A 132,519-nucleotide genomic window follows, 5' to 3' on the forward strand; every position below is an offset into this window, starting at 1 on the left:
TTGGAAACCTATTGTACACTAGTTTCATGAATCGGTTGATAGCGTCGTTAGGTTATGCGCAGTTGGATTAGTCAGCATGTTTCTGTTCCATTCTATGGATTTCCGTTCGGTTGCGTGGTGTGAGTCACTTTGGATTAGTCATTGTAGGATTTCCTTGGGCATATCAGAGGGCTCTCCCTCGCTTCGTTTCTGTTTTCCTTTCTCTTCTTCTTTCCTTACGTAACGTCTTCTGTATTCTCTATACTATAACGCTTGTTCGTACCTGGCATACCATACCAGGTCGGACCACTTCTGTATTTACGCTGGTTACCAAGATATACGCAGCCACTTCTCTTCTTCACGAAGACCTTTGCACCTCGCTTGACTAACTCGACAGCTACTACTGTCACATATGGTACCCTGAGGAATACTCGCTGTCGCCGCCCCTTGAGACCCTCGCTTCGTTTCTGTTTCCTTCCTCTTCTTCTTTCCATACGCAACGTCTTCTGTATCTCTATACTATAACGCTTGTCCGTACCTGGCATATTATACCAGGTGGGACCACTTCTGTACCTACGCTGATTATCAATACGAACGCCGTTACTTCTCTTCCTTATGAAGACCTTCGCACCTCGCTTGACTAACTCGACAGCTACTACTGTCGCACGTCGTACCCTGCGGAATACTCGCTATCGCCGCCCCTTGAGAACTATGTATGCCAGTTCCAACCAGGGGTACCAAGAAGAGAATCCGGTTTTTACTGTTATTGGCTCACCCTAGTATATCATAGTAGGGTGAGCTAGTGGAACTGTTTACTTTTAAAGCAATCTATGTATGATTTATATAATATTATAATCCCGAACAATTATATTATTGTCAAAACAGAAACATTAGTTGATGTTGTAAAACAAATATGACTTATATCTTTTTGTGAACAACTTTTCGTTAAAAAATATAAAAGTTTTTAAATTTAATATATAAAGGCGGCAACACCCCACTTGTTGTATTCCATGGATAATAGTGAAATCAAACTTGTCTAGATACATCAAAGTTAAAATTTTGATTATTGCTCATAATATGTGAGTGAAATTTGGATTTAAACGAAAACATCACGTATTTTGTTTACTTACTAAATGATATTAGAGTTATGAATCCCCAAAACCGTCCTATGAAAAGTCATACAGCACATCGTCAATATCTTCAACGCCTTCGGAAAAATACTCAACCTCTTTCAAACGAAGAACTACGAAGAATGGCAAGAGATAGGCTATTGGAATAACGTGCAATCCGAGAAAGAGAGCGTGACGCACGACTCAAACAAATGAGAATTACACGTGACCAAAACCGTGCAACTGCCTTGAAAACGAAATCTCGATCTAAGGATCAAACATCATTAGACTTGTTTCTGAACTCCAAACAAGAGAGTAATAAATGCTCAAGCACTAAAGTGAATGAAAGTAAAAATCCACCAACTCGTAAAACAAATTTTCAAGTAGTTATATGGGTACCAAAATCAAAAGGGCAGATCGATAATGATTCACAATCCTCGAAGATCAATTCAAACGATACAGAGGAATACGAGGACAATTGGGCAGAAGAAAATGCTTTGGATTTGATCTCGCTACTTGATAATATGGAAGAGACTATTATTCTTAATTAGTTATTATTACCCTTTCATGCAATGATTTATGTATATACTTAACCCTTGTTCTGACACTTAAACGCTGCTATTGATAAGAATTTTTATTATAATTTAGGATAGCTTTATTGATTTCCTTAACTATTCATACGTAATCATTCATAATAGCTTAAATACCTAAATGTTATTTTTCCATTTTCCGTTCATTTTAATTCATGAAATTAATAATGAAGGTGAACGTGACTAGTAAAAAAAATTGATAATAATACTAAAATCTCTCATCGTGTCATAATTTGATAATAATTGCATTTTTGAGCTAAAACAATAATTAATTTAATTAAAAGCAAAACATAAATATTTCGATATCGAGGATAAAAGAAAATATATGTTTTAAAGTAGAATACTTCAAAAATAAATAGAAAGAACGTGAAGCCATGATAACATTCTGATAGAAATCGAAATTAAAATACATAACAACCTTCCCGAAATTCGTTTTCTGTCATAGTCAAGCGGAATGGCTCAGCCTGGTATATCATACCAAGCTGAGCCGTGGAAATATATCGTTGATGGCTCAGCCTAGTATATCATACCAGGCTGAGCCATGGAAATATACGGTTGATGGTTCAGCTTAGTATATTATACCAAGCTGAGCCGTGGAAATATACGGTTGATGGCTTAGCCTAGTATACCATACCAGACTGAGCAATTTAACTACTTTTAAAAACTCAACTAAATATGCCATACCAGGCTGAGTCGTTCAACTATTGTTGATGGCTCAACCTAGTATATAATACCAGACTCAACTATGAAAATATATGTTACGGGAAATTGAGTGAGACGTTTTCATAAATGAAAGGACAAGTAGCCGGAGAGAACCATAGGAAGATATTAAGTTGGTGTAGGCCAGTTCGTATTTGACTAGACCTGCACTATACTATTAGGTTGAACACTCTCGAAGTCATGATCACGGCTGCAGTCCTTTCTCCTTTGAGAAGGAGCTCAACAAAGTAGTTTAGTACAGCCTGATAGTTGGACTTGGTGAGTCAAAATGATCACGAGTCAAAGAAGGGATTAGACTGAAAGCCGGCTTTAATATGGGTTCCTCAATCTATAAACTTGAATAGAAGGGCGAATTCTTACGAGCTGAGATGAGAATTCACATGAACAGTCAGTGAAATCCGGTGTAAAATATTCGTTGTTTAACAAGCTACAGTACTATTGCTTATCATTACCATATTTTTACGTATTCCATTACCAAACAATGTATAGCTAATACTGGCTTACGATACCTGTCTGAGCCGTTCAACATATTCCAGAGAATGAGAAGTATAAGAAAATTCCTCAATTTTATCTATATATAGAGTACCTATACCCCATATACTCAAACGGTATCAAACAATCAAAACTCATTCGAAACGTTCAACATTTTACATGAAAGGTTTATTTCTAACCAAATTGTTTTAAAAGTACGGAGAAAAATACTAACATTTGAATCATCACAGACAAAATGTTTGACTACGAAAATATTGAAACCTCAAGGAACCAATGGGCAAGAGTCGGTATGTTATCACATTATGATCTCAGATTACAATACAATCGTGTTCATACAGAGCATCAAATAAACGTACATGATTGGTGCTTCCTTCTCACCATATTGAGACAATCCATTCATCCGGAATATTTACGAACCCTAACAACTGCGGTATTGGAAGTTCAACAATTGCCACAGCTTCTGTTGGACAATAATATTGTTTTCCCAAATATCCCAAATATTTACAATAATATCGATATTGTAACTTCACTTGAGACTTGCATTGAGTGTTTATGGTTTTATACTCGGGATCCGGATTATGGATTGACACCTGGTGGCCCTTTTATCCAACGACGTTCCGGAATACTGCTCTATTACACTTTTCGAGAAATTGTTCGTATCGAGATGCAGTATATCATTGACAATATTCCCAATTTTACCAGGGAGGATTATGACAGTGTTCTACCCATTGTCAGCTCTGGTATTCGTGAACACATCGTCAATTTAACGCATCAAGTAATACCTAGCGACCCTTTGATACCATCACCCCGACAGTTGGAGAGAATACTTGAAATCCAAGAGAGATGGTATCAACTGAGTCAGCTGAACACCGACATCTATTCAGATTATACTCTGCCTTTATTGGTTTCACTCCTGGTACCCGATGATAAGCTTATTTCCTTGCCAATTAAACATTGGACATTTTTTATTGAAAGTCTTTCATCTCTATCACCGGTGATCACTCAGTGTGCAATGAAAGCAACAGAGATTCTCTACGGTGATTATGCCAATGAAGAGTTCATTCAGTCGGTAATGGAACGTAATCCAATTGGAGTCATGGATAATAGCGACGGAATATTGCTAAACCTACAAAATTTATCAATTTCCGTTCAAGTGCCAAATTCACGTGATATTATTGTTACACAGAGAGCTGATGTTACAAAAATCATCAGTGGAGATTTACTTGCTGTCATGGTATCGAGTGTTATTAGAATGATGTAAGGATTTTTTGCACATTTCAGTAAAGATTATAGGAACTTGGACAATAGAAAGAAACGCGAATTTCTAGCATCGTTTGTTGACAACAAATTATATTGTTACCACTAAATCAATATCGATTTAATCAATCATTTACTACGAATTTTTTCATATTCTATTTGAAATTTTAATAATTTTATCAATATGTATATCCATGGTTTCATTTCTTGTCACTATGTTTCCGCTTCGTTAATGAAATTACTGAATTATATAATCATCTAATTTATTAGCTTCATATTTGCTTGTAAGCATAATATTCTAAATGAATAACTTGATATGCATGATACATATTTACGAACCAGCTGCTTTTTTCTTTAGTATGATATTCTTGTTCGGCATATCGTTTCAAGCAGCCGTGTTTTGATCATTTCCGAATAATCAATAATCTTTTCCTAATTTCTATTGTCCGGAATATAAGATATGTGATTGTTAATCCTGAATGGTTACTAAGGCAACTTTGGCGGATCACATCAAATTTGATACACTAAATCATAACGATAACCGCCTTCCTTACGACACTTTACCCTCTATCTCACCTCCCACCTACATAATACCTCAATACTTACCTCGACTTCTACGGCTGAGTGCATGCACACCCACCTCGATAGTTACCTGAACACCTACATTTATGTCAATTTCCTACCACTCTCAAAGTTTTGTTGACTATTAATTGCCCCCATTTTTCGATGACTGTACTAAAACTGTTACTTATACCATATCTACACCTGTATCGGAATTAAACTGATTCCTGTTTGCCCTATTGTCTCTGTTGTATCTATGAATTACATGTAGCAAAAGGTGTTATTCGATAAAATACCAATTCAAAGGCATGGTTTTTTATATGCAATAATATATTCTTTACACTCATAAGCCAAAAAATGACAATCGCAACATTTTCAATACTTGTATTTTTTTAAAAATGAATTGAATAAGCGTTTGATCTTTGGAATATAAATGTTTCAAAGCCTATCAATAACAAATAATTAACTCATAAAACTGATGTCAATTTCAAAAACGATATGTCAATAGAACAAAAACAAAAAAATTCGGCAGGTAATTCCTGAATCATATAAATGCTTCCAATCCTTCCAAGCAACGTTCCGTAACTCAAATCCGCTGAATTCATTCCATCGTACCATAAATTCTTTTCCAGAAAATAAGAGTTTCAAAGCCTATCTGTAACAAATAATCAACTCATAACACTGATGTCAATTTCGAAAACAATAAGGTAATAGAACAAAAACAAAGCAATTCGGCCGTTAATTCATAAATCATATAAATCCTTTGAATCCTTCCAAACAACGTTCCATACTTCAAATCAGCTGAATTCATTCCAAAATACTAGAAATTCTTTTCCATATCACTCTCTGTAATTGAAAATAAATAATCACTATCCCAGTCCGCATCACGTTCCAAATTTCCTTCAACGGCAGTTTCGGGTTGGTTTTCCTCTTGGACTGGACTATTGTTATCGCCAATATCAGAGCATGGGACCTGAACAACTGTAGCACGCCTCAAATCTTCGACCAGAAAGTCTGGGATGTTGACATCGTGGATTTCTCTGTGAAGGTCAACAACCGAGCTTGGAATCATGGCTATAAAATATTTATCAGTATTAATTCTAGTACAATACAACGTATGGAAACATACTCAAGTCTGGCGTATTTTCGGCTTCAGAGTCTGGCCGATATACTGGTGTGGCACCTCCACCATCGGACATTCAGGATTGTTGTACATCAATATCATCCAACGCCAGATTCTCTTCAACATCAGTTGCAGTTGCAATGAGAGGCCGTCTAACTTCCAGCGCAAATCCCCTCGAACTGGTTGGTGCTGGTTTATTGGGATCATGATTGACAGTAACCTTTCGGTGAGATTTGAGTCTCTCAGATGCTCGAATAGGGGCAATACCAGTTCTGAGTGTTAGTCTACATCTTGGTACGATAGCAAATTGACTGGGGCCAGCGACCTCTATTTCTTCATGAGGAGGAACACTTTGAATCCGATTTCGTTCTTTGGTTGCCAAAGTTTATATCTCTTGAAATCAGCCCCTTTCCTGCCAAATTGAGGAATCAGATTGATTCCTTCCTGAACGGTCATATCCTGTTCAAATTTAAGATATCTTTTATAACCATCCACCGCATGAAAGTCAACTGCAGGCATAAGCTACCAATATTGGAATGGTTTTTCAAATCTACCGGATGTCCTGAATGATTTGATGGAGTTTTCCAAGGATTTTGCGATATCCATTAGACGGGGACAGAGGTGATGAAGATTAGCGACAAAAAAGTGCCATACATGTAAAGGGAACTTTTGTGAAAATGTCAATTTTCCATCCGTTGGGAGGAGACAAATCATAGCAAGTAGACAAGAGCGTAGGTAGTCATCATCAAAAAAACAGTTCCATTTCTTGCCATCTTTCAACCAGTTCCTGAGAGTTGTCATCGTGGTCATTGTCGTACGTGTTTGCTCTTGGTAAAGTCGAAGTAGCTCATCATTGACCTTTTTTTGAATACGAGTATTTCGAGTTCGATCTGACTTATCGACGCGGATACGTTTAGTGGGTGGGGAATTTTCTGTTACCACCTTGACTTGCTCACGTTGTGCGATGAAGATATCAAGACAGCAAATCCGGTGCATGATTTGATCTAACCGTCCTCTAGTTCCCAGGTTATTGAGCTCAAAAATGCGTTGAAGACAGATCAATTGAGAAGAATCAATTTGACTTTCGGTAGTTGGTCGCTGCAACCAGTTTGGCTGATTTGGTTTTCCGCCACGAGCATTGAAGAATACTTCCTGGAGTGCCAAAATATTCTCTGGCAACAAAGCTTGATATACCCATTCCAAGAGATTATCCCATTGCTTTGCTGTCAATCTTTTGGTGGGATCCTCTTCGTTATCATAAGACTGCAAAACTTTCAATTGACACTCCCAACCACGATTCTTCCATTTTTCAACCATTGTACCCGTTGGGCGTTCAATGTCTTCCTCTTCCAATCCTTCTTCAGGCACTTCTGGGGGTTCTTCGCCACCAACTCTGTCTTCTTCATCAAACTTTTTGCAGAGCTTTTGATATTCAACCGAATAATGATGGTGGATACGATATGCTTGTTCACGATTGCACGAACCATAAGGATCGTCAGGCAAATTAATAATATAATTGCCACGATATGCAATTTCGGTACTCGGAAGGAAATAGCTTCCGCCATCTCGTACCGGACGGGGTTGAGGAGTTTCTTGTTCAGAAGCTATTAGAGTGTTAGGAAACAGTTTTTTACCTGATCCAGAGATATTCAAACTTACAATCTTCGTCAGACGATCTCATGACCGGTTCTTCAACGTCAGGCATATAATTATCCTCAAGTACAGCCGAACGACCAACACGAGATTAAATCCGGTCCAAATTTGATTTTGGATTATCCGGGGGGCTTGACGTAGCAGGAGGGGATTGGGCTGACACTAAAAATACTTAATTAAAATTATTAGGGTCAAGAAATCAAGATCAACTTACTGTTTGTATGTCAGTAAACGTTTTAAGCTTTGTACTATCGTACGTTATAATTCGAGCTATCGTAGGAAACAATGTTAGTTTATCCATATTCCCGTACTCATTTTCATCAAAAAGTAAGTCAATAGCTCAAAAACTAAAGAAATTATGAACGGAAATACAATGGCTCTACCTGGTATACCATACCAGGTAGAGCCAGTACATTGGCTGAACCTAGTATAATTATACCATTCTAAATCAATAATAAAAATAAAATTAAATAATAATATACTTACTTCCAAATCAACCGGGAGTATGTAAAGGGGATGGAGAAGAAAAGAGATAAGTGAGTACTTGGGCAGTACTTATTCCATGAATTGTTGGATATATGATTAGTCATCATCGGAAGCTTTTTTTCTTTAGAATAGGAGAGTTTGCTTATATAATCTTCATATTGGTACCCTATTTACTTGAATATAAATTTTCGAGATAAAGCAGTATCCCAGTGCCGTTTTTATCTCATGTTCGATTATTGACATACCGGTTCGTTTGGTAATATTAAAGTTTGCGATGGCCATACTCATTGGGTTATACCTAATCGGGTAGCTCAATAGAAACAAGTTATAAGTACCGCTATTGCCCAATATTGCTCGGTTTCGAAATCGGACACCTCAATTGTTGTGACGTGCGCGATGGGCCCACTTCTTTAGCTATGCCTCATTCGGTAATGTCACCTTATGGCGTTACACGGTTGCATTTTTATTCAATATTGCTCCGTTTCCAAATCGGATCCGTCCGTTGTTGTGACGTGTGCGTTGCCGCCCCTCCTTTAGCTATGACTAATTCAGTAATGTTACTTTATGGCGTTACACGGTTGTATTTTCATTCAATATTGCTTTATTTTAAGGTCGGATCCCTCTATGATTGTGACGTTCGCGATGTGCCTATTACTTTGCAAATGCCTAGTTAGGTAACATTATATTCTAGCTTTACACGGTTCCGTTTTACTCAATACCGCTATGTTCTGAAGTCATATCCATCACGGTTGTGACTTAGGCGGTGCGCTAACTCTATTACCTTCGCCTAATATGCTAAATTCACGTAATGGAGTTACACGTTGCCGTTATTGTTCAATATTGCACCTTTCAAAAATAGTATCACTTTTATTTTTTCATTTTTTTGTTTCACTCATTTATTGAATGCAGGCCGTAGTCTATTGTAATACGACAACTCCAAAACTATCCTGCTAACCCCTGGCCACACCCACTAAAGGGTATTCAGCAAGCTTGTACTCCTCCGCCGCCTCCACCTAACTAAATGAAAGAAAAATAAAATAACAAGACTCCGCTTATGTCACACACTGTTTACAACAATTTGGATCTTTCTTCTTACCCTCCCAATTCCTTCGGGTAACCAAACAAGTATTTTTTGTAGTAAACCTTTATATTGCCAAACAATTGACGAATTGCTTTCATCCATGCCATGGCTCTTCAAACTGAAACACATGGAGGGCCGGAACCACTTGAGTCGGAACCGAATCCATTGGGCTTGGAACTACTAGCACCCAACGAATAGAAATTCATAGTGGGTAAAGATGCCTTCATATTAGATTATATAAAATTGATATCTAAATAGATCCCTAATGATTCTGTCGCTCAAAGTAATGCCCCAACTCCCCTGCCCAACTCCTCTGTCCAACTGCTCAAGCCTTTTGACCTGTTTAACCTCTACAACTTGCGTGACCTGTTCGACCGCATGACATTCCGGCCAGGCCGACTCAGGACCTCACTAACCAACGACCCCGCTACCAAACGACACCGTGACCTCACGACCTCACAACCTCACGACATCACAACCTCACGACCTCACGACCTCACGACATCACAACCTCACGACCTCATGACCTCAAGGCCTAATGAACTCACGACCTACCAACCTCGTTACCCAGTGATCCGTATGTACCTGTTAGTCAACGTTTATAGATTATTAAAACAGTTATCTCTACTTATTGTCAAACTGCAGGTGCTGCTCGGCAGGTTCCCTTGTTATTACCAGCGCGCTTATGACAAACATTACACTGTTGAGTGGCATGATTTCGAATTTCAGGGAGACCGCCTGCACTTACCCAATTTTGCGATCAAAAAAAGAAACTAAAATGCATTTATATAATTTTATCCAATGAGTAACAGAGAATAAAAATACTATAAATACCTAATTTTGATTTTGATAACCCTTGTATACCATATCAGGCTGAGGCAATTAACCCTCTATAGTCCGTATAGGTTTTGAATCAAGAAATGATACCAAAATGGCTCAGCCTAGTATGGCATACTAGGCTGAGCCAATATTTTTTATTCCAGTCTCTCTTATTAACGGTTTTTTTTTCCAACTAAACTGCTTATATATAGGGCTTCGTATCCCCTTCGAAATTTAGAGATCAACCTCTTCCTTACACAGAGTTGTTCTTATTTGGAATCACAAATTCTCAATTTTGCATACAAATCCTTATGAGAATTCCTAGAAATCGTCAGTACAAATATCACTTTGATTGTACAATTGATATTGCGTAAAAGGTGAATAGTATTTCAAGGTTTTGAATTTTCAATCAAACGGATATGACTAATATTTCAGTGCAGTGCTGTAGTTATGGCTGCCAATGTGCAACAGTATCAAGCGGTACGAGCGGAAGGTACCAACGCTGAACTTGCGGACTGCATTCACAATACTTTCAATGCGATAATATCGTGTCCCCAATGCTTGAGAGTTGGCAGTAATGGTACTTTTAGAAAGAGCAGTGCGGGAAATATGAATTCAAAAGGTCAACGATATAGAAGATTTGTTTGCAAATGTGGGGAACTTTTGAGCTCAGTTGCGAACCAATCATCTGTACGAAAAGATTGCACCAAAACACTTAGTACAACTGACTTTATCGAACATTGTCGTCAATTTCCATCGATTGGAAATGAAATAATTGATACAATGCAAAGGGAAATACTCAATAAAGCAAAAGAAGATTTTCAATCGACTGGATTTTCTCCCAGCAAAAAACGTATCGGTGTTGAAATAAATGAGTCTCAACCAAAGCCAAAACGCAGAAATAAGGACTCATTACCTCCTCGATTGGCAGCAACTGATGATAAAACTGACAAAACGGTTTTACTATCCGAACGTGACGAGATGAGAGACTTAAAAACAGAGATTATCAATATCCAATTACAACTGCAACAATTATTGGAAAGGCTAGAAACAATGGAGACTAACAAATCCAATATCAAAATATGCAAACCGACAAGTATAGCAACTGGTAAGTAACTATCTCTCGTTATCATTTACTTTGATCTTGATCTGAAAAGATCGCTAACGAATTGAATAGAACTACCAGATCTTTCGGTACCGAAAATTGATTCACAGTTATCAACGTTATCATCATTCAAGCATCAAAGGGAGCGTCGAGTACCTACTGTAGCAAATTTCAGTAGGCAACAAAAACTACCAGAAAATATTATACCAAGATGCGATCATATATATATAAATGGTTTTGTTCGGGGATCATACAGTTCAACAAAAACATTTTTGAAATCATCATGCAAAGTTCAGTTGCGAAAGATATTGAATTTAAGTTGGATCAATAATGATATTTTGGAAATTGTTGTTCTCTCCTCTTATACTACAAAATTGAAAGAAAAAATTTCAATTATATCTTCCTTATCGGTATTAAAGAACTTTGACCCATTGAATCCAAAATGCTATAACCCTGATATTGAGCAGTCCAATGTCAAATACGATGCTATGAGGAAATCATTAAGGCGTGCAATGATCAAAGGTCTCGCTCACTCCTCAAATGATTCAAGCAATTCTAAAACGAAAGACTATATAAGAGATTGGATAGGAAAACATGGATGGTCCAATGAATTCAAAGTTCAATTGACAAAATCCAGAAATTCATATGCGAATGCTCCTGGTATGCTTTCCTCGATATTCGTTTCTATATCTAAAAGCTGTTCGCTTTGATTTTTAATATGCTAATATGGTTTAGGGTCTAATATTTTCAGTGAATCGAAATCTAGTTTTGAATTCGAAGAATCGATGGAATTATGAGTACCACAATGAAAATTGGTTATGTGAATGTCCATTCTTTACAGGACAGAAAGTTTTATCACATACTTAAAATGTTAGAACATGATTATGATTTTTTGTTTTTAGCCGAGCATTGGTATACCAATCATAGTAGTAGAATGTCTAATCCGGCGGTGATTGGAACAACAATTTTACCTATATCGACAATCTCAGAAAAGAAGAAAGGGAGGTTTAGCGGTGGTATATATTTGTTAGCTTCACAATGGTGGCGAAACAAGGTTCTAAAGGTGGAAGGTACGCAGCATACTTTGATAGCATGGTTAGAAGGTGTAACATTTGCTGGAGTTTACTTTCCTCCCACGACAATGAACGCTTCAGACATTCAAATCCAACTAGCAGCGTTACCTATAATTGATATATTACTAGGCGATATCAATATTCGATTTGGGGATCAGAAAAAAGTTGGACCGTTGGATAAATTGAAGGTTATACATGACTGGGAATCAGTGGCGGGATTATCTAGAATGAGACCGGATGGCAAAGCGCTGGAACTTGGCACAGATCATGCATTCATTAAAAACCGATTATACAATCAAAACCCACAACTGTCGCTTGAATCTACAGCAATAGCTGGTATTCATACCGATCACAAGTATATTCTTAAATTATATCTCAAGAATTATTCCGATTCTGCATTCAAGTCTGAGCACAATTACCATCATATTTATCGCTATCGAGTAAACAAGCTTATGAAGAAAACACCGTCATATTCAAACATCAATATCACTTCTACAGATTGTTGTTTACTTCCTTCGAAAAAGAAGGAGTTCTCTGATTGTTACAAAATGATTGACGACCTTGTTCGTCTAGAGAAAGATTCTGCCACAGATAGCAAAGATATAGATTTATTGGATGTTATCTTGATGACCAAGGTCCAAACTGCATCTGAAGTAGTATTGGGAACTATTTCACCTTATCAGGAAAGACTCTGTCCAGATAAATATGTTAAGCATTTGGTCGGTTCCAACGATTGTGGTTCAACAGTTAGTCTCTTTAAACGATTACAACGATGTTCATCGAAATCGAGAATAATGAGTTCGGACAACAATTCAGTTACAGTAATGCATGACCTGGAAAACAAATATTCAAAGGTTTATGACAGCCAAAGTATAACCCGGAATACCTATATCAGACATTTCCCATCCGTCAACGATAGATTATATCAAGACTATTTATTGCGATTGGTGACCGTTGATAAAATTAAGGAATTTGTTGCAAAGTTTTCAACAACGAAAGCATGCGGGGAGGATGGAATTCATATTTTACAGATTAAGAATTTGATTGAAACCGAATTCATTACAGATTTATCATTTCTCTATCAAATGTGTATAGAAACGTGTTCAACTCCTGAACGCTGGAATAGTTCGATCCTATATCCATTACAAAAAAACTCCACAAAGCCTTATACACCATCAAATACAAGACCTATTTCTGTTCTTGTAATGTTTAGACGGATATTTGAGAGTCTAATTTTACCAATATTCGAAGATTCGATATGGGATTTCAATCAAATGAATCCTTGTCAGGGTGGTTTTCGGTCTAGTTATTCAACTCAAACTCATGCTTTAATCCTCAACCATAGCCTTGCTTCAGGAAAACGACCTCTGACGGTCTTTTTGGATTTTGAAGCTGCATTTGATAAAGTTAGTAAAGAATTGTTGGTGCAAGAGTTAATTGATAATGGAATGCCTCAATATCTCATCTGTCTACTCATCAGCCTTCTTTTTCAGTCAATGTCATATCATATAGTTGTGAATGGTACGGCGTCAAAGAAGCTTGATCGAAATATCGGCTTGCCACAGGGTTCACCACTCTCACCGGTTATTTTCAAAAAATTCATCAACTCGCTTGTTTCTGAACTGAATCCCACAATTGTTACGAAAGATCAATTACCTTCAGCTCTATTTTTTGCGGATGATGGCGTTTTGCTTGCCACTGATTGGGGTCATGCAACCGCAATGTTAGAAATATGTGAGAGATGGGCCAACAATCATGCAATGAAATTCAATGTCTCAAAGTGTGGTGTAATTGATAAACTGGATCTTCAAAAAGAACAAACCATTCAATTATGTCTCTACGGAGTACCGATACCTATCGTGACTACATATGGTTATTTGGGGTTTCCTATAGGGTGTGATGGCATTGATTTTGAAAGGCATCGGGATAATCTCATTGAAAAAACAATGAGATTAAAAGGATTTCTTCAGTTCCATTCAGATTCTTGGACACCGCGTGTTCGACTCAATATGTACAAAACATATCTTATGCCAACAATGGAATATGGCGTTGAACTATTTGACCCATATATGAAATCAAAAAGGAAAAGTACCTTTCTCAAACCTTTGGAAAAGGTTTGGAATAGTTGTATGATTTGGGTAGCTGGTGGGCGTTCAAAAAGGCCAAAACTGTTCGGAAACCTGTGTGGAGTACTTGAATATCGAAAGCGTCTACAACATCTTCGTTGCAGCTTCCAATTACATTTAGAACTTATGAACGAAAGCAATCCATTAAAGACAATAATTAAACAATTACCTAAAAGAAATACGAAGAAGCTTCTAATTGGTTATTTACGGAATGATAAATTGTATGATCGGTTCATAACGGAGGAGAATGCATTTTTATTACCACGTCAACCTTCCAAAATACGACTACGCTCTTTTCTTCTTCGAGATAAAACTGGCAATATAATCTACAGGAATGAAAAAATGAGTAAACTATTGGCAATTGTTGAACCTCATTCACGTCTGAAGGGTTTGGATATGATCGATGTTTTAGGTGAGTATTTCATATTACAAACTTTTAGTATGAATGCTAATAGTATTTGTAGCAATTGACGATCCGAAGATGCAAAAAGATTTATGGGATTGGCGAAGAGGTATCTTTGGTTGGGGTAAAAAGTGTATTTGCGGAATAAGATTTGATCGAGGGCATGTTCAATGTATGGAAAAACTAGGATTATTTGACGGTATTCTAAGCGTATCAGAAACGGATTTCATGGAGCTTGATAAAGCTTTACTTCCACTATCAACAAAATATACTATTATCGATTATTTACTCAACATTGGAGGTCACAACCGTGCATATCAAATATTGGTTAAGTGGAATAAAATATTATCCGAACATTTTCTTAATGAATTAGCATTACCTTGAATTTCTATATTTACTTATATCACAATTGATTTTATCTGGCTTGTATACTAGTATCTATTTATAATATAAGTCTCGGAAAATCAATGGGGTGGTGTGGTGGTCTGGGGCCGCTATAGTTTGGTTTTAGATATTTTTGGATTTGGATTGTGTGAAGAAAGTATGATAACTGGATGGAGCAACTAACTTGGTAATTTAGGTTAAGATCTTTTCGTTGGCCCTTAGCCTTTGACATACTCTTCCTATTTTCCAACTATTGTTTTCTCTGGATTCCTTTTTTGATTACCATTCGTTATTCAATTCTCCAATCTGTTCTATACTTTACTCCGCTGTACATGCTATTGATGATGCATGTATTTAAATCCTTTCATCCCCGCTGAGTGGTTAGTTTAGCAGCTTATACCGTAGATTATGTCTATCGTATTTGTAATTAGTCTAGTAACTATCTCCCTAGCTAGAGTCGAATAAAAACACTTAATCACTAACCCTAACTAACCCTAACTAACCCTAACCTTAACAACCTCAAAATCCTGTCCGACATTTCACTACTAGGACCCTAGCTAACCCTACCCTTAACTCTACCCTTAACCCTAATCAACTTTATTAACAATCCGAGTGTTATGAATGGCTCGGATAAAAAATTCAACTAGTAGTACATTCTGTAGAAGAAGATTTCTCTCAAAGAATGAACAATCTTGAAGATTGACCAAGAAGTGCCAGAGTTGGAAGAAGCTCGGCTGAAAAGACTTATTAAATCGCTTCTGCCTAAAGATATGGCTAAGCCAAAAAACTGGTTCAATAAACGCAAGGTGGTAGGGTTCTCATGCCCGAAAAACTTGATTTACTTATCTAACTGCAATATAGGGAAAAACCGCCCCCAAGATAGAGGCTCCGGCCAAACCACAGGGTATAAAAAAGATTCAGAAGGTTCGAAAACCTACTGCACCGACTACACGGAATACAACTCAGAAACGGGTCGCATCCTCTACCTTCGTAAAAGGGTCAGGGAAGAAAGTGAAGGTTTAAAATTGTTAGCTACAAATTTTAACTACGATAAGCCCTCTTCCTATCTGGGTACGTTATTAAATCTCACCGCCCATTTGCAAACAGAAATCTTGATCGTGAAAGCTAATACCGAAAGGTTATTAGCGCTTCGCAGGTTTTGGCCAGATCCTAATTTCGAATCAGGGCTTTCTGTCCCAGACTGGGTTAGATATGAGTTGGGGGTTAATTTAAAATATCTGTATCCTATCGTGTTTAATAAAAATTTAATCTCCACTGCATTTGATGAATTTACCTATTCACTATGTGGGAAATACTTTTGCTTTAACCGTGACAAAAACAATGATGAACCATGGAATCCGGAATTCTCATTTACGAACGTAAAAAAGTATCCACCGAGAATAAGTAAAACACTTGAGAGTGGACTTACATGTAGTGAGCTTTCCCTTCACAGGGATTATGCGGAGCCCGTAAGATCTAATACCTTACATCGAGACCGTCGCTCCCGTTGGAAAGAACTCTCTCAATTCCTAGAAAGTCAAAAAATGATAATCAAAGGAACGGACAAGAACCTTGGGCCTGTTATCCTTTCAGGTGATTGGTACATAAGCGAAGTGGAGAAATTTCTCACTGCCAGCCAAAACTACTGGAAATTAGAAGTTGGTTGGGTAGAGAACCCTGGTCCCGCCTTATTGTCTTACAACGAGGATCACACGATCAACGGAAGATTCAAGTGGCTAGCCAATACCATCCATGAAGTAAGGCGTGATCTTACCGATATCAAACAATGCCTTATCGATGTAGCTATCAAGCAAGAAAAGGAATACCTTGAGTGGTGGAACTTGCAATTTGACATCCCTCGATTTCATTGTATCTCAAAGATCCATAAGAAACCATGAGCCATTCGTGCTATTGCTCCCGTATATTCTTGGGTTAAATCCTCCCTTGCTAAATCGGTACATGTTAAAATAGCCGGTGCCGCTAATGCAACACCATGGATCGTTCAATCGGCCAAGGATATTGCGGTACTACTACGCAAGGCTATTATCCCTGACCGCCAGACCCGCCGTAAAATGTTCGTTTGCATAGGCGATGTAGTTGCAATATACCCGAACATCCCTGCAGATGCAAACTCTATCATCGCTGTATGATTTGCGGATCACCCGGGCCAATTAGACCCCGTTATGAATGATAACATACATCTACTGCAAAATGCCATCAGAATCATCAACCAATATAGGGTGGTTGAATTCAATGGCTCATTCTATTTACAGCTCAAAGGTTTAGCAATGGAAGCTGCCTGCTCCCCTGATATCGTAAATATTTATGCTGCGTACTACGAACAAAACGTTAATTTTAACGTGCAAACATTCGAGCATGATAATCCAATTAAAGTTTATTGTCGCTATATCGACGATCGTTTAGCTATCATCGAGGCTGACTCTGCGGAGCATTGTTGGGCAATTCTTGGTAAACATAATCTTGGATCGGTACTCCGCACCGAATGGTCTGTAATTGGTGAAGGGGAGGGACCTAGTCCGTTCCTCGATTTAGAAATCGATATTCTTTCCAGTAGCACACTTGACTTTAAGCTTTACCGAAAATCTTTGAACTATTTTATGCATATACCATGGAAGAAAAAGTTAAGGTTGAGTCTCGTAGGAGCGCACGCTTGAAGGGAGGGGATACTTTCATGTATCAATGTAAAGAACCATGGGCGAGGTAGAAGCTGAGGGGTCGAGGGACATGGTTAGGTTCCCCGAGGGGAAGGGCTGGCCTCGCGTGAGGGCAAGAGAGGGTGCAGGGGTATACCCGAAGGCAGGGACTGAGGTCTGTACAAGGACAGAAGAGAGGGCAGCGACGAAGGTCTGTACGAGGACAGAGGCAAAGGTCCGCACGAGGGCGGAGATAACGGTGGTCGGCGGGTTAACCGAGGAGGATGCGGCGAGGGGTAGGGAGGCGGCGAAGATCATAACAGCGGATGCACGGGGCAGGAGGGACAGCAGACGTAACTTGGGTTGAGAGTAAGATAATGTATTTGAAGCGAGGCGAACCCCCAAAGTAATAACCCAAAGTAGAATACAAGATGTTGCATAAGGAAAGAGAAAGAAAGACAACAGGAGACACAAGCGACTCTTTATAGCAAGGGGATGACAACCGATTATTAATCCCACGGAACCTTCCAGACTTCCTAATAACTCATACGTTTGATATAGCAGTATGGTTCGTAACAGTTTAACTCCTCCCCCCAAAGGCCAGCTCCTGCGAGCAAGCAGACAAGAACAATATAAGAAAAGAAAGGTCTAGCTAAGTAAAAAGAGAAGATCGACACCAGGGAACATAAACTAGTACAGTCCCATTTACCAAAGAAACCATAAGAAACTTATACTTTCCCCCGTAAGGCCCTCTTAGGGACTAAGGCGGGTTTAGTAGGGTACAGAGAGTGAAAACGTTGCAGCGATCCTAACTCCGCATCGAGGTTCCGGGCAGGTTCCCAGGTGGGTTGTTCATAGCCTGTCCATTTGACCAGGTATTGTAATTGCCGATGACGTATCCGCGAGTCTAGCACCTCCTGCACTTCAAATTCCTCTTCCCTTTCGACGATTACTGGCGGCGGAGGTGGTTGTATATGGCCAGGAAGAGGTTGCATTCGGACGGGTTCTAGCAGGGAGACTTGGAATACAGGATGGGACTTCATCGATGGGGGAAGCTACAGTCGGTAGGCGTGAGATCCGATGCGCTCGATTATTTTGAATTTCCCTAAGCGTTTATAGTCCAATTTATCCGATGGCCGAGTGGTTCGTATGTGTTTTTGCGACAACCATACCAAATCCCCTACTTCTAGTCGTGGTTCGGGGAGTCGGGTGGTGTTGGCGCTATCAGCAGCGGTGGCTTGGGCGTACAGGATCTCGGATCGCAATGCGGTCTGTAGGGTGGTGATCAAGTTGGCAAACTCTAATACTTCCTTCGGCGTGGCGTCGTGTCTCTCTTCGGTGGGCAGGATGTCTAGTTGTGGATTATACCCGTAGTTGGCGAAGAAGGGACTAACCCTTAAGGGCTCCGTGGTGGCATTATTGTGCGCGAACTCTGCCAGCGGGAGAAATTCTGCCCAGTTGTCCTGTTGGTAGTTGACGTATCCCGCAAGTATTGTTCCATGATTGCATTTACTCCTTCGGTCTGTCCGTCGGTTTGTGGGTGGAAGGCGGTACTGAATCGAGGTTTGATATCCAGCTGGTTGCACAGTGCTTTCCAGAACTGCGAGTTAAAGGTCGTGCCCCTGTCCGATACTATATCCTTTGGCAGCCCGTGAGATTTCCAGACTTGTTGTAAGAATAAGTGGCCAGTTCGGGGGCGTCCGCCGTATCTCTAGTGGGGATGTAGTGGGCCATTTTGGTGAGTCGATCGACAACTACGAGAATGGCGTTGGATCCTTGTGACTCTGGTAGGCCGGTGATATGGTCCATTGACAACGAGGACCAGGGTTTGACTGGGGGAGCGAGAGGTTTGAGGAGGCCATAAGGGGCATATCGGGCCGGCTTGATCCGGGTGCAAGCGTCGTAGTGGTCCACGTAGTGGGCAACGTACTTTTGCATTTGGGGCCAGTAGTAGTTTCGTGACAGGAGTTCCAGCGTACGGGCACGTCCCGGGTGTCCGGCCGGAGGTGCGTCGTGGTTGGTGCGGAAGATCTCCAGCTTGATAGTGGCATCGTCGGGGATATATAGTAGGCCCTGATAGTACAGTAACCCATCCTTGATTGCGCATTCCCCGATGGGAAGGAAGCGAGAGTGTTTTTTCCTTGCGATGATGTCCTTCATCAATTGTTTGGACAGCGGGTCGTTGGCTAAGGCAGCCTGCAGTTCATTTTGCCGGGCGGGTGATACCTTGGCGGGTCTGGGGACCTCTAGTGCGGCGGCTAGACGGAGGTTCTTTGGCTTGAGTATAACCTGATGCTGTTGGGTCAGTCTTTCATCCCCTTCCTTAGGGAGATCTCCAGATCGACGTGTGAGGGCATCAGGTTTTCCATTCTTCGTACCCGGTCGGTAGGTGACCACAAAGTTGAAGGAAGACAGTGTTAGGGATCAGCGAGCTTGGCGACGGTTAAGGATCTTCGTGGACATGAAATGTTCCAGGTTCTTGTGGTCGCAGTGTACCGTGATCTCCTGGTTACTCGGTTCCAGGTACTTTCGCCATTCCTCAAACGCGCGGACAATCACCAGCAGCTCCTTGTCGGAAATGTCGTAGTTGCATTCGGCTGACATCATCTTATGGGAGTAGAAGGCCACTGGGTGTAGGATTCCTTGGTCGTCTTTCTGGGAGAGCACGGCGGCCGCGACAAAATTAGAGGCATCGGTTTCCAATATACAGGCCCGTTCGGGGTCGAAATGCTTCAGTATTGGTGCCGTGGTGAAAGCTTCTTTTAGTTGGTTGAAGGCGTGGTCCGCGGCGGGGGTCCATACAAACTGGGCGTCCTTCTTTAGTATGTTCGTCATCGGGGATACCACTTTGGAGTAATCGCGGATGAATCTCCGATAGAAATTTGCGAATCCCAAAAAGACCTGTATGTCGTGTACCGAGGTAGGTGTTTTCCACTCCTGTATCGCCTTGGTTTTATCGGTAGCCATGGTAACCCCTTCGCCCGATATGATGTACCCTAAGTACTCCGTACGATCGACGTGGAACTCGCACTTCTCGGGCTTGCAGTGGAGCCCCGCCGCTTGTAGTTTGTCCAGGATGGTGTTGAAATGTCGCTGGTGTTCCTCCTCCGTGTTCGAGCAGATCAGGATGTCGTCGAGGTACACCGTGCAGAAGTCGTCGAGGTGGGTCCGGAGGGTGTCGTTCATGAACACTTGGAAGGTGGCGGGTGCGTTGGTGAGTCCGAAGGGCATCACCAAGTATTCGAACAGTCCATACCGGGTCTGGAAAGCGGTTTTCCATTCCTCCCCTTCCTTTATCCTTATCTGGTTGTATCCATTGCGGAGATCCAGCTTAGTGTAGATCTTGGTGTCTTTGAGTCTATCCAGGGTGTCGTTGATCAGCGGCAGTGGGTAGCGATTCTTGACCGTGAGGGCATTGAGGGCGCGATAATCCACACATAGTCGTAGGGAGCCATCCTTTTTCTTGATGAATAGGACGGGGGCTCCGGCGGGGGAGGAAGAAGAGCATATGTAACCTCGAGTCAGTTGGTCGTCAAGGTATTCCCGAAGGGTCTTCAACTCTTCTGATGACATACTGTATAATGGGCCAAATGGCGGTTGCTTGCCTTCTTGCAACGGGATCTCGTGGTCGATATACCGATGGATAGGGAGCGCTTGGGCCTCTGACTCTTGGAATAGGTGGAGGTACTGGTGGTAGGTGGTAGGGACCAATTCTTCGGTGGGGTTGGACGACGTTGGGTTCGGACCGGCGGGACGAGCAGCCAGGAGGAAGAGGTGGTTTTCGGGCTGTTGTGCTTCCCTATGGAAGCGGGCCGCCGACAGAGCGATGGTACGGCGAGGAGCGGTAGGCCTTGGGGGTATCGGGGGTGGTGGTAAGGTGGTGGTGGCGGTAGATCTCGGAGGTATCGGTGGTGGTGGCAGGGTGGCGGTGGCGGCAGTCAGCGGAGAGGAAGCGAGGGTGGAGGCCCATAAGGCAGCGGTATGTTGTCGGCATCGGTCGGCGTGGAAGGAGATAGATCGGTCTGCAAATTGAATTTTGGCGGCATGGTGTTGGAGCCAGGGGAGACCCAGTACTACCTTAGTGTCACCTAGTTGGGTGACAAATAAGGAGATCCCTTCCACTTGGGCGCCTACTTCGAGGCGGAGCTTGCAGGAATGAGTAATAGCTCCGGAAGCGATGGGTCGGCCGTCGATTACCTGTAACTGCCTAGGCGTGGGTAGCGGCTCGGTGCTGTAGCCGCGGGAGTGGGCAAACGAGGCATCGATAAATCCATACCCGGTGGCTCCTGTGTCGACTAGGGCGTGGAGATTGTCCTTGTTCCTAAACAGCAGTATCGGTATCTCGAATGGTTCACAGTCACCGGGGTGGTGGTGTTGCCCAATCTTGAGTTTGGCACCTATCCGTCTTGACCGTAGTAGTCGCCTGGCAGTATAGGGACCGGAGCCATCCTCGACATGGTCTGTGCCACGGTGGAGGGTGATGAGTGTGGGGCGTAGTGGGGCTCCTAGCTGGTGGAGGGTGTTCAAGACTTTAACCGGTGATGGGTAAAATCCTAACCCGGTGAGGTACGGCCGGAAGGTTATGGAGGCTAGTGTCAAAAAACACCAGCCCGGGTCATTCCCTGTCGGTCGTTGCCAAGGGATGGAGCGTCGGAGGAGGCGGCATTGTAGGCGGCGAGTACGCTGGGGTGGCTTTAGTGGTGGGATGTGGTCGGCGAGTGGTTCCTTCATGGCCTGCATGCAGAGTCTACTGAGAAGGTAGGCTATAGTCCAGGCTAGAAGGAAGAGTGCGGCATTCGTGAACATTATGATGGTGTCTGTGGTCTCCGCGGAGAGCGAGGGTATCGATGGTCGCATAAGCGAAGCAAGTTGGTGGATGTCAGTCGACCCTAAGTGACGCAACATAGTGTAAAGAACCATGGGCGAGGTAGAAGTTGAGGGGTCGAAGGACATGGTTAGGTTCCTCGAGGGGAAGGGCTGGCCTCGAGTGAGGGCGAGGGAGGGTGCAGGGGTATACCCGAATGCAGGGACTGAGGTCTGTACAAGAACTGAAGAGAGGGCAGCGACGAAGGTCTGTACGAGGACAGAGGCAAAGGTCCGCACGAGGGCGGAGATAACGGTGGTCGGCGGGTTAACCGAGGAGGATGCGGCGAGGGGTAGGGAGGCGGCGAAGATCATAACAGCGGATGCACGGGGCAGGAGGGACAGCAGACGTAACTTGGGTTGAGAGTAAGATAATGTATTTGAAGCGAGGCGAACCCCCAAAGTAATAACCCAAAGTAGAATACAAGATGTTGCATAAGGAAAGAGAAAGAAAGACAACAGGAGACACAAGCGACTCTTTATAGAAAGGGGATGACAACCGATTATTAATCCCACGGAACCTTCTAGACTTCCTAATAACTCATACGTTTGATATAGCAGTATGGTTCGTGACAATCGATTAGATAATCCATTGGGTTATGAGGAGTTGGATTAGTCAGAAAGGTTTTATTGAGTTCTATCGGGTTCTATCGGTCGCAAATGTGTAAGTCACTCTGGATTTGTCATCGCTGGGATTTCCTTGGGTATATTAGTAGGTTTCGCTCCCGTTTCTGTTAAGTTTCTCTTCTTTCTTTTGATATGCAACGTCTTCTGTACCTACGCTGTCTATTACTATATAATATTATTTCCTTTTCTTCAATCAAGAACACTAGCATGCCACTACTTCCCTTGTACCGTTGACCCTTACCAATGCTAGAGTCCCTCAGGACCCCTATCGCAGTCTCCAATACCAAGCTCTACTACCCCCTTCGTACCCTGCGGAATACTCACTATTTACCCCCTTGAGATTGCCCTACCAGATCTCCATTGAGAAAAGCATCCAAAAAATGCATTTCTATTGCAAAGATATCCGAAAAATGCATTTCCACAAAATGCCTTTCCACAAACATTATTATAGTTAAATCTATTTCCTAATGAAGTTACTCACGTGGTAGAGAGCTAGATATCGGTGGAACACTCTTTATACCATAATGGTCTAAAATATGAATGCAAACGGGTTCCTGATTGGTATCCTGCAAGACGGGATGGGTGATGTAGCTATACATTACTTTCTGTTCAGCCTGAATTGTGTTAACAAAAGACCAGTCTCCAAGCAACTTTCAAATCTCAAGGACATCTTTTCATCTATTAACTAAATTCAACCTGGCACTGAACTAGACTGAGTACTATTGAAGCAATTTAAAACAGTAAATATGTTCATCTATCAGGTACAGTTTGACTTCTTTTCGCTGAACAATTCCTGCAGGCATTGGGTATGCTAAGCGACTCATAAGGAAGAATTGTAATAGTTGCAGTAAGATTGAAACTGGAGGCAAAAATGAAATTAAATCACAAGGCAATAAAAAGAGAGTTTATGGAAGTCAGAGAGAACTTACAAATACCATTTAGAACCTAAAAAATTGAGAGGTCTACTTTTGTACTCTGCGTGATATAAATATATCAGTTTTAAGAACAAAAGGGCCTACAGAATAACAACCATTAGAATCGCTAATATATAGGCCTGGATCCTAACTTATTGCCGTCCAATTACACCTATTAATACTCTCAAAATATATTTTATTGTTTATCTTTACATTCTACTACACTCCAAAGAGATTTGAAATAACTTTTATAAATTTTTTTTATTGTAAACTGTTCAATACAGCAATAAGATATAATTTTGAGACGAATTGGATACCAGATTTGGTTTCCTGGCATTTCAAAACCCGTAACCTAACTCAGTATGCATTCATCATTATTGTTGTTTAGCTATGCATGTTTTTTTTCATTTGGTGCCCGTCGATTTCTCATTGGATAAATGATACTATTGCTGGTACCTGTCAACCGCAACCTCAATCCTAACCCTGGACCCACACCTCCCTGACGAAAATATCCCTTCCAGCTATCGCCTGCCATATTATTTATACCAAAACAATCAAAGCCCATTCTGTAATGCTAGGATGATATATGCGTACAGTTGGTGCTTTCATAAACTTTCCTAAAACTTAATTTTCATTCGACTTTTTTATTATCATTCATTATCACTCGAGTGCTGAGACATCTCAAATCATCTCGTGTTGGAGAACATAAATACTAGCCCTTGCCTATTCCATCTTTAGTTGACATTACAACGTCCTCGTTGAATCAGTGGACGCACTTCAATAACTAATATAAGTACTTTTGTAACCTACTCGGAAATAATTTTTGCTCTTGAACCCTCATCAGCTATTCTAGGAAAGTAGGCAATTTTGTCGATAGCAGTATTCTCAATAATATCCCTTTAAAGATCGGTGTTCCTCAGTTCGCTAAATCATTCCCAAGTATATTTTCAAATGAGTGGGTGGTCTAATAATGCGTCGATTTGCATTGCTGTACCTGTTTCCTGAAGTATATAAACCAATTGACAAGAGATGCGCACCCTTCCATTAGCCACCTTCTCCTATCTGCTATCCTATACCAGTAATTACCTTCCGATACCAGTCAAATACTAATGACACAGGCATTACCTTATGAGCCTTTTTCATCAACCCTTTTATGCGTGCGGCTTTTCATCTTTCATCCATGACTGTTGTATTGGACCGTCTACGAAGGACGTAGACTTGGAGCCGTGTAAATTACAAAACACTCTCATACAGCTGCCGACTCCCCTCCCTACGTACTCATATTATCCTGAGTGTTCAATACGCAGTCATTTAATTACACAATCGCAAACAGAAGCTTTAGTCTAAAATTTCAAAGGCAAGAAATCATTTCTCGTCTAGTATCACTCGGAGATCCATGCAACCTGCTACTGTGCTCTTCCCCACTTCGATTCAATACCACACAGATGATCATGATCAGGACCCTCTTCTCACTGAGTAACGAAGATCTCATATATAGTGGTTTTCGGGATATTTCATTCCAAGATAATTATACTGAAACATACACCTTTTAGTCACATCTCTTATGACTCCTTAATCCCTTCTCCGGCAACTTGAACTTTTTGACTTTATTTTAAGGGAAAAGGTCTAATATACTATGAAATCGCCATGGAACACCTGAATATACCACATTTCAGTGCGCAACGCTGTCTCATGAACCAAACCCGTACTATATGTCCAAATTTAGGAGTGACTAGCTTTACATATCCTAGCATTATACCCAACTCCACCGCAACTGCTACATTTCTGCTTGCTTGCAGGAATTTCTTCGCCATTGGCCCTTCTTGCATAATTTAAAGCCGCTAAACCACGGTCACCCTTTTCTGCTCTTCTATTTTTAGGCCATCCTGGCATTCTTTTTGTTGTTGGAGGTTGACATAGGTGAGGCTCTGCCTCGAGATTCTAAATACTTATTGGCCTCCAATTTGTCATATAAGTGTTTCTCCAGGTTGCAACTGATAAAATCTGAGGGAAATATGAGTTAGGTGCTTGGTTGATAGCAAGAATACAAGCTCAAGCATGTGAGCACGGAATCTGATTTTCCTGGAATTTGGTGCATGTACAAGTATGGGTGTTCACTAAAGTCTATTAAAGAGTCGGAAAAGTGACAAATTGAAAGAATTCGGAAAATCTTACAATTCACTATATAGACTTTGTCATTCCCCCACTCTCTGTCTAGTTTTTGTTGCACCTCTCCGGTATATGAGTCAGCCATTTGAACTGTATTGCTTCGTGCCCAAACATTACTTGTTTCCGCCTCAGTTGTGCAAAAGGAGGTAAATAGAGTTGGAGTTCTGGTAGACTCTGATAGACGACGGAAATGGAGAGCCATCTGGGAATGCCAAATTTCATTCAATAAGTCAAGGATTAAAAGCTCACCTTGGAGTTTTAGGCTATGATTCATCGACTCGACAATGTTGGAGGTATTATGCCCATACCTACAACCTCGGAAAAAATCAGTTACCCACATTTCCCTATCGATTGATTGTAGGTAATCAGAGGCTGTTGGTTTTTCAGTCCGCAACAGTTGCATTTGTTCCTCGTATTTTTGACGGCTTTTGGCGTTTGCAATCTTCGCGAAGTACGCATCGGTAAGACGCGACCCATGTCATGTTCTGAAGTTCTCGCGTAGATGAAAACAACAAAATGCGCGTGAAATATGGGGACCTAGAACCACATCCGCATACATCAATCCTTTATCCCTATCGCTGATAATAGTAGACTCAGTGACTTCGGGAATTGCAGCACGTAAATGTGTAATGAAATAAACCCATGAATCCTTATTTTCCCCTTTCACAATCGCACACGCAAGTAAAACCATATGATTATTTGCATCGATTGTTACAGCTAGTATAAGAGTTTGTACAAAACGCGCTTTACAGAAAGTACCATCAACAGCGACAAGTTTCCGACATTGTTGGAAAGAGGAACGTGCTTGACTTGCTGAAATAAAGATCCGATGAAATCTATTTATTTGCAAATTGTTTTCGGCGTCACTGTAATCCGGTATTGTTTCCATATTGCAGTACACAAAAGGATTTTCTGCGCGTAGGGTACGGAGGTAGGCGGGCAGCTGGGAATACGCATGTCGGTCATATTCCAGCTGATTGTTGGATAAGGCAGTACAAGCTCGTTGAGCTACCTTGTATTGGATATGCTCGCTAAAGTGCACCGGTATTGTGTCGATAATTTCCTTGGGCGTGGTGTTTTTGGTTACAATCAAGTGATTAGGAATCTGTCGACATAGACAGGATTGAGTGTTTTGTGTGCCGTGTATGGTGGCTGCTGAGCCAACACAAATATGTGTAGAGGAGAGACGAGATATCTTCAAATCTTGTTGTTGGGTCAAGGACGCATACACTCGCGATGGACAGTCGTTCCTATTATCACCCGCTCGAGGAAGGTCAGTTTTGCATCTGTAATCCACCCGAGACTTGTCCTTCAAGAAAGTACGGTATTCAAATTTGTCTGTAATAGACCAATCCTGTACCGACTCCTTCAACATATGAAAGGATCCGAAGAGCTGCCCAATTTGAAGAGGAGTTGTGGGCATCATTTAGGGAGAAAAGCGAGTGATATCGTATGAAAGTGTCTCTAGAAAGATTAGAAGGGAGTTCAACAACAGTACGAATACTACCTTTTTATAGTAATTGCAACCGGAAATCACACATTTCAAACAGTGGATCCATTGCCAAAATAAACAGGAAGACGAAACAGAACTGACATTCAAACGAAACGGAATGGTCAGTCAAAACGAAATGCCGCCCAGAAACGAAATGCGCCACCCAAACAATACCCTCTGGCAAAATCATAGGTGACAGAAGAACAGTTAAACCCAAGGTCCTACATGTAGAAGTCAGTATGATAGATTGTAGATGGCAATAGTACCGGCTCTTCTATACAAGCAAAACAGGTCACAGCAAACGAAACAGCTACCCAAACGAAACGGCCAAACGAAACAGGTATATCAAACGAAACAGTCCAGCCAAACACTCTGCCACTGGAGCAGAGGAAAATCAAGGTCTTATTGGGTGCAGGCTGAGGGTGCTTATAGCTACTGGCAGCTATGGGCAGCGAAACGAAACGGTCCTCCTAGTAAACGAAACGATGTTAGCAAACGAAACAGATTCGGCAAGGAAACCAAACTGGGGAAAAGAGAATAAGAGCCTGAAAAAATAAATTATTAGCTGAGTATGTAGAGCTCCAAAGAGGTATGGTGGGGTGTGGTTGATGAGACTGGGTTGCGCACTGAACTGTGGTAGATTCGGGTGTTCCAGGGCGATTTCATGGTATATTAGACCTTTTCCCTTATTTTAATGGTCCACCTAATTATAAATCATATCCTCACACAAGTCTCACTCTCCATGATCATCTTCCCCACGATCACAAACGCCCCAACCGACGGCACAAATAACAGCGATAAGTATACATATCTTAGTATCAATAGGATCCTCAAATTCGGCACAAGAATTCTCAGCTCTCTCAAACTTATCCCTGCCGGGAGCGTCGTCCCATCGTCTCTCAGCGGGTTCAGAAAATGCACAACATTATTGAGAGTAATCACGCCCATCCAGGAGGCGCTCGTACCTGCGAGTGAGGCGATGATCCAGCCGCGCTGAGCGGTGGTGCTATGCTTTGCGTCAAAGTGGCTGAGGAGATAGATGATGATATAAGTTGGCGCAGCGAAGCAGAGGAGGAGCACAAAGACCGCCAATACACCACAAAGTGCCTGCTCAGAGTTAGTGACAAAGCTTGTTGTCGATGTCGCATAGGGTATGGTTGGCGGGGGCATATTTTTCCCAGCAGAACACTTGCTGCTCGCGGTTCTATGTCGATTGGGGGTACGGGTCCTGAGATACTTGGAGGCCCATGGGTGCATCCAACAGCTCCACTAACTAGACTTTTCAGTTCTCTTGCACACTCGTGATCTTGACCCTCCTGTAACTGATGGACACACCGTTCTTCTTCTTTGGGTGATAGAGACTTAATTGGGTCCGACTCTTTCCCAGCATCTTGCTCCTATTCCTAGTTCTTCACTGAGACAATACTCCCAGATGGTTCTGCAGAGGCCTTGTCAGGTCCTCCTTCATCAATCCTCTGCGGCAGCTTGTCCCCATAATGACCAAGATACATAGACAGATATGTCGGCCGGCACATGTTGGCAACGAGGTTCATGAATGATACCACGATGTACGGGTTAACCGTGAACGAGTACGCAGCATAGCCAAACCTCTCTATCTGCGACCCACGTGCCTGATACAGCTCAAAGCTACTATAGAAAATTTGAAAGATGGCAGCGAGAGACTTGATGACACTGTATTCGCAATAGATCTGGATCTGTCGTTCCTCCTCATCCTCGTTTATCAAAGGGCAGACCGTAAAGTGTGGCGGCACCACTACCAACCCATATCGCTTTCCCGCTCTCCCGTCCGCTGTCTCGAGTGAGACAGAGCCCTCAGAGGGAAACCCCAGAAATAGCCGCAGTCGTCGAGTAATCTTCTCACTTTTGAATGGAAATTGCCCGTGTATGGTCTGGTCGCCATACCACCCGAGCGGTGATCCACTGTCATATCAGATCCGATATCAGTAAACCTCAATTTTTTGTCACCGCATGCCAAGTCCAAATTGGTTGCAGCATACCCATATTTCTTGTTCAACTCCCACGGCACCAACATACACAGAGCACGAGCCCTTTGAGCCCTCACAAGCTTCTTTTTCGTGAACATACTACCAGACAAGATTGCTCCGGTTGCAGTTGTTATTCTGTACATTGGACATAGCAATGAAGCCAAGATATTATGAGCCATAGACTCGGTCGGGGCACCAGGGGGTTGATAACTATGATAGCATGGAGGCCATAGTTGAGAAGGAAGAATTTTACTACATCGGTCCATTTTGAGCTCCGGCATACGAGGTCACCACTCGAAGCCCGTATTATTCTATCCTGAACTAGTGACATGACAGGAAATGCGTGGTTGTGGTAGATTTCTTCCTCAGATACTGAGAGGAAGCACGATTTGATTTATGTTGGTGAGATATTGTTCTGGATGGAGCTGAGTATATCCGGGGGGCATTGTTTTCAGCATTTACGGGATTGTTAGAAAAGCGAGTGATAGGTACCGTTCGCTTCACTCAATCTCCGATCAGGCGAACAGGCAAGTCGTAATATGTTTTAGATGTGCTGTCCTCCCAAGAGTCTTCGCTATACACACGCTCACAACGAAAAAAAGTAACTATAAGCTGACAATCACCAATGGGAATACGAACTTGCATTGTGCACATGAACCACCACGATAGGAGACAATTTTGATTAGAGGCTAAATGATTCTAACAAGGATACCTTTGTCTGGCGATGCTGCCCATTGGCTCTACTATGAGGATTAATGAATCAGGGAAAGTCGTATTTTCTTTAATCGCCGTAATGTGTATGTAAAATACAGTCCTCAAATAACTCACTATTTTGAAAGCATCAGGGAATGAATTGGGGAACAAAGCGGGGAGTAAGCTTTTTATGCATCAGGGAATGTGTGAGGGAATGGGTGTAGGAATGCATGAGTAAATGAATTGGGGAACGAATCAGGGAACGAATCGAGAACCAAATCAGGGAATGGGTCGAGGAATGAATCAGGGAGTGAATCGGGGAATGAATCAAGAGGTGTAAAGGCATCGCAAAATGAATCATGTTTATTGAGAAAAGAAAATTGAAGTCACCGGGAGTTGAACCTATGACTTATAGAATGCTATTCCATTCTTTATCAGCTACTTGAAGCTACTGATAATATTTTTTCCTTCCTCATTCTGTGCTTGTAAACTGTATCTAAAATTAAAAATTCGGTTTATTTTGTAGAATAATGTGTTCTATGAATTGTATCCGATATTGTATTAAAAGTCGTAGGTGGTAACAGTGTATGCAATTGGATCAATTACAAGTCGTAAAGGGTAATAGGGTATGTAATTGCATCAATTGATTCATTTACAACAGGCCTCGACGGCAATTGCATCAATCGCCCTTTACACGTCAGGTTGTGTGGGCAATGTGCTTATTGATGCATTAACTCCCGTAGTAGAGTGGCCGTCAGGAGGTACCGCTCGGTCTCGAATTAATAAGAGCCCAGGTTTAATGCAAAAGTACAGAGAGATAAGTGGTGGCAAAGCGCAGAACAATCAATCAGATGACTTAGATTTGATCTTTGAACCAGGGCTCTTCTATCGAGAATCGGCGGTACTCGCGACCGTCGCTTTCTCAGCTCATAATCATCTGTCGATCGTCAAGAACACGTACGTACGGGCTACCCGCCCCGGTGTCACGCCAAACAAAATATCGCTTGGTCTTATACGTAACCCCACGTAACTTCTTTATACTTGAATGGCCGCAACGTGAACCTGCTGGGGGGATTTGGTATCCTATCCCATGGTACGTTGAAACTTGTCAAACTTGCGACCTCCCTTTTCCAGCTATCACTAGCCTAGTGTGGTAATTGTTGAAAATCCTGATTGGCTCTGTTCCGTAAGAAGCATGACAATTCCCTTATTAAATGGTGCACGGTCCAGGTCGCAAGTTTGATAACTTTCATCCTACTATGGGATACTCATTATTCTTCCTCGAGGTGATTCGAGGTCTAATACTACAATCCCAAGGAGAGTTATTCGGTCTGTGTTACACACCCGAATATATATAATATTAGCCTATTTCTTTTCGTTCAACCCCCGACCATGCTGATAATCATAGGGTGGTTCAAGTGGTTCATGTGTCGCTCATAGTATACGAGTTTATGTACCCATCGAATATTTTAACTACCGTGGAAGATGTAGGTACAGGGTCTGTTGGACATATATCGACCGATTCAAGCTAGCCTAGATTACTTTTGTTGGGTTGAGCGACGATACCTCTCCAGAGTTAGCTGACCAAGCTACTCGCCCATGAAAAAGCACTGTGGGGAATTAACTACGTAGAGTACCTATCAGTGAGATATCGAGAGAAGATTGTCCCTTGGACAACATGACCTCATATGGACGAGAAAAAGTACATATTCGAAGGGATGGATGACTGTTTCATTGCAGTTGGGACACGACAGCGCATGCCAGAGAACTACAGTTGCAACTCGATATGCCGGATTGCCAAGATTCTAAGGATTTCGTACGGGATAGCAAAAAATCCGGGATAGCAAATTGATTTTGCAGTAGGAAAAATCATATTCTCAGAGGATCTCGTACGGGACAGCAAGGGATCCGGTGTATTGAGTTCCGGCATATCGAGTTGCGACTGTACTCTACTTATGCAATGCAGGGGGTATGGAATAGATTACATCTCAAGCGAGACGTGAGGTAATATGGTAATACTTATTCCAAGATCTGAGCTGAGTACCTACATAGGTATCGTACCTGATCCATGCAACTCTAGTCGAGCAGGACGAGCCAAACCAGATATCGTATCTGAACCGAGCACACATTCTGATCCAGACCAGGCCCGATGAGCTAAATCGAACGACCACCCAGTCAATTTCTCCAACTGTCTCACTCTGGAGGTTTTACTTTGAGGGCTGAGAGAAGATACTCTATGTATGTCCCACTAGAGCTCTACCGAGACAAGCCAGGACTACACGGTAGATTACGTGTAACGTAGGTAATGACACTTCTCGACCAGGCGCTGTCGTAGCAACTAGGTACTACATAGTACCTAGCTGGGGAGTACACGACAACGGTGTTTAATTCGAAACCATGGATTGATAAGAAAATCACCAGGACAATAAGCGTTTGAAAACACTCGTTTAGCGGCCAGATAGACACCTGCTAGACCTGCAAGCTTTTGATGGATGTTCGCCGGTAGAGGATATACGCATGTAGTCGACGAATAGGAGGTTGAGTATCCCGAAACCACCCTGCATCAGTAGCACATATGTAGCTCAGGGCGATCAGTCATGCAGTCGCGCAGATCCAGATCTTGGCGTTGGTCCTCACGGGCCGGGCTGCCGTACGTAGATGTGAATATCCCAAGTGGTATCTCCACCCACGACACCACGTGGTTTCTACTTGTAGGCCTATAGCTTAGGGGGTGCTCGATCTACTCTGGAGCAGTGCACTCCCTCCTGAGATACAGACACGGTACGCGACACACATGGTCACTGCTTTATAAATTTACGTCATTGTATGTATACAACTCTACTAGCTAGCTAGCAATATGGCGGAGAGGGATGTAGTGTAGGTAGGGTACAAGTCGAGGCGCTACATGATATCTATAAGGAGTTCAAAGTCTTAACTTTACTCCACTGCATTCGGATTGTTATGACCTGATTTGAAGCCTTGCTCCGTAGAGTACATGTATTAAAGCTTAAGTTCAGCCGTACCCGTATACGGTCAAGGGTAGTTAGAGCACCCCATCTTCTGCCCAATTCATCGTCGACCAGATCTGAATCTAAAGCCACTCATAGGGTTCGTATCACGAATCTTGTACATAGCTAGAGTAGTATAGTCTAGTCTATAGCTCTACGGTACCTAGGTTGGTGACGTGGTTGAACAGATAGTTCTGAGATGCTAGCTTTCTTTTTGATTCCCCCCCTCAGCTCGGAGGACATCCTTTTGTATATTATGAGACAACCTGAACATGCACCTGGATCCAAAATCGGGTAGATTATAGCACACGAGCTCGGCGACTAATTGATCTCCTCTACAGTCAGCAACTACGTCTCCCCGCTCAAGCGGTCTTGATCTCGATCCTAAGTACTCATACTCATTCTATGGTCTGCATTTTCCTTCACCACTAGCTCTCCTGATGTGTATATAATCTGCTTAATTTCCATCCCATCATCACGGCCATTGTCAACACTAATATCACCACCACCACAAGAACAACACATCTGGAACTTAAGCTTAATAACAATCCCCTTTCGAATATCTTACGTATACCCCCCTTTTCAAACTACACATAATGTCTACTCCCCCCGGGCTTGTAAGAATTCACAATGTCCAGCATGGCGGCAGCCTCATGAAGTTTAACGACGGGGTCGCTCTTTCGTCTCCCAAAGTGAACATAGACAATAATTGGCACTTCACCCCCACTGGTGGCCCTCCGAACGCTTACATCATTGAATTCATCGACACCAACGGCGTTGCCCCCGGGCATCTCGTTATAACCGTCGAGCCTGACAGAGGGCAAGATAAAATGATGGACATCGTGCTTCGGCAACTGAGAGGTTCGGATACTCAGGCTTGGACGGTTCGAGGTGGTCCGGAAGGGTAAGATCCCACTAGCTTCAATATATATCTTGTGGATTCATGCTAATTGTAGCTATCGCGGTTTGGGAATAACAGCTCGTACCAGATTTGCAGCATGGCCATTCCATTTATGTGTATGAGGCCTGACTTCAATGCCCCAGTGCAGTCGAATAAGCCCGGCGTGCCGGTGTCGGCAATGCGTGCTGAGGGCGGAGGGCCCGAAATGTGGTGGAGGATGGAATATGTCGACGCGAGTGGTTAGAATGAATAGTTGGATCGACAGCTGGATGAATGTCCCGGTGGTGATTTTCGTGAGTGACTCGAGTACTCACTTTGGATGAGGGAGAGATCTTGAGATGTGTCTGGTGCCCAGCAGCTCGCAGGATCTACACTACATACATAGTCGTGTGATAGATTTATTTTGTCTCAAGGATATCATGTAATATGTATCTAGGCTTGCGGTACAATTAGTTAATATTGACTCTTAAGCTATATCGTTTGATAAATTTACTGAGGATAGCTATACGTATATACATATAAGGAAAATTCTACCGAGATTGAAATGCTGCCCCCCATGCACGCCAAGATGGCGGCTAATATACTAATAATTCTATAATCTGATCAACCAATATGCAATTGTGTAATCTCTAATCATTATATTGACCAATCCTTCACTCGAATGTACTGTGACTTTACACTAACTCGCATGATCGAGTAGGCGCCCATATACGGCAGTAACTGATCGAGAGACAAAGGGTCGATAGGCAGGCACGCATAAGTCAACCCGGGAAGCTAAGTAGAGAGCCTGATCATCTTTTGAATCTACTCAAATCCGTTCTACCTAGTTGTTACAACCCAGTTGGGTCGTATTTCCTTCTTGGCCGCGCGTGCCCAGTGTTTTCATTGCTTGGTATTGTTTTTTTATGATAGAATAGTGACCACCGACGTGCCGCGAAACTATTAAATATTGAAACACTATTTACGACCCCAGAGAGCCTGGGTTGGTGTGGTTTAGCAGACAACTCGCGGGGGCCTTCTTCTACGATTCCGCTTCTCAGCACGGAGGTGATATCTTCTCGTAGATTGTGAGACACCCTGAGCCGATAACTTGAGCAGATCGGCGCTCGGCGGCTGGCTATTGGTCCTCGCCATTGTTGGTCTCGGACATCACGTGTTCCAGGGTTAGTAGCCAAAGAACTAGTAGTTACAGACCTACATGCAGCGCGCAGAGTTACAAGTAGCTAATGATCTATGTACTCATCTTGCTTTTCCCAAAGTACATAATCCCCTCAACTTCCTCCTCTTGAGCACTATTATCACCACAACTCCACCCGCACCAGCTCAATAATCCCCTGCCTCTATTATTATTCTCAAAATTCAAACATATATACGATGTCCAGTATCCACGGTGTTGCAAAGGTCACCAATCTCAATCGCGCCTCCGAATTCAGCATACTCAGCCACTTCGGCGACTATGCTGTTCTCCCAATGAACTCGAACGATGACACGCTATGGAACTTTCAGCCCAGCACATCAGGGGGGGCGGAAAACGCATACGTGATCACCCTCTACAAGCCTGATGGCAGTAGAGATGGGAATCTATGTCTGGCGCTCTCTCCTGATCAATCAAACCAAGATATGATCAGCATAGTGTTACAGCAGCTGAGCCAGCCACCTACGCCTGATCAGATGTGGACTCTGGAACGGGCTATAGTTCCCCCTGCGTGAGATTCCACTAGAGTACCTTACATGTCGGCCTTTGAGGAGTGTGACTAATGAGGATGCATTGAGATAATAGTTTCCCAGTGCGATATGCAATCGCAGAGATATGCAATCTCGCTAAACGAGAGTTGTGTGCGGCACCGGGTGGCAATACTCCATTACCGCTGATTTTTATGCCTGTGTCTGCAGGCAAGAATGATGGCCAAAGGGACGATATGAGGTGGAAAATTGATTTCGCCCGCTAAAACTACATAGATATGTATGATTGGTTCTTGGGTATCTTAAGGGTAAGGGTGTAGGTTATGAATTGATATTTATTTTTAATGAGGGAGAAATGTGTTTAGAAGTTCCCTTTAATTGAAGATTTTTATAGAGGGAAATAAATCTGCTGTGTTCGAAGTCTTTTCCTCCTTTTGTTCCTTTGAATCCACGCCTAATTATAATATCTATAATTAATTGGCAATTGGCTGATCAATTTCGCCTGGGATCCGGAAGACTTTGGCCGTTCAATTGCCAGTTAGACACATTCCCAGTCGGCGACCTGGTAGGTGTACGTGTCGAATAATGAGTTTTGTATATGCAAGAAAAGGTCTTTTTGTACTCAGTTTAAACATGTTTTATGCAAAACAAAAATAGTTGTGATTCCGCCACCAACACCACCAAATAATCCCAGCCGCCACCGTACATACCACAACCCCGCAATATTCAAGCAACAATGCCGCCCAAGAAAAAGAAAGAGCAGAGTGGGGCGATATCAAGGATGGGTATTTGCTTAAAGCATTATTAAAGCAGGTAAAACTCGGGAGGCTTAGACTGCGGTAACCGAGGCGTTTAATGCAAAATTTTCTCCTTATGAACGTGAACAAGTCAAAGCACGTATCAACTCCGTGAGTTTACAAAATGAATTGAGACCGATCAGGACTAATCTCCTTGAATTAGCTCAAGCGGCGATATGATGCTTTTCAAAGTGTTTGTGACAACTCCGGATTCGGCTGGGATAATGAAAAGCAAATTCCGACAGCATCAGATGAAGTTTGGACAACTTATTTGAAGGCCAGTGGATAATACAGCTAATCATTTCTATGGTCAAACTAACTCATTTCGGTTCTTTAAAAATTCAGATACACAAAGATGCTAGGCAATTCCGATATAAAACGTTGGCGCATTACGATTTACTACACGAAATCTTCGCCCGAACTTTAGCAACCGGGGCGGCAGCTTCTGGAACAATTGATCAACTAGTACCCAATCGCCCAACAGCAATTCTATGTCAAACCCGGGCAGTCAGTGTCATGAATTCGCCATCAGATCAATTAATTTCAACAGCCGATATTTCAAATTTGAGTCCAGACTCCTCCGATGCTGAGCTTGAATTACAGGGGCATACACAGCTGAAGGACGATAGAATAGCTTTGTCCAACTCGGATGACTATAAAGATTATTCAAATAAACGAGAAGTATGTATTTTTTGAGACGTAATCTATATGTACGATCAAAAGTCTGATGAATCTCTTGCAGGCTGAAAGTGAAACACCGGTACCAACATCAATCAAGAAACCGAGAAATGCTAGATATGCAGCAGCTGAGAGTCTCCAGAAGCTTGCACAAGCCTTTACACAATCGAGGCATATAAGGGCTCCTCCAGTAATGACAAAGCTTGAGGAAGCTTTGAACATTATGAGTGCTTTTGTTACCACAGGGAAGTGGAAAGACGAGGATTATGTTGAGGCGTACAAAATTATGTTAAGGGACGAGAGACACGCGATATTTTTTTACAGCGCACCGGAACACATACAGGAGGGATGGATCGCTACCATGAGGGCAAGCAATTATGAGAATGCTTTATTGGGTTTGTTAGATTAAGGACAGCTCTATCAGGGAGAACTGTCAATTTTCTCCCTCATAACTTTCTCTCTTGCCTTTTCTTCTCGGGGTGCAGGAACAATAACATGTCTGTCCATCGTTCGGTTGCGAACCATATCCTCAAACTCCCGGGCCTCTAACAGTTCCTCATCGGTAACTGATAGCACTATATTGTCGGTATCTCCATGCCTTTTGATAAAGTTGTGCAGAATACAAAGGACTTTGACAAGATGGACCTGAGTCAGAAAACCATACTCGGATTGTGACTTTAGGATCGGAAACCGCTTTTTGAGAACACCAAAGACCCGTTCTATCACATTCCGTAACGAAGCATGCCGGAGATTGAAAAGCTCTTTTGGGTTCTGAGGCTTTTGGGTCCCTTGAGAGAACTCCTTTAGGTGATAGCGAACACCTCTGTAAGGCGTCAAGAAGTTCATTGTTAACCCGTAACCTGCATCTGCTAGATAGTATCTATCAGCGGGCATTGTAAAGCCTCATTCCAACGCGTCCTCCAATACCCTACTATCATTCGCAACCCCTTCCCAACCCGCTAAAATGTATTGGAAGGTTGAGTCAAAAGAACAGACTGCTAATACATTCCGCGCAATAAAACCTTTCCGGCACCGGTAGGAGCCTGCAAGTTTAGCTGGAATTTTAGCTGGTATCAATGACCCATCAAGCGCGCCCAAACAGTGTTTGAAATACGGGTTTCCAGTAATAGCGTCAGATGGCTCATTAGATTCTGGGAGCTTTATATAATCTCCTGCAAGTTTTTCTATTGCTTGCAGTATTGAAGAAAAGTGGCGCGACATCGTCTCCCCTGAGTACTGAAACCGGTCCTGCGCTGACTGATTTGTTGCATTTCTTGAAACGATATAGAGAAAGATATGCAGTTGCTGCTCGACAGAGATCCCTTTAAGAGTATCGGATAGCAGACTTTGCTCCCTTAATAGCGTGCAAAGAGAGATAAACTCATGTCTCTCCATCCGCACATTTGCCAATATAACCCGCGGATTGTCTAACCGTAACAGCTCTTGGGTGTACGCCTCTCCAGACAATATTGATTGATGAAATGGCTTCTTCATCACCGTCTTGAAAACCGCAGCCCCATATATACCACCCGCAAGCATTGCTAACTCTTCCTGCCTCTCCATTTCTTCATCCCGTGATTGCATTGCTTGGTTGACAGCTCAAAGTGACGAACAGTATCTATATTAGCAAACTATCAACACAACGAATAGCACCCACCACTGCAAGGATCTGGGTACCTGTATAGTTTACTCCCACCTGTATTAATAGTATAGCTCGAGGGTCCGGGTCGGGTCAGGGTCGAAGTCCGGTCGCGGATAGTATAGGTCGCGGGTCGAAGGTTGTGAATAGTAGTGGTTGCGGGTCGAGGTCGAGGTCGCGAACAATGTAGGTCGCGAACAATATAGGTCACGGGCCGAGGTCGCTGTTCAAGATAGCTCTTGTATTGTAGATCTTGTAGTTAGAGATGTGTTCACCTGTGGGATAGTATCTATTAGCTTCTGTTATATTCTCTTAATGGGTTCAGAAATACCATATACCTCTATCAAAGATAGATGAAATGATTGACCTTGATGTTGAGTGTCAAATTTTGATTGTTGCGAATCAGAATAGTGGATGGAGTAGAGTGAAGTGGGGAGATCATTATGTCATCTGGATGATAAAGTATACTTTCGCCTAAACATATTTTTTCGGCAAGAAAATACATTTGCTCCTAAACACGCTTCCCAAACGTCTGTTTATCCAAACGGAGCCTAATATACCCGTATGTATCAATTTTCAATCACGTGTGTCACGAATGAAGACCGATGACAGTACTTAATTCAAGAGCCATATATACATTTCCAGGAGGGGATGATAACTATATATCGAATATATCGAATATACAGCCAAACAAGAACTTACCTGCAGGTTTTCCCCTCGAGCTTGAACTCTCCAGGGGCGTCTAAACCCTGGTGAATATATACCGTAAAATCTAAGAAATTTCGTTGCGCTGCAACAGGGATATTCTACACCAAAACTTGCATATTGACGTCCAAAGACTGCCTCCGGTTGGCCTATACCCCTGTTGTCTCGCAACGAATATTCTAAGATTTTGCGGTATTCCATTCATGTACGACCGGGCTGACAATTGAATCCCAATCAGAACTATCACTCGCATTGCGTTCTCGTATTGTGTTGATGATATTGGCTTTTCTAGTTCCGACACTTGTCACTGTCGAGACCTACCACTGCCACGTGGACACACGTCCAATCAATGATTATAGCTACATGGTTAGATCGCTCCTTGTAGATAAAAGAACAAAGACACTTAGACACAATCCTGTCCTACTGCTTCAACAAACTATATTCGGAACACTTTTATGCCGACCACCTGTCGTACTCTCTGGTAGAGGCAATACCAATCCGTTTTGATAAGGGCGACCACTATCTATACCCATCATCCGTTCAAGATCGATCTCGCCTTTCATACCTTTGTTGAACTTGTTATGAGTAAGATATACTTGTATCTCGACGCGGCACAACGCCAGTTTACTCGACGAATTTTGATGTTGGCTGCAATCCCGCGATTCTTGTGTTGTAGATTTTTCTCTTCGGGCGTGTGGTTGGCTGCCTCCGCCGTTCATGGATTTTCAGCTTGCGAGTGAGGGGTGGTGAGCCAAGCCCGGGGCTTGGCGAAGTGGCCGTAGATTTCTAATCCCGAATTCCTTGGTGCCTTATGCTCAGGAGAGATGTCTCGGCTCGTTATACCTATCACTTTCATTCTAGTTTCCACCCGTCACCTTCCTCGACAGTGGACATGTGACTGCAGGAGAAAAGATTCTATAAACTACAAAAAAGCCTTGTCCCCCGGCCCCGGTATTCTAAAAGTACATTCCGAACATATGAAGTACATTCCCAGTCCTACCAATTACTGATCAAAGAACAAGAAGCTCAATAATCCGCCGGAGGGATCTCGACGCCCTCCCGCCTGATGAGCCTCAGGGGGAGCTTCGGCTTCTCCCACAGCATGCCAAAGGTGTTCTCCTGGAACCACTCCTGCTCCGGGTTGACCATCTCCATATCATACGACCAAAGCATCTTGCAGAGGATGAGGCGCATCTCCAGAAGGGCCAAGCTGTTTTTTTACACCGTCAATCAGCAGCTTCAACAATACGAAAGCACATGGAGTGTTAGACTTACTTTCGGCCGAGACACACACGAGAGCCAAGGAGGAAGGGTTGACTAGCGTCTTTCTTATCCGTGCAGTTGGGGTCGATCCATCTCTCGGGCACAAAGTCATCCGGACGATGGAAGTTGAGCTCCGAGTGTGTAGCGGCATAGGATGATGTGTGAACAACAGTCTAGTAGCACGTTTATCAGCAATTTTTCATGAGGGTGTGTGGGGCAGACAGTGGATCAGGGTCATTGATATCGGTGGTATCGTGAGACTTACTCCTTCAGGGACGTATTTGCCATCGATTGTCTCTCCAGGACTGAATCTTGGCATGCCCATTGGGACTGGCGGGTAGATCCTGAGGCCCTCATCGATGACGGCCTTGAGATATGTCAATCGTTCGGTAGCCAGCCCGGTGATCTCGTCATAGCTGTTAAAGGCACCACGAATCTCGTCGACAAGCTTCTTGTAGGTGGTCGGGTTACGGCAGAGGTAGAACGAGGTACCGGAAAGGAAGGTGGCGGTAGTCTCAGAACCGGCAACGCTGGATAGTGCGAAGTGTGGGTCAGCATATACATCATACGTATTGCACTGGTGACTTTTGGCAACAGGACAGGACTCGAAAGGAAAGACATGGAGTGGGAAATCTCTTACATCAGGAGTTGAGAGTTACTCCTCATTTCACCTGGCGTGAACCGTTCCCCAGCGTTGTGTTTGGTGATGAGGACTGTGAGTAAATCCTTCTTGGGGTTCTTCTCTTCGAGACGTCTGAAGGCAAAGAGGGGGAAATCATTAGCACCGCTCAAATTGGATCATTGCTCATGAAGCACGTACTTATTAATCTTGTCCTGGGAGTAGTCCATTTGCTTCTCTCTGGCAATCTTGAGATGTTTTGGCACCAACTGGGGAATGAGTTGGCTGAGAATCCAGTTCTTCTGGAAAGCAAAGATCCATTTCCCTGCCGCCACTCCCTTGGATACGTTGTCCACCCAGAAGTGTGTTTTTCCTACCGACCATCCGTCATGTTAACCACAGCTCCTGCTTCTCGGGTGTCTTTTGGGGGAATGCTAGGAACTATCGACTCACCATCTTCCAAACTTCCAAAGGGATCACCAAAAGCCAAATCGCCAATAATATCAAACGCAACAAATGTATACCACTTGACCATATCGTCACCCTTGGGTTTGGTGATGTGCTTGTTGACCTGCATGATGAACTTGTCGACGAACTGTTGCACGACCGGCTCCTGCTCCGCTAAGGATCTCGCCGAGAAACCATTGCTCAAAAGGCGGCGTAACTTTCCGTGCTTGTGGGGATCCCGCTCACTGAGGATGGAGGGCTCTGTGCCGTCGTTGTAGAAGGAACTCTTGGTGAATGTCTTGCGACCTCCGACATGCCCGTAGATGTCCTTCCAGGAGTTGGCAGAGCTGTAGGATAGCTCGTTGGGGCCGATACGCACAACGGGCCCGTACTTTTCGTGCAGAGACTTGATGAAAAGAGGATAGTTCCCGGCCACCCAAGGAAAGGAAATCCAATGCTGGAGGTATGTCAACACTTGCTACTGAGTATTCGGATATGTCTTATTACCTTTGTGACTGCGGCAAGCTTTGGGCCGGGGTATTGTGAGTTGCCATTGATGAAGAGGTTGTAGAAAGCTTCAACAACGAGGTAAAGCGCACACTATTTTGCCACCGTCAGTGGGTTGCAAATGGTCAATTCATAGCCAATGAACGTACGTATGCTGCTGTCAAAGAGAGCAGGTAGGGATATGTCAAGTAAGGTGTAAACACCTCTAGGCGTGATAGAGTAGAACCCATCTTGGGCAAAAAAATCAGAAATTCCAAAGACTTGATACAACCAGCACTGCTTTCTTTCTCTTTTTCAAGACGGTCAAAGTCGAGAAATGATGTAGTCTTGCTCGGATGATTGCCAAAAAATGAAGCAGACTATGGACGGTCTTTATATTCCAACATTTTTTTGATAGCCACCAGGAATTCCGGGGCAGCAACCTCTTTGATGCAATGATCGTTCGTGACACAATTGGGGGGCGACGATTGTTTCGGATCAATTGTGCTGTGGGGTGCGCGATTATAACGAACTTAACTGAGTATTATTCTCATATACGATATCTGGAAATCCTGAAGAATCTCGTCGTTCCAAATACGGATTGATACAGGACGGAAGCTGGAGTTACCGTTCCGGAATACGTCTACTAGATGGCAGGGCGCAAATAAAGTTGCGGAGCCTAGGTATCTGTGCCTCCACATCTTGCTAACATATTCTCTTGGCGGCACTGTAGATCAGATGCACTTAATTGATCAGCATCAATCACGGAGAACCCAGGTTTGTTGGCTTGGGAGGGGTGGGGAGGGTTGCATACCATGCAGACTCCCAAGCTCTGAGCCACTGAAGCTTTCTATGAGGGGTTTCAACTCTAGGGAGTCCTTGGTAGTGGCGTGGGGATTTTCTTGCGTAAGTTTAGGGGGAGTGGAGGAAGAAAGAAAAAGGGGGGGGGAGGTTGCGGGCGAGGTCGAAGATGTTTGCATATGCCATGTGTAAAAAGCTTGGAATACGAAATATCAATTGCCCTATTGGAGAACGCACCCACTCTGAAGAAACGATTAGTAACACAAATGACACAAAAGGTTAATACCCATATTAAAGTGGTACGGCATTGATCGTGTTTACGAGCTTCTCATCGCTTCCTCTCCGGGAAGATGATAATTCTTCAGCACTCAGGTTAACCTCTGCTGCCGGGACGTCTCATTCACCGACAACCTATGGTATTCGTACTTTGCGAGACGGAAACGTGCATAGATTAAACACCCTTGTACATCCGCAAGTGCCGGAGGAAGGCATCTACATGTATTTACCATGACAGGCATCTGGCCAGGAATTCCGTTGCCAGCCCAGGGAGCTTGAAGAAAAATGTTTTGTTACAAAGTGGTGATGTTTAGCTTTCAGAGCATATATTTATTTGCGCGAGTGATATATATGATGTAGGTACATGCTGTCAGCTTGCAAGGCAATTGTTTCCGTCAGCCCTCGAAATCGCCTTATTATACGTATATTTATTTTTTCTTATTATTTTATTTTTCCAGGCGAGGACCACCCCCGCGCCGCTCAACGGTTGCGCGTTTCGTTTCGTGCGGCCAATGATGCCGATCTCCGTCCATCGCAGATCAGCCGTCCGTTGTTTCCTTTGTTGCAGGCTTTGTTGCTTTTCCTCTCGCTTAGCGGTTGGTGTGTGGCATTGCTACCCCATAAACCGTCGATGCTGACACCCCTAATGTGAGACCGAAAGCCACAGCACAATTGGGTAAGAGATCAACAAAAACCACAAAACCTATTGGCTCTAGCCACCTCTTGGCATTTGCAAAGGGGTGTCAGCATTGTCTCGACGGTTTACGGGATAGTAGAGTAACACCCTGCCTCTGTCTAAGACAGGAGGACCCTGCTGCCAAGGGCGTTGCCAAGCAGTCCCCCAGGTACTCCACTAGATCAGTAAAGACGATAGCTAGTGAGGGTGTGTATATATAGCAGGAGGTGCGTACTGGCAGGAGGACTTGCCCTGGATACATTCGTAGAGTGTGAATGTGTATATACGCATTTATATAGACACGGACATGATATATGTAGGTACAGTCCAGAGGACACTACTTCTGAGCGAGAAGGGTCTAGGGAATCCCGACATGAGCTACTGGGACGGATACAGGTCAATAATAGCAATCGCACTAAATGACGCATTCCGTGTGTTCGGCCTCCTTCGGGCGTAGATGCATGGCTGTAGCATCCAAGATCTTTACGAGGCTTGGTATGCAGGCTATCGATATATATCTGGCAATCATGTGTGATGCAGCCAGCCAGCCAGCCCTATCCCTCTCTTTCCCTCTCCCTCTATAGTCTAGCTACAGATAGGGGTCTCTCTTGAGCTAGCACTCTCCAGCCCTCTCTATTGTTCTCTCTTAGTTTTTCCCTGTTTGAATACATAAATGACACACACATAACTACACGAACACACACAGTAGAGAGCAGATGCCCCCTGACAGTCCCCAGACGTTGAGTTAAGACGCCACCACAGCCGTGACACTCCCGTCCGCTGCACTGTAACAAAACTTGACATTCTTGGTAGCTCGCACAGCAGAGTGCGTAGAAAGTAAAAAAGAAAATAAAGGACGAGAACCGTGTTTAGTGATCACACTCCACCGTTGAAAGCCACTGAGTATATTGATCATCTTCAACATCTGCCTGTAAGCTGCTACTCCTGGAAGAGAGCCGGTCGGCAGTTACGGCGCCGACCACAGACCCTGACCCTGACCATGTATCACCCCACCCACCCCAGACAGTCCCTCCGCAAGAATATTCAGGCGAGAGAAAGAACGTTCCAGTTGGCCTCGTTATCTTATCGTCACGGATGTGATCCGAAAACACATCTCTCCCCAATCGCCGTTAATATAATTATATAATATTATCCGCCCCCTGACAATAGTAGCTAGCTAGTCCTCACCCACCCAGCTTAGCCAAACCTGATTCTAGATACCTTCGTCCCCTTCGCTTTTCTACGTGACTCACTCGTCTTGCGTGGTTGGCTGGCTGCTTCGCAAGGCGTTTGATGGGCCGGATGCATATATATATATCGGGGGGAAGGCGGTTAACTTGCTCGAGATTAGATAATCTATCACAATTGTTAGGTGATCAAGTTTTGTTCCAAGCTTTCCTCTACTTACGTAACCGGTCGAATCCGCGGCCCCAGCTCGGGCCATAATCAATGGGAGAGATCGAGGACAGCATTTGAAGTAATGTCCTACAACTAACTCCCCTTTGATCCCTCTTTGCTCATCAATTCATCCGGATAAGCGGCTGTCTGCCAATCCTTTAGACTGGTTCGGGGTACAATATGTCTCTCTGTTATATGTGCAGAATCTACGGCCATCTCGCTCGCTAGGGAGGGTGGAGGTGGGCCAATGATAAGCAGCGTAGTTGATTATCACAAGCTCGGAGTTTGACAATACGAAGCCTAAGTGTCTCAATCTATCTTTCTGTGGTACCGTGGGGTTATACATGATAATATGATACAGCCCTGATTGAATATATGTATACGCTGTTTAGTCAAATCATGGCATATCACTCGCTAACCTGCTCGGGAATGGAAGGACTTAACGCTGTTTTCTGAGTCATGCCCAGCACTGCAATAATGGCCACGAATAGGCGGACAGTTTATGTCTCCGTACGTACACACACATGTTCTGTGCACGCCCCGACATGCGGTGTTTTCCCTTCATGGCGTAAATATCCTTACCGCGCGCGCACAAGCCTAAAAATTTCTTCCAGCAGTCACTCGCCCCAAGAGCTTATATGTCTCGTGTTCCCCGTTGAGCGCCCACGGCCGGGCTGTTTGTGACTCATGGTGCAACCTTGGCGGGAAAGAACGTCCATCGGGGAGATGTTTCTTCATGAGCTTGGGGAACAAGTACTGTACTAGGTACCTTTAATTTGGTTCCGATATTCCGTTGCGCTGACGCGGAGGAAACACAGACCAAGACAGGCGAGACGGCGAACCTAGCTAAACGGGCAATCAAATCTAAAGAAGCCAAGTTACGGGATCCGGAAACCTCTCTGAGTGATCATGAAGATCTTACTTGCAGCTGAGTCGGCCTCATGACAAATACTCGAGCAGTCCCGGAGTTGTGGGCGACACACCCGTACCCGCATATACGCAGCAGCAAGCCAGCTAAACGTTCTCCTTCAGAAAATAAGAAAAGACTCTACTTGTAGCGAGACATTGTACATAAGTATAGTCCTGAGATCTTTCCTGTCCCTGGCAAGTTAACAACGAATGGGAGTGCGCCAGAAACATGACAGTATCCACAGAGACAATGTTTGAAGGCCAAACCTTCAGCCTGCTGAATCTTTCTCCTTTCTCGTAGTTCACCGCGACAATAGTTAAAAGACCGAAAGACAGTACGTGAGACCCTGTTACTAAACACTCAACCAATTAGATCTGGCAGTAGTCCTTAATTCCACCATCCGGTCGCTCCTCCTGCTGAACTGTTTCAACAGGCAGTACTACTTACAATATATGGCACGTGGCACGGGAAACACCCAGCCGGAACAACGCCCGAAAACCGTTTTAATTTGCACGAGGACTCAATTCCCAATTCCAGACATAGGCCGCGGCGATTCAAAAAAATGACGTCGGTAAAGATGGCGCTCCTAGCTAAGTATGTACTTGGTACCGGTACTTCACCAGCTGTCACCCGGTTATAACTAGTAGATCCTCTTATCTCTCTTATCAAATAATAGATCTTCCACACAGATTTAGTTCCTCTATTATACGGTGGTCAGCTCGCCAGACGAAGGGATACGCCGCACACCCGTTCCTTGAAAGTAGAGTAGTAACAAAAGTTTGCTTTTTGGGGGTGGTCAGCATTTGTTGCCAGACAAAGGGATACGCGCATGACCGCTGCTGTATATACTTGACACCGTCAATATGCGCAAATAGAGAGTTTGCGCTGCAGACCCAGGTGGGTGCCAAGTGCCGAATTTGTCGAGTCCGACCCAGTTGCTGTCCAGAGTTTGCGGGCGTTGTTGAACAGAATGGGTGTCTCGGCGCCTCGGCGTGGGGATATGGTGTTCTGGGAGCGAATCCTCAGCCCGTAGTAGCCCAGCAAACCCTCAGCCCGTAGTAATCCAGCGAACCCTCAGTCCGTAGTACAGTGAATTCCACAATCGTTCTTCAGTTACCGGCGATGCTCACAGCCAAATATATTATTATCCGTCGCATGAGTAGGGTGGAGAGACTGCAAAGGCTGCGGTTAGCGGTGTACAGCCGCATTTGAAAAGACTTGGCACCCTCCCTTATTGCGCCCGCGCGACCCCGTTAGCTTGTGAAAAACTATGGCGCCCCCGCACACCCAGGTCAATGATAGAAGCAACCGCAATAGAGATATAGCAGCTCTCACTGACTATGGCCTCGGATACAAGAGGATTGCAAAGCAGATAGGCATAAATCCTTCCACAGTTAGAAATGTTGTTAAGAGATACAAAAAGCGGGATCATGTTCTTGATGCGCCCAGAATCGGTAGACCTTCAAAAATTACAAAAGAAGTTCGGAGCCTAGTCAATTCAGTTACCCTTGATAATCCTCGAGCATCTCTCAACCAATTGACTAAATTGGTCCGACCTGATCTGGACATTGGCCGCTCAACAGTTGATAAAGTTATAAAAGAGCTGGGTTTTAAGTTAATTGTTCCAAGAAAGAAACCCTGGTTCCGCAAAGACTAACAGAGAAAGAGATTAGAGTGGTGTAAGCTACGGAAAGCTTGAGGGAAAGCAAAATGGAGAAAGGTCGTTTGGTTGGATGAAGCAATATTTGACTACGTTGCATATCAGCCAGGTCGGAAAGTCAGAGTTAAGCCTGGCGAAGAGTTATTGGACCAGAATTTAGCTGCCAGCTTTAAATCAGGACGGATTTCGGTCGGCTGTTGGGCAGCATATACTCATGGGAAACGGTCCCCACTTGTTCGAATTCGACGATGTGGTCCAGATGAAAGAGTCACAAAAAAGGATAGACTAGGCTTGAATGGGAGTCAATATGCCAAAGAAATATGCGAGCCATACCTGTTACCATTTCTACAATCACTAGATCAACCTGTAACGGGGGTCCTTTCTAAGAGAAATAGATTTGTATAGAATAGAGACGGCCGTGCAAGATAGACAATCAGGTTGCAGATTATTCAAAGATTCTATCGCTAGAACTCAATAATCTTTAAGGGCTCTGCTACCGATAAAAACTTGGTTTTCTTTCTGATGAAGACTGGGGAGAACAGGACTGAAGGGCGAGAATGAACCTGAGTACTTATACTCCGAAGGCCTCTGTTCTCTGCTCCTAACTCCTTTACTAAGTTCCGGTGGGCCTTCCCTCAGTACCGGAAACAATACCTCCGCTACCCCGCTTTTCTCTAAGCGTCAGCAGGTGTTTCCGATACCCAAGGCAACCGCCCTTAGTCAAAGCCTTTGTAACACCTGCAGCCTTGGTTGCCACACAACCAAGGACCTGCATGAATGAGCTGCCGCTCAGGTGTAAGCTTAATCATTGCTGTAGAGCTTTCGCTTATTGTAGACTTCCCTAGCATAGTCCCTGCTCTTCGGCGGACCTACAATGCTCAGAGGATATAGAGGATCACCGGGCAATCAGAGCTTCACTCTGGCCGGTCTTCTAGTCACTGGCGAGGCATAGACTCGTCAGTCATTGCTCCCATGAATAGATCCCCTTCCTAGCGCCCGGAATGTAGTTACTCTAACAGCTGGTAGCTAACCACACTGCCGGTACTTGCATATCACCGTGCAACTGGCTTCTAACAATAACTCTCAACATGTAACCGGGCCCTGTGTGTACTCATACACCAGACAGTTGAAATGGCTCCGTTACACAACCTATCGAAGAGATCAAAGTGGTAGAAGACAAAGGACCATATCATTTCGGGCCATTAAATATTACTCTCAACTATACCTACGGTATCAACAAAATGCATACCCCAGCAAACTCTCCGGACCTAAATCCTATTGAGAATGTCTGGCATATTTTCAAAGCTAAACTCCGGAAAAGATTTACAAACAAAGAGAGAAAACCTCATAGTGCAGACCAGCTATGGGGGGCGATGCAGGAGGAATGGGGAACAATGGATCAAGAGGCTATGGATAGATTGATAGATACTATGCCTGAACGCATTGCAACTATAATTTCTGTACAAGGCGGTCACTCAAAGTGGTAAAACCCTCTTATTCAACCTGTATCGACATGTATCATTCCCTTTTTCTCTATATATCTATTTCATTATATTACGGCCTCGAGACCCATATGCGAAAGGGTGCCAAGACTTTTCAAACGCGGCTGTACAGAACAAATACTGTGAAGAGAGGGGTGGGGAGGATAGAAGGTCGGATTGACCTAGATACAATTCCAGAAGACGGCTGAAGGCCTCAGTTCCGGTAGGAACCCGCTGATGTACCAGTATCAATATCAGTAACAGAGCGTCACGCTGACTGGTATAGGTTTACCCGCGCCGATATTGACCAACTTGTGTTGGCGTTAAGGCTTCCAGGCATTATAAGAGCGGACAATGGGATAGTTGAAGATTCTCGTACAGCTATCTGTATGCTGTTAGCATGGCTTGCATATCCAAATCGCTTGTCCGACCTATGGCTCAAATATGGTTGGAGTCCTGAAAGAGTTTCCTGTATATCCTCAACTGTTCAACTGTTCATACATGATCGATGGTATCACCTACTCGAATTTGATCATGTCCGCCTGACACCATTGAAGTTGGAGGAGTATGCAAGAGCAATACACTCAAAAGGGGCCCCTCTGAGAACTATTTAGGGATGTATAAATGGTACTGTACGTGGACTAGCAAGACCGATAATACATCAGAGGATGTGCTATAATGGTTGGGAATGGAAACACTGTCTCAAATATCATGCTGTCGTAACACCTGATGGCTTAACTAGCAATCTTTTTGGTACAGTCGATGGCCGGCAGAACGATTCTTTCCTCTTGGACGACTCAAGATTGCTTCAAAATCTTGAAAGTCATGCAAATACTATCAACGGTACACAACTGCAACTCTACGGAGACTCTACCTACAGTATCAACAGGTATCTGTTATCACCGTATCAAGGAGCATATATAAATGCAGATCAGAGAGCATGGAATAAGTCAATATCGAAAGTCAGAATTGTTGTTGAATGGGTGTTGAAAGAGGTGGTTACTCTTTTTGCATTTCTGGATTACAATTAAAATCAAAAGCATTTGTTACAACCAGTGGGGATATAATTTAGAGTAGCTGCACTCTTACACAACGCACATGTTATCCTTCATTGTCTACAGATTGAATAATATTTTGATGTAAATAGATATGGTGTTGAGGAAGAGTGCATGGAGGAGCATTTAGTTGAGCCAGCAACGTTAGATAGCTATTTTCATGATTGACTATTACTACCGCCACCTAAACTATGGGAAAGAACTCTCATCATATCCAAGTATTCTTCTCTCCTAGCTAACCGGTACTCTTTCAACTCATCTGCAAGTGACTTCAGCCCCGAAACAAGCTCTGAGTGATGTCTATCTTCAACCTCTTGCAAATGTTGCAAAACAGTAGAATCATCGTCCCTATTGAACTGGTCTAACACCTCATCGATCTTAATTGCTGCTTTATTCTTCCTTTTTTTTTTTTAGACAATCACTTTCCATCTCACTACCTGAGTCCCCCCCTACCCAGATCTCATCCCTTTTCCTAAGCAAACCACGAAGAGAAGCATCTTTCACTACCTGGCCATCCTCCTCTAAAGCTCTTGCTTCGGTTACTGCCTCTTGGCGAACAGAGAGATCAGTACTACCTTGATCCAACCTAATTACCAATTCATCCATATACTGGATAAACCGGTCCACTTCTTCATTTACCCCAATCTTCTGCAGCAACCTGGACTGCTCAGTCTTGTACAGCATGACAAGCTTCTTCATGCGAGCCCTGCAGGTGTCTGCAGTTCTTCTAATCAGGGTGTTGAGTTCTAACAGGTGAAGGGATACCTCCAACCATTTCTCTAGTATACAGCCTCGAATACAATTGATCGGGTCATCTGCTAAGACATGCCGAGCCAATGCACGATCCCTTCAAGGTTCCCAATTCGCTGCTTTGCCTCCAGCCCTTCCTGCCTCGGGCGAAATCAATTTTTGAACCAGTTGAACGGCAGCGGCCTCAACAGGTGCGGATTGAACAGGCGTGGCTGCTGGAGGCGCGGCTTGCAGAGGTGCGGCTTGGAAAACACTCGGTGGTGTACTGAAGCAGTCATCAAGTTGGAACTGGTACAGACCCGGAATTTGACTATCACAGGCATTAGAGTTCTGGAAATCTGACATTCAGTAAGTGCGGGTTCATGATAGAGTATCTGGATACATGTACTTACGCATTCAGTAAAAGGTTGTGAGAAATAACCCCATTGCAACGTATGCTCAACCCCACCCTTCCTATTAGCTGGTCTGTCCAGGTCGGAAAAGTCAGGTTTTGAAACCACAGCAGGTCGCATGAAGCTCCAGGTCCACCAAAATTGGACGAACCAGGGTTTGACTGTGGCTGCACAGCGCCCTGGGTCTGCATCGCAAACTCTCTAATGAAAATATCTTGTGCTGCCATCATTTTTGTCGACATCATGACTATTGCTTAATCTCAACCCTAACCCTCAGCACGTGACAGAATAATATCTTGCCTTTGTGATCATTGACCACCAACTGGTCAAGACCATGTCCCGAGCCTATACCAAGGAAGCGAGCCCTACAACCTTATATTCTGACAAAATTGAACCGACTTGATCCTATCTCGCGTTTTTATTCGATCTGGCTCACCATACACACGGTGACCCGCGGGGGAGGCGAGCCCTGCTAGTGGTCAGGGTTAGGGTTATGAGTACAGAGACAATATACTGTTTTACCTCGTTCAAGATTTAGAGAGTCGTGGTGTCGATTAGGTTTTCTATTTTAATGTTTTTTGCCGAGATATTGACCAACAAACATGTCGAACGGAGATATATGAGATTGCCTATTTCTGTGCCAAGTCCGAGCAAAATTTAAATTAGCGATGGACAATAAAGAAAAATACGATACTTGATCATGATCAGCACAACCTAGCTGTCTTTTTTTTTTAACAATTAAAACGTTAGGTTTATATCTGAAGCAAAGTCTCGCCATAAGATGAGGCATGCTCTGGGGCAGTATGCATTTACGTGTGGTTTAGGATGGGCTTAATAAAAGGATAAGAAGGGATTTAGTATTCCTCGTCTTAATTCTCCTACCTTCACGGTCATACTCACTGCTCTTTCTCCCATCTTTCTACTATTCTTCATGGCTGTCTCGACTTGTGGATTCCCGTCCTAGTGATAAATTAACAAGCAACCATCCGTTGACGAATCAGTAGCTAACCGCTGTTGGTACGAATGAAAATGATGATTTATTAGATACAGCAACAGTTCCGGCAAGGTAAGCCTGCCCTTGAGGAGGAGGACTACACCTCTCTTTCCGTTCCTATCAATGATCAACGAATCATGATCTATCAACCACGCCTTGTACCACTTGAGTTTCTGTTGATAAGTTTAGAAGGTTTACCCTAAAGGTTTGCGCTTGATGGGACTCAGTTCCTGGCCAATTCAAGCGACCTCATTCTTGCCCTACCAATATAATTAGCTACATAAAATATCACTCGTTTTCGAAACGTGTCGGTATTACCTTTTATGTGTTTTGCCTTGTTTTCTCTTTCCATAGTAACCGTTCTAGCTGATCAACTGTCTACGTATAGTTCTCTCAGACTCTAGTAAGATCTAAATCATGAAAGCATTCCTCCACCGCGTAATTAAATAGAATTGCTTATCTTCACGTTTTGTAATAGTTGAGTAATTCCTAACTGTCCATAGGATTGGGTGATAAGCCCAGTCTTTATACACATTAGTACAACTAGTAGTTGCGCTGTCACTAATTTTGGTAGCTTTAGCTAGCTTAGTCATCTGGGTTAGGGGTTTCTGAGCGGATATGTATATACATGGTAGCCGACCTAATCCGTCAATTTCAAACAAGTGCGCAATTTTTGGCCCGTTTAGTAAGGACAGGTTTACTGAGGAGGTTTATCTACACCTCCCAGTGCGATAAATGTATCATGAGCAATATGACCAAACCTTGACTATACTTTCCCTTTAAGTGGGTAAAAGCAGCATGAATTAAAAAAAAAAAATTTAGTGTACATGAGTTAAGAATATGCAATCGCGCCCCAGGCTTCATATTTATAATTTGGTGTATAAAAAACAGAGAAAGAAAGAAAAATTGACTATATGTAGTATATAACATTCGGTCTACTCCCTTTGTTTGCCCCTTCTCCGGCTCATCTTCTCATGAAACTTCACTCTCCTTACTGTATCCGGTTGCAAGGGCCCGAGCGCTTGCTGACTTAACGTCACCAACTTAGAACTGTTCAACTCAGCCTGCGCCCAGTTTTTCTGATCAGAGTACACATAGCAGAGGAGCTCAAGTACGCGTATAGTTTTTAAATGGTCCCTCCTCAACATGATTTCACTATCCTTCAACACTCGCAACAAAAGCCCCTCGGCCTCCTTCAAATTCCCACAGAATCTTTGTGTCTCCGCAAGCTTGACGTTGTGAATCAATATTTCCATAGGATCCTCAACGCGCTTCCCCAGTTCAGCAATCCTGTCCAACGCTTCATGAGCATCATCATCCAGGCCGAGCTTAACTAAGACCCGTGCCCAGTTGCTTAATTGTGTGACATAAGAGCATCCTTTGATATCCGAGATCTGTTCTTGAATCCTGATAAGCTTGCGTAGAAGACTCTCTGCTGATCTCAGGTCTTTCATGTTAATGAATACTACAGATAGGGCGTTCATTGCTTGGAGGGTCAGGGAGTCCTGGTTTCCAAGGATGTCTTTTAGGATAGGGAATACATTTCCCAGAATCCTTCTAGATTGCTCATTCGCCCCAACCCTCCTAGCAGCATCAGCGATCACCACTGCTGCATTCAGAGACTTCTTGTGCCAGATGGAACCTCCAGAATCTTTATAACGTAGAATCGTCTCGGCGAGAGCTCCAAGATACGGGATAGACAGTCTTGCAAACTCCCAGTCCTCTTTCGATGGAGTATGACCAAGGAATATCGAGTCGCCCACCTGCACCATCATCCTCTGTACAAGGGGAAGGCGCCGAGGGAGCCGATTTCGAACCCACAACCAGTTATGGATGGTTGCTTCTATCGAGATACGTTTGGATCGATGATTCTGTGATACAAGCCCATAATGTGACAATTTAACAATAGAGGAATTAATTCCTGCAGTTAAGAAATTAGTAAATTGTATCATATGACGCGGAAAGAGAGACCAGGGAACCCCGAGGAATTGAGATGAGATGAGGGAGGCTCTTACTCTCTTGAGGGCTCTTGAGGAAATGAGATAATATATCTAGCGCGATATTGCTGCTGCCCATAAAGGAGCAGAAAAGCAACAATTTGTCATCTTCGACAGAGAGTGCTTGCAATGATATCTCGAAAGGTATGATTTCTGCATATTCAGTTTCGTCTGTCCCATGCTCTGAATCCTGCGCAAGTTTCCGGCCTGTTTGGGCGTAGAGTTTCCGATAATCTGCGAGTGACATGGAGTGGATCATTAAATATGCTTTCACCGCTTGTTGAGCTAGAGGTGATAAACCAGGCCTATTGCCATCGTCCTTTACCATGTGAGACACTTCTATATCGTTAAAACTGTTCCCAATACGATGAGATAGACGGACATACTTGGATCGGAGGTTAGGTTCATATCTAAAGCGATATCGCTATTGGTATACACGCTTATATCAGTGATTTCACACCCGCTCATGTTATTGCTTACTCTGGAACCTTCTCCAGTAGCCTGGCTCTGGAAAAAACTGTCTTCCATGGGATATTCAGGGCAAGTCGTGCTGGAAATCGCGCTTACGAATGTTGGTTCGGCGGAGCGATGGTCATGGGATGACAATGTGCTTAAGATCTGAGCTGTCGGCTCTACCACCACCGGGTCACAATTATAACCCACAGGGCCAACACTGGAGGCAACACTGCCCTCGTTAGAGGAGGTATTTTCACTGAGGTCTATGGTATCAAGTGATGTTTGGCACATCAGCCGGGGCCTTCGGGTAGTAGAGCGAAGAGTCCGTTGATTCGAGCAGGTTCTTGAGGGCTCCTGGCGGGCACGACGACTAGTTACTTTCGCGATCCCCCATTTCTTCAGGTATTTTTGGTATGTACGCTCCCTAATTTGCGAAGGAAACAGTATTAGTCATTATTAATCGCCCAAGGGAGGAAGTGGTGGTGGTGGTAAAAGAGGGTGGAGGGGGGGGGAGCGTTCGAGGAATTAATTACTTTGCGCCATTCATATCCGGAAACTCTTTGTTGACAATAGCCATGACATCTCTAAGAGTTTTGTTTTGCCTACCATAGAGCTCCCGGATCAGCGCTTCCACCTCAGCTCCCCAAGGATAGGTCATGTTTAGTATTGTCTGTATTGTCGGATCTGGGGTGGAGTTTTCGTCCGTAGTTTGTAGTTCTTATATACTAGCTATAGCGGTGGGTCAGTACTGGTGAGGGGCGGAGGAATATCGGGAAAGAGGAGGGTACGTTGAGTCGAAGGAATTGAAGCGTGAGAGTTGAGAGGGATGAGTGGCGGGAGAGATCGATCAAGGACGGGATCGACAGTATCAAAGAGAAACTAGCTATCTCAAGCTATCTCAAGCTATCTCAAGCTCACGGGGGATTGATACATTGATTGATTGAGCATCTTTCGATACCATTGAGTCGAGAGTATTCCAGATGATCTATGTCGCCATGGCATACATAGCTACATGTACATCATACATACACAGCTAGTCCTGCGCTTCCTTGAAAAGTGCGACGCCCTTTTGTGCAACCACCCGAGGAAGCCTACGAGCCTCACTTTTGGCGCGCCCATTTGTGTAACCGCCATTCTACGCCACGCGACACATGTGAATATGTGTACCATATCGTTTCAGGTACTGTTCAGAGGACGTTCCCTTCGGTGACCATGATATGATCGAAGACAAAGAAATTCCCTGCAATGGCCTGTGTCCTCATTATTATCCTTGTTGACTCTGCAGAATAATGCCCCGAAGGCCAGCGGTGTTGGGTCCCTTTGAAATCTTCTCATGGAAAGCTTAAAGCCTCATACTCAACTCGAATAAGATTCGAATTCACATGTATTCCTCAAGCAAAACATTGATCTGAAGTTTGCCTTGTTAACGTACGTGAACGCCCAAGGCTGGTAAACAGCTCCGAGCTGACGCTGGTTCTAATGCAAAATCACGTACTCCTCTACAGTACTAAAGTCCCAGCAAGAACCACGATAAACGATGCTGAACAGGAGTCATTCACTTCATACATGTCATGGGATGATCATTGGCCATGGTCTAATAATATATATATATATTCTTATGAACGGAAAAGAAAAAGAAAAAAAAAAAAGGGCCTGTGCATACATTCGGACTTGGGACCCTGGTAATTAAGACGCTTCCATTGAAGGCTCAATAATCTTACTGGTGAAATCGAATTCTACGTATGGTATGAGGCACGAGGGAACCTGTTAAAGCTAATTAGCTCATAGTATTGTGCAATTGGGGTGGTTTCGAATTCGTGATAGCAGAGCCATACATATACGTGTACTGCATCATATCCGGATCCACCCTGAAGATGTTTTTTAGGCTTACACGATTCTACCGAAGTGCTGTGTGAGAGATTAGTACCCTTAATGGAGCTCTAGATGTAAGTAGTCTGACACCTATCGCTAAGATAGTTTGGATCAATCTACTAGCCATATGAGCAAGGCAGCAGAGATATATCTCGAATTCGTTTTACTGCGTAAAGGGTGCATGCTAGCTTATCTCCTCAGTCAGTAGTAATGGATCTATCTTTAACAAATAATAGTAGTAAATATGCTGTCCCGAATTAGTACCTGCCCAAACTACGAACACGTAACTATATCTCCACAGATATGTAGATATATTCAATTCAATTGCTTCAATAAAAAGATAATATTAGATATCTTCATGGCCGGCGGGGTCGGTGTTTGAAAGATAGGCTTGGGAATAATTTCCGGGAGATCTGTGTGAAAATGTGAGTTGTAGATATAGATGGTATAACCGTTATCAATAATTACATGCATCACAACGATTAAATAAAAAAAAAATAACTAAAGAGTTGACTCGACTAATCATACCTCAGTGCACACAATTAATGAATTATCAATCGATCAATCAAATCTCGGTATCGAAGGGATTGCTGGTGCTAGCGTATTATAGCTACATGAAGTTTCCAAGGTTGCCCCCAATACCCTGGTAGGATCTACCGCCCTTCCGTTCGAATTCCACTACAGAAGAAAAAAAAAAGAAAAAAACTAGGTTTTCAGGGATCGAGCACACTTTTAGTCCTGTGCAGGATCGAGGGCGGTCATCATTCTGGAACCGCCCTTCAAGAAAGCACGTGGGAACAGCACAAGACCGTAGGCCTAGAAATGGAAAAGCCCTTACTCGAGCACTCGTTGCTCTCTTGACCATTCATAACCCACCACTATATCTCAAATTACATTATATAAAACCAGTCAAAACTCCACCATAGTTATCGATATCGCTTTTCCCAACATCGGTTGAACCAATACTCATAGGTCCATACATTTTATACTTTAACACGACTTAAGCTAGACATTCCCCTCGCTATCGACTCTTACAATGCCACCTTCTGTATACAATTCCACTTCTGTGCTCAGTAACGATAGTCACTCTTCGGACCAGATGTAAGTATATTATATTGAAATTCCCTCGAAACCTCGTTGCCTATGTATTACTCTACTGGAAGTAATGCTAGTATACATCTATATTCTTGGCATCAGTTTCTGATTTTTATTTTATCAAATACCTTACCGTCGAAACGGGTAAAATAATAAGGCTGATTTTGAGCTCTAAGACAGGGCTCTTCTACTGTTACTAGTATGTCTTCGCGATCGGCTGCTGAGCACCTCAATATCTACGAATATCAGATTACCGAGGCGTCGATGCCAACGCTTTCTGCTTCTAGCTCACCCGCAATGCGTGGAGATAGCTTAGCTGATAGCCTAGCTGATAGCTATAGCTCCAGCAGAGATTTGGAAGATCTTGTAATCTCGAGGGTGAATACACCATCCTATCCCACGAATCAGTCAATGGAGCAGGAGGATGAGGAGTTTGTACCGGAAACATCCGAATGGAACGAGCTTCTGGACGCTCTTCAAGTTGAAAGGAGGAGAGTGACAATGTTTCACTCGATGAGCCCGATCGAAAGATTCCTGTCAGGTGAGAGAGTTGAAGATTGTTCGGTAGAGTTGCGAGTCTGGGGGGCTGAAGAGCACCCTAAACAATAACGACCGGAAGAAGATTCGGCGCTTCTTAAGTATGGTAAAACTAGCCTATTATCTGAGTCGAGGTTCAACAAGTGCCGTGTATGAGTAGGTATGTGTTTGATCAGATAGGAAGCAAGCTAGGGATGAGTGCTTTTTTGTTATTGTTGTCAGTGTCAGTTTTCCAAATATTCTCACCTCTTTGATTTTCTTCCTTTGAGTTTCCGTTGTTATCTCTTTCTTTTGTCACAGTTTATGTTATCTTTCTCTAAGCTCTTTCTTTTGTTACAATTTCCGGTCATTCTCATATGTAGGTACTTTCCTATCTATTTTCATAACACTACAAAGCTAGTTAGCAAGTTTACAAGAAGAAAAAAATTAGGTATCAAGATCAATTATTTAGCATTACCCCATACCTATATTCCTTTTTGGAGTAATATCCTATTAGAAAATACTATGACGGAAGGAATGGGTTAGGGTTATAGCATCTATATATGGTGATCCACCTAGAGTTTGTACTGTATCTACTGTCGGGTTACAAACATAACTCCGCACCCAATTACGGCAACCAAATAACGACCATCACAAGTGAGTATATTTCAACAATCACAATAGATATGAAAAAGGTAATTGTATATCCATGAAGGTTATAGGGAGCCATATTGGAACTAGTGCGCTTGCCCGTGGTTTGAATGAAGTGGATTGGTCATGAACTTTGGTTGCTATGTGGCCGGGGTGCGTAGTTATTTTTTTGTAACTTGGCAAAATAACAACGCCATGACACACGAGCTTAACTACGCCACAACGGCAGCTACAGCAAAGGCGAGACCATACCTTGGTTAGACCTCCCCCCCCCCCCCCCCCAAACCTCCTCTTTCTCACCTTCTCATCAGCCTTCCATCAATGGAAATATACACAACACGCCCTCGAATTAATTCAGATTTCAATTACGGAACTTCTCTGCCATGTCTGAGTATGTATACCGATATTTCCTGAATCCCACCCCCCGCTCCATGAAATAATTTCATACGACCCCCTGCCCTCCTCCAGGAACGCACCGCACAATGAAAGTTAATCGGATCAAGACTGTGAGTATTTCCAAAATATAGTTACATATTGCAAAGACCCTATACACCTAAAAATTGATGTCATGCTTTAGGTGTAGCTCTTATGGATTTGCGGCCGGGGGTCAGCCGCTCTTCACGACAAACTTCAATGAGTAAACTACATACGTATATACGTATTAAGCGATTGTCCCTGCGAAAATCACCAAAAACATTACACCCGTCGACGCCCTTAATGACAAATAACCCCAGAAAGCGACAATTGCACAGACTGCTTAGCGACAAATCGCCAAGTGTTACTATATTTAGAAAATCTTTTGCTATAGCGACGGCGATACCTGTTTTATCCATGGATCTACTAAATACATCTTAATACAATCGAGAATTAGGGGTTTCCGGAACACCATATACATATATTTAGCATTTAGCTTCTGGTGGCATTAATAAGGAACATGTACAGTACTTTGCTTGTTGCATCACTCATCTCTCGCGCTGTAATCTTACATAAATGTCAAATCCTGTAGGGTCTGCATGTCACTTGGTACCGACAATAGGCCCTTATAAACCTGACCCTCGGGTCTTTGGAGTAGATGGATCGTAAGATGAGAATGCAGTAAGAGAATAGACAATAATTCTATTCCAATTCATAAGCCTTGAAGATAGCGCAAGAGATGAGACCTGTTAAATCTTGCACGATGTTATCTGGAGACGTTGATAGCACTGATCTACTTACTAACTTGCACACAAGATATACACTTTCTATGTTATGTAAACAAACAAGATCTATCATCATTGGTTTTACAATTGTAATTGTGTCTAATTAATTCACCCATAGGCGTGCACACAGAAAATAAGGTTTATATTGACGCCCCTAACAAAATCACCCGCTATATATCTCTGATACATGTGCTATTCCCTTCCTGTCCCTTTTACTGTGCCTTTCCAAGGTAAATGTCGCATAATAAGGGTCATTTCCATAGATTTTGATTCCGGACCCCCCATTTCTCGATTCTCGGGCTTGGTTTCATTTCATAGTTTTCACTACCACCTTTTCCTGTCTTTTGAATGCAATATATACACCTTTTCAACAACACTTTACACTCCCTTTATATAACATGAATAGCTCTAGCTATAGTTCCGGTCAAAGTCATGAATCATGCAAGGTTAGTATTTGTGGCATGAGTTAATTCTATTTCCATACGTATACCCTTTCTATCCCGAAACGACATAACTGCATATTCTTTCCCTCATGTACTAACTGATGCGTTCCCATATAGGTTTCGAGAATGCTTCAGCTCTTAACTCACGCCGTGTAAGTAAATAGCTATCTATAGAGATACCAACACTACTTTAACTCACTCACGATAATATAATATGGCTCACGCTGAACTAGGAGAAAAAAGGAACCTTGGATTCTATATGTACTTACATATATACTGCAGCTGGACTAGGTAATAACTAGGCAGATATAAGTGCTCTACCACGCGAGTGTCACGTGATGCAAGGAGATCTCCAGTGTTGGATTTAATCCCCGCTCATAACCATACTTGATTAACCTCAAGCTCAACCTCCGTCTGTTTCCTAGCTAATTCCATCCTCCTCGTCCAAAATAAGTTTGCCAAGATTATATAATTATTATTCGCACGCCGGTGTGCGTTTTCTACCTTCTTTTGATTGCAATTGGCCGACAATCAACTGCAGGATATATACGCACCCCAGTAATTGAATAGACGGCCAGTATGGAGCGGTAAATGTGTCAAAAAGTAATTTTACCAACGGTAGTAAATTATTTACCACCGGTGGTATAAGCACTGAATTTCAGTCATTGTGTCTGCACGCTATCCTACATTAGTACATTTCCACCGGTATAAACACTGGGTTTCGGTCTTTATGCTGCGCTATACTAAATAAGTAAATGTTCAATCATTAATGCCAAAACTTATGAAAACCTCCCACCGGTGGTGAAATTCCCCACTGGTGGACAATTTTCATATATATTGGCATTATAAGGCCCCTTTTGGCCAAAAGGTCTGTGCTTTTATCATAAAAATTAGCATTATAGGGTATAAACAATGGTATTATTTTCACCACCGGTGGTAAAATAATTTACTACCGTTGGTAAAATTACTTTTGACACATTTACCGCCCCATAGGCCAGTAGTACTCACATAAAAAGTTGAATCTACTGGCTTTTCGAGCCCTTACACGTATGAGATAAAGAGCTACTAGCCACAACTACAGTCGTTCACCGTCGTTTGACGAATACTACCACAGGGTCGGGATTTTGAGCCAATAGGATTAAAAGAACTGGAGATCTCGCAGCTTGGCTGTTGCTGGACTGTTAATTTCTTGCCATACTTGGAACCCCTGTTCGTCAAGTGGAAGTATTCGTCAAGAGACGGTGAACGACTGTAGCTTAGGTTAATAAAGCTTAGGGACATTGTAAGATCATGACATTATGACGATTAGCTTAAGACAAGGCGGCAATAGTAGCTTAGTTGTATTTAGCGAGAGAGGGAGTTCCCCATCTCTCTTCATCTCGTGCATTAGGACAAATGGAAGTAATTACAATCAGCCTCTCTGTCTTACTTCACATGCAACCAATTGGGGCTGAAAGGCCCCATATATATAGGCTCGGGGAAATGATTGGGGAGCTGATATATATCTTGTTAGTTAATTTGTGGCCGGGGAGGCCAAAATATACCATATGATCTCGGGAAGAGAGGGCCTATTTCTCGATTCACCTTATTCCAGTGAGGAGAGGAAAATCCTCAAGCCAACACGTATACCCTAACCCACCACTTGTTCAAGTTGCACGTTGACAGTACCCTACTTGTACCTAAGTATGTAATATCCAACAAAGCGAACTGATATCATGCTGGTAGGAATGTAGGTACGCGCATATGTATGCATGATTACACATGTACCTACATGTACATGTAGGTACCCCATTGGAGCTTACAGCAAGACTGCATGTATATAGCCGCCGGCCCTACATACAACTTCACGAATTCAATGCTCTTATGTAAATTTACGGGGGTCCTAGGATCCTGCGCACACGGTAGATTAGAGTAGTGCGCACACGTATGTACATGCATTTATCGCCAAACTCGACAATAACAAGCGGGCCAGACCGAGCTGGCTGTAGGGTGAATCAAATGGGCGTATGCACGTTGAGGCTCGATGACAACCGCCAAAAGAGTAAGTCCTCCATTCAGAGTACGTTATTCCATATTTCGTGACATCCACCGGTAATCATACATCATCATATAGAGGATTGTGTGTATCGCACTGTCAAGTGGTGCGCACTTAGTTCAATAAACGAATCGGCTGGAACCAGATGGTTCCTTCACAAGCTGTCATACCCATTTTTTGCTTTTAACAAGGCTATGTAGTAAAAGGAGGATCAATCAACGGCTCGGGCTTTGAAGTCTTGGTATCAGCATTTTCTCCCGGGGAGCCGTGCTCTACCAGTGGTCTATGGTTCGTCTCGCAAAGCGGACGGCAGGGCAATATCTAGAAGACCCGTTGGCTGTAGGTACAATATGTTGGCTCATATTGGCTATCTATTTTACGACTACGTACGTATTTCAATTATTACCACCTTGCCCATACAAGAAGGCGTCTAGTTCAGCATCGAGGCTAACCACTGGATCTGAATCAATCTCTTACGTATACGTATACTATCCAGAGATTTAGCCGGACCTTAAACCGTCAAATGGGCACTTTCATGTGGATGCCATTCGCCACCAACTGGAGGCAGTAATAATCAGAATCATTATGCAAGACCTGTTTTGCTGATATCCCTTCGCACTCAGAGGAAGAAGCAAACATGCTAATGCTTAGGAAAAGGGTTATTTGTGTAGCAGATCAACGGCGCCCGTCCATAAAAATAAACCTGTATTCCTCTTTTTTTCTTTTTTTTCCTGCACGCAAGTACGTTTATGTACGTACTAGACATTCAGCGCTACCGCTAACCTCCGAATTAGTGTAGTGATTAAAACAGGTATATGAAGATGATCAGGACTCGTTTAATTTCCCTCCCAAACCACTAGCATACCTGACGTTCAACATCAGTACATCTATAAATCACTTACATAAAAAGTCTCGTTGAGATATGAGCACCAGTCATAGCGAAAGCGGAAATGGCAGTGGAAATCAAGCAAGGCGCGGGGGTGAGAATTCGACACAACTGGTCCCCCGAAGACCTGGACCTACACCAAGACGGCCATTAAAATCATTGTATAAACGTATAGATAGATTGTGGGCTCATATCATATTCATATGGTGTATAGATACATATACTGATGGTCTTTTCCCACCTGTACCTAGTTATGATGCCGATTACGCCGAGTGGAGAGTCGTCTCAACTCCCACCGAAATCGTTCATAGTCAGGATGAATATTCTGATTTTGCATTCCTTGTCCGCCGAAATCTAGACCAGGAAAAACAATATCAGGATACTATTCTCATCATAAAGTCTTCGGACCTTGGGCAGATCATCAATGCTGTCGTACACAATGTGGAGGGTCTATCTGTGATTGGCAACTCGTCCGAAGTATGATTAACACGTGCACAGCACCGCTCTTGCATCAGGATATACCCAGTATTTTGCTGATATTTACCTAGATATCTCCCCATATACTTTATCACTTCCTAGATGATTTGCGAGACTTCGAAGTTGCTTCGCTTATGTTCTTAATAAATACCGAGGAAGCCCAGGTCCAGCTTAGGGCGCTAAACTCTTTCCTCCAGTCTGAATATGAGTTTGAGGTTACTTTTGCAAATCAGCTCCTTTCATACAACCCACCTCATATAACCTTTGGGTTACTCTGGCTGATATTTAGGCCAAACACTGTCGTTTTCACTGAAACTAGTGAAGAGGGGCTCAGTGGGCGTTTACTTGCACTTCAACTGCCCATAGAGCTACCTAACGGATTCCGCCTGAACTGCAAATCGATCAACTTTGATGGGAAGAACTTAGGGTACGAAAAAGAAAAGTTCACGATCGATGGGTTCACAGGGACTAGGCCAATCACTACCCTTCCATTTTTCCCTTTTCATTTTCATTCTGAATATGCCTGGCTAGAGCGCAGATTTGCGGACAGGGGGCGAAAATTCAACGCATTGTGTCACTCGGGGAAAAGATACGTTCATTATAAGGGGATAGCTGAGGCTATTGGTGAGAGTTTTGGTGAGCAATATCACACCGGAATAAAGGTGACTTATTTATTCTTTCACCTGTTTGTTCTTTCGGATCCTGGTCGTGATGGTGATCGATTAGTGGTCTGATTATTTAGCTAAAGAATGACCCTTAAGTTGGTGTGATGCGACTGACACACAATTCTGCAGTTCGATTTAAGCAATCGCGTTATGCTTGACCCAGAAACATTCTGGAATCTCGAGCGACCTGGTAATAAACCATCGATTCAAAAAATCGAACACCGGCCTCTAGATGAAACGGAATTACAGTTATGCAACACCTGGCTACCAGGTTTCATCATGGAACATAAGAAGTGGGGTACGTATTTCCGTTTTCTGGATGGACGGAAGATAAAATACTCATCATTGACAACTTGTGAAAGGATTCATCCCTATAAATGATGTCATGGACATTCAGTGGGTAGATGACATGCTAGATCACGTGGTCCTCGAACGAACGACAAAGGAGTTGATTCGGAGCTTTGTTACAGCACATGGAAGTGTATCTGCACTCGGTCAATCAGAAGATGTTGTTCCCGGAAAGGGGGCGGGACTTGTTATGCTCTTTACAGGCCCACCTGGGGTAGGGAAGACTGTTACAGCTGTATGTTCCTAGATCTTAGGACGAATATCCATCAACCAGGAGTACTCGAAGTCTACCGAAGCTAAGAATGACTAGGAAGCTGTTGCAGAGATATCCCGTCGACCCCTTTATTCCATCTCATCAAGTGAACTAGGTTCCATGCCCAATGAGCTAGATAGGAACCTCACAAAAATATTACGGCAGGGAACCTTATGGAATGCTCTACTCCTCCTCGACGAAGCGGATGTGTTCTTGGAACAAAGAACGAGCTTTGATGTCAAGAGAAACTCTTTAGTTTCCATCTTTCTTCGGCAATTGGAGTATTACAAAGGAATCATTGTCCTCACAAGTAACCGGGTGGAAACATTTGACAAGGCACTTGAGAGTAGGCACCTCCTTTCTCTTTATTTTTGTTACTTTTCGCTCTTTATTAAGTCGTGAAAAGAGTCCTATTCTAATCTTCAATTTACTATCAAGGTCGGGTTCATTTCAATCTTCGTTTTAAAGAACTTGATAGACCTTCAAGGGAGCAACTGTGGAGTTACTTCATTACAGAGTACAATCATGTATTTTCTGATGCTCATCTGAGAGATCTATCAGAACTCAAATTTAATGGCAGGATGGTACGTTTACCTATCGAGAAACTATGTTCTAACGACGAATATATACAGGGACCACTAATAGTGTCTATTACCTTAGATCCAGCATGCTGTAGCTCTAGGCCGCTCGCTTTCCAAGGCCCGTGGAGAGGATTTTTCCTATGACCATATCCTACAAGTCCTTGACTTTATCGATCCAGCACGGCGTATCCAGAGATTTGCCAACCATGAGGACGGACTTCCAGACGCTTCGCCTGCTGACCCTTCAATGAGTACAACAGAAACCCCTCGATCGGATTCTTTTATGTCTCCGAACGGTATAGTCCCCCTAAAGAATGAAAAAAATACCAGAAATAACCCAGAAGAAAGGAAATATACTGATATATTTGTTAGACATTCATGGATCAAAGAGGCCTAGGCGTAGATAGTATCCACCTAGCGAACATCTTTCTTTCATATCCTTTCTGCTGGAAATATTCATGCAGATGACACGTGGCACTTTATTTACTTCTCGTAAAGAAAATCTTTGTTTTCTATATTACCCCGGGGTACGGTATCCGTCGATGCCTTCAACCTACTTTGTAGGCCCCGTATTGTCAGTGTCTGAATATCTCCTATACATTCAACGCGAGTTTTAGGATAATGGTTGAAAGAGGCATGAAAGATAGTGAACCAAGATCTCTTTTTGCATACTTCATTATGGACGTAGCAGCCCAAGGTTGTAATTCGAAAATTCAAAACTTTCTCATAATTGCTAAAACCGGGTATATAACTAACCTAAGATGGTTATATGAACAGGACCTATTGGGACGTTACTCTGGCTAGACCCAAAGATCCTTTGCATGTACTATATACCCAGTGTTAATCTTTCATTTAATAATATAGTCCCTGTGGGAGTTATGATCAGGCTACGTATCCAGCGGGGATTCGTATCTCTATTTATAAATTTAGGAGATACCCATGCCCATGAATCCTTCCTTCCTTCTTCTCGTTGCTGAATTTGACGTCCCATGGGGGGTTGTGGGGGGGAGGAAGCATGCTTTAGAGTTGGTTCGAATGTATGCGACTGATAAAGAGGAGTGTTTAGAGTTGGATAGCTGGAGGGGTGGAGGGGTGGAGGGGTTGGGGTGGAGCGAGGGGTAAAGCGGAGAGGAAGTTACAAGGCAAGTAAGCTTATCTTGACGCATGTCTGGCGCGATAAGCGAGGAGCGGGCCGACCCGCAGGTACTCTAGCGCAGGAGGGTGCGGTACAAGTACTAGTAGAGAGCGGGGTGTTGCCAAGACGAACTGGCCAAGACGGACCCCTCTAAACATACATTATCCCTTCGTCTGTCGACAAAATGCTGCCCCCAAGAAAAAGCAAATCTGGTGTGGCTTTACTAACAGATCTCGTTATCTCTCTTATCAAATAACAGATCTCACATACAAAATTTGATTTCTCTATTATGGGGGGGGGGGGGGGCAGCAATCGACAGACGAAGGGATACAAACAACCTAATGTGCAACCTCAAGCTAGTGGGAATAGAGCTAATGAAACAGCCTGAATTGTTTAAACACGCCGCGAACCATAAGAATAGAAACAATCTAATATCAAATCTTTGAAATCCAAAGCTATCCCATGGCAATGTAAGAAGCGCCTGCAGCATACAAGATGCTATCGTCCCAAGTGTTAAGACTCCAATCCATCTTCGATCGATCGACCGTAGCGTGTCTCATGAAGAACCGCAGGTTACGAACATGATCCATATCGAGATAGTTCAAGGCCACAAAAACGCGGGGCGTCGTTTGAAAGGTATTACCAAAGTCAACAGTCCCGGTAGTTATCTGTCGTGCTGGGTGCGACGATCGCACCTGTAGTGTGTTGAAACTACCACTCAAGACTCTTGGGGTATCTGCTGGATAGGCAAGCCATGTGGACTCGGCACCGTACAAAAGAGAATCCCCCCAGGTGTCGATGTGGAGGGTAAAGCCATCCGTGGTGACTTGAGAAGCGTAGGTCTTGACCCGCCAGTTCGTCCTCTTGTCCATGGCAAGAGCACTTAGCCACACCACCACCACTGGCGGGAAAGGATACTCATGCTCGAAAGAGACTTTTCGTGCGAAGCGCTCCATCACCGTCGTCCAGGGTTGGTCCCATGCCACAGCTCCAAATCGCAAGTCTGGATCATGATCTGCTGCAATTGCCAACCACGCGCAACCACAACCATGTAGATTTGCCACCTCCCAAGTATCCAAGTGAACCGTGAATCGGTCACTCCGTATGTTGCTAGTGTAGGAATAGATCCGGACATGATCCCCATTCGCTACATCTATATCAGTAAGCCCTAAAAGCACGCCGGAGGGCTTCTCGGGGTAAGGAGTTTCGAAGATAATTTCCTTTGGGCACTTATGCTCTGGCTGGTTTCTGGGGCGTATGTCATCGGTGTGGAAAGATCCAATAACCAAATCTAACGGTTTCTTAACCTCCCTCGTGGTAGATTTCAGTTGTGCGAGCTCTCTCCTGAGCTCATCATTGGTTTGTCGGAGTGTCTCAAACTCTCCTCTGAGATGATGGTTGGATCGCCGGAGAGCCTCAAGCTCTGCCCTGAGTTGATCGTTGGATTGTCGGAGAGCGTCAAGCTCTACTCTGTATTGATCGTTAGATTGTTGGAGTGTCTCAAGCTCTGTCTGGAGTTGATCGTTGGATTCTCGGAGCGCCTCAAGCTCCTCCCCCAGTTGATCGATAGTTTGTAGGAGTATCTCAAGCTCTTGAGGATCTACTAGCCCCCCAATTGTAGCTTGCAGTTGTGTGATCTCCGCCTTAAGTTTATCGCTGGATTGTAGAAGCGTCTCAAGCTCCTCTTTACAGTTTTGTAGAGCGGTTGCGAGGTCCTGAGACATTTTCTCAATAGAAGATGGATAAACCTGCAGGGAACACTGGCACTATCGAGTGAGTCAGTAGTCAGCTACTTGGGAGGTAACATGTTCCAAGCAAGCTATGTATCATTACGCCTACGGGATGGGAGAGGTTGGTGGGGAGCTTACGTCCACAAATATCTGCTCATAGAACAACGGTGGTGCGGCTGTTAATACACGATGGGCGTTCTGTGAGGAATCTAGATGGAGAAAATACCAAGAATCAACACATGGGTGAGATTCTAGAAGGGGGCTGTAGTTCATACAAGAGTCTATAGTGAGGGCGAGGGGTAGCAGACCTTGGTATTGACATGAAACCAAATATGGGGCTGTCACGAGCGGGCTTGAAATTAGATACGGATTTGCGGCATAGGCGGTGGCAAGGGCAGTAGTAGACATTAATATATTAGCGTTCGCTCTTACTAGCAGTATCGAGTCTACGGTGGACAAACTCGAGGGAGTCAGTATGGTTTGCCTGACATTGTTGTGTGCAACGAAGCCTATTCTATCATAGCCAGACGCCTTCTCTAGCCACCCCCTCCCAACCTGAAAGCATGAGCACTCCCGACAACTGTGTTGTCGAGGCCAATCACAATGAGGATTCCGATAATCATATTCGAGTGAGATTTTGTTCGGGGTGACCGGCCTGGAAAATTTCAATGAATTGACTAGACCCCCAGAATAGGTAGCACGCATATGATCATAGGCGAGTTAAGATCTGTGGCTTGTGGGCGATAACGTTGCCCTGGAGTTACATAGCATGTCTCGTCCATGATTGGCCAGCTGAGGGCTGAGCCTTCGTCTCAGTAACTCAGGGTTAGGGTTGATAAGCGACAGCTCGGGTGGAACAAACCGGTATTGCTTGAGCTGAACTCTCCGCCCGACTGGAGATAATTATAAACGCCCTCCAAAACCGATCTGGAGAGAGTTCTTACGCCACAAGATACACACTCGCCCCCAATCGTATGTTTGTCGCCTTAATCAATGCGATCACAAGGGATGGGGCCGGCTACCACTGACAGATACGGGCATATACACTTCAAACACGTACTTAGTACTATAGCTACGTATATGGTATAACTAACCTTCGACGATCTAATCGAGAGTTGTTATCTATGCGCAGACCAGCCGACGGACGTATCTATGATAAATTGAGAGAGGTTTGGAGATAATACTCTACAGTACCGTAATATAGATCCTACTACATACAAGCATTTTCCGGCCTTTGGCCGGAGTAGGAACTGTTATGGCTTAAACAATATCAGTTTACCAACGCTTAAGATCACTGAAACCCCAAGATGCCCTGTGCACATATCTGATATACTATTTGGTTGACTCAAGGTATGTTGGAACCAATATCTACTGGCTGACTCAAACATATTTGATAGAATATCTACTAAATCCAACATATTTGATAAAATATCTACTTACTGACAAACATATTTGATAGAGAAAAACAAAACCCCTCAAACCTGGCCAATCAAAACCTTTAAATAACACATTGCATATCGGTATATCTATATACTTATTAGATAGTAGTCAACTATTCAGACAGATATGACAATGATCACCATGCCAAGATATATATCTATCTGGATCTGGATATCAACACATGTAATTTGTATGGCGGGATGAACTACTATAACTACATGTACTCTACTACAGGTATGCGCAAGTGTTCTAGATCTTTCAACCCGTTGCCCGCCCAAATGCACGTGCTTTATGCAGCTACCCTAACGCCTCATTTGACAAGGGTAGCTAAACATTATGGTATTACTCAAACGCCTCCGGTTACAAAAGTGGAGAAATACTTCTGCGATACAATGCAGATATCCGTATGTAGAGGAGGTCACGGAGGAGAGAAGTGGATCTAGGTTGTACATACTATGTAGGTGAATATATCTGCGTTTAAATTGCGTTTTGAAGAAACTGCATCTCGTAGGAAAGCCCAGTTTATAACAATTAAACGAGATTCTAAGTCAGCTTATACCCCACACATACCACACATACCCCACTGGTATCACTAGGGCGACTATGGGGAATATCTGTGGACGATATATCTCGAATATATATGGAGAGCTACCCCGCGCCGGAATTGCGTCCGAACAGGAGTAAAAAGAAGGTTCCGATTTTAACTTTTCCATTCATCAAGTCACTTATATGCAAATCACTACGTGAAGATTCGTTGGCGGATCCTGAGAAGGCATTCCCTACTACTGGAATTACACCATGAGATCGAGATCCTATGTGGTACCCGTGAACAAGCTGGCTGTTCGGTGATGTACATATTACGTATATATGATATCGCCTATGTACTAGCAACAAGCACGGGAGATATACTCGAGTGGGTGGACTCAGTGGGCATCTCAGGGCGCAATGATATGAATGCAACAAGTAATAGTAACCACGATTGATTCCAGGTGCGTACGTCAGCCTGCACGTTTCTGTCTCTGCTCTAGATAATTTCACCTGGGCAACCATATCGGCGGTTATCGAGAGGGCATCTCGTTGCGCCTGTGTGCAGTGATTCCCATTTGTGGGGTGTGAAACATGTCTTGGAACTCGAGTGAGACATTTCTACGGAAACCAGAATTCAACCACACACTAGCTTTCATAGATCAGACCCTACGTTATCCAGTCCAGTTAATTCTACATATGGCCATCCCTCTGATCACCCTTAACAGAGGCATATCCGTGGGATTAACTGGGCATGTATATATAGATTAGCTGGCTAGCTACATGTAGTATATATTCAGAGCATTAATGGATTGATGTCTCGAACTTCTGTGGGGAAATCGCCCTAGATGGTAGCTGTATAACTGAACAGCCTTCCAAAGCCACATTTCGCTTTTTCAGCTCAGATATTTGTCTCATTGAACTCTCATCTTCAACCCGGACTCATACGAATATCACGAGATCGACTAGCTAGATGATTATGAGTTCTCCAGAAGAGATCATCCAGAGAGGAATCTAGAGCTTTTGTTCCTCAGCCGAGAAGCAGAGGTTATACCTTCTTTGGATTAGAAGACGAGGAATTTGATATAAAGCCTGTATCATTTGGTTTCGGTCTTGCCGTGATACACAGTTTGATTATCAGAGGGGAACGGGATATTTTGTCGTGCTCGAATCATGGAGCTAATGTTTTCAGCTCGACCTACATCATTGAGTTGATCATTGGGCACTTGCTAATATGCATGTCCAGGTATAGCTGCAGTACGTACATCCGTTTTTCTGGTCGTACATCGTGGTCTGCATGTGTACGTCTATAGGTTGTTTCACAGCGGCAGAGCTAGAGACTCGCCGGAATACGTTACATACATGTACAAGTATGTAGTCGGGCGCCAAATTAAGTAGCCATCTTAGAGAATTATGCATGGCTAGCCCTCATCGTTTCCTGAAAATGTTTCGGAATTCGGAATAATCAGGATTATCAGCTCGCCCTGTACTTCCAGTCTTTAACATTCCTCGCCCTCTAGCGCTTCTCATCTCGCCCTATATAAGATACTGTCTCTGCCCCCCCCCCCCCCCCGGGGGGGAGATGAGGATAAAGAAAGAGAGAGAGCATCCACATCCACAAGAGATTACGAGAGTTCAAACCCACACACACACAGAAATCTAAGATTCTATACTCATACGAAATGTCTACTTCATGCACCGAGGCACCACGCCGACACACCTATCGTGTTGGCAAATGGCGTCCCGAAGATGCAGAAGTTTTGAAGAAGTGGCTAGACAACTTGATCTAGCATGTCGACAAAAAGAAAGCTAAAGGCGAATGTGGGGACCGCAGCCCCGTCATCCAAGAGCTCGCCGAGTTAATCGAGGGCGAATCTATCCTCTTTATGCTCTTTAACCTGATGTTTACCCAGGTCCCAAACAAACCTCCTTACAATCTAGACCCAAACAACGACCCGCAAGTCCGTGACTACAACCACATGCTCGACTTGTTCGACGCGATCCTCACAACGGCACAGACTACAAGCCGGAAGGCTTGGTTGGCTTCCCTATCAACGCCATCCTGGATTGGCCCATGGGCACTCCTGCTGGCTTCGAAGCGTTCCATAATCCCAAAGTCAACGCACAGTTCAAGAAGATGTTGGCTGTGTGGGCAACCTATTTTACATCCCCCGCATCGGCCAGCGTTCTTAATACGAGCGAGGATGGCTGGTTTGGCCCAGAGGCCGAGAAAGAATCTGTGCTACAGAATTTCGCTGCCACCTTTGTTTGCGACCCCACGAAGGAATACCACGGCTACGTGTCATGGGACGACTTCTTCACTAGACTATTCCGTCCGGGCGTTAAGCCCGTGCTACAGCCGGACGACGATAGATTTATCTGCAGCGCATGCGGATCGGGGCCATACGCCTTCACGAAGAATATCCAGGCACGTGATCCTTTCTGGATCAAGGGCCAGCCATATTCAGTCACCGATATGCTGTCAGGGCCAGATGCCTCTCCCTACGCCTCGCAATTCGTTGGTGGAACCGTCTACCAGGCCTTCCTCAGCGCCCTGTCCTATCACCGCTGGCACAGTCCCGTCAACGGTACGGTGGTCAAAACCTGCATCATTGAGGGGACATATTACTCGGAGAGGATCCAGCACTGGCCGCCCCCAAGCAGTACAAGGACGGGGCCAGAGCCGGCGGCGCCAAACCTGTCCCAGGGCTATCTCACCGAGGTTGCCACTAGTGGTCTCATCTTCATTCAAGCGGACAATCCAGATATTGGATTGATGTGTTTCATGGCTGTGGGCATGGCGGAAGTATCGACGTGCGATATTCAGGTCGCTCCGGGTGACAAGATGGTGAAAGGTCAGGAGATGGGAATGTTCCATTTCGGAGGATCGTCACATTGTTTGATCTTCCGCGGCGGAGTGAATGTCATTTCAAACCTTCCCGAGACACCAGGCCCAGACTCCTCACCTCTCGCACTCAGTTCGGCCATCCTCTTCGTCCCCTCTGCCACTGACGGACAGTAAACTACATGTACCTCCTCCGAATGGACTGTATATGGCAGGTATTTTTAAAATTGTGTTTTCTTCTGATTTCCTTGGAATAATCAGGATTATTGTTGAATTTGTTTCTTGTAAGGAATGGGTGGAGCCGGAGTAGACGTAGGAGGTTGATGAAGCTTTTTTTTTCTTGTTTATCTGCCATTCTCTATGATAGTTCTACCGTCTTTACAAACATTTATGTACCTGTTGAATTCATACGTATACTCAGAACTCATATATCCCCGTGCATATCTATAAGGGTCCGTGAATGTCCAAGTACAATCTGTAGATCCCCACCTACCTTCTGAGTACTCCTCACTCGTCATCTGCTTGCAACTTGATGTGGCGAGCTCGAGCCTACCATCGCACACAGGACAGTTAATTACATGCGCATATATATAATTCATGTTAAGTACTCTGCATCAACCTATATATCAACCACCATTAAATTATGTTGCAACATATATATAGCCACCCGTCTCGCGTGATCAGACGAAATTTCATTTAGCCAATAAAACCACTTTCATTTGTAGTTCCTCTAGATCTAGTGGAGGAATAAACGTTAGTACTATTTTAATTAACAAACGCATTGTATATACAGACCGAGTGATGGAATATGATGCACCATGGACGGTCATAATGATAACCAGAATACTTGTATCCCTCGGTAGTCAGGTCAGGTCAAGTCAACAACTTAGAGGTTAAGGTACAATGTTCGATCTCTTAACAAAACAAACAGTACCCCGTAAAATCTCTCCACATCTGATGATATACTGTAGTGTATCTTTGTTGGAGACCGCGAGTCGTTTCGAATTCCACCATGGCCGCCACATATGCCTTGTCTGTTTATCTGTGAAAGCTACATACATACATATTGACGCGGCTTGATTGTAAGTATATAGCACCTACATGCATGTACCTTCCTGTTGTCATGATAATATAAAAAAAACTTGACACATTTCATTCCAGCTTGTACAGCACCGGCTATCTCGAATTGCTACAAATATCATATCCACACAAAACATATAATTATATAATATTAAGCCGTGCAGCTAGAACTATTAAATTTACAAATATGGGCCGCGAGGAAATCTTCTGCGACATGAGATATCACTCGATCACACAAAAGTTCGATTCTTCGAATTTGAGGTAACATCAGGATTGGATACAGTACGATCCTTTATATATAACTCTTCTACATCTGTTTGTCCTATTCATACTCGTATGCCACTGACTCCACGCCCTCCAGGGACATTTTTTCTGTATCTATGAATTGTCAAGTCTTGGTACTTTAGGAACTTGATCCGGAATTTGGTTGACAGATTTCCAATTTCCCCGGGAGGTTATGATAGTATTTTGTACCAGCATTAGTGCATGAATCTCCATGCGTATATAGGAATATATACATACCGCATAGATTGTTTTTCTGATGTAGTCGATCAAGTAACGGACTCGAAGTCTGTCCTGGGTGAGTTATAGCTGGCGGGAGAATTGAAGACCGAAGCAGAAAGGCAATAAAAGTATATCGGAATAGTTATATTTGTTCATCCCTTATCTTTGAGAGCATTAGTGGCGGTAAAAAGGGAGATCTAGAGATAAAATATATTAGATATATCACAGCCTCTGGGCTACAAACAATCAATGGGTTTAACAACTATAACAAAGCAACGAAGTCAATCTTTATGATTTACTTTAATTCCCATATCTGTATTCAATAGGTAGATTTATATACGAAAGAATTCAAGAAAGAAAGAAAAATAATTCCAAAAACAGGCATGTTGATTTTGTACTTTCGGGCCTGGAGCTGAGAGTTAAATCCCTTGGTTGGGTTATTTTTATATGAGTTCATATGTGACATGCTTTTTACATCATTGCCAATATCACATTACGAGAGTCTAGAAGTAACACAAGCCCTGTGAAGAATTACTACAAGGTGTTTTACTTAATGAAATTGTATTAGATGATGTACAAGTCTACATGATAAAAAGTGATTTTAGGCATAATCAGTGCCAAGACTGATTACGTAAACTAGACATGCATTCTTTGGATGACACCAGAACTTAGGTATTGTGGGTCACATCAGCAAGCATAGATCAGATTGAGTATTCAAGTAAGCTACTGGGCAAGAACATAAGCGAAAGGACAAGATGTCACATTCTGAGGTGTCATATAGCTAGTTATCTATTACTCTACTTCTCAGGGGGCGAGTTGCGAGTATTCCGCAGGGTACTAAGGGGGTAGTAGAGGTCGGTGTGGGAGCCTGCAGTAGGGGTCCAGAGGGACTCTAGTGTTGGTAAGTCTCAACGAGACAAGGGAAGCAGCGGCATGGTGGTCTTTTTGAGTGAAGAAGAGAATATAATATTATATAGTAATAGACAGCGTAGGTACAGAAGACATTGTATATCAAAAGAAAGAAGAGAAAGAGAACAGAAACGAGGGCGAAACCTCCTAATATACCCAAGGAAATCCTAGCGATGATAAATCCAAAGTGACTCATACACTTACGACTGACAGAACCAGATAGAATTCAATAGAATCTTTCCGACTAATCCAACTCCTCGTAACCCAGTGTATTAACTAATCGATCCATGAAACTACTTCTACACATAGACAATTAACCCTGCATTATCGATTGATTGATTCTGATTCATCGACTTATCGACTTTTCTTCCTAATGTGAATGAGAGACAGCCACAAATAGTGACCCCACCAGGATCTAGGTAAAACAAAGAGATCGAAGGACAAAAGAAGCATGAAAAGAACGAATGGAGAGGAAAGCAATTGAAGAAAAAGCAAAGTTGCTGCTGCAGAGAAGGGAGTGATATAAACAGTCAAAACATCGTCAAAAAGAAGCTCAAAGAAAGAAGGGGCTGTCCAAAGTTATAGGCTAAGCGAGCTGAAAGATTGTACATTCTATCGCGGCCCGACTGCCTCAACCTACCCTACCGACGAGAACGCTATGGAATCGGATTGTTAAGTGCAGGATCAGGATGGCTTCAGTTAGGTTGGATATGTTAGGAAGGTGCTTGGAGGATACAGTAAGCGCTAGGCGCTTCGGGTTAGGTTGTAGGGAGAAGGATCAAGATTGGTTGTGGGATGTTATTATATTTGTTTAATATTTCCTTATGTGTGGTGACGAGGATTAGTTACTGGATTATTCTTTAAGGTTATATTCGAAGCTTTGTCCTCACTATTTGTACTTCTCTTTCTTTCTTATGTACGCAACGTCTTTATTCTGTTTGCTAGTAAATCCTATTCTGTTTCGATCGGTATTCAGCCCGGTCCTCTGTCCTCGTCCGAAAAAGTATCCGAGTCGATCCTTGCCTCACTACCTACCCACATCTTTGTCCTAGAACCCTTCTCCGTTAGAAATTCAGAAGCAAAGAACAGACACCATTATCATCAGATGAAGAAAAAGCCCAATGAAAAGAATAAATCGAAAATGACAGCCAAAACGAAGATACATCAGTAGACGAATCTGATGAAAGCCACTCTAAATCGAGTGAAAATTCAGAAGAAACATCATGAATCTAACTACAAGAAGAACACGTAGAGAACTTAAGCCTTCTATTTTTAGACGCAATCACAAGATCTACTTTTGCTGATAGTAAGGAAGATAATACCGAGATTGAAAGTAATCAAAATAAACCGAGGATGAAGGCAGTACTAGCAATGTACTTCTATGGAAGACAACTCGAGAGTCTTGACAACTTCATAACGTCCGTCAAGTCTAACTTTGGCTCTAAAGTGTCGGCGTATGAAAGTAAGAAGGCTAAAGAAGAGGTAATTTTGATGAATCTTAAAATCCATATGAAAGGAAAAACTGCGGTGTAAATGTCCAGGCAATCTGCAGGTATTGGAGTAATGTGGAATGCTCTAACAGAGGTGTGGGGAGCCCATTATAACAGCCCTTCGAGAAATAAACAACATACGATCGATGCCCAAAGAGTGTTGGCGACTCTCAAGCAGGGAAGGATGACGATGAGGAAATATAACAACAGTGCAACTCAGATCAAGACAGATATTCCATCAGTCTGGGATTCTATGTTAGCTAGCAGTTTTGTAATAAGCATTACAGACGTGTCATTGAGATTGCATTTGATATCAATAGGGAGCCTTATCAATGAGTTCACATATGTTGAAGACTTGGAGGTAGCAACACTAATTGCAAGAGGTAGTGAAGCCAATATTGACAGAGATGACTCGGATTTGGAGAGTGAGAAGAAAGCCTATGATGAAGATAAAGAAGAGTTAGATTATGATAGATTTGGAAGGAAGAATGACAAGAAGAAGAGAGAGGCAGAGAGAGAGAAAGGAAGGTAGAGAGGTTTATGATAAGGACGCATTGGCAAACATTGTCGAGGAAATTATCAGACAAAGCAAAATCAAAGAAGAAAAAGAAAAGAAACAAACGGAACAGACGGAAATGAACTAACCTTTTACGCTACAATATGTGTTCAATCCTAACTTTCTTGAAGTGAAAGTGGCAATGAGGAAGCCAATGAGAGCTCAGGGGGATTATTATTGAGGACAGATATCAACAGCAAATCAATACAACCAAAATCAAGGAATGATTGAAGCTCCACCGCAACGAGTATTCAACCAACAAGCAATACCTCTCCAGTAAGCATTCAACCAACAGATATAGGCATGTCTCAATCAACAGTACCCCACAGTCAATCATGGCCAGATGATGAGGGCAAGTAATGATGTAGGGTATAATCATCAAGGGTATGATGGAAATCTATATGCATATAGAAGGGGGGAATGCATAGGTAGGGGTAGTAGCCTCACCCGAGTGATTCTGACATGCTTCCGGTGTGGGGAAAAAGTGAATTACCGTATTGAATGCATAAATCCAAATCAACTATCCAGAGAAGATTCATTTAGAGTTAGGCAACAGGTAGATGCAGAAAGGGCTGAGGCAGGATATCCACCGTATCGCCAACAGCGGCAAGGAGGAGGTTCTGGATATTGGTCGTAAAACCAACATGATATGAATCAACCTGAGATAACCACCAATGGGTGCAGAACGTGAATTCAGGCCCGAGCGCAATACCGGGTGTTAAGCAGGTACCAGGTCGAGATGTGAGAAATGAGGTGAAGAGAAGAGAAATCTTGATGGTAGAGATAAAGTTGACAGAGTATGATAAAGGAGAGAAAATGTTGGCATCGGAATCCAACACTGTAGAATGGTAGGATGTCGCGGCAGCAGAGAAAAAAACAAGAGCGAGCAGTGATACTGATTCGGGTGAGCCTCTCAGGATTGGACAGAAGGCGATCAATTTGGCAGAGGCAAGTCAAAACTTCCGAATACTCCAAGATTCCGATAACAAGATGGAAATGGGAGAAAGGTCTAGATCCCCTGGTAGTGCAAATAAGGGAAAGCAAAGAGACCCTCTGTGAAACCTAAAGAATCCGTATCAAGGCAGTCTATCAGATTAATACAAGATATTCCATTTAATAATATCATGGTAAGGCTTCGCGACACGCTGGTAACATAAGTCCGATTGGGATGGTTGTGCAACTAGGTACCCAGTATTCATTGAGATTTAGGGAGAGGTTTAATTCTGGAAAGGCAGACTAAACCCAGAACAATGGCCAACATAAATATCAAGGGAGCTAAGAAATCGATACTACTCCAACAAGCGTCGCAGAATTCAAGCTCAACTGCCAATCGTCAGCTGTCGATAATGATCGAGGATATGTTAGCAGTGATAAAGGGACGGAAGGTACTACCACAGGTGGGCTTTATTGACAATTTTTATACACCCAGGAAAGTTACCAAAAAATAAATCCTTTACATAATCAATAAAATTCTGATTGACGGTGTGTAACGGAGCCATTTCAACTGTCTGTTGTATGAGTACACACAGGGCCCGGTTACATGCTGAGAGTTATTGTTAGAAGCCAGTTGCACGGTGATATGCAAGTACCGGCAGTGTGGTTAGCTACCAGCTGTCAGAGTAACTACATTCCGGGCGCTAGGAAGAGGATCTATTCATGGGAGCAATGACTGACGAGTCTATGCCTCGCCAGTGACTAGAAGACCGGCCAGAGTGAAGCTCTGATTGCCCGGTGATCCTCTAGATCCTCTGAGCATTGTAAGTCCGCCGAAGGGCAGGGACTATGCTAGGGAAGTCTACAATAAGCGAAAGCTCTACAGCAATGATTAAGCTTACACCTGAGCGGCAGCTCATTCATGCAGGTCCTCGGTTGTGTGGCAACCAAGGCTGCAGGTGTTACAAAGGCTTTGACTAAGGGTGGTTGCCTTGGGTATCGGAAACACCTGCTGACGCTTAGAGGAAAGCGGCGTAGTGGTGGTATTGTTTCCGGTACTGAGGGAAGGCCCACCGGAACTTAGTAAGGAGTTAGGAGCAGAGAATAGAAGCCTTCGGAGTATAAGTACTCAGGTTCATTCTCGCCCTTCAGTCCTGTTCTCTCCAGTCTTCATCAGAAGAAAAAACCAAGTTCTTATCGGTAGCAGAGCCCTTAAAGATTATTGAGTTCTAGCGATAGTATCTTTGAATAATCTGCAACCTGATTGTCTATCTTGCACGGCCGTCTCTATTCTATACAAATCTATTTCTCTTAGAAAGGACCCCCGTTACACGGTGAGTCAGTTGTGAATTTGAGACTCGAGAATATCAGCAAGAAGATGGGACTACAATATGTGGCCACGAATAGTCTGGTTATAAAGATGGCAGATGCGGGAATCACCTTGATTTTCATGTATCGATTAGTTAATACACTGGGTTACGAGAAGTTGGATTAGTCAGAAAGGTTCTATTGGGTTCTGTCGGGTTCTGTGGGTCGTAAGTGTGGGAGTCACTTTGGATTTGTCATCGCTAAGATTTCCTTGGGTATATTAGGAGGTTTTGCTCTCGTTTCTGTTTTCTTTCTCTTCTTTCTTTTGTTACGCAACGTATTCTGTACCTACGCTGTTGATTACTATATAATATTATTTCCTTTTCTTTACTCAAGAGGACCACAGTGTCGCCGCTTCCCTTGCACAGTTGACCCTTACAAATGCTAGAGTCCTTAGGACTCTTATTGTAGGCTCTCATAACGACCTCCATTACCTCCTTCGTACCATGCGGAATACTCGCTACTCGTCCCCTTGAGATCCATCTACAAATACGTCGATATTCAATTCTAAGTGGCTGATGTAGTACCAGCGATCAGATGTTTCATAATCCCGGGTAATAGGAGCCCTTCTTACTTGATTTTGCTGAGGAGAACATAGTTTGAGCAATGTAAGGCCAAAACGAATTATTAGAATTAGACATACACTATCTGCGATACTGAAGAACGAAGAGTCAAACTTCAAAGAGTAGAAGAGATTGGCAGACCTGAGATCCCAGTAGTCTTGAAAAGTGCCGAAACATGCCACGTTCAAGATTATCTTTACAGTGAAACCATTGATAACCGACAGAATGAAGAGGAAGAGTGAATCAACGATATTCTGTGAATGGTCATATGAGAAGCAGGAGAAGAAGAATATAGAGAGGAAGAAGAAACGGAATCCGAAGAGAAAGAAGAGAGTTCGGGAAATGGCAATCGGTGTTAAATACTTAGACATTTAACAATGTGCAAGTATATAACTCGGGGGGTGAGGATATAAAGGAGAAAGGTGGGAGCAAAGGCGACAGCGAGGAGAAAGCGAAGCAAAGAAAGGTAAGTAAATTGAGAATGGGTATTAGTCTATCAAGTGATATGTCTACACCTGAAATTGAACATCCCCTAAAGGAAAGAGAGAACCAAAAAGATACTCATTGCGGGAACATTATAGAGTACTACATCCATATTTTTAAAACCAAGGGAGAGATGAAAAGAGAGAGAGGGTGTCTGTGAGAGAAGTACCAATAGTGCATCTTAAGAAAAGCAGACAGAATAGTCATATGACCATGAGTGAACTAGGATATAAGAACAGAATACTCGAAGGAATTTGAGAGAGGTGTAAGGAAGATGAGGGAGGTAGAAGTGGAGAAGTCAATAAATAGAGATGGGGAGTATTATCAGATGTTTAACAGTGAAGATGGGATATTTGGGATCAATGCGATTGAATATCTTATCTTTGGGAGACTAAAGGACTTCAAAAGAACCATCGACAATGGAACATCAGAAGGAAAAATTGACGAATGATTTGAGCAGTGTGAAATTACGGTAGGTGTCTTAGCTGCAACGTAAGATCAGAAAGTCGTAGCCATAAGATTACTGTACATTTGGAGAGATATCTCCGGAAATAACAGCACGAATGCGTCAATGTTTCTGCTGATTAAGGATCATATTCTGATGAAACTGGGAGCGATACTTCACAAAGCTTCGAACTATCTATTCTCAAGGGGACGAGTAGCAAGTATTCCGCAGGGTACGAAGAGTGTAATAGGGGACGGCATGGGAGCTCCGCAATAGGGGTATTACGGGGCTCTAGCGTCGGTAAGGTTCGAAGGGACGAGGAGAAAGCGAGGCGGTGGTCTTCTTAAGGAAAGAAAAGAACGATAATGTTATATAGCAATAGACAGCGTAGATACAGAAGACGTTGCGTAAAGAAAGAAGAGAAGAAGAAGAACGCGAAATACAAACAAAAACCCCCTTAATATACTCAAGGAAATCCCAGCGATGACAAATCCAACATGACTCATACATTAACGATCAACAGAACCCGGTAGAACTCAATAGAACCTTTCTGACTAATCCGACTCTTCATAACCCCGTACCTCCACTAATCGATCCATGAAGGTAGCCCCTCCCTTCAAGCGCGAGCTCCTGCGAGCCTTAACTTTAATCTTTCCTTCCAATGGTCCAGGTTTGTCGGGGTAGCGTATGTGGAAGATATCAACGGCGGCGGTATTATCGTGGTATGCGGCGGGTTCCCAGATAGGGTCGGTATAGCCTGTCCACTTAACAAAGTATTGCAGGCCAGTGTTCCGTAATTCTCGCGAGTCCAAGATTTCCTCAACTGCATACTCCTCCTCTTGTTCGACGATAATGGGCGGGGGTGGTGGTTGAATTTGCTCCGGGACAGGATCATTCGCAGCGGGGTCCAGCAATGATACATGGAAGACGGGGTGCATCTTCATACTTTTAGGCAGGTCGACTCGATACGCATATGGCGATATAATTTCCTTAACGGGGAACGGTCCCAGTTTCTTCCAGTCCAGCTTCCGGGAGTTACGCGTGGTTCGGATGTTTTTTGCTGAAACAAACACCATATCACCGACATCGTACCGTGGAGCCGGCGTTCGTTTAGTATTGACGGCCTGCTCTTGTTGATCCTGCGCTGTGCGGATATTGGAACGTAGGTGCTCATGGAGTTCTCTCATCTTCGAGGCGAAATCCTTAGCATTGATGCTTGTTGGGGTCATGTCAAGCGGTTTAATCGTTACTGTAAACCGGGGGTGGAAGCCATAGTTCGTGAAGAATGCTGTGGCTTTAGTGGATGTGGAGACCTGATTGTTGGCGGAGAATTCTGCCATAGGAAGCCATTTTACCCAATCGTCCTGTTGATAAGAGACATACCCACGTAGATATTGCTCCATTACAGCATTCAGCCTTTCGGTTTGGCCGTCGGTCTCCGGGTGGAAGGCGGTGGACATCCTTGCTTCGATGTTGAGGTGTTTAAAAAGAGTCTTCCAAAACTTAGCTGTAAATTGCGTACCGCGGTCGGAGGTGACGTGTGTGGGTAGCCCGTGGAGCTTCCATATGTTTCGCAGGTATAGTCGGGCGACGTCTTCGGAGTTGACAGTAGTATTGCAGGGCAGGAGATGTCGCATCTTTGTTAGCCAGTCAACCACTATCATAATTGCATCGTACCCTTCACTCTCCTGTAGGCCCGTAACGAAGTCCATCGATACCTCCTGCCATGGTTGTTCGGGAATCGGTAAAGGTCGAAGTATGCCGAGTTTTCCATGGGTATTGGGTTTGCTTCGTTGATAGGTATGGCAGTTCCGAACATAGCGGGCAATATAATTTCACATAAGGGGCCAGTAGTAGTCCCGACTGACGAGTTCGAATGTTTTTTCGTGTCCCGGGTGTCCAGCAGAGGCGGCGTCATGGTAAAGTTGAAGGATTCGGAGCTTAAGAGGATCGTAATTAGGGACATATATGCTGTCTCGGTAAAGCAATCGGCCTTCAACCTCGGTGCATTCGGCGAGTGATATGTCCTTTGATTGTCGTTCGCCTTTATTCCGCATATCCAGTATCTTTTGGGGAAACGGGTCAGCGCTATATCCTTCATCGAATAATTCCTGCAGTGAGGCGTTCTTTTCAGCGGGCTCATTTGAGAAAGAGCCCGCCAACAAACTTAGCTTTGCATCGAGATTCTCCTTCTTCAACACAACTTGACTCTGATGCAATTGTCTTTCATCCCCCTCTCCAGGGAGATCTCCTGATCTTCTTGTCAACGCGTCCGGTTTCCCTCCTTGTTTCCCTCGTCGGTATTTGATAACAAAATTAAACTGTGACAGGTATTTTGCCCACCGTGCTTGTCTCCGGTTGAGTTGTTTGGTACTCATAAAGTATTCGAGATTCTTATGATCGGATATCACGGCGATTGGGTATGCAGCCCCTTCAAGTTCCGGTCGCCACTCCTCAAAAGACCGAATGATTGCCAGTAATTCCTTGTCGTAAATCTCGTAGTTGCATTCGGCGGGGGAGTGCTTTTTCTAGAAGTATGCAACAGGTCGGAGGATACCATTGTCATCGTATTGGGAGAGTACACTGGCGGAGATATAGTCAGATGCGTCGGTTTCCACAGTACTTTCCTTCTCCGGGTCGAAATGAGTAAGAATGGGCGCCGTGGTAAAGGCTTCTTTCAGGGCGTTGAAGGCGGTTTGGGCTTCGGATGTCCATCCAAATGATATGTCCTTATGTGTCAGTCTGGTAAGGGAAGAAGCCAGTTCCGAGAATCAGCGTATGAATCGGCGGTAAAAGTTAGCAAAACCTAGGAATGCTTGTACATCCTTAACTGTTTTGGGGACGGTCCAATTCTTCACCGTCTCCACTTTCCTTGGGTCCATTTTAATACCATTGGGTTCGATAATAAGGCCGAGATAGGTGGTACTTTGTGTATGAAATTCGCATTTCTCCGGTTTCAGCAGTACTCCATTTCTTTGTAGGGCTTCCAGGACCTTTTCGACGTGTACTTGATGTTCTTCGAAGGTGTCGCTGTAAATAAGGATATCGTCAAGGTAGGCTGTACAGAACATATCAAGGTAATCACGGACGCAATCATTAATGAAATGTTGAAAGGTGGCTGGTGCATTGGTAAGGCCGAAGGGCATTACGGTGTATTCGAAATGTCCGTAACGCGTTCGGAAGGCTGTTTTCCATTCTTCACCCTCAGCCATTCGGATCTGGTTGTACCCTTAGCGAAGGTCAAGTTTGGTGTACCACTTGGCTTTGGAAAGGCGGTCGAGAGTTTCCCGGATGAGTGGCAGCGGGTAGCGGTTCTTGATAGTAAGTTCGTTGAGGCCACGATAGTCGACACAGAGGCGGAGTGTTCCATCGGCCTTTTTAACAAATAGGACAGGGGCACCGGCAGGTGAAGAGCTGGCCTGAATGAACCCCTTTTGAAGGTTGTCCTGTATGTATTGTTTCAGCACAATGAGTTCCTCGCGGGACATACCATAAAGTGACCCAAAAGGGGGCTCTTTCCCTTCGTTGAGCGGTATCTTATGATCATAAGGGCGGCGAGGCGGCATCTCGTTAGCGAATTCTTCGTCCATCATTTTATAAAATCTCTTATACCGGGTTGGGACCCGGTTCCTCCAGTCTTATTTAGGGGCCTCGCCCGTTGCTTGATCTATTTCCTCAATAGTTGTACTAAAGATTTGGAGTTTGTCTCTTCGAGCAAAGCGACAAAGAGCAGCTGAACTGACGAGGTGGAAACGGGGCGGTGGTGCAACCCCTCTAATGGGAACGGGTATCGGGGAAGAGTTGGACTTGCGTTTGCAATATTCGGAGTCGAACAGTATGCTATTGTCCTTAAACCGTAATGTTGCGTCGTGCAATTGAAACCAGGGGATTCCGAGGACGAGTGGGTACGAGCCGAGTTTGGTAACGAAGAAGGGGGTAGTTTCATGGTGGGAGTCAATTGATAGCGGCAGATAGCAGAGGTGGGTAATTTGTCCGGAAGATATGGGCCGACCGTCGATGACTTCAAGAGTGCGGGGTGATTTGAGGGGGAGAAATGTGAAGTTGTTATGGCGCGCGAATGCCTCATCAATGAATGCAAATCCGGAGCAACCGGTATCGATCAATGCGTGAGTTTGAATGGATGTTTTATTGTTTATAATTTTACAAGAAGCAACAAAATGATCCCCATCCAATTTATCCTCCACAGACGATACCGAGAAGCCAGAGATAGAAAACGCAGACAAAGGAGAAACATTGGAAGGTCCCAGACAGGGGCCATTAATCAAGCCCGGGACTACTGAAAACCCGACTCAGAGGAGGTGGGACTAGCGATCAGTGGAGCAGCGGGGTCGACGGCCGTATGGCTGGGTGCGAGGAGGGCGCCTCTCATAACCGGTTGGTTACCGTGCGGGCGATTGGCAGAGGGGCAGTTGGCAAAGACATGACCAGGGTTGGCGCAGTACATACAGAGATTGTTGTCCCTTCGCCATTTTTTTCAGCGGCAGAGGTTTTGCGTTGTCCATTGACAAAAGTGTATCGTTGTTCGATGGCAGGACGTTGAGTGGGGCGGCTTTGGAGAGCGGAGAGGTCCATTGCGGCGAGGCCTCTGGTGGTATGAGATGGGTGTGCGACAGCAGCGGGGGCGGTGAATTGTCCCATTGTATTCCGAATGGCCCGTTGTTCAGCTTTGCGGCCCCGAACCTGGTTATCGATTGTCATCAACATGGTGGCATAGGCTTCGACGGTGTTAGGCCTGTCTGTCCGGTATGTCATAGCGTCCTTCAGGTCTCCCGACAGTCCTTCGGCCAGGGCATCGATCTTGGCTCCCTCGTTGTAGTCCAGGTATGCCACGATGCGGAGGAACTGCGAATAATAGGTAGCGAAGTCCCCTTTGCCTTGCTTCAGGGCAACGAGTTGGCGACGGGCGGTACCCCGGGGGTCTGGGTCTCCAAACGAGGCTTCCAGATGGGCGATGAAGGCAGTGACGGAGGAGAAGGGGACGGCAGAGTTAGCGTTAACGAGCGGGACGACCTGGTCAACGGCCCTTCCTTCCAGGCAGCTGACGGCATAGATAACCTTTGCTGCCTCGTTCCGGAACCGATCGTGGTTAACTTCAAGTTTCATTCGAAGTTGGGTAGTGAATCCGGGGAGCTTGGTGCGGGTGCAATCGAATTTTTCAGGGTCTGGAAACTTTTCGGACCTGAAGGCGGGGACAGGAGCAGGTGGAGGAGCAGCGGCAACGGGGACAGTGACGGTAGGGGCGGGGGCAGCACGGGCGATATTGAGGTCGAGGTTGAGCCGGTTTATCTGCTCCTCGAGGTTGTCAATGGTTTCGTTGGCGGCGGTGAGTAGTGTATGAAGGGTGTCCCTTTGGAGGCGGACGCGTTGGACGAGGGTGGCGATGTTGTTGAATAATTCAGTAGAGTCGGCCTCATACATCTGCCTGAATCCTTCTACATCGTTGGGTGCCGCCCATACAGGTGGATCGGGGGTGGACATATCGTACGGTGCGGATGACGACGCAACGTAATCTCAAGGGGACGAGTAGCGAGTATTCCGCAGGGTACGAAGAGTGTAATAGGGGACGGTATGGGAGCTCCGCAATAGGGGTATTACGGGGCTCTAGCGTCGGTAAGGTTCGAAGGGACGAGGAGAAAGCGAGGCGGTGGTCTTCTTAAGGAAAGAAGAGAATGATAATGTTATATAGCAATAGACAGCGTAGATACAGAAGACGTTGCGTAAAGAAAGAAGAGAAGAAGAAGAACGCGAAATACAAACAAAACCCCCCTTAATATACTCAAGGAAATCCCAGCGATGACAAATCCAACATGACTAATACATTAACGATCAACAGAACCCGGTAGAACTCAATAGAACCTTTCTGACTAATCCGTCTCTTCATAACCCCGTACCTCCACTAATCGATCCATGAAATCTATTTACACAGGAAGAAATGGAATAATGCGTCTAAACTTGCCGAAAATGGCCGGGAATGGCATTATCACATTTGCTGATTCACCATAGTCGAGCAAGCTCGAGTATTTCAGAAAAAGTAAGAGTTTGGGAGAAGCAGAACTATGACTGGTACATATACTTTGTCTGTTAAATAAGGTAATAATCAAGTCAAACTATCCCATGAAACGGATCGAACTGATTTTTATGGATCGATTAGTTAAAATACTGGGTTATGAGGAGTTGGATTACTCAGAAAGATTCTATTGAGTTCTATCGGGTTCTGTCATTCGCAAATGTATGAGTCACTTTGGATTTATCATCGCTGAGATTTCCTTGCGTATATTAGGAGGTTTCATCCTCGGTTTTGTTCTCTTTCTCTTTTTTCTTTTGATACTCAACATCTTCTGTACCTACACTGCCTATTGCTATATAATAACATTTCCTCTACTTTACTCAGAAAGACCACCGTGCTGCTGCTTCCCTTATTCCGCTGACCTTACCAATGCTAGAGTCCCTCAAGACCCCTATCACAGACTCCATTACCCACTTCTATTACTTTCTTCATACAGTGCGGAATACTTGCTACTCGACCCCTTGAGACTGATAATCAACAATTTATTGCAATCGAAGTTCAAAATGTATTGGAATGCTAATGCAAAAGCTTGATATCATGGAATCGTGCTGAAAGAGAAGTGTGAATCCAAAACAGCATTTAATACCCCATTCGGTCAATATTGGTACTTGAGAATAGCGATGGGATTGTCAGGAGCAGCTCACACATATGCACGAATGAAGAATATTATGGCCGGACCAATACCAAAACCGAGAGCTGAAGAAGCGATAACAGGGGTGACAGAAGATAAAACTTATGAGTTCTTTCAAGATGACAACTATGGCGCAAGCACAACGTTCGAGGTACAAGCGACATACTTGTATGAAAAATACTTTCCGAGAATCGCATGGGCAGGACTGCAACTAAAGGAATGGAAGTCGTATTTCTGGACAAAGCCATTAGCATTGTTAGTGTATGCAGGTAGAAGCAAAGAGGCTAAAAAATGGGGATTAAGACCGTGTATAGACAAGCGGGAAGCATTTTGAGAGATCCAGATACCTGAAATAGTTAAGAATATCGAAGAATTTCTCCATATAATGGTATATTTGGGGAGCTATATCCCAGAAAGAGTGGAACACGTGAAGATCAGCAAAGAATCTATAACGATAGTCTGAAATGGGTCAAGATAAGAGTCAACTGTAAACTGAGGAGCAGAGTAGGAGCATTCGTTTAGATATATGAAGCAAAATGTGGAAGAGAATGCAATTTGGGGAGGGGATGCGAGTCTACAATACCATATTGTAGCGGATACCTCCAACAAAACATTAGGAGATTTGGTGTTTCAAATGATCGACATGCAACCCGGAACAATCGTACGATCCAAATATTGAGACAAGAAACGTATCATAAGGTTTATTTCGAAATCTTTTGCATCTGCTGAATCACGATATCACACAACTGAGAGAGAGGCTCTAGCGGTAGTGAGGATCCTGGAAGAAGTAAGATGGCTAGTACTAGGGTCCCGATACCCAATCAAGATATACACAGATCATCAAGCTGTATTATTGATACTCAAGGGTGATGAAGTAAGAGGAAACCTCGTTCGATAGCAGTTGCAATTGGCTGAATATGATATAGAATATCATTATATTCTGGGGAGCCAGAACATTCTAGGTGATGAATTGTGAGGCATGACTACAAGGACGAGAGTGACGGAGATGATGAGTGTAGAGAGAGAGGGTTGGGAGAATTGGTTAGCAGACGAATAGTAGGGGGAGTTGGTGGAGCACAAATTGATAGGGGAGGTTCCTAAAGGAAAGATAGAAGAAAGGCACAAGAGATTGTTGGAAGAGACGGAGGTAGAAAAGTGGCAAAGAATGCTGAAACAACAGTCAGTAAGCTTTGTTTTGATTGATGCAGATGAAAAAGGGCTTCTATATAAAGAACGAAAAGGTGAGTATTCAATGTATGTGAGAAGAAGAGAAGTACGTGCGGTGTTAACGTAGGCACATGATCTACACAGATATTTCACAGAAGGAATCACAACAAAAAAGCTGATCGTCAAGTACTATTAGCCGAAGAGGGTGAGGAATGTCGTATATTACTACCGATCATGTACAGAATATCAGAAGTAGGGCCCACTAAAACTGTCACAATCGTTAACCACAGTAATGTAACTACAACCGTTAGACATTATGGGAATTGATTTCAGTAGCTCCGTGAATTCTTTGTCGATCACCAAAGCCAAATATATCTTAGTTGTTGTCGACTATTTTACAAGGTATCTATTTGCAACAGAAGCACCTGCTGTTACGAGTGAAGTCATCATAAAGTTCCTCACAAAAGATTCTGAGCTTCTAAGGTAGCAACGAGCGAATACAATGATAAGAGATCGCACTTTATCAACAAGGAAGTCCAAAGGTTTCTCGCGTCTAAGGGTGTTAAACAATTCCTGGCCCCTAAATAATATCTATCAGCTGTGGGATTGTCAGAAAGATATTTACAAATGGTGGTCATGGGATTCCGAGCACTCCTACAGAAAACTCCAGCTGCAATATCTCAATATCATACCCTCTTACTGCATATTGTACACACCAACAACAATCGAGTCATTAGAAGTAATGAATAGACTTCAAGCCTACTGTTGTTTGATTTCAATACCCAACGGAGTCATATGGATGCGTCAGCTAGAGATAGGATCGTCAGTTCATTGATCAGTACAGAAGGAGGGGTAGAGAAATAGTTGCAGGTAGGTTGTTGGACTTGAAGGCAACCTGGAGATAGGGGATGAAGTTGAGGCATGAGCATGTCATTATAGAATTTCGAACATGGAAGAAATACGAGAGATAGTCAGGTTTCGCATGATAGAAAAAGTACCTCCAACCAAACATAAATGACTGATCAACTCTCCAAAAGGAGCTGATTTGGTACTACTCAGAAAATACAAAATCGATAAAGTGCACGGAAAGAAGTTAGAACCAAGGTGGGAGGGACTGTATGACCTCTGAGACCTAGCTCTCAAGGGGGCGAGTAGCGAGTATTCCGCACGGTACGAAGGGTGTAGTAGCGGTCGGTGTGGGAACTCGCAATAGGGGTCCTAAGGGATTCTGGCATCGATGAGAGTCAACGGGACAAGGGGTAGCGAGGCGGTGATCTTCTTGAGTAAAGAATAGGAAGATAATATTGTATAGTAATAGACAGCGTAGATACAGAAGACGTTGCATAGTAAAAGAAAGAAAAGGAAAAGAACAAGAAACGAGAACCAAACCTCCTTAATATATCCAAGGAAATCCTAGCGATGACAAATCCAAAGTGACTCCCACACTTACGACCCACAGAACCCGACAGAACCAAATAGAATCCTTCTGACTAATCCAACTCCTCATAACCCAGTGTATTCACTAGTCGATCTATGAAACTAGCATAGGACAGCATATTAGAACGACTATCCGATCTCAAAACACAACAACGGGTTCGAGTTCAGGTGGAAGGCCTGCAAGAAAGATGTCATTTAGATAACCTGAAAATCTTTATACCAAGGGAAGAAAAATGGACCTCGTATGATGATGATCTGAAAGAGCTGGATGATTGAAGGATTATAAAAGAAAGAAACAAATAAAGGAAAAAAAAGAAAGATTACAAAAAGATCAATACGGGGGAGTATGGCCAATATGATCTTGAGGTTTTAAGCGGCGCTATAGTTTAGATGAGTTATTGAAGTGATACGTTGCTTTGAGGAGGTTTATATTGTTTCCTTTACACGTGTCGTTGGATTGTCATTATTTTGCATTACTTTTGGTGGATTGTCATTATCTCGAATCCCTTTTGGGAATTGTCAGTATTTCGGGTTGGTCTCAAGGGGAGGCTATGATATTTATTTGTTTGCAACAGGCGGAGATGAAAGGGTTCAGATGATGATATAGTAGGGTGAAGACAAGTAAATTGTTTGATAATGGCTATTGGTTGAGTTATTCGTTATTATGAGAAGTGGGAAGTGATGAGGGATGAGAGGCTATAATGGAGGATGCTAAAGGATTATCATGTTACTCAAAAGTGGAAAGAGAAAAGAGAGAGAGGGGGGGATTTCCTGTGGGTTATGTCAGCGAGTATGGGTCAGATTGAGTGGTCACGTAAGCTAGTGGGCAAGAACATAAGCGAGAGGACAAGGTGTCACATTCTAAAGTATCATGTAGCAAGTTATCGGTCACTCTACTTCTACACATAGACAATACACCCTATGCTATCGATTGGTTGATTCTGATTCATCGACCTATTGACTTTCCTTCCTAGTATGAACGAGAGACAGCCACAGTATTGCGAGTTGTCAAAATTAACCAGACGCTCTGCTACAACCACCCAAACCAGAACAACTAACCTTTTAAATACCTGCGATTGAGCCATATTAAAACCTGAAATAATGCAAGCATAGAGAATCATAGACATAAAATCTTTTGACTTTTCCAGCTATGATTGTATTGCAAGGCGATGTTGAAGTTGCATTCCCATATTAAATTTAGTTGTAACGCGGTACCGCAGTGTCCGGTCAATTTTAGCAACCCGCAATACTATTGCCACCTATTTTTAGTATATATAGTTCTAGTATTTTACTATCATGTCTAATAATTAAGAAAATACTTACAGTATTCCATATATAAAAAACTACAAGGCAGATATAGTCTAGGGTGAGTGATAGATCATGATGCAGGTTTGATTGATTGATTAAATACGTCCATCCTTGTCATACAGGCTTTTTATTCATATGATCATGGCATCCTCAAAGGATAATTGGGTTGTACGGTCTTGAGCCGTGTGATCTATCGCGCGTAGAAATGACGGAATGATACCATTTGTCTGAGTGCAGAACCTACAGTCATATCCGTAAAGTCCGTCAATCTATCCACATCTCGACCTGCTGGTCAAATCATGAACTCCTTAACTAGCACAAACTTCCCTCGTCGGCTCACGAATGTTTTTTGTCTACTCAAGAATTTCTTGGTCAATCCACTACCAGCTCACACCCCTGCCCTAATGTTGAACTATTTACCGCCTTATTGGTCCACTGACGAAATCTGTGAGCTAGCCGTGTGATCCTTCAAGTTTGGAACAACTATTCAAACCAACCTAAGTAACAAGCAAACAGACTCTGCGGTTACCTATCCCTTAAGCTGTCAATTGCTGAACCCTTTATGGGGCCCAAAAGCCACAGTAAATCTCGGTGAGCGAGTGGTGAGAGATTGATTCAGATCTAATGATTGATAATAAAATCAAGGAATTCGTTAGCAAAGCCACACTTTTTGGCCTCCTCTAAAAGGGTCGGCATTTTAGTGACAGCTTAAGGGATACGTACCTCCTTATTCGCCCCTGACAGATCTACATTTTATGAATACGTGTACGTACTCGAGACGTACATGTAGGTATGTGCTTGCGCTCGTGAAAGGGAGAAAAACAGAAAGAAGGCAAGCACAGAGGACACTGGTGTTTATACGGCAGAAAGACGCCACTCCATATAAATCATTCTTGCCATAAGCATCTATTTCCCATATCCATACACGATCGATCGCGACGCCTCTTAATTACATGTACATGTAGTGACCAGAAATCAAATGAACGATGTACTATAGAGATACTATATAAAAGAAGCACTGAGAACATCTGGCTAGCTCGGAAAGCTTTTACATCAAATTAGAATAGTATCGCCTATTACATATTTGTGGCTACATGTAATTTGCCATCTTCATTCCATCTGACGACGTCGAGCGCCAAGCGTGGTAGTGGGAGGGATATTTGCCGGTATTCCCTAAAATGGCTAGCCTCATACCTGAAGCGGCCAGAGATGCGACTACCCACCCATACCTTCGGTACTTTTCTAGCTGTTTCCCTCCCTGATTACTCTAATTCCACTAAAAAAAAAATGCTTACGTACCCAGCCGAACACTTAAGGACCTCCTTTTTCCTTCTCATCATCCCTTCTCATCCTCTCTTCTTCCCATTGTCAGTACTTGATCCCCACCAATTTATATAAAGAGTTAGGATCTTTAGCCTAGAGATTTTGCAAGGCACCCCTTAGTCCCGGAATTCATTTCTAGCAGCCTACCTGACTCGGGAAGAACTCTATCAGGACAACATCCTAAAACGATTACGTACCTACAAGCCTGTGGGCTCTCAAACACCTTGAAATAATTATATAACCCACTTATCTCAAGTACGTACACACTAGATATATCTGGCCCTACATACAATGGTTGTGCTCCGAAATCGTTCTTTGTCTACTACAGCCACAAGATCATCCACCCCACCCGCCCGAGCCCCAGGTCGCAAAAGTACCCGTGTCAACATTTCTAAACAGGATGGAAGTGATGATGAAATCCTTGAGTGTATTGTTGTACGGTTAGTCAATTAATCATCTATCCTCCTACAATATCAGTTTTAGTCAGACTTACCCCCCTTCTTTAACACTCTTCGATTACACCCGAATCACTAGCATCAATAACCGCTCCATAAGCTTTCAATGGTTTATAGTATACACTAATAAACTAGTGAAATTGTCATAGCTCTTCGCTTCCTTCCCAGCTTATAACATCAAAATCCGAGAGATTGAATCGCGTTGGAGTTCATAAGTCTGTAAAGTCAACTTCAAGTTTCAAGTCTGCGTCCTTGAACACTCCAGTTTCGAGGTCCTCCTCTCCATCTGTTCGAGAGACCCACACAGATTCCGACGTCGAAGAATCTCTCATGGCCCTTCACGGTAGCTCAAGGAAAAAGGCAGTCAAAAGAAAATATATAACACAGTCAACACCAGATCATAACCTTTCAGGACCTGAAACGCCACAGAGTATAGCTCAGGCACTCCCTGAGAGCCCTCCATCTTCTATATTTGATAGCTCGTCTGAGCAATTATCTGCACCTATTCTCAAGCCTTGCAAGGCCCCTTGGAATGTTCCAGCTTTTTCAGAGAGTTACAAGAGCCTTGCCTCACCTTTATCTCTTGAGCATCGGCAAGTTCTTAACAACAATCACGTAGTAGATGAGGTTTCGTATATACCGACCAGTCGAAGGCATTTCACTCGGAAGCTCTCAGCGCCTATGATTAGTCTGAGTAATAGCGCAAGGCCTGTCTCATCAAACGCCAACCAGCAGTCGCGTAAATGTATGGGCCGAGTTCAACAACACTCTGATCGTGTTGTAGTCCCAAAAGATAAATCACCAACTCAGGATGCCTTTCGTAAGGACTCTATCAGTAGTGGAATGAATACCTCGATCATCGTAACGGATTTAGTGCAGGGTTCCAATGCAACTGAGTTGCTTCCAGCACCTAGCCGTAGGCCCCTTTCTAATACGGGTGGAATTACCGCTCCTAGTAGCACAAGGTTCTTAAGAGAGCGAAGGAATGTGACCCATCGATCTCTTGAGGTTTCTGCAAAAAAGGCTCGAAGATCCAAGAAAGTTGTTTTCCAAAATAGTGGCTCAGATGAGATTTTGGGTGAGTATCAATCCCTCTTTATATATTGTAGAGATCATATCGAACTAAGAGATTTTGTATATGCAGAATCAATATTCTTGAAACCACTTACAGCTTCGATTCATAAAGAAACGGGGTGCAAGCAGCAGAGTACTGATACCCAAACGCCTGCAACCTCAACCGTGAGCCCACAACCTCTAGACCCTGAGCAAGGATATCAGTTATCAAAGCCTGATATCTTTGCTTCTGTTCTACCAACTGCTGTGCTATCAAAGTCTGGGCCAGAGCTATCTCATGACCCTCAACTTTGCAGCGAGAAAGACGAGAGTGATGCGTATGTGGAAACACTTTTACTTATGAGTGGTCTTTCACCAGAAGCAGTGAATGATATGATGTCTCAAAGACAAACACATCGTGTGGTGTGTTAAGTTATCAGGGAATTTGGGGTTTTCATGACTACCAGGAGTTGTGGTAGAGTGTAGGGATGTTGTGGCTGGTAATTCCTTGTAAAAACTTCGTCCAGTATGATTCTTGTTATACCTATCGCAGATACCCATCGACCTTATGACATCTCTTGTGGTTTAAAGTGGATAGCTAGGTTTTCTGCTGCCTAGATCGATGGAGGATTATATACTCATTGGTCAATGCGGGAGGTATGTTCAATTCTTTTGACACATCCACAGCTAAGGTTTTCTTGTTGGATGGTCTGACTAGTCTCTAAGAGCGCCCATTCCGTGAGAAAGTCCCACCAGGGTGATCCTTGACTCGTCTTAAACGCTTCCCTCATCTGAAATTTTAATCTGCGGGGCGCCCTATTTTGACTCCTATGAGGTTGCTGAAGGTCTTCTGGTCTACTCGTAAAATACAGTCTGCTGGAAAGTTTATGGTAGCAGGTCCATGGGTATGAGTAAGGCGCCCCTTTCATAAGGATGTTGAATCTTCTTACTTGCCTGAACCTCTTGGGTAGCTAGGCCCGATATATCAGCATGGCGCACGATCTAATACCTGGCATGCTTCCGGGATATTCACGCTGTGCCAACCAGAAAAAGTTTGAAGTTTCCATCAAGTTACCTTATTCGACTGGTTAATCTCAGTGATCTTGATGTTCCTGGAAGGTGTGGCCAATTCCCTGAACAGCCGACGCAGTACCTTGAGCCCAGAAACATATTCTTGTAAGGGGTAAGAGAGATTCGGACCTCTCGTGGTCAACCCCAGACTATCGGAAGCGGTGTCAGGTCCTTTGATAAGCTAGAGTGGATGGAGTTTACCCCCGACCTTGCCGGTCTGGCCCTCATCCAAGGTCATGCTAAGGGAATGAAGTGATACGTCGATGTGAGAGCTTCAATGCCTGAAGAGATGTGAGCCTCCAGTTTGCTGATTTATCAGCTCATTTGCTCAGGCCGAACTATTCACTAGCTCATTAGAAAACACGGCATGTTGTGTGAAAGAAATAGTTGTTCGAGGCTTTAATTGATGAATTGTTGATGAAAGGGAGTTGTTGATGGCTTGAACGAAGAGAGAAAGGAAGGAAGGAGGAAATAGAGAAAGAAAGAGCAAGGGGCGAAACTAACGTACAGCACTCAACCCACTCGCCCCCTTTCTAATCTAGCCCACCAGGCTGCTTCGCTGCCGAATCCTAAAAATGAATATGCGATTTCCGTGTGAGTACATATTTTGTACTGACTCTGTTTCAATTAATCAACAATCCTATTCTGCTAAGTAATAGGTAGCCTTTCGAATGGGCGTGCACCCCATTCGGCTCGTCTGATACATGGAGCACATCTACTTATATATGGCTCGACCAAACCTACTGGTTTTATTGCAAGTTTCCGATATGGTGCTGAGGGGGCCAGAAAATACTCCAAGTCTATTCAGCCACAGCCAGGAAACCCTTTTGGTCAAAATATGGGCCGTGTACGCCTTAATTGCGTACTCTATGGAGTTACAAGGCGAAATACAGCCGACGTCGCTTGAAAGCCCGTCCTTGACGACAAATAAGCCAGGAAAGTAAAAATTTCACTCGAATGAGGAATCGTGGTGCGCCGTAATTATAATCAGGATGAACTACGAGTGATATTGCGCCTTCTTTTGATCAACCTCTACATTTTTAAGAGTCACTTAACGCTCCGGAGCACCCACCGCGCTCTAAGCTAGCGACCATAACACTATTCTCGCTACATCCCTAATTACTTCTTATAGTGATGGTAGACTTTTTTACATCGTTATATTTAGTAATTTAACAGCAACTTAAACATTTCTTTATCGTATTGGTCACACCATAGAGAGTTGGCGTTGTCATATTGGTATCTCTTGGATCGGTATTTTATATCCTGTTAATGAATGGCCGTGGCGATATATACGCTTCAATGAGATAGCAGTATTTATTAGTGTCTCCCTCCGCGAGATAAATAAGTTGAAATCTACCAAACTACTATTACCAGGAGTACGGCACCAGTGAGAAAGCCGTTGGTAGCATACTCTAGTTTCAGTCCGCGACGGCTCTCGAAAGTTGTTTATCAGGAAATCATGCAACAGTCAAAATTTCTTTCTTGAAAATTGGGATTAGGTGATCTTGGCTCACTACCACTCACTCAATTCTCCGAAGCCTATCCCAGGACGGTTGAGGCAAAACAATACCAGTCTCCTAATTTTGCAGAATTATATAAAACCGAACAAGACGGGACTTTGGTATCGTCTGGGACGGAGTCGTGACTGCGTGGACAACACCATCACAATCGTTAACTACATGTATTTTGAAACTTGGGCTGATCATGAACGCAGGGACAACGTCCCCAATTGAACAATAAAAATATAGAACTGTCTTATCCCCATTGCGAGCGCACGTCAATAATTCTAGATGCATTTAGTTACGTAAGAACTGCTACATTATTTTAAAACCAAAGGTCTCTATATGTCGCTGGATAGCGGGAGCAATAACTCCACGTGTCGTTCAAGGTGCGCTGTTGGTTTTATTTGTTGAGTACTACTAGTCCACCCAGCTATATATTCATACAAAGAGGATCGATCAAACGTGGCTTGAGACAGGCTAAGTTTATTTAACGTTATTAAAGCCCTTGAGTCTCGAGATCTCTGATCTGGGAACACTGGTCGGGGTAATTAAGTTACTTGAACAATCAAAGCCCAGCTGGCCAGAATCATACAAATTCGAACAGAAATATCCTGTAGTCTATCGCTCTTTGATTACCTCAAACTTACATTAATCTCCTAATGTGTTAATGTTCTCCACCTGTCTGCTCCCCTATATCATCGGTAGTGCAGTACATTTCTATCGACCGCCCGCTTGAACACCAATCATCTAGTTTGTATCTCATCTTCTACCAAGTATGTACTCTATAACAGAAATGTTTTCTCTATCCCCTTCGGTGAACATTTGCGGCTCTAGATATCTCGTCTCTATGTTTCAAGTCAAAAAATTAAGCCATTTATAATATTGGGTGCAGAAATGGAGAGTTGATCTTGATCTTCGCAACTTCCGGTACGCAAGGGCTGTCAAGAAGTCCTTGGAGATAGATTATGTATTTAGCTACATACATGTATATAAAAATATTAAGCGCCACTAAGTCGCTGGAAGTTATTATCAATGAATTATTAATCAATCAGCTGGAGGTGATCATGATTATTAAATTACGTAGTGTGAAGAGCTTGGCATACAGCAGACGACCAATAATGTGGTAGGATACATGAATTCGATGGGGCTATGTAGCAAAAAATTCCAAACCAACAACTATTCTGAATACTGCATTTCATAAGTAACGGCAGAGTAAATTTTCAGATACAACAATCGGAGGCGCGGATATGAGTACATGTATGTAAGATGTAGTCGAGGATCCACACCCTCACCACAGCATCATTCGACCTATCAGTATATTTACCAACTTAGTCGTGCAACATCAAGAGGGATTCCTCTCAAAACCACCACAAGAATCCCTGGTGTTTATACTGATAGAGTTGTTTGGGCTCCGTTACACTAGGACATACTACTCAGTCAATCTGGTCTTAAACAAGTTACTTTAACGCCCGATTTGGTATTTTTATAAGCGTTGTATAACGCTGAAATAAGGCTTGTTTAACCGTTTTTGGCAGTTTATTGCTTATTCCGTTTTTACATCTCCAGTAATAAACTCAAACCAATAAGCATTATCTCAGATAAGGATTATTTCGGATTTGAAGGCTTTTTCGGATTTTAAGGCTTATTAAGGATTATAAGGATTATAAGGCTTATGTCGATTTTTAAAGATTATTTCAAGTAAAAACAAAAAGAAAAAAGCGGGGGGTTGAATCCAGAGCTTTGCAGGTAGCATCTACTTTATCGCCCGAGCGGGTATTTTTATAAGCCCTCATATAAACCTTAGTACACCATAGGATTATAAGAGCCTTACTCACTATAATAAATGTGATTTAAGCGTGTTTTAAGTATTAAGTAAGTCTTAAAACTACCTTAAAAAAGAGCTTATATACCAAAGAGGTCCTTATAAACCTATGGTCTGTATAAGGGTTAAATAAGGTTTAATATGTCCTTATAAAAAATCCCAAACCGCCGCTAACTACCTCATGCTACCCACTAAGCCATAGGGGAACTGAAATTCCGGTGCTGGAAGTAATATATGGCCAATATAATGCGAATTTTTAAGCCTTATATAAACCTTATCCACCAAAAATCCTTAAAAAAGCCTTATTTGATGAATAAGGGAGATCAGGTGTAAAAGCTTAAGTTATTTGATAATAATTATCTAAATCTAATACTTATCCATAAAATAAGCCGTATATATGCCTTATTTTTGAAAAACTCTTACCCAAGAAAGAGCCTTATCCCAAATTAAGGCTAATACCGCCATTGTTTGTCAATAAGGCCTTATTTAACGCTTATTTGACAATAAATCGTTACTGGAGGCTTATTTTTTTACCAAATCGGGCGTTAATGTATCTCTCGAGGGAAGAAGGGCTAATATCACTACGGATACTTCAGACCACGTGATCTTCGGGAATCCCGATCCGCGACATCCACTATAAACGGCTCCATAGCTAAATCCCTCCATGGCCATTCAACCTCCAACCATACCGCCTTCAGCCTATACCTCCGCTATATGACCATCCCAAGCTCTCCGTAAGCAAAGACACCAAGTAATAAGAACCCTCCAACTTCCCGACAGGGGATCCCAGACTTTCTCCAGTGCATAACAATCTCCCTTGATCCTTTCAAAGCTTTATCCTGCCTACTTCTGACGTCTATGAAGGCACAGTACTTTTGTGCCCCTTGATACCCCCTCAGTCATGGAATCCAGGGCCAGAGAGAGGGCGGGGAGTGCGTGATCATGCTCTAGTGATACGATATTTTGGTATTTCCCAAAATACAGGCCTTTATTGGACCAGTTAGCCATGGAATCACCAACTTACGAGTATATGTAGGGATACCTAGTACCGGTTGGTCGATCTGGCTTTGCAAGTTGTGCAAAGATCCGGAGGGGGTTTACTATCAACCAGGTTTAGTTAACTCAAAACACCCTGGGGGTTAGGTTTTATTGCGTATTGCTGACCGGAGAGACACGCACTTGTACTATCTTCCGACAGACAACTATTTGCAACGTTATAACGTCAACCAAGCCATCCACTCCCGACTTTCCTTACAACTGCTTGTCGGGGAAATATCCGACTCGGAGAAATATCGTGGGGTTACGCGTTGCAGCCAATGGTTCCCCGATAAAAGGGCATATCCGAGTATATGTCGGGAACAATATTGACAAAGCACGTCTGGGATGTTTACCTCCACTGCGAGCCTTAAATCTACTGCCTTTATATATAAACAACCCTCTTTCTTCATTATAGGACTTGGGAATAAGGGACTTGCCTGCATGTTGGACTACCTCGACCTCCGGAGGCTTACTTTACGTGCCTATAACCTAGGATAATCCCACAGCAGTACAAGGGATACCCCTCAGATCAGGAGCTATCAATATCGTATCGTTCGCGCAACTCGTGATAGGCTTGTATCATATGAAAGTGTCGGGGATCTTACTCAACCTTACGACGAACACCCATCCACCCCGGAAGTCATCCACGCCGCAAGTGGCTCGCAGAACAGTTATGTCGATACAGAGCTTCGCGGAATGGTGTTGGTCCTAATCTTTCCTCATGTTGTCGCCGAATGACCTTACGGGAACACCGGTTTTTAACTATTGGTTACCCGTTTATTAACTAGTCGGGGTCTAAATCCCCGGCCTTAATACCGGAACCATGAGTTTTTACCTACATAATCAGCCCTGTGACAATGATTGGGGGCTATCTCTCACAAGACATGTACAGAATGGATTTCACGAATCAGGCAATGAGCGAAGGCAATACAACAGATAGCTGGACTTTCGAAACTTAAATATGATTTTCCTAAATATGGCTTTTCTCGTAGAATCAAAACATGAAACAACGCTTGCATGAATCGGTTGTATAAGAGCACGAGGACGAAGACAACCTAAGCTAGTAAATACTTCCAACATTTTATGAAAAACCGTTGGAATTATCCTGGAAGACTTCACTATTCTTGCTCGACATCTATTCCAATGTGGCTACAAAGACAAGAGATTCCCAGGGAGAGGTCCTGGATAGCCACGTGCTCGTATCCGATCGTAGGGAGGGAGTCCCACATCGAACATCCTTGATACAACGGAATTGCGAATGGTTGGCAAGGAAAAGCGATATGAGTTACCTGCAGTGCCGAAGTATTTATGAAAATATGGACAAGGGAGGGCCTACCGAAATAGTTCGGGTATGTTTTCCCTGGTAGTTTTGGCGAACTCTTCATACTAAATCCCAGTTTCCTGCGCAGAAGAACCATTTCTGCACTTGCTATTACCTGGTGGGATTCCCTTCATGGCAAAAGATAGTCGACGTTTAAAGATTTTAACTCTTTCACATGTCAGTCCAGGGTCTGGAAGAAAGAATGAAAACATATTAACTTGATTGCCACAAATGAGAACAAATCATGGACGTTTGAACCCTCCATTGTGTATATTTATCGACTCCATATAGTAATAGGGACACCTCCAAGTATCGGATCAAATCCTTATTTCATACTGGAAGCACATTATTGTTTCTCCAGCAACACGGATGTCTAGTTCGACGATGATGATTCAATGTCTTCAAAGAGGGAATTATCATTGGGTTGTATAGTCGCCACTGCTTTGGCATTCGACGCCCACAGACCTATTGCATACCTAGACCCTTCTCTAAACGCCAGATTTCTACTCCGGCCAATAAGGTACATGATGGATTATTCAACATCACTGGTCAGAAAGCTGTCAATCCAGGACTGGGCCTCACTATGTAAACTGTCTGTTCTCGTGCTAGTGATAATCGGGCGTCCTTAATAACACGGCAATGCTGGAGAATAACTAAACCCTGGGGTGATTTGCGGGGCAGCCGAAACCTGGTACCGCAAGGACATCCCTGTTATGTAAACTGACGATCCAGTTTTGGCGGATAACTGGAGCATATACGAGAATGCACCTTATCTCGGCGTCTGGGGTATTAATATCTGTGGTTGTATATGGCCGAAATTGGACCAATGCATAGAAAAGCTGTTCTCGACAAGAAAAACCCGGTGGTTCAGGTAAGTCGGAGAGAGAGGAATTGATAACAAAAGAGGATACGTGAGGCTTGTTCGTCAGATAGATATGTCAACTTTTCAGCTTTGGTCTGTGGCTTATTGTGAACTGGTCGACCTGCGAGCGGCATCACTGCCTGAGTAACACGGTTGTGTATGCGCTCTTAAATTTTGATCTTAGCATTTCTCCCAGAACAGACGGACCCTAAGCAAATGATATCCAAATCAACAAAAGCCACGCGAAAGCTTATTCATGCTGCCCCTACTTGTGTCAAGCAAGGGATATGGTTGGGGACACCTTGAGCCGGAGCACTTCCAACGTCAAGATTTCCCAAGCTAATAACTTTCCACAACCACACCCTATTTTAATTATCTCTTTGTTATTCGGCTAGTATTCATCTGATCTATAACCCTACATAGTCCAAATTAATTTAGCTGTTCTGTGGGTGGAGTTATTAGGGTCGGGGTTTGGTGATGAATGTCGCGGGCCATGTTAATTAGTATTAACACACTAGCTAACTGTAAACGAGAGGCAGTTATCTGTGCCAAGAGTCTAGTTAACATCCGGTTAATTCTTGGATCGAATGTCGCATACTCCGGCTCAAGGTGTCCCCAACCATATCAACTTATTGATCATGCACACACATGTACACTGTCGCTATGGTCCATGTCTACGTCTATGTCCATGGGTTCAGTACAGCCATTTTATGAGCATTCCTTCGATCCCGGGTTGCTACACATTCTATATCAGAGCTATCAAATGAAATAACCGAGTGCGCAGCTGTGACGTTGTTCCACCGGACAATTATAGCAACGTGGGCACCCGCCCCAGCTGCCTACACACACCCGAAATGGAAAGCGGTTTTGACATAATATAGGTATCGAGCATGGGCGCTGAACGCTATGAACATCTTAATTCTTGGTATGAGAGGCAGGCATCTGCGTTTGAGTACAAATATAGTTGATTGATCGACTGAATCTGACTACACATGTCCCTAATCCACTGTAGGTACTCGGGGCAGGCGATAAGAACCTGAAAATGCAAGCTGCAAGCAGGGGCTCAATTTGGTGTAGCTTTTCGCCAGCCACGAATCAGAGGTCGTTACCATAAAAAGTCATTTTCAGGTTCTTCTTGCCTGCCCCGAGTAGAGTAGTAGAGTACCATCGATAATGTAGGTACATGGTACACAGGTACTATATGTACATACTCTAGAGTGCATTCCAAGGCCCGTCGTGAATGATCCTTGTACGAGGCACAGACACATGTACTCTAGCTCTACTACTCTAGAGTAGAGTACATTCCTGTTGTAGGTATTACATGATATACACGTAACTGCCTATATACAATTACTATGCACCTATGTATCTGCTCTCGATATTCTAGACGTTAGGCTATCATGAGAATGTATGTAAAGTAGGTACGTGCCAGGAATATCATTGGTATGGCCATGCCCCAAAGATGGAGAACAACCCCCAGACGTTCAACAGCCACTGACAATTGCCTTGCACCAAGAGCCAAATAACCTTATTCTCCGTGCGCTAGGCTCGACTCTGGTCCCCCAGAGATCATAAATGCGTCTGATGCCTTTTCGCGTAATATTCCATGCTTGTCCACCCCTGAATCGTGCCCGAAGGTCAGAGGTGTGTTGCGGTCCTGCTAACCTTTTCTGGCTAAGCTCCCCTTTCCTCATCGTGTGGCTTTCCTTCAAACACTGGATAGCCTCGATATGGTTGGTGTCAACGCAAATTCGGTCTTGAGCTCTGCTTCTTGATTTGATTGCTGGTGTTTAGCTTTGGTCACATTAAAGCACATTCATTGATGATCAGCGTCCCAGAATAGGGGTGTCCGCTGTAATTTTGGTCAGGGGATGCGAGGAGTGTAAATCCTTCGACTCGCAGGCTAACACAAGAACCTGGGGATCGATGCTGCATGCGTTGAGATAAGGCCCTGATTTGCTGTTTTCGCTTGATTTATGGCCGTGGTATGTACTCTATGGACAGTTAACTTCGATATATACCCGCTGATACTTTCTTGGCACCCTCGTGGAGGGCGTCCGTGTGCTTGAAGAAACCTCAACCGTACGATGGCTGATGCCATAAAAGGTGCCAGGCCCCAGGTTCTTTCGTGGCGGAGGCGCCCGGAAATTTAATTAAATATCTTCACAACTGCGTGCCTTGGTCTCCGATTCTGCTTCGCACTCTCCGCTCAAAGTTTGCGAAGAGATGGTTGAAAGTAAACAGCATATGATATGGGTGGCGGGCCCAGTACTTGGGATAATCAGCTTCATTGCAACATCTTTGAGAGTGTACACTCGGTCGATGATAATAAGATCTTTTGGTATCGATGATAGTAAGCTTCCCCGCACTCCTGTATAACCAATGGATTATGCTGAGACTTAATGAAAAAGTGTTGATCGTGATTGCGGAAGTAGGTAGACAATCTCTCCCAGAAAGCCTAGCACCAATTTTCGCCTCTGAAATATACACAACTTCCCGGGGATCTGTCAAAAGCACGGCTGATTGATTTGTTGGACTAGCTATTGACGCTGTCTTATCTTATCTGTATTCTTGTTGGTATGTGGCTCCATCTGGTTTAATTTTATACGAACGTAGTCTTTTGACTGATATTTCTTCCATCTTAGCTGCAAAACATGGGTTGGGAATGCATCTTAAAGATCTTACCCCCAACGATGTTAGGAAGACTATACAGGTAAATATGAATTCTCAAAAAAAAAAAAAAAAAAAAAACATACCAACAAAAATCACTGACCTCTGTTTAGGCAAATTGGGGCAGTAGTCAGGTCAGTAAACAAAATTTCATCAGGCCTCAGAATCGGCTATCAGTATATCTAACATTCATGGGGGCAAGTTAAGAGCTACACTGTGCAAATAATGTTTGCCAAGCTTTCGCTGTTATATTTCTACCTCCGAATCGGAGGTCCTCGCTGTGGTGGCCTGCCAACCTGGTTTCGGGTTTCAACGATCATGCTCATTGCTCTTACGATTGTTGTTGGGGTTATCAGCGAAGTCATTATTATCTTCCAGTGCAAACCGGCCAACCACCAATGGAATCGATTGTTCCCAGGTGCCGATCCCGAAGGAAGGTGCTGGGACCTTGTCGTATTCTATTTCATTCATGCCGGTCTAAACATCTTTCTTGACGTGGCCATCACTATACTTCCTATGCCGCTCCTTTTATCGCTGTAGGTGTTCTTGATTCAAGACAAATTCGAATGCATCGCTGATAGTTCGACATAGTGAGCTACCTAGAAGGCAGAAAATAGTTTTATGTGGGCTGTTTTCATTGGGAGGAGTGTGAGTCAGCAATTGTTTCTCCTCCAAAATCTTGATAAGTTTCTGATTCAATTGAGTGATTTTAGGGTATGCATAATCAGCATGGTAAGGGTTGTCAAGTTACCTGCACTCAACAAAAGTAAAGACATCACCTGTATGTATCGACAGAATACTAAGACACCTGGCTCTTTACTAACGTTTTTAACAGGGGATGTAACGGATGCAATCGTATGGTACTATGTCGAAAGCACTCTCATCGTCGTAGCAGCATGTGGACCATCGTTGAAGCCGTTGATTCGAAAATACGCACCAGGGCTCTTGGGGTCCAAGACTCCAGATAGCTCCGGAATATACCAGGGACAAGGGAGTAGTGGTACCTCGCACCGAGTTGGGCGGAGATTTGTAGAAGGCGTCATAGCACCTTTGCCGACTGGACACCAAGCCTCAACTCATATTTCTTCATCCAAAGATAGAAGTTTTTACGGGGAATGCGATAGTGAGGAGAGGATTATCCAGGAGGAGATGGGGATGGGTATCATGAAGAGGACGGATGTCGTGATGACGGTGGAAAGCCAGAGTGAGATAGACCTGACTATCTCACGGGATACATTACAAGACTCGGAGAGTGGTATACGGTTGGAGGTTTTGAGTAGCAGTAACATATACGTAGACAATTCAAAAGCTAACTTATGACGAATGATTGATATTATCTTGTTTTAAATTATCTTTTATGTTTGTTTTCTAGTTCTAGTTCTCTATGTAAATATCTCTTCTTAGCGACACTTGGCTTTGGAAATCACCGGTTGGGCAGGTACGTCAATGTAATTCTAGTTAGTTTCCCGAAATTATAATAGGTGCGTATATAATCGCACACGTTAATACCCATGAATCCATCAAAAACGGTATGTGAACCGGCCTCCAAGGAAGTCAACAATATGTGCTTTTTCAAGGCCACGTTCTAGCACGGCCCACTATTGTGTGACTGAGATTTAAATACATAAGCAAATCAAACTGATATTCCTTGGATATTCGCAATCCGTTCTACGCCTACAGACAGTAAAGACCAGAAGGGCCTCTCGATGTGGATGAAACTTTCTTCGTCTTGAACCTGATCTCTGGATCACTCAGGTATGTGTTTCGGTAAGCATTACATAACTAAGCTATTGGCCGGGAAGAATTAGAACAACTAGATAGTAAAGAGTGGAGAACGCCCTTAGGAAATAAACCCCGCATAAATGACAGCCACAAAATCCCGCAGGTGGTGTAGAAGTATTAATACCAGATCGCTATAGTGGGATCTGATCTGGTCTCTGTCTAACGACAAGTAGAATAAGTGGTGGGAGTCAACCCTGGTACTACAAACCACGGCAAAACGCCTCGCACTCTATACTCCACTGCGCCATGTGAAGAGTGGGGAAACAGTCCTCGCCTGCAGGACGGGGCGTTCCCAAGAAAGAGAAAGAAAAGCAATATCCGCAGCCACTTTACCCTACGTGGGTTCCCGGCCCCGACCTACGGGTCCCTGGGACATTTAAAGTTATTTCGTAGTCGGTGCACGGCTTCATCGATATCATCAACCCCTTTGAATTCAAATTATGCGAAGTGCGCCCCACCCCCCCCCCCCTCTCTTCCCCCTCCCCCAGTCAAAGATATCTCCGTCATTGTCCGAACCTTCCGTAGGGCGGCCAAGGAGCTGGTAGTTGGGTTTTTTAGATTGATTCATTGATCTAGGCATTACAATATGCATGCATCTCGAACTGGACAAGCCAGAACTTCATATATAGGAACTTCTCCGAAGAAAGTCACCCAAATCCTTAGTAATTAGTAATTATAGGTGCCACACCTTATGTCAACATTCCCCGAGCTTTGAATCTCTGAACAGAGTAACCCCTGGATGCTAATTGGCGACACGAAATACAGATCATAATTAGTATACAATGGGGAGGCAAGAAGAACCTGAGCATGAAATATGCAGGCAGGGATTCAATTTGCAGTTAGTTCAGAATATACGCGAATCAGAGACCATTACCGCCAACACTCATGTTCAGGTTCTTCATACCTGCCCCGAGTACATACATGTATATGAGCTGCGTTATATGACGATATCGATTCTACAAAATTGATTTTCGACCTCCAGCCCATGTATAGTCGCAACTCGATATGCCGGATTGCCAAGATTCTAAGGATTTCGTACGGGATAGCAAAAAATCCGGGATAGCAAATTGATTTTGCAGTAGGAAAAATAATATTCTCAGAGGATCTCGTACGGGACAGCAAGGGATCCGGTGTATTGAGTTCCCGCATATCGAGTTGTGGCTGTAGGTACATGTGCAAAGTGCCTACGCATTGTTACATGGATCTCCGTCCGAGCCAAAACTCCCGAACGCCGACATTCACAGTTCAGTAGGTACTTTCTGTATGGTCTAGGCAAGGACTAATTCCATGAGGCAGAACGACATTCCCCTTTCGTGTTCATCTCGGGCCTCTTAGCTACGATGGGACACTCATAATTACCACCCTAACCCGCCGGAATGCCGGCCCTGTAGCCCTCTCGGACTCATGTCGGAAAATATTGCTACGAGGCAAACACGATAAGATGTACATGTTCCTGCTTGGAATAGTACCGGACCAATGCCTTCTTCAGTCCCTCCTCACTTTTGGTAAAATGAAGCCAAACGTCAATATCTTCGCGCATAATATCATTGATGGAAAACAATCAGCGTGCATAGCATTGCTATAGTTACTTTAAGCCCTCAACATTATACGAATGGTTGGTTAGTTTTCTTCCCAGATATAGCGTATTTCACACTGCACCAGACCCCCTTCCAATAATAGCCAACGATGGTGCTAATCCCATGGATCGACAGTTACCTTTGTCCAAAGCGCAAGCTTAAACTAAGGACCTGGGCATATCGATCACGGCCCGCTCCATTGCCCAACAGCAAACGGTCTCCGGCGAAATAACGTCTCCCAAACTTCTTCCGTCCTAGTAGGCCAGTCATTAAGATACAGAAAAGGGTTATGTGGAAATGAGTCTACCCTGATTCCCCTAACCCACAATCAATCCAGCCGTGAGGTGAGATGTCTTCTACTCGCTTGACTAATCTCGACTAATCATGACTGATGCTGATATGTCAGTACTTCGTCTCATACTAATCATCGAGAGTTCGCTTTGGTAACTAGAGAACCTACGTAGTACATGAAAGATACAGGTCTACTGCCAGAGAAACAGACACAGATCCCCTGCCGAGCCCTGTGTCCCTCCCTACGCGAGATCTTGATGTCTCACAAATCAGATTACTATTAATTTTTAAGCAACGAAAAACGTGGTATAGCGACGAAAACTCAGATTTCAGCTACTAAAACCAACTAACTCTCGCAGCTGAATGCCACTGTTTCGGCTACCAAAAAAATATCACTATCCGTTATTATCCCTGAAATGACTCAACAGAACTCCAAAACAAATGATATCGGCGTTAGAGCCAGCAAAATGATTTCACCCGGGCTCGAACCGGGGACCACAAGTGTGTTAGACTTGTGTGATAACCAGCTACACCATGAAACCACGTTTTACGAATGAATTTATGTTTATAAGAAAATTGGTTTGTCAAGGATTTTGCTGTTACCTATTCAGGGTTACGGTGGTTCCCGATTGGGATTAGGGGGAATTTCAGCACGAGGACAGGCTTTGTCACAGCTCGACCACCCCCACCTGCCCTGCCGACGAGAACGCTACGGAATCGGGTTGTTAGGTGAAGAATCAGGATGGCTTCGGTTAGTTTGGATATGTTAGGAAGGTGTTCGGAGGATACAGTAAGCGCTAGGCACTTCGGGTTAGGTTGTAGGGAAAAGGATCGGGATCGGTTGTGGGATGTTATTATATTTATTTGATATTTCTTTAAGTGTGGTGGTGAGGATTAGTCATTGGGTTAATCTTTGGGGTTTATATTTGAGGCTTTGTTTCTGTTATTGGTACTTTCTTTCTTTCTTCTTTACACAACGTCTTCATTCTATTTATTAGTAAAATTCTATTCTATTTCGATCGGTATTCAGCCCGGTCCCTTGTCTTCATCCTAGAACGTATCCGAATCGATTCTTGCCTCGGTACCTGCTCACGTCCTTGTTATCGAACCCTATCCTGTTAGAAGCTTCTGGATTTCAACCATCCTCCCCAAATCAGCAAAAAATGGGTTTCCCTAAGACGACTTCCGGCACCCAGATACCCAAATTCGTCTTTTGCCCTCAAAACCTCGTCTTTTGGCTCTGGGATATCGTCATATGTCCCCCTATTTTTGGCCGCTCATCATTCAACCACAAAACATTGTCCATTTAGAGCTCCTATTACGAAACCGGTCGTGCGACCTCATTAGCTCGTCTTTTGAATCAATCTATCCTACGCTCATCTTATGCCAAATGTCCCCATCTTCACTACCCATCAAAAGACGAAGATGGCTCAATTGGGAAATCCTCGTCATTTGACTCGGACATAATTCTGTCCAAAATCCAAGTCCAATAATCACTTCGTCTAAAATACAAACTCTAATTACCTCCGGGCCTGTCTAATACCTTTCACCCAATATGTACAATACAATCTAGTGCGTCGAATATCCACTATTTAACGTGTCTAAAGACTCCCGTCTCATTCCCAGTTGTCTTCCCCGTTCGTCATAATCCCCCCTGCCCAAAACCTATCATCAGAAGTCCACCTGTCTAAAGTCTCTTGTCTGGTGTTCATGTCATCAGTATCATTATAAAAAACTCAGTCCAACGTCCCGTCTTACTTCAGTAAATTGATCCGTATGTCGATAGATCGATCATACTATTGATAAACCATCTATTGTTCGTAGATGACGTCATCTCAGGCACCAAATAAGCGGCGCCCAAAATGCTTTTTATTTTTACTACCCTTTTATCGTCAGGAGAGCTTGAGCAGTGTGATACCGTTATTACCCCGTGGTCGACGTTGGGGTTTCCATTGAAGTCCGGCTTCAATGATTGTATTGCAGTCAGAAGTCTGGCCCTCCTTCGTCTTGGGTCCCTGAGCTTAAAGATCGCAAGTAGCCTTGCTGCGCTTGAACCCTGCAAAGCTTCCAAGTCAGCCGGCTTTTGATGAAATCAGACCCAGTCATTGCCCGTGTTTCCCCGTCTGTAACCCGATGTTCCCGTCGTACAAAGTATGTGAATTGTCCTCTCGTTGCCCTCGCCGTCCCAAATGATGGGTACATTAAGCTGTTTGAATGTGTTTACCCGCCAGCTATCGATGTCTTCGGGCATATCTTCGTATCCAAGACATAGCTTCCTCCTGAAATACCGTCGAATGTAATTCTCAAGGGGGTGAGTAGCGAGTATTCCGCAGGGTACGAAGAGGAGAATAGGAGCCGGTATGGGAACTCGCGATAGGGGTACTACAGGACTCTAGCGTTGGTAAGGTTCGACGGGGCACGAAGAAAGCGAGGCGGTGGTCTTCTTAAAGAAAGAAAAGGACGGTGATATTGTATAGCAATAAACAGCGTAGATACAGAAGACGTTGCGTAAAGAAAGAAGAAGAAGAAGAAGAAGAACACAAAATACAAACAAAACCCCCCTTAATATACTCAAGGAAATCTCAGCGATGACAAATCCAACATGACTCATACATTAACGATCACCAGAACCCGGTAGAACACAATAGAACCTTTCTGACTAATCCGACTCTTCATAACCCCGTATCTCCACTAGTCGATCCATGAAAGTAATACCCCAGTCTCTTTGTAGCACCTGTGATATCTACACTACCGACATTTGTTAATTTGACTGGGCATTTGACCTACCTCTTCTCCAACCTGGTGTCGCTTGGTAAATAGACTAATAACGCAATATACTGCGCTTGAAATGCCGGGTCGTCCTGACGGTCTCTAAAATCACGTCTTGTAGCTTGCATCCTCCTCCTCAGATGTAGCTCTAAGACGTTGAGATTGCCGACAAGCTCAGTGGTCGAAAAACTGTACCGGGCAATTTGTAGAAGATTTAATTCGCAAATGGAAAACGTATAATCACGGTTAAACGTCCAAAGTATTTGCATTGCGGGATCAATGTGATTGCTCCAACGATACGGTATTTTGATCTGATCCCTGTGAACTGACTCGCAAGACTCCGTCGAATAGTCCGGAATATTGCCGTATTGACGAATGTGCTCTGCGAAATGGCGAATGAGGTGTATCTTGGGGAAGTTGAAGTGGGATCCTGCTCGCAAGATTTGGTCGGTTTCCGCCTGGAGATTTAGCCTTTGGTCTGCGATAACCCTTCATCTTTGGCCTAAAGAGTCGTTTAGGCCTGCTAACTCGACGTCGTATTCCCAGCGCAATTCCCTCTGTCGTTCCGCCACAAGTCTGTCAGTCTCTCTAGTCGCGCGATATTTCCTGAAGATATCCTTCGTCCTATGGAAAGCCTTTAGGTAACTATCCAACATGTCTATCGTCAGTTCATTATGAGAACGATACTGGGTGACGAGTGCTCAGTCAACCATTGCCCGTACGCATTGAAAGGCTTTCTTGAATGGCTCTGCCTGTGCAGATGACGGATGCCTGAGGGCAGATGCCAGGGCTGGTAAGATTATTTTCTGAAAATTACGCATGTCCTTCCCTTGCCATTGACTGACCACTTGATAAGGCTTCATCGGTGCGGTAAATCTAAGGTAAGGTGGCATTCACATCCATATGGCGTTGAATTCATCCAAACGACCATGTTCCTTCAGGAAGTCTTCCAGCCACTCCATAAAATGTTTCAGGATTCCCAAGTATACCACGTGCAGCATGTCTGGCTTATGGAGGTCGTAGGTTTAGAGGAAGAGGAGGTTCCAGAAATGGTTGTACAGAGGTTGTAAACCACGAGAATTGAAGAACTTGGTTAACGTCTTCAGCTTCCGCCTTTCGTCTCTCGGTGGATTCTCCAGTACCTTCAACACTCTGTACTGACGATAGATTCTCTTGTATTTGTCCTGATCACGAGGGTAGGTCTTGAACGGTTCAGCTTCATATTCACCCAGTCTATTGATGGGTATCTCGCACTTGGGGCACAAGTTGAACTTGGTATTCAGAATATTGCAGCTCTCCATTTGGTCCGAAAGCCATGCCATCAGAATCGGCCAACAACGTCTCGCGTACCCCTCTGAGCAGCCAATTAAGACACCGAGCCTTTGGTTAAAGTGCAGCAGAGGCTCCTGTATAACTGACATGACTCTCCTCACCGTCTCTGCCACCTAGGACTGGAGTCTCCCCTTCGACGTCGTGTTCCCAATTACTTCAGGAGGTATTGGCAATAGTGCGAGTAACAAATGCGCCTTGGTCGACGGCTTGGATCGTACTTTTCCCGGTATATTACCTATCATCATATATATCGGCCAAGTCCTCTTGTCTCCGGAGAAATTTGTCAAATGCGTGATGTCGGAGCTGCAGATAATCGGGACAATCGTGGCCCCGGTAGGAAGTCTTTCCTGCATATTGCATCACCAGTCCACTGTATGCATCTCGGAATAGAGTTGATATCCATTCGCATCGTAAACTCTCTCCAGCCGATAAACCATGCTTGACTTATAGTAATGTTGACCCAAGAGATACCTCACGCATTCGACCAGATTCCTGTAATATAAGTCGGTCGTTCTTCCAAAGCCGTCCCCAACGGTCCTGTATTGAAAGTTAGGTGGGGAGCCCGTCATTTTGTCGAGCTGGTTCTGGAAAGTATAAGCGGACTGAAAGGAACGCTCATTCTTTGTCGTCTTGTGCAACCCCTGATTAAAGTAGGCGTCAATTAATGTAGAGGTCAGCTTGTGCTCGATAAAGAAACAAGCCAATCTCCATTCCGCCGCGTCTTTGAACGGTGCCCATGACTTCCAATTCTCTTCTGTATAGTCTCGATAGCTATGAACCTGCCTTACTCTTTGTCCACTATTGGGTAGGTATGCTGTGGCCCTTTGATTATCATCAGCTTGCTCTGAGATCGGGGAGGCGATCGCCTCAGGGCCATCGTAATTGGAGTCAGGATCGAAGTCGGATTCCGCCTCAGAGTCGGTTGCTGAATCTGTAGAATCATCCGGGGCATCAATTACCAGAGTAAGCATACCAGGCAGGGCGTCTGGCAGCGTAGTTTCGTCTTCTAAATGCTTGTCCTCAGGCACATTGTCAACGCTATGATGCCGGTAAATATGTCTTGCAAGATGTCCCGCGCGACGGTAATACCTTGGGCACAGGGGGCAAGGTGTGGATGACATCCGCTTTCTTGATCAGTCGTGATGGTCTTTTGGCTTGTCGTGCGCGTCTTTTGCTTCGTCGTATGCCTCATTCTCGCGTTCACTGGCACTGGTATCGAGTGGGTTTATACTGCTGGAATTCTGACTGAGCAAAATGACCACTGTAGCACAGACCGACGATCATTTCCCCGGGGTCGTCAGCCGCGAGCCAAGCTTTGTTAAGCACATGCGACCTGACATCATTCATCACAACGTCGTCTGACCTCACCACCAACAGTTGCGAACCTCCGTCAAAGCACTCGTGTTGGTTCATTCATTAACTTAATCCAGCGACGATGAGCCTTTGTTTTTCGTCCCCTACATTGTATACATGACAAGGCGTTACGAGTTGCCGATTCCAGCACACCCTCACGATGGTAATTCGCACAGTCTTTGTTCTATATAAGAATCTAAATACCCCGTTGTTTCCCCGGAGTCTATCCTCCTGAAGGTATCCACCAACGGTCAAGCGTCTTTTGACCACCTTCCTAACGCAACTGACTACAAGGGTGGGTACTCAGTCGGGTAAAAACAAGTTGGCATTAGCCCAAGTGGGAAGGTCATTTCTCTAACGGGGTGGGGTTCTATAACGAAGATGTAGGCAGGTGCCGAGGCGAGAATCGACTCGGATACGTTCTAGGATAAGGATAGGGGACTGTGCAGAATACCGATTGAAACAGAATAGAATTTTACTAACAAACAAAATGAAGACGTTTGTAGAGAAGAAAGAAAGGAAAGTACAAATAATAAGAACAAAGCGTCAAATATAAACCCCAAAGAATAATCCAATAACTATTCCTCATAACCACACCTAAGAAAATATCAAACAAATATAATAACATCGCACAACCGATACCGATCTTTCTCCATACAACCTAACCTGAAGCACCTAGCACTTACTGTATCTTCCGAGCACCTTCCTAACATATCCAATCCTAACTGAAACCATCCTGATCCTTCAACTAACAATCCGATTCTATAGCGTTCTCGTCGGAAGTGCAGGTGGGGGCGGTCGGGCGGTGATAATCTCTGAACAAAAAAATGGAATGGGCCAATAAGGAGGGCCACTGGATTTTGTCGATTAGCAGAGCAGCATATATAGCAGAGGTAAGATTTTTATCAAGTCCTATATCTCTCGCCCTCTGACGCCCACCAGGGGTATGCGAAAAAGAGTAAATTTACTAGCGCCGAAGTTAAGTCCTTACTCAGCATTACGCTGGCCCAATGGAGGAACATGTTCAAAGCTGTGTACGACTACTTTGTCGAGAATGCGATTGCCGGCAGAACTATGGGAACAGACGAGCAATGGGACGAGACCGTGAGACTCCTACTCAGTTATCCGCACTGGAATAAATTCAGACGCCTGCTTCAACAGCCGGAGGAAGATTGCACCTTCCAAGGAGCGTTGATCAAAGTCTGTGTGAGCAGTATACTCCAAGATCTTGCCAAAGGTAACTCTACTGAGGATAGAGAGAAGTTCTCTGAAGCACTCAAACAGAAGAAGCGTGCGGCGAAGTCAGCGAAGGTGAAAGCAGAGAAGAACAAGGTGACCAAAGGGAAGGCGACCGATACAAAAGGCAAGGGCAAGCAGCGTGAGACGGCGCCAACTCGCAGTTCGATAAAGAGGAGCAAGCAGGCCCAGGCATCTCTGCCCAACAACGAGGACGAGGTCTACCCTGACATTGACGAATTTGCCTGGTTGGAAGACAAACCGGAGAAGCGGAGGGAAAAGGCAGATATCAGAGATGAGACGGACGATGAAGAGACATCTGAGGAAGCCGACGAGCCCTTCTCGGTGAAGACCGGGAATGTCGAAAGGCCACAATATCTTACTGATCAGCCTATCGGCATTTCGCATTTTTTCCCCTCCAAATACCGCTTTGAACGACTCGGAGGGGTGAAGTTGGGACTACGTCGGAAGCCTTAGGAAATTCCTAATTTGACCTGAAGAACCTTTGGTGGGCATCCCTACCTGACGTTTAGTTCACTTCCCGGTCTGTATCTATCGGAGGTTGTGAGGATGTTTAAGGGGTGTAACTAGACCCTGAAACCCGCGGTGGTGCTTCTGACTTGCCACACCCCGTGATACGCTATTTGGTCAGGTCTCTTGTCCTCGATGAGCAGTTTTCTAAGACCGTGTCAGGTCAATACCGTGTTTACCAGCTGTTACCTGAACAGGTCATCTTCCTACGGTCAGACAAAGATGTCAGAGTATGGCTCAATGCTTGTAAAGTTGCACCGCAACTGATACTATTAGTGATTTATAATGAGCATGATAAAAACGCCAGTCAGACTCCACCGCCGCTGTCATTCCCCTACTTTTACGGTGACTGGGAGGTGCTGATGGACAATCAGTTTCAGATTTACCGGAGAGCATTAAGCATCAAGGCCGAAGAGACAGGAACTCGTAAGGGGAAAGCGACGAAGAGGAAGAGAAGTGAGATTGTGGAGGTGAGCAACGACGCCGACGATGACGATACTGAAGACGACGCCGACGACGACAATGAAGACGAGGGTGAAAGTGGAGGGTCGAGTTCCTGTAAAAATCCCAGAGGAGAGAACGCCGGAGAGGGCAGCTCGAGCAAGGCGGCCCAGAAAGACGACGATAATAGCGACGACGATGACGAATAGCGCGAGGAGGATGATGACGTCGATGACGAGGAAGAAGAGGAGGAGGAGGACAAGGAAGAAGAGGAGGAAGAAGAGGAGGAGGAAGAAGAGGAGGAGGAGGCCCAAAGAAGAAAGAAGACAAAGACACCTGTAACGGCAGCTAGGCGGGTTGGCTATGTGAGTTGTCTGGGTACAAGGGAGAAGGATTATGCAGTGTGGTTGAGTTTAGTGAAGCGGGTTTCTATTATGTTCTTTTTGCTTCTGTTATGGGAGGGTATGAGTCAGCATTGGGATAGGGTATGGATATATAAGGGGGGCGTTGTCTTGTGATTTCTTGTTTCTCTTTCTTTCTCTTTTCTCTTTACGCAACCTCTGTATTTCACAGTTACGAATACTATTTGGTTCGCGCTACGTTATATGGTTTACCCGGTATACTAGACCAGGTACAACCATCCATAGTCCACAGTCCCCGTTCTTGCCTTAGGTGTACCCTTCGGCCCCATAGTCCATAGTCCACGAACCTCCTACGTCCACGTCTTCGCCTCGGTTGTATTCCTTGGCTTCATAGTTCCTACGCCCACAGTCCCCGTTACACTTAGGTTGCGTCCTCTATCGCCAACCAATACAACACTACCTCGCTTAGCTCTGGTCGCGACTATGTCCGACACTACTCAGGATACGCTGTTGCAGCGCCTTTTAGAATTTCTCACCACATATGGTCCCCTCCCAGCAGATATCGACTTCGGTGACGAACTTACCGAGGCCCATAATCTCATTGCTGAATGTTTGGAGGCTTTTACCAAGCCTTCCAAAATCCTGGAACCCGTTATCGACACGGCCCAAGAAGAGGTCATTATCGGCCTCACCAAGGAACTCGAAGTAGCTGACGAAAACGCTGCCGATTTATTGCAAACCTTGTCTGAGTGCCAGGAAGAGTCTACCAAGACCATCCGGGGCCGCGACGAGGCTATTGTTGCTCTGAAGATTGAGCTCGAAGAATCAAAGGCCGAAGAAGAAGAACTTCGATATCGTCTCGCCCTACACCAGGAAAGTCTCGCCATTGACGACGAGAAGCTCGCCGATGCTGAAGACGAAATTCTTCACATCATCTCTGCTGCAAAAGCCTGGGAAGTCCAAGCTAATGCCACTATTGCCGGTCTTCGTTCTCGTATCTCCGTCTCCGCCGCTACAGTTAAACCTCGCCATGTCTCCAAGCCTCGCTATCTGTCCCCTCGCTCTCAGGATCCCCGTACCATTAGTAATTGGCGAGAAAGGCCACTTGAAAATGGGTCCCCAAAGCCGGCGTTAAAAGGTCAGCCCCTTTGGTAAAAATTGGCAAACCAAAGGGGCCAGCCCCGCCACCTGTTCCTGTTGTCCCTGTTTTCTCCGCTGCTGCCGTGTCCGAGGATAAGATTCTCACAATGACCCGCCTTAAAGTACCTCGTCAGGTAGATGTTATGGATGGAAGGCCTATTGAATCAGGAAAACAAGGGGCGAAACCAGATGCATTGACTAGGAGGTCGGGTGACCTGCCTAAAGAAGGGGATGAGCGGTTGACCCATCAGAGTCAAGTGGTGTTGAAGCGAAAAAATTTGGATTCAAAGCTAAGTTTGTTCGCGGGTTCTTTTTCAAATGAATCCGCTGAAGGAATGTCCACTGTAGAAGAGTTGTTTTCAAATGCTTATCAAGTTGACAGTTTTCCGAATAAAGTACTCGCGATGCTTCGAAATGGCGTCCGTCACTCGAATAAGATCTCGCTTGCCGAGTGTACGGAAGATAACTGTAACGGCAGCTACGTATTTCGGCTAGGTGATGAACTGGGATGAGGGAAGGAGGTATCGTGCAGTGGAATTAGGATTTGTAATGGGGATTTCTGTTATCTTCTTTGGGTTTCTGTTATGCGAAGGTATTAGTCATCATTGGATTATGGATGGATATATAAGGGGGCGTTGTCTTGTGCTTTTGTCTGTTTTCCTTCTTCTCTTTCTTTCTTACGCAACCTCTGTATTTATTCCACGAATACTATTCTTTGTCTGCACCATGTCATAGGGCTCCAACTGGTTTATCATACCAGATAGAGCCACCCCATAGTCCATAGTCAAAAGTATACCTTTACGTCTACGTCCACGTCTACGTCACTACCTAGGTTGTATTCCTTGGCACTACAGTCTATCGCCTACCGTCCCCGTGATACGTAGGTTGCGTCCTCTATCGCCAACCAATACAACACCATAGTTTACAATGTCGGAACATGCACCTATTGATTATCAACAACTCAGCGATAGTCTCCAAGCCCTTTTTCAAGCGCATCCACGGGTCGATGATACTGTTGGAACTGAAGCCTATGCGCTTCTCCAACAGTGCCAACATGGTCTTGCTCAATATGCAACGGATTTACAGGAGGTAGAAGAGGAGGCCGAGAGGGCGAGGAGAAGGTTTGAGCAAGATCTTGCTGCTGCCCGAGCTCAACAGGCTCCTGTTGAGGCTGTCGCCCCTGTGCAAGCACCCAACGAAGACAATATTCCACCTGCACCCCCAGTACCACCCGTTACAGATACTACCTATCGGTCGGAGAAGCTTCCAGACCCTGAGGTATTTAAGGGGGATCGTGATCGAGAAAGGTTACACCTGTTTAAACAACAAATGAAGATTAAGCTATTAGGAAATGCCGATCGCTATCCTACACTACAGTCTAAACTATCCTATGCATTCAGCAGGTTGGAAGGCGTTGCCGCCAATCAGTTTTTACAATATATTGGCGAAGAAGGTATTGCCTTACCCTCTATGCTACGATTTTATGAGGTTTTAGATACTGCTTTCGGGGATCCCGATCGAATGCGTACGGCTAGGAGGAATCTTAGGAACATCCGTCAACGAAATCGAACGTTCGCCGATTATTTTGCTGAGTTCCATCGATATGCTGCTGAGTCGGGTATGGATGAAGTCTCTCGGATTGAGGCTTTGATGGAAGGTATTAATGCGGAACTCGATGAATCAATGATACACCATGACACTCCCGCAACGGTAAATGCTTGTGCGATACTTCTACAACGGTTGGATAATCGTCGCCGAGCGGCAGAAGCTAAGCGAGGAAGTAAAAAACCTTGGACGACTACTACTACTCCGGCCCCTCGTCCTTCACCAGCAAGTCCTGTTTCTGCTCCCCGCGCTGCCGCCCCAATCGCCAATGTACCTGTTACTGAAAGTCATCCCTCATCCCGCCCGGGAGGTGATGTACCAATGGATCTATCTGGAGGGCGTCGTCGCCCCTCCCCTACCGAAAGAAATGCCCGCTTAGTTGAGGGCCGATGTTTTTATTGCGGAGGTGTTGGACATATGGTTAGGGATTGCCCTCAAGCAAGGGCAATTGGAAATCAACCAAGGAGGCCTGTGATGAGGGGAGCAGCGTTGACGGTGGAAGAAAATGGCGGAAGCGATAACGAGTCGGCAAAAGATTTGTCCCTGCACTAAGTGGCTTAGCCCAGGGACCATTTAAGGATTTTTCTAGGATGTGTATTTCTGGTTTTTCGGTATCAGAGGAGGAAATGGATGGAAATCAACTTGTAGTAACTTGTTCGATTTCACAGAATAAAAATTCTTTCATACCTACCTACGCCCTTATTGATACCGGAGCATCAGGATACGCTTTTATTGATGAATCTTTTGCACGCCACAATAATCTTACAATGACCCCCCTCAAAATACCCCGCCATGTAGACGTTATAGATGGAAGGCCTATTAAGTCAGGAAAAATTACCCATATTGTCGAAGTCTCGCTAGACATTCATGGTCATCGGGAGGTCGCGCCATGTTTTGTAACGAAGTTAGGACATTATCCGATTGTGATGGGGATACTTTGGATGCGACGACATGATGTTACGATTCGACCAAAAGAAAACCTACTTGTGTTTGACTCTCGAAGCTGTTGTCAATACTGTTCACTCAGTGGAACTGCAGTTATTGTTCATGGCATCTCGATTCCCTTACCGGAACACCATACGGTCATCGTTTCAGCAACTGAAAAATCCACTGTCGATATTGAACAATTAGTACCAAAGGAATTTCACCATCGTCTCCATATGTTCAAAGAATATGATGCTTCAATTCTCCCACCACATCGACCATCCCATGACATCGAGATAGTATTGGAAGAAGGCAAGCGGCCACCATACGGACCTATATATGGATTGTCTCAAATCGAGTTAAAGGCACTACGGGAGTACCTTGATGAAAATTTACCCAAAGGATTTATTTGGGCTAGTGAATCACCAGCGGGAGCACCTATATTGTTCGTAAAGAAAAGCGATGGAACCCTTCGACTTTGTGTTGATTATCGAGGTCTAAATGCGATTACAATCAAAAATCGATATCCATTACCATTGTTAAAGGAAACCCTGGCTAAGCTGTCAAGATCACAATACTATACCAAGTTGGATTTACGATGGGGATATAATCAAATCAGGGTAGCGGAGGGAGACGAGTGGAAAACAGCATTCCGGACTCGATATGGACATTTCGAATATACAGTAATGCCGTTTGGATTAGCTAATGCCCCTGCTACATTTCAACATTGGATCAATGATATTCTACGTCCCTACCTTGATCAATTCGTAACGGCATACTTAGACGATATCCTTATCTATTCCGAGACCCTATCAGAACATAAAGAACATATTCAAAAGGTTCTAAAGGTACTTGATGAAAATCATGTTCACCTTAAACCTGAAAAATGTGAATTTATGGTTCAGGAAACAAAATATCTTGGTTTAATCCTTACTCCGAATGGGAATAGAATGGATCCAAAGAAAGTTATTGATGTTTTGGAATGGACTACACCGACAAACCTTCGCGATGTTCAAGTATTCCTAGGATTTGCAAATTTTTATCGACGATTTATTTTGGGATATTCGAAAATTGTTGCTCCGCTTACAGCCTTGACAAAGAAAAATATTAAATTTAAATGGACGGATGAAAGGGAGGAAGCATTTCAGACTTTAAAAAAGATGTTTACAACGGCACCGATACTAGCTCACTTTAATCCGGATCGAAAAATCGTAATAGAAACCGATGCATCTGACTATGTTTCAGCAGGAATCCTATCTCAACGTGACAATGAAGGAATTCTACATCCAGTCGCTTTCTTTTCCAAGAAACATTCTCCTGCAGAGTGCAATTACGAAATTTATGACAAAGAACTTTTAGCAATTATACGATGCTTCGAAGAATGGCGACATCACCTGGAGGGAGCTCAATTCCCAATTGAAGTTCTTAGCGACCATCGGAATCTCGAATATTTTATGACAACAAAATTGTTAAACCGTCGACAAGCCCGTTGGTCCGAATTCCTTTCACGTTTCGATTTCGTTATACAATTTCGGCCAGGAAAACAAGGAACAAAACCAGATGCATTAACTAGGAGGTCAGGTGACCTACCTAAAGAGGGGGATGAACGGTTGACGCATCAGAGTCAAGTGATTCTGAAGCGGAAAAATTTGGATATCAAGCTAAGTTTGTTCGCGGGTTCTTTGTCAAACGAATCCGCTGAAGGAGCGTCCACTGTAGAGGAGTTATTTTCAAAAGCTTACCAAGTGGATAGTTTCCCAAACAAGGTCCTCAATATGCTCCGGAACGGTGTTCGCCACTCGAACAAGATTTCGCTTGCCGAATGTACGGAAGATAATAACGGTCGGTTACTTTATCGAGGCGTGCTATATGTACCAGACGACAATGACCTTCGACTAAGGCTTTTGAAAGAATATCATGATAAACCATCCGCAGGACATCCGGGTAAAGCTAAGACATTGGGACTTCTAAACCGAGAATATTACTGGCCACAAATGCGAAGATATGTCGACCAATACGTTAGGAATTGCAATGTGTGTACCCGTAGTAAGGCACCACGCAATGCGCCTCATGGAGTGCTCCGACCTATGCCGATACCTGAGGGACCGTGGCTGGATATATCAATGGATTTTGTTACTGATCTCCCTGAGAGCGATGGATATAATGCAATTTTGGTTGTGGTGGATAGATTAACCAAAATGCGACATTTTATACCAACGACTAAAGAGGTGGATTCGAAGGAAATAGCAAGGTTATATATCAATAACGTTTGGAAGCTACATGGATTACCTGAGACCATTATATCTGATCGAGGAACACAGTTCGTTGCGGAATTTTGGAAATCGCTTTGTGACCGGTTAGAAATCTCACCAAAATTCTCTACTGCATTTCACCCCCAAACAGATGGACAAACGGAGAGGATCAATGCTATAATGGAACAATATCTCCGAAGCTATGTTTCCTATCAACAAGATGATTGGGCTCGAATGTTACCAATGGCTGAACTTGCGACAAACAATCATGCCTCCGAAACAACAAAGGTCTCCCCGTTCTACGCCAATTCAGGAAGAAATCCAAGGATGACTTTTGGCCCTTTGGAACATGGTCGAACGACGGCGGAGGATCAAGCGAATCGTATTGCAAAGGAAATGAAGGATGTGGTGGATTTCTTAAGAGAAGAAATGTTCCGGGCGCAAAGGATACAAGAAGAATCAGCCAATAGGAATCGAATTCCAGCTCCTCGATACCATTTAGGAGATAAAGTTTTCCTATCGACTCGTCATATTCTAACCAAACGACCTTCCAAGAAATTCGATTGGAAACGTATTGGACCATATAGTGTTAAGCGCATTGTTAATCCCTACGCCTATGAGTTGGAACTTCCCCGGTCAATGAAAATTCACCCAGTATTTCATGTTTCACTACTGTCACCTGATGCGAATGATCCTTTACCGGGACAACAACAGTTACCACCACCTCCGGTTGAGATCGAAGGAGAAGAAGAATGGGAAGTCGAAGATATTTTGGATTCGAGGAAACGAGAGGAAGGTTTGAATACTTGGTACAATATAAAGGATATGATGAAGCCTCCTGGCAACCACTATCGGACCTTGAACATTCACCTGAAATCATTAGACGATTCCATGAGCGTTATCCAGAGAAGCCTAAGCCTACCAGGAGGTAGGCCTTAGAGGGGGGCGTGGTCTGTAACGGCAGCTACGTATTTCGGCTAGGTGATGAACTGGGATGAGGGAAGGAGGTATCGTGCAGTGGAATTAGGATTTGTAATGGGGATTTCTGTTATGTTCTTTGGGTTTCTGTTATGCGAAGGTATTAGTCATCATTGGATTATGGATGGATATATAAGGGGGCGTTGTCTTGTGCTTTTGTCTGTTTTCCTTCTTCTCTTTCTTTCTTACGCAACCTCTGTATTTATTCCACGAATACTATTCTTTGTCTGCACCACGTCATAGGGCTCCAACTGGTTTATCATACCAGATAGAGCCACCCCATAGTCCATAGTCAAAAGTATACCTTTACGTCTACGTCCACGTCTATGTCACTACCTAGGTTGTATTCCTTGGCACTACAGTCTATCGCCTACCGTCCCCGTGATAATAACAACGGTCGGCTACTTTACCGTGGCGCACTCTATGTACCGGACGTCGACGACCTTCGGCTAAGACTTCTCAAAGAACACCATAACAAACCATCAGCAGGACATCCTGGTAGAGCAAAGACCCTAGAGCTTTTGAATCGAGAATACTACTGGCCACAAATGCGAAAGTATGTCGACCAGTATGTTAGGAATTGCAATGTGTGTGCCCATAGTAAGGCACCACGTAATGCGCCTTATGGAGTACTCCGCCCCATGCCAATACCTGATGGACCGTGGACGGATGTGTCAATGGATTTTGTTACAGATCTTCCTGAAAGCAATGGGTACAATGCAATCCTGGTTGTGGTAGATAGGTTGACTAAAATGCGACACCTTATACCGACAACTAAAGAGGCGGATTCAAGGGAAGTAGCGAGGCTATACATTGAAAATGTTTGGAAATTACATGGACTACCTGAAACTATGATATCTGATCGAGGAACACAATTTGTTGCGGAGTTTTGGAGGTCCGTTTGCGATCGCCTAGAAATATCGCCAAAGTTCTCTACCGCGTTTCACCCCCAAACCGATGGGCAGACGGAAAGGATCAATGCCATAATGGAACAATATCTTCGGAGTTATGTTTCCTACCAACAAGACGATTGGGTTCGATGGCTACCGATGGCCGAATTTGCAATCAATAACCACGCTTCGGAAACAACCAGAATCTCTCCTTTCTATGCTAATACGGGAAGGAATCCAAGAATGACGTTCGGCCCTTTAGAACATGGTAAGACGATGGCGGAGGACCAGGCCAATGGTATTGCACGAGAGATGAAGGAGGTATTGGATTTCCTACGAGATGAGATGTTTCGGGCGCAAAAGATTCAAGAAGAGTCAGCCAATTTGAATCGAAATCCAGCCCCCCACTATCGGGTAGGAGATAAGGTTTTTTTATCAACACGCCATGTCCTCACTAAACGCCCTTCGAAGAAACTCGATTGGAAACGTATTGGACCATATGTCGTGAAGCGGATCGTTAGTCCTTATGTCTATGAGTTGGAACTCCCTCGTTCTATGAAAGTTCATCCCGTATTCCATGTCTCTTTATTGTCATCTGCAGCAAACGATCCTTTACCAGGGTAACAACAGTTACCACCTCCGCCGGTCGAAATTGAAGGACAGGAGGAGTGGGAAGTCGAGGATATTTTGAATTCCAGGAATCGCCGGGGAAGGTTTGAATACTTGGTAAAGTATATTGGTTATGATGAAGCTTCGTGGCAGCCATTGTCGGATGTCGAACACTCGCCCGATATCATCAAACGATTCCATAATTGTTATCCACGGAAGCCTAAGCCTACTAGGAGGTAGGCCTTAGAGGGGGGAGTGGTCTGTAACGGCAGCTAGGCGGGTTGGCTATGTGAGTTGTCTGGGTACAAGGGAGAAGGATTATGCAGTGTGGTTGGGTTTAGTGAAGCGGGTTTCTATTATGTTCTTTTTGTTTCTGTTATGCGAGGGTATGAGTCAGCATTGGGATAGGGTATGGATATATAAGGGGGGCGTTGTCTTGTGATTTCTTGTTTCTCTTTCTTTCTCTTTTCTCTTTACGCAACCTCTGTATTTCACAGTTACGAATACTATTTGGTTCGCGCTACGTTATATGGTTTACCCGGTATACTAGACCAGGTACAACCATCCATAGTCCACAGTCCCCGTTCTTGCCTTAGGTGTACCCTTCGGCCCCATAGTCCATAGTCCACGAACCTTAGTCCACAGTCCCCGTTCTTGCCTTAGGTGTACCCTTCGGCCCCATAGTCCATAGTCTACGAACCTTAGTCCACAGTCCCCGTTCTTGCCTTAGGTGTACCCTTCGGCCCCATAGTCCATAGTCCACGAACCTCCTACGTCCACGTCTTCGCCTCGGTTGTATTCCTTGGCTTCATAGTTCCTACGCCCACAGTCCCCGTTACAACACCCAGGCCCAAGACGTCGGCCTAGATGCCGCCATCAAAGACACCCGGCCCGAAGACCCCGGCCAAAACACCTGCTCAGACTACTGCTGCCCAGCGTGGAGGGAAAAGGTCGAGAGCGTAAGTTGGACTAAATTCCGTATCAGTAGTATAGTTTCTCCTCATGTGGCTCATGCAGTCAATACATTAGACACCATCTGTTCAATGAGCCTGCTGAGAGCTCGCCTTATAAGAGTGAGCTGGAGGAAGAGCAAGGGGACTTAATACCAGAGTACGAAAGTTGGGCCACTGCTTCACAAGCTGACAGCGCTCTGGAGTCTGAAAGAACTACGCAAGAAGAGATGCCCGGTGAAGAGCCTGCCGGGGAAGGTAGTTAAGTTGATAGTGGCCCTGATGGGAGTATTCCTCCTGGCAGGTGCGGGGTCGAGTCAATCGATATAGAGGTGGGTTATCTTAGCGATGCATCGGCCAGTTCGATTGAAATGGGCAAACTTCAAACAAATCCCCATCTTCCCCAGTTCTCCTACCTCCAAACCTCCCCTACTCCCACTAACATCAACCTCCCCGACCTCCCTGTGAAGGGCTGGACTTCCGTCTCTCATCCTACGACTCGAAAGAAAGTTCGTTTCGAGTAGCACTGGTTGATAGTAGGTTGCACGCTCCAGTCACCTGCTCGTGAGTTTTCTGACCCTAGTCGCAATCTTTAGTTTTTGACGGTTGTGATTCTCGTCTTTTTGTCGGCCTATCTTTTATGGCGCTATTTTTTAGCCTCTTTGGCGGTTGTTGCGATATGTTTGGTCTATCTGTTTTGGGTGATTTGACAGTTGTCCTGGTCATCTTTTGGGATTAACCTTATCTATTTTGGGTCTTTTGGTGTTTGTCTTATCTTTATTCGGTCTTTTGGGGGTTAGTCTTATCTCTTTTGGGTTATTTGATGGGGGTTCTTGTGGTTTAGAGTTAGTGATATCTGTTAGAGTCTTTTGGCGCAGGACGTGAGCTGAATTAGGGTTAGTTGGGGTTGAGGTCATTTTGAATTTGTCTGATCATTAGTAGTATTCTGTTATTAAAAACGTCACTCGACCAAATACAATACAGTGATGAGTAGGTTGAGCAAAAGGGCGTAGCCGATCCCAAGCAAGTGCTTAGTCATCTGAAAATCCAAGTCACGTCCAGCGTCATCTCCTCTCCTCTATCCAATATGAAGGCGAGTACACAATATCTGTTGCTCGCCTGACCTATGATAACTCTAGTAAACGGACTGGATCGACGGAACACAAATAGCAGTAAAGCCCGGAAAGGAATGGTGCGGGATCGTAGCCTTTTTCGTCTCCTCCCATTGCCTACCCTCCGGGAACGCGGGCTTGCTGGGGACACCAGACTCAGACTTGAGAGGGTTTTGACTTGACCGCCCTTGACTACCCGTAAACAATTTAGTGGAATGGCGTGAATCTGTATTATGGTGGACTTATTTAGGCTAAACCTTGGATTCTAGTAGCTCGAAACAAATCGCGGGACATATCTCTTAGCGTTGTTTGCCCCTAGCTATTGGTCCGTGTATGGATCAATAACATCACGGCAGAAGTTGCCCTCCGAGTCATCTCCCCACTCCCCCTTCCCAAAACTCTCTTATAAAGTTGGAACGTTGCACTGCCGATTTTATCGACAAAGACATTCTTGACAATGCCTCAGTGAGAGAGTCAGTTTCATTTGTCTAACTCCTACCGTACCTCGCAAAACACATACAGAGAAACTTCCTCCAGTCGCAACACCAGGTCATTTAGAAGGGACAGACGACCGACTACTCAAAGACATATACGATCTTCACAGGAGATTCCAAGCACCTTTCCACATAACTCAGCCAGATGATTGCCTATGAGATCGTCACAGGCGCGAGGGCGAGACATGGAGTTTGAAGACGATGTCTCCGAATACGGGGATACATCACAAAGAGCTTCACAGATTGATTTACAGCTTCATAGTGAGATGTATTTGACAAAAGACGGGAGATTCAATGCCCGGCAACCTACGAGCCCGCCACTCTTAAGCCTACCACCCTAGGAGTCTCAATTTCAGCAATCCTCGTCGAGGGGTACATTACCGTCGGCCGCACCAAATAGAGAATCTGATCCGAACCAGCTGCATGAAACTTTTTATCCCTCCCCCAGGCGTGGTAATAGGTCTCCTACCCATCGAAATGCCCTAACTAATCATACACATACTTGTAACGGCAATTAGGTATTTCCGGCTAGGTGATAAACTGGAACGAGGGAAGGAGGTATTGTGCAGTGGAATTAGGATTTGTAATGGGGATTTCTATTATGTTCTTTGGGTTTCTGTTACGCGAAGGTATTAGTCATCGTTGGATTATGGATGGATATATAAGGGGGTGTTGTCTTGTGTTTTTGTCTGTTTTCCTTCTTCTCTTCTTTCCTTACGCAACCTCTGTATTTACTCCACGAATACTATTCTTTGTCCGTACTACGTCATAGGGCTCCAACCGGTTTATCATACCAGGTAGAGCCACCCCATAGTCCATAGTCAAAGTATACCTTCACGTCTACATCCACGTCTACGTCACTACCGAGGTTGTATTCCTTGGCACCACAGTCTATCGTCTATAGTCCCCGTGATAATACTCCCTCCGGTCATCAAGATTCTGAGTCTATTAGAACATCGTCGGGGGGGACACGCCCCGAAGCCCTTCGTCAACTTTCTGAGCTTTCTGGACCGGCGTCGATAAGAGCTCCTTCCGAAGTTGTCAGCAGTACAGATTATGCTAGTGGCAGCGGCGGGAGGTATTCTGGGGAGTCATCATTACAAAATCTACTAGCACCGGTCGACTCTACCGATCCCAGCAAAACCAGAGCTCTCCGACATCGTAGCTTAGGGTAATTCGACATTGAGCTGAGGACTCTAATCGAAAAAGCTGGGTGGCATTTCACCAAAGAGACACGATTCAAAAACCCGATACCCTCGTTATTGGAATTGGCGTCCATAGTCAGAAATTCATTGGATTTTGCCAGGGTGGAAACCGACTTTTCAGCGGAGTTGTCGACCGGCGTGTCCGGGCAGGTGAGGTTTTATCATCAATGGACTCATTCACACATGATGGAGAAGGCAAAGGCGGTAATCGCGTTATATTACGGCCTAGCCGGCATGACCGGTGAGCAAGCAAAAGCCCGTGTCGATTACTTCCTGACAGATGACCGTTTCAATTGTGATCTCACTCATTACGAGGTATATCCACTGTTCGTCCAGAGGTACAGATTTGGTACTAACGTCTTTAGCCCGTACAATGGCACTTTGCCGCACCTCAAATACCACGTTTTATCGTCTACGCCTACTATAAGACCAATCGTAGGATTGCCGTCAACGATCCGGAATTTGAAAGTTGTATCAACCCGTCTTTTATCTGCCTGGTTTCTACTGTACTTTACCATGCACTGAGAGTCCACGTAATTGGAGGCAGCAACTGGAAGAATGGTGTCTTCAATAAGAACTATTGTGGCGGTGAGCACCCCGTCTTTCATCTGGTCAGATTATCGACGGGCATCATTATTGACGGTGGTGCTAGTAATTTTCAAGAGGCACATGCGCACATGGAAGAGGTCCTTCCCCGATGATAAGACGTTAAATCTAGTACTGAAGGAGATTCAACACGAGATATTGAAACACATTAAGAGGACAAACTGCTGCAAGATTACCACTATCGAGAGCAGGGAGGCAATTATTGACCCTGGAGTAGGCAGCTTTTTTGAGGGTCTCCGATCCAAGCTCAGTACGGAGACTGATAACGACGATATGGGGTCCGACGAGGCAGACGACCCGCCGTTTGACGATGACAATGGGGAGGAGAGCAATGTCACTCCACCTACAGTCGGGGACTACATAGTCGATGCAGGAAGCCAGATAGATAGGACTATTGGAACAATTACCGGGATTAATGTAAATATTGAAAATGACGTAGAGAGAGATGTCAGTATGATGCAGGGCGGAGAAGAGCGCTCGGGAGAATTAGTCAGAAGACGGAGAAGGAGACCGCGCAGGAGCAAAGTACAAAGGGTCAAATAGCTCTCACCTAAAAAGACGAACTAGATAGAACCAGGGGTGTCAAAAGACAACGAATCAATAGACAGTATTACCCAAAGAAAATTCAAACGTAGAATCAAGGGACGGAAAGATGAAGAGTTTAGACCAAAAGACGAGAGATAGTTGCCATAAGACGAGATGTGCGAATGAAAAAATGAAGAGTGTGAACCAAAGGACGGGATAGTTGTCGGAAGGCACAGATCAGTGAGAAAGGACGATATAAACTGTTAAAAGACAGAGAGTGTGAGCGTAAAGACGATATGTAGTCGTCGAGATAGGCAGGTTGAGGACATAAGTCATCCAATATGACGTAGGTAATTAGACTAAAGGCGAGGTGATGAGGGCATAGGATGACTTTCATAGACCAAGATGTGAGCATAATAGTAGAGGAGCTACCTCCTATGTCCAGAAGACGAGCTCGTCTTTAGATGTCGGGACGACGTCTTTGAGGGATGGGAGAAAGTTTTCGTCTTTAGCCTTCGCGACGTCGTCTGTTGATCAAGAGATGCAGAGCTCTCGTCGCGGGGCACCCAGGTGTCGGTATGCAGGTAAGAAATCGCTTTGTATAGTCTGGAGCATCTGGGGTGTCTGGGGCGCCCAGGCATCATAAGACAAGACGTCATTTTTTGCTGATGCACTCTCCATGTGTAGGTTCGAGTTGCTACTAATACATGGTGTTTCTGGGACTGACCAGAATCAGAATGATTCAGAGATTCTAGTAGCCATATCGTGGATGTAGTTAGATCTCAAGGGGGCGAGTAGCGAATATTCTGCAGGGTACGAAGGAGGTGGTAGAGGTCAGTGGGAGAGCTTGCAATAGGGGTCCTGAGGGACTCTAACGTTGGTAAGGATTTAACGGGACAAGGGAAGCAGCAGTGTGGTGGTCTTCTTGAGTAAAGAAGAGGAGATAATATTATATAGTAATAGATAGCGTAGATACAGAAGAAGTTGCGTATCAAAAGAAGGAAGAGAAAGAGAAAAGAAGCGAGGATGAAAAGCTACTAATATACTCAAGGAAATCCCAGCGATAACAAATCCAAAATGACTTATACCCTTTAGACCGACAGAACCCGATAGAACTCAATAGAACCTCTCTAACTAATCCAACTCCTTGTAACCCAGTGTATTAACTGATCGATCTATGAGATTAGACCATACTAGAGAAAATGTATGTAAAGAAGTGTAGTAATTGAGCGTGTTATTCCAACTAACTAGAGGGGGGAATGCCCGGTATTTATACTAAAGAAAGATAACTCAAAACATAACGAATCATAGCCGTATAAGTAATAGAAA

At 44.1% G+C, this 132,519-nt stretch overlaps 28 protein-coding genes across 28 annotated transcripts; 14 read left to right on the forward strand and 14 right to left on the reverse strand.

The window, feature by feature from the left end:
• Nucleotides 1-6,498: 6,498 nt before the first annotated feature.
• H6S33_000001 (uncharacterized protein) lies at nucleotides 6,499-7,536 on the reverse strand (the record flags this gene model as incomplete). The annotated part of the gene is made up of 2 exons (XM_044831439.1): nucleotides 6,499-7,435; nucleotides 7,491-7,536. Coding segments are annotated over 2 exons (983 nt in total), but the record flags the coding sequence as incomplete, so codon positions are not given.
• An 8,969-nt stretch (nucleotides 7,537-16,505) lies between these two features.
• H6S33_000002 (uncharacterized protein) lies at nucleotides 16,506-17,636 on the forward strand (the record flags this gene model as incomplete). The annotated part of the gene is made up of 3 exons (XM_044831550.1): nucleotides 16,506-16,830; nucleotides 16,933-17,105; nucleotides 17,235-17,636. The coding sequence occupies 3 exons, from the start codon at nucleotides 16,506-16,508 to the stop codon at nucleotides 17,634-17,636; spliced, it is 900 nt and encodes a 299-aa protein (XP_044699561.1).
• Nucleotides 17,637-17,673: 37 nt separating this feature from the next.
• H6S33_000003 (uncharacterized protein) lies at nucleotides 17,674-17,982 on the forward strand (the record flags this gene model as incomplete). Its single annotated transcript, XM_044831661.1, has 1 exon — nucleotides 17,674-17,982. One exon carries the CDS (start codon nucleotides 17,674-17,676, stop codon nucleotides 17,980-17,982), a length of 309 nt encoding a protein of 102 aa, XP_044699562.1.
• Nucleotides 17,983-18,343: 361 nt separating this feature from the next.
• Nucleotides 18,344-22,793, reverse strand: H6S33_000004 (uncharacterized protein; the record flags this gene model as incomplete). Its single annotated transcript, XM_044831772.1, has 4 exons — nucleotides 18,344-18,670; nucleotides 18,788-19,205; nucleotides 19,282-19,985; nucleotides 20,049-22,793. 4 exons carry the CDS (start codon nucleotides 22,791-22,793, stop codon nucleotides 18,344-18,346), a joined length of 4,194 nt encoding a protein of 1,397 aa, XP_044699563.1.
• A 5,601-nt stretch (nucleotides 22,794-28,394) lies between these two features.
• H6S33_000005 (uncharacterized protein) lies at nucleotides 28,395-28,850 on the reverse strand (the record flags this gene model as incomplete). The annotated part of the gene is made up of 1 exon (XM_044831883.1): nucleotides 28,395-28,850. The coding sequence occupies one exon, from the start codon at nucleotides 28,848-28,850 to the stop codon at nucleotides 28,395-28,397; it is 456 nt and encodes a 151-aa protein (XP_044699564.1).
• Nucleotides 28,851-29,083: 233 nt separating this feature from the next.
• H6S33_000006 (uncharacterized protein) lies at nucleotides 29,084-29,829 on the reverse strand (the record flags this gene model as incomplete). Its single annotated transcript, XM_044831994.1, has 2 exons — nucleotides 29,084-29,621; nucleotides 29,699-29,829. 2 exons carry the CDS (start codon nucleotides 29,827-29,829, stop codon nucleotides 29,084-29,086), a joined length of 669 nt encoding a protein of 222 aa, XP_044699565.1.
• A 4,154-nt stretch (nucleotides 29,830-33,983) lies between these two features.
• On the forward strand, nucleotides 33,984-34,532 carry H6S33_000007 (uncharacterized protein; the record flags this gene model as incomplete). Its single annotated transcript, XM_044832105.1, has 2 exons — nucleotides 33,984-34,291; nucleotides 34,367-34,532. The coding sequence occupies 2 exons, from the start codon at nucleotides 33,984-33,986 to the stop codon at nucleotides 34,530-34,532; spliced, it is 474 nt and encodes a 157-aa protein (XP_044699566.1).
• Nucleotides 34,533-35,662: 1,130 nt separating this feature from the next.
• Nucleotides 35,663-36,237, forward strand: H6S33_000008 (uncharacterized protein; the record flags this gene model as incomplete). The annotated part of the gene is made up of 2 exons (XM_044832216.1): nucleotides 35,663-35,994; nucleotides 36,069-36,237. 2 exons carry the CDS (start codon nucleotides 35,663-35,665, stop codon nucleotides 36,235-36,237), a joined length of 501 nt encoding a protein of 166 aa, XP_044699567.1.
• A 1,629-nt stretch (nucleotides 36,238-37,866) lies between these two features.
• H6S33_000009 (uncharacterized protein) lies at nucleotides 37,867-38,340 on the reverse strand (the record flags this gene model as incomplete). The annotated part of the gene is made up of 1 exon (XM_044832327.1): nucleotides 37,867-38,340. The coding sequence occupies one exon, from the start codon at nucleotides 38,338-38,340 to the stop codon at nucleotides 37,867-37,869; it is 474 nt and encodes a 157-aa protein (XP_044699568.1).
• Nucleotides 38,341-40,816: 2,476 nt separating this feature from the next.
• H6S33_000010 (uncharacterized protein) lies at nucleotides 40,817-42,856 on the reverse strand (the record flags this gene model as incomplete). The annotated part of the gene is made up of 8 exons (XM_044831440.1): nucleotides 40,817-41,000; nucleotides 41,066-41,226; nucleotides 41,319-41,583; nucleotides 41,694-41,807; nucleotides 41,874-42,045; nucleotides 42,126-42,576; nucleotides 42,627-42,719; nucleotides 42,776-42,856. 8 exons carry the CDS (start codon nucleotides 42,854-42,856, stop codon nucleotides 40,817-40,819), a joined length of 1,521 nt encoding a protein of 506 aa, XP_044699569.1.
• A 6,711-nt stretch (nucleotides 42,857-49,567) lies between these two features.
• On the forward strand, nucleotides 49,568-49,813 carry H6S33_000011 (uncharacterized protein; the record flags this gene model as incomplete). Its single annotated transcript, XM_044831451.1, has 1 exon — nucleotides 49,568-49,813. The coding sequence occupies one exon, from the start codon at nucleotides 49,568-49,570 to the stop codon at nucleotides 49,811-49,813; it is 246 nt and encodes an 81-aa protein (XP_044699570.1).
• A 1,898-nt stretch (nucleotides 49,814-51,711) lies between these two features.
• On the reverse strand, nucleotides 51,712-52,246 carry H6S33_000012 (uncharacterized protein; the record flags this gene model as incomplete). The annotated part of the gene is made up of 3 exons (XM_044831462.1): nucleotides 51,712-51,922; nucleotides 52,005-52,077; nucleotides 52,156-52,246. The coding sequence occupies 3 exons, from the start codon at nucleotides 52,244-52,246 to the stop codon at nucleotides 51,712-51,714; spliced, it is 375 nt and encodes a 124-aa protein (XP_044699571.1).
• A 1,687-nt stretch (nucleotides 52,247-53,933) lies between these two features.
• Nucleotides 53,934-56,109, reverse strand: H6S33_000013 (uncharacterized protein; the record flags this gene model as incomplete). The annotated part of the gene is made up of 4 exons (XM_044831473.1): nucleotides 53,934-54,919; nucleotides 55,014-55,334; nucleotides 55,382-55,875; nucleotides 55,985-56,109. The coding sequence occupies 4 exons, from the start codon at nucleotides 56,107-56,109 to the stop codon at nucleotides 53,934-53,936; spliced, it is 1,926 nt and encodes a 641-aa protein (XP_044699572.1).
• A 2,250-nt stretch (nucleotides 56,110-58,359) lies between these two features.
• Nucleotides 58,360-59,027, forward strand: H6S33_000014 (uncharacterized protein; the record flags this gene model as incomplete). The annotated part of the gene is made up of 2 exons (XM_044831484.1): nucleotides 58,360-58,424; nucleotides 58,760-59,027. The coding sequence occupies 2 exons, from the start codon at nucleotides 58,360-58,362 to the stop codon at nucleotides 59,025-59,027; spliced, it is 333 nt and encodes a 110-aa protein (XP_044699573.1).
• Nucleotides 59,028-64,184: 5,157 nt separating this feature from the next.
• H6S33_000015 (uncharacterized protein) lies at nucleotides 64,185-66,879 on the forward strand (the record flags this gene model as incomplete). Its single annotated transcript, XM_044831495.1, has 9 exons — nucleotides 64,185-64,330; nucleotides 64,400-64,625; nucleotides 64,697-65,287; nucleotides 65,420-65,588; nucleotides 65,653-65,873; nucleotides 65,949-66,237; nucleotides 66,330-66,475; nucleotides 66,552-66,768; nucleotides 66,845-66,879. 9 exons carry the CDS (start codon nucleotides 64,185-64,187, stop codon nucleotides 66,877-66,879), a joined length of 2,040 nt encoding a protein of 679 aa, XP_044699574.1.
• A 141-nt stretch (nucleotides 66,880-67,020) lies between these two features.
• H6S33_000016 (uncharacterized protein) lies at nucleotides 67,021-67,638 on the reverse strand (the record flags this gene model as incomplete). Its single annotated transcript, XM_044831506.1, has 4 exons — nucleotides 67,021-67,028; nucleotides 67,229-67,298; nucleotides 67,410-67,517; nucleotides 67,612-67,638. 4 exons carry the CDS (start codon nucleotides 67,636-67,638, stop codon nucleotides 67,021-67,023), a joined length of 213 nt encoding a protein of 70 aa, XP_044699575.1.
• A 424-nt stretch (nucleotides 67,639-68,062) lies between these two features.
• Nucleotides 68,063-69,745, reverse strand: H6S33_000017 (uncharacterized protein; the record flags this gene model as incomplete). The annotated part of the gene is made up of 3 exons (XM_044831517.1): nucleotides 68,063-69,373; nucleotides 69,476-69,546; nucleotides 69,646-69,745. 3 exons carry the CDS (start codon nucleotides 69,743-69,745, stop codon nucleotides 68,063-68,065), a joined length of 1,482 nt encoding a protein of 493 aa, XP_044699576.1.
• Nucleotides 69,746-72,984: 3,239 nt separating this feature from the next.
• Nucleotides 72,985-74,324, forward strand: H6S33_000018 (uncharacterized protein; the record flags this gene model as incomplete). The annotated part of the gene is made up of 3 exons (XM_044831528.1): nucleotides 72,985-73,070; nucleotides 73,137-73,267; nucleotides 73,321-74,324. 3 exons carry the CDS (start codon nucleotides 72,985-72,987, stop codon nucleotides 74,322-74,324), a joined length of 1,221 nt encoding a protein of 406 aa, XP_044699577.1.
• Nucleotides 74,325-78,203: 3,879 nt separating this feature from the next.
• Nucleotides 78,204-78,662, forward strand: H6S33_000019 (uncharacterized protein; the record flags this gene model as incomplete). Its single annotated transcript, XM_044831539.1, has 1 exon — nucleotides 78,204-78,662. One exon carries the CDS (start codon nucleotides 78,204-78,206, stop codon nucleotides 78,660-78,662), a length of 459 nt encoding a protein of 152 aa, XP_044699578.1.
• A 4,370-nt stretch (nucleotides 78,663-83,032) lies between these two features.
• H6S33_000020 (uncharacterized protein) lies at nucleotides 83,033-85,624 on the reverse strand (the record flags this gene model as incomplete). The annotated part of the gene is made up of 4 exons (XM_044831551.1): nucleotides 83,033-84,266; nucleotides 84,318-85,006; nucleotides 85,061-85,207; nucleotides 85,301-85,624. 4 exons carry the CDS (start codon nucleotides 85,622-85,624, stop codon nucleotides 83,033-83,035), a joined length of 2,394 nt encoding a protein of 797 aa, XP_044699579.1.
• An 84-nt stretch (nucleotides 85,625-85,708) lies between these two features.
• H6S33_000021 (uncharacterized protein) lies at nucleotides 85,709-86,071 on the reverse strand (the record flags this gene model as incomplete). Its single annotated transcript, XM_044831562.1, has 1 exon — nucleotides 85,709-86,071. One exon carries the CDS (start codon nucleotides 86,069-86,071, stop codon nucleotides 85,709-85,711), a length of 363 nt encoding a protein of 120 aa, XP_044699580.1.
• Nucleotides 86,072-94,723: 8,652 nt separating this feature from the next.
• On the forward strand, nucleotides 94,724-96,372 carry H6S33_000022 (uncharacterized protein; the record flags this gene model as incomplete). Its single annotated transcript, XM_044831573.1, has 3 exons — nucleotides 94,724-94,872; nucleotides 95,037-95,965; nucleotides 96,032-96,372. The coding sequence occupies 3 exons, from the start codon at nucleotides 94,724-94,726 to the stop codon at nucleotides 96,370-96,372; spliced, it is 1,419 nt and encodes a 472-aa protein (XP_044699581.1).
• Nucleotides 96,373-106,955: 10,583 nt separating this feature from the next.
• H6S33_000023 (uncharacterized protein) lies at nucleotides 106,956-107,546 on the forward strand (the record flags this gene model as incomplete). The annotated part of the gene is made up of 2 exons (XM_044831584.1): nucleotides 106,956-107,007; nucleotides 107,062-107,546. The coding sequence occupies 2 exons, from the start codon at nucleotides 106,956-106,958 to the stop codon at nucleotides 107,544-107,546; spliced, it is 537 nt and encodes a 178-aa protein (XP_044699582.1).
• Nucleotides 107,547-112,659: 5,113 nt separating this feature from the next.
• Nucleotides 112,660-112,914, reverse strand: H6S33_000024 (uncharacterized protein; the record flags this gene model as incomplete). The annotated part of the gene is made up of 1 exon (XM_044831595.1): nucleotides 112,660-112,914. One exon carries the CDS (start codon nucleotides 112,912-112,914, stop codon nucleotides 112,660-112,662), a length of 255 nt encoding a protein of 84 aa, XP_044699583.1.
• Nucleotides 112,915-114,336: 1,422 nt separating this feature from the next.
• Nucleotides 114,337-115,098, reverse strand: H6S33_000025 (uncharacterized protein; the record flags this gene model as incomplete). The annotated part of the gene is made up of 1 exon (XM_044831606.1): nucleotides 114,337-115,098. One exon carries the CDS (start codon nucleotides 115,096-115,098, stop codon nucleotides 114,337-114,339), a length of 762 nt encoding a protein of 253 aa, XP_044699584.1.
• A 1,059-nt stretch (nucleotides 115,099-116,157) lies between these two features.
• Nucleotides 116,158-117,747, forward strand: H6S33_000026 (uncharacterized protein; the record flags this gene model as incomplete). The annotated part of the gene is made up of 3 exons (XM_044831617.1): nucleotides 116,158-116,223; nucleotides 116,273-117,029; nucleotides 117,260-117,747. 3 exons carry the CDS (start codon nucleotides 116,158-116,160, stop codon nucleotides 117,745-117,747), a joined length of 1,311 nt encoding a protein of 436 aa, XP_044699585.1.
• Nucleotides 117,748-119,967: 2,220 nt separating this feature from the next.
• On the forward strand, nucleotides 119,968-121,197 carry H6S33_000027 (uncharacterized protein; the record flags this gene model as incomplete). The annotated part of the gene is made up of 1 exon (XM_044831628.1): nucleotides 119,968-121,197. The coding sequence occupies one exon, from the start codon at nucleotides 119,968-119,970 to the stop codon at nucleotides 121,195-121,197; it is 1,230 nt and encodes a 409-aa protein (XP_044699586.1).
• Nucleotides 121,198-129,039: 7,842 nt separating this feature from the next.
• Nucleotides 129,040-131,208, forward strand: H6S33_000028 (uncharacterized protein; the record flags this gene model as incomplete). The annotated part of the gene is made up of 5 exons (XM_044831639.1): nucleotides 129,040-129,122; nucleotides 129,807-130,015; nucleotides 130,064-130,374; nucleotides 130,425-130,647; nucleotides 130,712-131,208. 5 exons carry the CDS (start codon nucleotides 129,040-129,042, stop codon nucleotides 131,206-131,208), a joined length of 1,323 nt encoding a protein of 440 aa, XP_044699587.1.
• Nucleotides 131,209-132,519: the final 1,311 nt, after the last annotated feature.

This window comes from Morchella sextelata, assembly GCF_020137385.1.
Source record: "Morchella sextelata strain SCLS chromosome Unknown scls_1, whole genome shotgun sequence".
NCBI classification, from domain to species: domain Eukaryota; kingdom Fungi; phylum Ascomycota; class Pezizomycetes; order Pezizales; family Morchellaceae; genus Morchella; species Morchella sextelata.